Consider the following 144,179-nt stretch of genomic DNA (forward strand, 5'->3'; position numbering starts at 1 on the left):
GTCTGGTCTCCTGAAGACGTGGCAGTCCAGTTCCCAACTTGATATTGCCAGCGCATAGAAGCACGAAGAACAGAGCCGCTCCAATCAGAATATCAACTGGCTGGGGCTGGTGAAACTTCTGATCCGCCAGGGGTATGTATGTGGAGGGCATGTTCCGGCGATTAATGTCGTGGATACCGTTGGGTTGGTTACCCGTAATGGTTGGAGCAATAAGTGCCGTAATGGTCGCGGCATAGTTGGACGCGTGTGATTCCAGTTGGATATCGACGCAGCATCCTTCGGATATGGCACACGAATCGCCTAGACCAGAAACGGAAACTTCCGACTCTTTCTTCTGTAGCTGCAACTGTTGAGCCAGACGAGAAGTGACGAAAATGCACCTGCGATCCAGAATCGAGCAGGGCACGGCAAGGAATCAACATCCCGGAGCGACTCCTTACGCTGATTATGGCAGTGGGCAAAATCACAGCGTCCCGTCGATGACTCTGGGCCAAGAGCGACGTGGCTGACGATGTTACGGCATGTTCAGCGACAGAGGGTATCGCGGGAATTCGAAGAGTCGATGTTGATTTGAAGAGTTGAGGCAGAATGGCTTGAGAAGTGTAGGACGAAGACTCGAAATGAAGTAGGGTGTGATGCTTAGCACCACATACTCGGCAGGATCGTGAACGACATTCACCTTTCTGATGGCCTGATCGGAGGCAGTTGGTGCATAGGGATAGCTTATTAGCTTCCTGGAGCCGAAGTCGAGCAGAAAGGTTGCTGAACTGAGAACATCGATATATTGAATGTCCGGTATCGCCGCAGAGCGCGCAGGCAATCGGCTTGAAGGTATTTGCAACTAGGCAGTGTTTCCGATTGCTATTAGTGTACATGTCCTTAGCGTGCTCCTGAGTCTCCAACCTCTGGCATCTCTGCTCCAGAAAAGCGGTAAATTGCTGGCTTGTGGGTATGTCATCCATTGACGAGCATTCCTCCCACTTGGCTTGTGTGGCGCTGTCCACTTTCTGTAGCAGGATATGTATCAGAATGCAGTCAGCACTCTGGTCCTTTGTCCCCACACTCTGCAAGGCCCGCAGATTGGCATTTACAGTATCTGACAATGACCGGAGCTGGGACACAGGCGAGGTCTCAATACGCTGCACACCTAAAATGTCGGTGACATGTGCCTATTATTGTGCCTAATATTAAACGCTTGTTATTGAATCGTTTATTAAGAAGGTCTTGGGCGATGGGATAGCTGGCGTGGCTGAATTCTACCGAAGAGATTGTATCTAGAGCATGTAGATGACTTTATGGTCGAACCGATCCTAGATTTGGAAGTCCCTTTTTTCAAGTGGCCTCCTTCAAGTGGGCTGTATTATTTGAGGTGGCTTGTGTCGTTCTTGTTCATGTTTATGAACATCTTGCCCGCTCTTGTTATGGCTACATCTTCTTTTGGAACTGGTATTAGCAATGTAAATTTGCTAGTTTGAAAATTTCCTGGTGTTAAACCATCTTTGCCATTTATTTTTCTTGGTGTATAAAATGGACGATAGTTTTTTCCTTTTCCGGTATGATTTTGCACTGTTGTCGTTTCTTCTTGCTGATAGAGTATTCCTTCATTTGGGAGGTTTTCCACGATCTGAAGATTTTCGTTGCTGTCGAGCCAGTCGTGGCGCCCTTTTAACTTCACCCAGTTTGGAAGTGGTTTGGTTTCTGTGAACGTGCATTGGTAAGCATCGTTCGGCCCGATCGTTACTTTTTCCTCTATTGTATTTTCTTCTCCGTCGTTTTTATACCCGTACTCAAAAAAGAGTTAAGGGGTATATTAGATTTGTGGTAAAAGTGGATGTGTGTAACGCAGAGAAGGAAACGTTTCCGACCCCATAAAGTATATATATTCTTGATCAGTATCAATAGCCGAGTCGATAGAGCCATGTCTGTCTGTCCGTCTGTCCGTCTTGTTTGACGTCTGGATCTCAGAGACTATAAAAGCTAGAGGAACCAAATTTTGTTTCTTGACTCATGTGATATCACACTGCTACAAGTGTATTTCAAAATTTCGCCCCGCCCCCTTCCGCCCCCATAAAGGACGAAAATCTGTGGCAGCCACAATTTTAAAGATATGATAAAACTAAAAACGCAGTACCGTAGAGAATGACCATATCTACCAAATTGCCGAATCTGAATCAGATCGGATCATAATTATAGCCAGAATGAAGAAATTCATTTTCAGTTGCTTCCCCTTCCCCCTCCGACAAACGACAACGCAACTCATTCTCCTTCTCGCTCGCACACTCTGCCGCGTTCAGTGCGCGAGCAACCCCTAGCGGAGGAGATGTAGAATATGAATGGTACATCTCGAATCTACATGTTAGATGTAAAATATACATTGTAGATGTAGATGTAGATAAAAGATGTAGCAAAAAAATGTAAAATATAAAATTTTTTTTTTTCTAAAATTCTAAAAAATCATAAGCACAAAAATGTAAAACTGACTGAGTACGGGTATAAGTAGAGTGGCGTCCCCAGAAGCGACTCACACGTTCCTTCTCGTTTTCTTTAAAAAATATATTTTCTTCCCTGGAGTCTTCCTTTTGGTTTGTAACAGTATCTTTTTCTCCTTCGAGTTTTTTATTTGCGTCGGTTGTTATCTTTTCATCGGCTTTTTATACCCGTACTCAAAAAAGAGTTAAGGGATATATTAGATTTGTGGTAAAAGTGGATGTGTGTAACGCAGAGAAGGAAACGTTTCCGACCCCATAAAGTATATATATTCTTGATCAGCATCAATAGCCGAGTCGATAGAGCCATGTCTGTCTTTTTAAAGATACGATAAAACTAAAACTTGGATGCATATATCGACCAAATCGAAACATTGACTACTCAGACCTGACATCACTTATTACTGATATTTTATTGACTTATACAGACGTAATCCTAGCAGGTGACTTTAATTGTGATATTCTTAGAGAATCCTCATTAACAGATAGCATGTGGAGCCTTGACTTAAATATAGTGAACCTCCAGCTCCCCACACACTTTACAAAGACCAGAAACACACTACTAGACCTATTCTTTGTCGACAGTACTAACAAAATTCTACTATATGACCACTATCACTTTTGGAGTCGATGGATTAAAGAATACTTGCCGACTCTGACTAGACGAACCAAATGGCATTCAAGGACCAAGCCTATCACCATTGGAGATGTAGTAATAATTTGCGAAGATAATCAACCTATAGGAAGTTGGAAAAGAGGAATCATAGTCAGCACGATTCCAGCCAAAGATGGTCATATTAGATTAGTAGAAGTTAAAACATCCACAGGCATTCTTAAACGTCCAGTATCAAAATTAGCAGTTTTGGATGTCTTAGGTAAAACACCGGAGTAGTTTTACGGTGGGCGGGATGTTGCTGGTTCAATAAATATTCGGTTGCTGATTCGAATTCAAATTTTTAATTTCAAACGGTCACGAACGAGAAAATATCGGCACGAAGTCGCGTCGCCGATCTCTAAAAAAGAGGACGAAGAGGAGAGTAAAAAAGAAGACGGCGGCACGACAACACAATTTAATAAATCATAACTGTAGTGCTTACATAAATAAATGTATTTCGAAGCATAAAGATTCTATTTGGTGTTGTTGTTAATTATTTGCCACACGGAGTGGTAACAGTATATGTTTTATCCAAAACTAGCGAAAGGTGTGCGGATTTGATAACGAGAGTTAAGGATGGGTCGATTGAAGACTGTTGTTAGGTTTATGTAAGGTTTAGTTAAGAACTCTGTGGCAGGCAGGTCACTGTGCCAGACAGCAAAACGTTTAACTACGGTGATGATCGAATCTGAAGTGTCTTCTGCTTTCTCTGACGACCCTCCCCCACAGCGGCTGTCGAACGCCGACAGAGAGAAAAGCACCAGATAGAGCATAAGCAAAGCAAAAAAAACGGTAATAAAGAGAGACGTTACATTTAAGAGATGTTACATATGGTCTCATTGCTCATTGTGCTGCCATGGGCCGGCGCTTAGCCGAACATACTCCCCCCGTTGAAGAGCACGGGTCTTTAACATCCTTATTTTGCAGCACTGTTGTTGTCTTCAGTACCGCTACTCCGGACTTTATTTCTGCCCCTATGCTGGGTCGAGCGAGGGGCCACTTCAGATGAGCTACCTGAAAATAGAGAGCAGAGAGTGGAGCTGCCTTGAGAGACGGAGAAACCTCTCCTGCACCTATCCATCCCAGTCTGGTCTCCTGAAGACGTGGCAGTCCAGTTCCCAACTTGATATTGCCAGCGCATAGAAGCACGAAGAACAGAGCCGCTCCAATCAGAATATCAACTGGCTGGGGCTGGTGAAACTTCTGATCCGCCAGGGGTATGTATGTGGAGGGCATGTTCCGGCGATTAATGTCGTGGATACCGTTGGGTTGGTTACCCGTAATGGTTGGAGCAATAAGTGCCGTAATGGTCGCGGCATAGTTGGACGCGTGTGATTCCAGTTGGATATCGACGCAGCATCCTTCGGATATGGCACACGAATCGCCTAGACCAGAAACGGAAACTTCCGACTCTTTCTTCTGTAGCTGCAACTGTTGAGCCAGACGAGAAGTGACGAAATGCACCTGCGATCCAGAATCGAGCAGGGCACGGCAAGGAATCAACATCCCGGAGCGACTCCTTACGCTGATTATGGCAGTGGGCAAAATCACAGCGTCCCGTCGATGACTCTGGGCCAAGAGCGACGTGGCTGACGATGTTACGGCATGTTCAGCGACAGAGGGTATCGCGGGAATTCGTAGAGTCGATGTTGATTTGAAGAGTTGAGGCAGAATGGCTTGAGAAGTGTAGGACGAAGACTCGAAATGAAGTAGTGTGTGATGCTTAGCACCACATACTCGGCAGGATCGTGAACGACATTCACCTTTCTGATGGCCGATCGGAGGCAGTTGGTGCATAGGGATAGCTTATTAGCTTCCTGGAGCCGAAGTCGAGCAGAAAGGTTGCTGAACTGAGAACATCGATATATCGAATGTCCGGTATCGCCGCAGAGCGCGCAGGCAATCGGCTTGAAGGTATTTGCAACTAGGCAGTGTTTCCGATTGCTATTAGTGTACATGTCCTTAGCGTGCTCCTGAGTCTCCAACCTCTGGCATCTCTGCTCCAGAAAAGCGGTAAATTGCTGGCTTGTGGGTATGTCATCCATTGACGAGCATTCCTCCCACTTGGCTTGTGTGGCGCTGTCCACTTTCTGTAGCAGGATATGTATCAGAATGCAGTCAGCACTCTGGTCCTTTGTCCCCACACTCTGCAAGGCCCGCAGATTGGCATTTACAGTATCTGACAATGACCGGAGCTGGGACACAGGCGAGGTCTCAATACGCTGCACACCCAAAATGTCGGTGACGTGTGCCTATTATTGTGCCTAATATTAAACGCTTGTTATTGAATCGTTTATTAAGAAGGTCTTGGGCGATGGGATAGCTGGCGTGGCTGAATTCTACCGAAGAGATTGTATCTAGAGCATGTAGATGACTTTATGGTCGAACCGATCCTAGATTTGGAAGTCCCTTTTCTCAAGTGGCCTCCTTCAAGTGGGCTGTATTATTTATGGGGTGGTTTGTGTCGTTCCTGTTCATGTTTATGAACATCTTGCCCGCTCTTGTTATGGCTACATCTTCTTTTGGAACTGGTATTAGCAATGTAAATTTGCTAGTTTGAAAATTTCCTGGTGTTAAACCATCTTTGCCATTTATTTTTCTTGGTGTATAAAATGGACGATAGTTTTTTCCTTTTCCGGTATGATTTTGCACTGTTGTCGTTTCTTCTTGCTGATAGAGTATTCCTTCATTTGGGAGGTTTTCCACGATCTGAAGATTTTCGTTGCTGTCGAGCCAGTCGTGGCGCCCTTTTAACTTCACCCAGTTTGGAAGTGGTTTGGTTTCTGTAAACGTGCATTGGTAAGCATCGTTCGGCTCGATCGTTACTTTTTCCTCTATTGTATTTTCTTCTCCGTCGTCTTTTTCTTTAAAAAATATATTTTCTTCCCTGGAGTCTTCCTTTTGGTTTGTACCTTTTCCGGTATGATTTTGCACTGTTGTCGTTTCTTCTTGCTGATAGAGTATTCCTTCATTTGGGAGGTTTTCCACGATCTGAAGATTTTCGTTGCTGTCGAGCCAGTCGTGGCGCCCTTTTAACTTCACCCAGTTTGGAAGTGGTTTGGTTTCTGTGAACGTGCATTGGTAAGCATCGTTCGGCTCGATCGTTACTTTTTCCTCTATTATATTTTCTTCTCCGTCGTTTTTATACCCGTACTCAAAAAAGAGTTAAGGGGTATATTAGATTTGTGGTAAAAGTGGATGTGTGTAACGCAGAGAAGGAAAATTTTCCGACCCCATAAAGTATATATATTCTTGATCAGCATCAATAGCCGAGTCGATAGAGCCATGTCTGTCTGTCCGTCTGTCCGTCTTGTTTGACGCCTGGATCTCAGAGACTATAAAAGCTAGAGGAACCAAATTTTCACACTGCTACAAGTGTATTTCAAAATTTCGCCCCGCCCCCTTCCGCCCCCATAAAGGACGAAAATCTGTGGCAGCCGCAATTTTAAAGATATGATAAAACTAAAAACGCAGTACCGTAGAGAATGACCATATCTACCAAATTGCCGAATCTGAATCAGATCGGATCATAATTATAGCCAGAATGAAGAAATTCATTTTCAGTTGCATCCCACCCGACTCACACGTTCCTTCTCGTTTTCTTTAAAAAATATATTTTCTTCCCTGGAGTCTTCCTTTTGGTTTGTAACAGTATCTTTTTCTCCTTCGAGTTTTTTATTTGCGTCGGTTGCTATCTTTTCGTCGACTTTTTATACCCGTACTCAAAAAAGAGTTAAGGGGTATATTAGATTTGTGGTAAAAGTGGATGTGTGTAACGCAGAGAAGGAAACGTTTCCGACCCCATAAAGTATATATATTCTTGATCAGCATCAATAGTCGAGTCGATAGAGCCATGTCTGTCTTTTTAAAGATACGATAAAACTAAAACTTGGATGCATATATCGACCAAATCGAAACATTGACTACTCAGACCTGACATCACTTATTACTGATATTTTCTTGACTTATACAGACGTAATCCTAGCAGGTGACTTTAATTGTGATATTCTTAGAGAATCCTCATTAACAGATAGCATGTGGAGCCTTGACTTAAATATAGTGAACCTCCAGCTCCCCACACACTTTACAAAGACCAGAAACACACTACTAGACCTATTCTTTGTCGACAGTACTAACAAAATTCTACTATATGACCAACTAACAGCACCAGGATATTCAAAACATGACCTTATTTTGTTGTCCTATGATTTTAATTCTGACTAACATAACTATGACACCTTTTACAGAGAGTTCAAGAACATTGACCTTGAAAAACTACACACTGACATTAGCATTCTTGACTGGACATCAATACACTATATGTTGTCTGTAAATTCTCAGCTTGCCCAACTTCAATCAAACATTGACTATCTTTACAGTGAACATGTACCTTTTAAGAGAAAGACAGTCAAACGAACAGATAACTCATGGTTCAACCCGGAGATAAAGCTGGGTATCATCAAACGAAATGAGGCTTTCAAAAAATTTCAAAAAAGATCAGACGTAACTAAACTAATATACTCTACCAAGACCGCCGTCTACTCGTCAAAGTTTAACAACGCTCTGTGTAGGAAGCAGAAATGGCAAATGATTAAAATTATAGGAATTAGCAAAAAAAAACAAGAAAGTTGACATGGACGTAAATGAAGTTAGCAAAAAATTGTTGCAATTAGTTGTACCGGACCCACCACCAATCCTGAACTTGACATCAGCGCCCTATAATTATACTGTTCCTAGCTTTAGTTTCTATTTTGTTAGTCCTTGTGATGTTCTAAAATCCATTCTTAAAATTAAATCAAATGCTATTGGCCTAGACGATATGAACCCGAAATTTTTGAAAATAATACTCCCTAGAATCATCATGCAAGTTACTCACATTTTCAACACAGCCATGACCACATCAATTAATTACACTAGTCAACACGATTTATCCTCAAGGAACAAAACGAACTTTCTCTTAAAGATTTGGGGCTTAGAAATGGTTTGATGATATTTTTTTTTTCTATGGCAGAACTTTTTTTAAAAAATTTTTGAAAACTGGTATTTTTTTAAAGATTTTTTCAGAGGTAGCGCTTGTTTTTTTCATATAACTCTAGTATCTAGTAATGAGTTGCGTTGTCGTTGGCAGGAGGGGGCAGGGGAAGCAACTGAAAATTAATTTCTTCATTCTGGCTATAATTATTATCCGACCGACAGACAGACAAGGCTATATCGACTCGGCTATTGATGCTGATCAATAATATATATACTTTATGGGGTCGGAAACGTTTCCTTCTCTGCGTTACACACACCCACTTTTACCACAAATCTAATATACCCTTTAACTCTTTTTTGACTACGGGTATAATAAATGAAACCATATTAAGACATGTAGAAATATCAAACACTCCCATTAGCTACGAAATATATTATCACCATTCGATATATAACACCAAACTCTGAGAGACATTTCTTTGTGAATGTTATTCGCATATAGAATCCACTTCCACATCACATGAAAACAATACTAAACCTTTCACAATTGAAAACAGAGTTAGGTGCCCACCTTACACTAGACTAAGATTTCAAAATCAAATTTAATTTAAAATAAAAAAAAACACGAACAGTAGCATAAGAAAAACAAATCAACATATTAAACCAATAATTAGTATGTCATATTAAAAGATTCATTTAGCTCTAAGTTTAATACGAAACTAATGTGTTACCTAGTGACTAGTGCTCTAATTATAAGCCCCTTTGTTGATGCGACTTCTGCTCTCCAGATTATTCCGAATAATGAATCCGGATCGAAGGACCATAAATGTTTATGTTACTGAGACGAGTTGTAAATTCGAACTGTTTTATTCTCAAAACTTATGCACTATATATATAGGAAACTCTAACATAATTAAACTAAGACCAACTCTAAGAAAAGAACAAATGTGCGGCGTTTGTTCCCACTATCATCCTTGATAGTGACAAGTGTGTGTGACTGTGCGACAAGTGCGTCGACAGATTTGGGTTCGACGCGACCCATGTAGATGACTTTATGGTCGAACCGATCCTATTTGGAAGTCCCTTTTCTCAAGTGGCCTCCTTCAAGTGGGCTGTATTATTTATGGGGTGGCTTGTGTCGTTCCTGTTCATGTTTATGAACATCTTGCCCGCTCTTGTTATGGCTACATCTTCTTTTGGAACTGGTATTAGCAATGTAAATTTGCTAATTTGAAAATTTCCTGGTGTCAAACCATCTTTGCCATTTATTTTTCTTGGTGTATAAAATGGACCCATAACCTATTCGTTGTGGTATTTATTTGTGACTAAATATGAAGAGCAAAAAGATGTCCGTCAAAGGCAGACGGAATACAAATCAAAAAGGGAAACGAGAGAACGCCGCTTCATTGCGACTCACACATACATGTTTACTTATGCTGGATAATGCATAACAGAAAGAAAAATAGAGAAGACACAGTGCGTTGTTTAAGTTTACATATTCAACGGATATGATAAAACTAAAAACGCAGTACCGTAGAGAATGACCATATCTACCAGATTGCCGAATCTGAATCAGATCGGATCATAATTATAGCCAGAATGAAGAAATTCATTTTCAGTTGCTTCCCCTTCCCCCTCCGACAAACGACAACGCAACTCATTCTCCTTCTCGCTCGCACACTCTGCCGCGTTCAGTGCGCGAGCAACCCCTAGCGGAGGAGATGTAGAATATGAATGGTACATCTCGAATCTACATGTTAGATGTAAAATATACATTGTAGATGTAGATTTAGATAAAAGATGTGGCAAAAAAATGTAAAATATAAAATTTTTTTTTTTTCTAAAATTCTAAAAAATCATAAGCACAAAAATGTAAAACTGACTGAGTACGGGTATAAGTAGAGTGGCGTCCCCAGAAGCGACTCACACGTTCCTTCTCGTTTTCTTTAAAAAATATATTTTCTTCCCTGGAGTCTTCCTTTTGGTTTGTAACAGTATCTTTTTCTCCTTCGAGTTTTTTATTTGCGTCGGTTGCTATCTTTTCATCGGCTTTTTATACCCGTACTCAAAAAAGAGTTAAGGGGTATATTAGATTTGTGGTAAAAGTGGATGTGTGTAACGCAGAGAAGGAAACGTTTCCGACCCCATAAAGTATATATATTCTTGATCAGCATCAATAGCCGAGTCGATAGAGCCATGTCTGTCTTTTTAAAGATACGATAAAACTAAAACTTGGATGCATATATCGACCAAATCGAAACATTGACTACTCAGACCTGACATCACTTATTACTGATATTTTCTTGACTTATACAGACGTAATCCTAGCAGGTGACTTTAATTGTGATATTCTTAGAGAATCCTCATTAACAGATAGCATGTGGAGCCTTGACTTAAATATAGTGAACCTCCAGCTCCCCACACAGTTTACAAAGACCAGAAACACACTACTAGACCTATTCTTTGTCGACAGTACTAACAAAACGAGAAGGAACGTGTGAGTCGCTTCTGGGGACGCGACTCTACTTATACCCGTACTCAGTCTGTATATACATTTTTGAGCTAATGATTTTTTAGAATTAAAAAAAAAACATTTTACATTTTTTTGCTACATCTGTTATCTACATCTACAATGTATATTCCACATCTAACATGTAGATTGTACATGTACCATTTATATTCTGCATCTCCTCCGCTAGGGGTTGCTCGCGCACTGAACGCGGCAGAGTGTGCGAGCGAGAAAGAGAATCAGTAGCGTCAGCAGCGCTGGAGAAGGAGAGGGAACCAACAGAAAATTCATTTCTTCATTCTGGCTATAATTATGATCCGATCTGATTCAGATTCGGCAGTCTCGTAGATATGGTCATTTTCTACGATACTGCGTTTTTAGTTTTATCGTATCTTTAAAATTGTGCCTGCCACAGATTTTCGTCCTTTGTGTGGGCGGAAGGGGGCGGGGCGAAATTTTGAAATACACTTGTAGCAGTGTGATATCACATGAGTCTGGAAACAAAATTTGGTTGCTCTAGCTCTTATAGTCTCTGAGATCTAGGCGCTCATCAAGACGGACAGACGGACGGACGGACGGACAGACGGACATGGCTATATCGACTCGGCTATTGATGCTGATCAAGAATATATATACTTTATGGGGTCGGAAACGTTTCCTTCTCTGCGTTACACACATCCACTTTTACCACAAATCTAATATACCCCTTAACTCTTTTTTGAGTACGGGTATAATTATACTATATGACCAACTAACAGCACCAGGATATTCAAAACATGACCTTATTTTGTTGTCCTATGATTTTAATTCTGACTAACATAACTATGACACCTTTTACAGAGAGTTCAAGAACATTGACCTTGAAAAACTACACACTGACATTAGCATTCTTGACTGGACATCAATACACTATATGTTGTCTGTAAATTCTCAGCTTGCCCAACTTCAATCAAACATTGACTATCTTTACAGTGAACATGTACCTTTTAAGAGAAAGACAGTCAAACGAACAGATAACTCATGGTTCAACCCGGAGATAAAGCTGGGTATCATCAAACGAAATGAGGCTTTCAAAAAATTTCAAAAAAGATCAGACGTAACTAAACTAATATACTCTACCAAGACCGCCGTCTACTCGTCAAAGTTTAACAACGCTCTGTGTAGGAAGCAGAAATGGCAAATGATTAAAATTATAGGAATTAGCAAAAAAAAAAACAAGAAAGTTGACATGGACGTAAATGAAGTTAGCAAAAAATTGTTGCAATTAGTTGTACCGGACCCACCACCAACCCTGAACTTGACATCAGCGCCCTATAATTATACTGTTCCTAGCTTTAGTTTCTATTTTGTTAGTCCTTGTGATGTTCTAAAATCCATTCTTAAAATTAAATCAAATGCTATTGGCCTAGACGATATGAACCCGAAATTTTTGAAAATAATACTCCCTAGAATCATTATGCAAGTTACTCACATTTTCAACACAGCCATGACCACATCAATTAATTACACTAGTCAACACGATTTTTCCTCAAGGAACAAAACGAACTTTTTCTTAAAGATTTGGGGCTTAGAAATGGTTTGATGATATTTTTTTTTCTATGGCAGAACTTTTTTTAAAAAATTTTTGAAAACTGATATTTTTTTTAAAGATTTTTTCAGAGGTAGCGCTTGTTTTTTTCATATAACTCTAGTATCTAGTAATGAGTTGCGTTGTCGTTGGCAGGAGGGGGCAGGGGAAGCAACTGAAAATTAATTTCTTCATTCTGGCTATAATTATTATCCGACCGAAAGACAGACAAGGCTATATCGACTCGGCTATTGATGCTGATCAATAATATATATACTTTATGGGGTCGGAAACGTTTCCTTCTCTGCGTTACACACATCCACTTTTACCACAAATCTAATATACCCTTTAACTCTTTTTTGACTACGGGTATAATAAATGAAACCATATTAAGACATGTAGAAATATCAAACACTCCCATTAGCTACGAAATATATTATCACCATTCGATATATAACACTAAACTCTGAGAGACATTTCTTTGTGAATGTTATTCGCATATAGAATCCACTTCCACATCACATGAAAACAATACTAAACCTTTCACAATTGAAAACAGAGTTAGGTGCCCACCTTACACTAGACTAAGATTTCAAAATCAAATTTAATTTAAAATAAAAAAAAACACGAACAGTAGCATAAGAAAAACAAATCAACATATTAAACCAATAATTAGTATGTCATATTAAAAGATTCATTTAGCTCTAAGTTTAATACGAAACTAATGTGTTACCTAGTGACTAGTGCTCTAATTATAAGCCCCTTTGTTGATGCGACTTCTGCTCTCCAGATTATTCCGAATAATGAATCCGGATCGAAGGACCATAAATGTTGATGTTACTGAGACGAGTTGTAAATTCGAACTGTTTTATTCTCAAAACTTATGCACTATATATATAGGAAACTCTAACATAATTAAACTAAGACCAACTCTAAGAAAAGAACAAATGTGCGGCACTTGTTCCCACGATCATCCTTGATAGTGACAAGTGTGTGTGACTGTGCGACAAGTGCATCGACAGATTTGGGTTCGACGCGACCCATGTAGATGACTTTATGGTCGAACCGATCCTAGATTTGGAAGTCCCTTTTCTCAAGTGGCCTCCTTCAAGTGGGCTGTATTATTTATGGGGTGGCTTGTGTCGTTCCTGTTCATGTTTATGAACATCTTGCCCGCTCTTTTTATGGCTACATCTTCTTTTGGAACTGGTATTAGCAATGTAAATTTGCTAATTTGAAAATTTCCTGGTGTCAAACCATCTTTGCCATTTATTTTTCTTGGTGTATAAAATGGACGATAGTTTTTTCCTTTTCCGGTATGATTTTGCACTGTTGTCGTTTCTTCTTGCTGATAGAGTATTCCTTCATTTGGGAGGTTTTCCACGATCTGAAGATTTTCGTTGCTGTCGAGCCAGTCGTGGCGCCCTTTTAACTTCACCCAGTTTGGAAGTGGTTTGGTTTCTGTAAACGTGCATTGGTAAGCATCGTTCGGCTCGATCGTTACTTTTTCCTCTATTGTATTTTCTTCTCCGTCGTCTTTTTCTTTAAAAAATATATTTTCTTCCCTGGAGTCTTCCTTTTGGTTTGTACCTTTTCCGGTATGATTTTGCACTGTTGTCGTTTCTTCTTGCTGATAGAGTATTCCTTGATTTGGGAGGTTTTCCACGATCTGAAGATTTTCGTTGCTGTCGAGCCAGTCGTGGCGCCCTTTTAACTTCACCCAGTTTGGAAGTGGTTTGGTTTCTGTGAACATGCATTGGTAAGCATCGTTCGGCTCGATCGTTACTTTTTCCTCTATTTTATTTTCTTCTCCGTCGTTTTTATACCCGTACTCAAAAAAGAGTTAAGGGGTATATTAGATTTGTGGTAAAAGTGGTTGTGTGTAACGCAGAGAAGGAAAATTTTCCGACCCCATAAAGTATATATATTCTTGATCAGCATCAATAGCCGAGTCGATAGAGCCATGTCTGTCTGTCCGTCTGTCCGTCTTGTTTGACGCCTGGATCTCAGAGACTATAAAATCTAGAGGAACCAAATTTTGTTTCTTGACTCATGTGATATCACACTGCTACAAGTGTATTTCAAAATTTCGCCCCGCCCCCTTCCGCCACCATAAAGGACGAAAATCTGTGGCAGCCACAATTTTAAAGGTATTATTCGTTGTGGTATTTATTTGTGACTAAATATGAAGAGCAAAAAGATGTCCGTCAAAGGCAGACGGAATACAAATCAAAAAGGGAAACGAGAGAACGACGCTTCATTGCGACTCATACATACATGTTTACTTATGCTGGATAATGCATAACAGAAAGAAAAATAGAGAAGACACAGTGCGTTGTTTAAGTTTACATATTCAACACTCCTTCTCAACGCATTATGTTTGACTTTACAAATATCATTTCAAATTACAATCAGCATAATCCCATTAATTTTATACATTTCTCGTGCTTAACTTTAGACAAATTTTTTGTTAATACATCAGATATCATTTCTTCAGTGGGAACATATTCTATTTCAATTACATTTTTCTTAAACATTTCCCTAACATGATGATACTTAATATCTATATGTTTGCTTCGTGCGTAGAAGGTCGCATTCTTAACAAGATGTTGAGCGCTCTGATTATCGCTGAAGATCTTCACTGGACGGAGCTTTCCAACGCCAACACCCAATTCATCAACCAGCTTGATAATGTAGGCCGCTTCTTTAGACGCCATTGATAGTGCAACGTATTCAGCCTCCGTACTGCTAAGGGCAACCACACTCTGCTTCTTGGATTCGAATGAAAATGCAGCTCCTGCAGCAAAGAAGGCCCAACCGCTGTATGATTTGCGGTCCGTGTTATCGCTGGCCCAATCGGCGTCTACATAGCAATGTATTGCACGACCAGTACGATGGTAATGCAACTGCCGATCAGCTGTGCCTCTTAGATATCGAAGCACACGTTTGGCCGCAACTTCATGTTCAGTGTGGGGATCAGCATTCTGTTGCGCCAATTTCGCTACAGAATGGAGAATATCGGGACGCGTGGTGATAGCCAGATACATCAGAGACCCAATCAATGATTGATAGGCCACCTGATTCACACGTACGCAGCTCGGACTGTCGCATTTTACTTGATGTCCTGCCTCTAGTGGTGTAACATTTGGCTTGCAGCACTGCATAGAGTAATCTCTGAGTAGATCCTCTATATACTGCTTGTGGCCAACCCTCACGCTTCCGGTCTCGCCATCTCTCTCCACTTCCATGCCTAGGAAATGCTTTAGTTGGCCGCCATCGACCACTTTAAACTCGTCAGCAATGGCAGTCTTGACGCTTTCGAGATATCCTCTGTCGGAACTGGCTATTAGAAGATCATCTACGTATACAACAATAATACAAATATTAGTAGAAACTTTTCTAGAATACAAACACGGCTCGCTTGCACATGGTAGAAATCCAAGCTTGATGAGTGTAGAATTGAGTTTCTCGTTCCATTCCCTGCCGCTCTGCTTTAGACCATACAACGATTTGTGTAACTTTAGCACACGCTCAGGATATTGATGATCAATGAATGCCTCCGGCTGACGCATGCAGATGACATCATGTAACTCGCTATTAAGATACGCTGACGAAACGTCCATTTGGTGCATATACCACCCGTGTTCTGCAGCCAATGCCATGACCAGCCTGATCGTTGAGTATCTGGCAACTGGTGAAAAAGTCTCGGTGAAGTTTACTCCATATCTCTGAGCACAGCCCTTGGCAACAAGTCGGGCTTTGAAGCGCTCGATATTGCCATCTTTGTCACGCTTTAGTGCGTACACCCACATACATCCGATAGGTTTTTCACCATTTGGTAGATCGACTAGAGACCAAGTCTTATTTTTGAGAAGACTGTTCATTTCCGTTTTCATTGAAGCACGCCAGTCCGCTGCATGATTACTCGTTAATGCCTCATTTGCATTAGCAGGGACACTAATAGCTTCAGCCGATATGGTGTTCAGCATGTGATATTCCTTCGCTGGGCGTCCAGGCCGACCCGTATAAACCTTTTTCGGTCTCCCGCGACCCCTTCGTGCTCCTTCTGAAATCGGCTGTCCGACAACCAAATGTCTGTCATCGTCAACTCGATCTGAACCTTCTGGCTCCTCTGTGTTTCGCATATCGTCCATTTCAACTAAGGATTCATCCTCACTAGCCACGTCCAGGGCCTCTTCGTCCGGAATAGAATGCTTCTGGAACTCTACAAGCTGCGGCTGCACATATTCAGCAGCACTCGACGAAGGCATGCGATTCCTATACAGGGAGCTCTCGATGAAAATTACATCTCGTGCCTCAATCACTTTTTGTTTTTCGGGATTAAACAGCCTATATGCCTTTGCTGTTTCAGAATAGCCGACCAAATAATGCTCTTCGCCTTTTGGCGAAAATTTCTTATGTTGAGTTTTATTTAACACAATTGCCTTCGCACCAAAGATCCGCAAATGGCCGACACAGGGCTTCCTTCCTGTCCACACTTCAAACGGTGTCATGCCAGGTAAAGTTGAAGATTCTGCACGGTTACGCAAATATGCAGCAGTTTTGATTGCTTCTGCCCAGAATCGCTCGTCCAATCCTGCATGAAAGAGCATGCTGCGGGCCATTTCTACCAATGTACGATTGGCTCGTTCCGCGACACCATTCTGTTGGGGGGTATGAGGCACAGTTAATTGTCTTTTTACCCCGTTGTCAACAAGACATGACTCAAACGCGTCACTCAAGTATTCGCGACCGTTATCGCTTCTCAAGAGTACCAACTTCTTTCCCGACTGATTTTCCGCGAATGATTTAAATTGTTTGAACTTGACTAAGATTTCGTCTCTTGTCTTCAGAAAATCAACAAACACATAGCGCGATTTGTCATCGATGAATGTTACGAAGTACCGAGCTCCGCCTAAGGAGTTTTTATTCATTGGTCCGCAAATGTCAGTATGCACCAATCCAAGAACATTGTTTGCACGGCTTGCACTAGCTTTTGGGAATTGCTTTACACAAATTTTGCATTTTGCACAGGTTTCGCACACCTGGCCGTTCATGTCATTTAATGGACTTGTTTTAATACCGTTAACCATTTTTTCACACATCATCTTTTTTAGGCTTGCATAGTTTAAATGTCCGAAACGATCGTGCCACACGTTTACTGATTTTGTCTGTACATTTAAGCATTTGTTTTCTTGATTTTGGAACAAGAACAAATCGTGCTGCTTTTTTGCAACCATTATGGCGACGCCTTTATTGTTTTTCACACGCGCTTCTGTCTTTGCAAATTCAACAGAGGAACCATTTTCGATGGCCTTGGACACCGACATAAAATTGCATTGCAATTCCTTCACATACAAAACGTCGACAAGTTTTATGTGGTTATTTTCCCAAATCAAATCCACTGTGCCGCGCCCTTCAGCTTCTATGTAGCTATTGCCCGCTAAAGCAATTCGCTCTTTGTGCTCTTTTAGTTCGGTAAAACGAGATCGCTCACAACACAAGTGAGCCGTGGCACCACTGTCGACACACCACATACTCTTCGGAAAGAGAGTTTTAGACGCGCACGCAAAAACGGAATACGATTTCTCTCTTTCGGTTTCGTTATTTCCTTTCGGTGTGTTTTCTTGATTGTTCTTTGCTCTACACTTTGACGCCTTGTGTCCGCGACGACCACACGACCAGCAAATTATCCCACTCGGGCCATTCGTTTTCTTCTGTCCGTTTTCGTTATTCGTCTTTTGCTTTGACGAACCGAACACTCGTTGTTCACTTTTCTCTGCGCATTCTTGATTTGCCTTGCGCCTGTCTCCTTCTTCATGAAGCTTTACTTTCAGAGAGTTCAAATTTGGCAAACAATCACGTGTCTCCATTGCTACCACAAAATTTTCGTAGGCCTCGGGCAGGCTCGATAGCAACAGAATAGACAAAATTTCTTCAGGAACTGTTAAGTCAATTTCTTTCAGTTTTTCCACGATCGCACAAAAATTATTTACGTGGTTCACTACCGATTCATTTTCGCTCATTTTTACGAACAACAGTTTCTTTAACAGGCTTATGCGACGCGCGGGGCCTGATGGCATATGGATACCCGCTAGAACTTTCCATGCTTCTTTTGCAGATGTACAGTTTTTCACATAGTTTATTTGGGATGGCTTGATACACAGCATAATACTCGCAAGAGCCTTCTCGTCTTTTAGATCAAACTGTGCCTTCTGCGCATCATTATCTTCTTCATTTTTCACTTCTCGACCGCACACTACTGACCACAACTCAGAGTGTATTAGCACGCTTTTCATTTGGATTACCCACGCACTATAATTCTCATTGTCGAGCTTATCGATTGAATGGAAAGACGAACCCATTTTCGCAATCGATCGAGTCACAATTTCAGAAAGTCAGAAAAATCACTTTCAACCGCCGCAGACAGAAATTCTGGGCCCATAACCTATTCGTTGTGGTATTTATTTGTGACTAAAGATGAAGAGCAAAAAGATGTCCGTGAAAGGCAGACGGAATACAAATCAAAAAGGGAAACGAGAGAACGCCGCTTCATTGCGACTCACACATATGTCGGGGGCAGGAAATCTGGGTGCTCTTCCTCCTGCATTGTAGCACTTGAGCGCAGTGAGTCGCGGCTATGTGTTCTCTCCTTCAATTCTGTGACCAAACTGAAAACTCCTCTTCTCGTTTTCTTCTTTTCGCTTACGCAATACATAACACCGTATTGCATCATCCAATTGCTCTCTTTAGCAATTCCCTTTTGATCCTCCTCTCTCTCAGAGGCATCGTACACACAACCGCGCCACACTCGGCTGAGACGACTCTCTCTCTCGTTCTCAAACCTCGCTCTCAGCAACAATGTGAATAGAAGGAACAACGGATTAATTACTGCGTAGTTTCTGTTCTCCTTTATTGACATAGTTTCTTAACTCTATACATTTCTGTTTACATTTTCATCAGTTTTCATACATCTTCATTATACATCTCCGACACGGCCTTCCTGACTATCACACGTCCTCGTGTGCATACTGTAACACTAGGTTGGTATCATTCTTACTTTACTTCTCTTTTCATCTTTCAAGATCATTCAAAAATATAAATCAAACAGCACACAACTTCATATATTGTGTCTTCAAATGTCGGTTTCGCAGGCTTCTTACTTTATCTCTCACAGTGAGTCACATCAAACTCGCAACACCATGTCCGCCGCGCCACACGCCATGTCAGAACACTTCCGGTTCTACACTTGTGCCTTCGACTTGACCTGGATCATCTGTCTTAGTAGCTCGTACTCTTCTGCGCAAACCCGCCCATTTGGCTATTCTCGTAATCAAAACACAGTTACAGGCTCTTGCCGCATCCTTGCGACGCTTTGCACCTCTTGTGCCACGATCTACTCAGATCCAAAGTTCATCACACAACATCACCCATACCTGGCATGAATATTGTTGACTAAGTCTAGCCCCTGCGTTTGATGCTTTCTTCACCTCTCTTAGGTGCGAGAACGGGTCTTACGACCAGAGTCTTTTTCACCTCTGTCGTTTTTCTCAACATTCTCGTCAGAAATCTGCTCATCCGGTAAACTTCGCAAACTCTCGTGCGAATACTTATACGTTCGCTTACTGGTCAATGATTTCAACAGGTATCGATCACCTTCCAGCAACTCCGCAACCACAAAAGGTCCTTTGAATTTAGGATCCAATTTTGTCTGATGACGTTCTTCACTTCTAAGCAAGACATGATCCCCAACCTTGTGTTTTACTATCTTGGCCTTATTCCTATCAACTCGCCCTTTTTCATATTTCGCATTATTTTCCATATTTACTTTGGCTTGAGCTCTTGCCTGCTTACAATCCACTTTAGCTTCATCATTTATAGGCAACAAGCCCATTGGCCTAGCCTCTCTTCCAATCAATAGTTCTAACGGGCTAAATTTCGTTACCCTATTTGTCGTACAATTCATGGCTAACTGAACTTCACATAGTGCATCCTGCCAGGAACGTTCACCTGTCTCTACAGCTGTCAACATACTTTTCATTGTGCTCATGACTCGTTCAACCTGGCCATTGGCCCTACTTGCACCTGTCGCTATCAAATGTAATTCTATCTTATGCATTGAACAGAACTCTCGAAATCGTCCACAAGCGAAACTTCTGCCTTGATCTGCAATGATACGATTAGGTACCCCAAAAAGCGATATGGTCGATTTCACAGCCTTAATACAGTTTTCTGCATCCAAATTCAAAGTATGATATAGGTGAACAAATTTAGTGAACGCATCAATTTGCACTATGACATATTCCTTGGTATCATTTTTACCACTCAGCTTTCCACTTATATCAATATGCACAGTATGCCACGGTATTTCGACTTTCGGAATTGGATGCAATTCCATTTGAATCTTTCCTGATGGAGGCTTTGACAGTTTGCATGTTATGCAGTTCTCTACGAATTTTCGTACATACTTGGACATGTGTTCAAACCAATACTGCTCATAAACCTTATCTAACGTTTTCTGCCACCCCAAATGCATTATCGCCTCATGCACATGATTAACCACTGACCACCTGAAGGCTCTCGGGATTACAGGTAGACAGCGCGTTTTACTATTTCTCTGAATATTCCGATATAGAACTCCTGCTCTTAACTCATATGTTTTCGCCAAATTCTCCTGCGACTCCCCACTATTCAGCTGGGCTACGATTTCGCTTAAACACGAATCGCGCCGCTGCTCAGCTAGAAGCCAGTTGTCCGTCACCTCAGTCAGATCGATGCGGACTTCTGTTGCCCTAATTATGGTATCACGCTCAATGACAATCGGATTTCGAGATAAAAAGTCCACGTGCGCCATGCGACTTCCCTTGCGGTACTCTACAGTGAAATCAAACGACTGTAAATATGCCCACCAGCGGTGTACTCTAGGCATTAGTTCTACTTTAGTACGACTTGCTTTCAACGAATTACAATCCGTAAAGATCACAAACTTTCGACCGTGAAGGTAATGTCGGAAATGTTTTACAGCGTTGTACACTGCCAGGGTCTCTAGTTCGTATGAATGATACCTCGATTCTGGGGGCGATGTACACTTGCTATAGTATTCAACGACTCTACCCTTGCCGTCTATTTTGTGCATGAGTATGGCACCATAGCCATCTGCACTTGCATCCGTATGCAGCTCGATGGGATATTGGGGATCAAAGATAATCAAAACAGGATCATGAGTTAGTACTGAGATAATTTTCTGGCGTATCTCTTCATGCTCAACTTTCCAAACGAAACTATTAATTTTAGAGGTTAACTGATATAAAGGTTTCATCTGTTCAGAAAACTGTGGAACAAACTTACGGAAGTAAGATGCTAAACCTATAAATTGTCTCAATTGTGTAACAGTCTTTGGTTCAGATAGTCCAACCAGAGCTTGTATTTTTCGCGGATTTGGTTCAATACTACCGTCTTTGACCAAGTATCCTAGATATTCTATTTCAGTTTTGAGAAATGAGCATTTTTTTATATTAAAGGAAAATCCTGCTTCCGATAAAGCCTTTAGCACTATTGCCAATCTGTCAAATGCTTCCTCTTTTGACCTCGCGACTATCACTACATCATCAATGTAAACAATTGCATAGGAGTACGCCAAGTCACCCAGTGCTCGCGCTATAGCTCGCTGAAAAATCGAAGAGGCATTTTTTAGTCCAAATGGCATAGATAGAAACTCGTACTGGCCCTCGGGAGTTACAAAGGCGGTTCGCTCTATGGATCCTGCATCTATGGGAATCTGATAAAACCCACTGGCCATGTCTAAGCAAGAAAAGTATTTACCCCCACGCAATCTGTTAACTTGATCTGATATCAACGGCAAAGGGTATTTGTCAGCCACTGTATTTGAATTGAGCTCTCGATAATCAACGCATAAGCGATCACTGCCATCTTTCTTCTTAATTAATAAAATTGGACTAGCGAATGGAGAATTACTTGGACGTATTACATTAGCCGCCAACATTTCCTTGATTTTATCTCTTACTAATTCTTTCTCATCTACACCAAGACGATATGGACGCCTCTGCACAGTCTTGTTGGCGTCTAATAAACGAATTTCTAATTCTCCAGTCGTGACTCGTCTACTCGGCATTCCAACAATGAAATTTTCAGAATACAGATCAAAAATGTTCTTAAGTTTACACTTATCATTATCATTTAAATCAAAATTATCGTCAAATAGCTTATCGTAATTTGTAATGGTTTCATTGGAAATCGCATTAATCTGTTTAGTTTTAAAAATATTAAATTTATCAGCGTCCATCGTTATGCCGAAGCCAAGAGCTAATATTTCACGACCAATCATTATGTCATGTTTCAAATGCTCGTCCATAACTACATTAAACATAATTTCCAGATTAAATTGACAAATTTGTATAGTAGACAGTATTTGTAAATTGCATCGTACAACGTTTTCACCTATTCCTTTCAGAATGACTAAGTTATTAAATCTTTTTCCAGCTAACTTGTCTGCTAACTTTTCCTTGATCAGGGAGCACTCGGCACCCGAATCGAAAAAGAATGGAAAGGGCTCACCAAATTGATATAAGATTCCTTTGGGCTCCAACACTGCACAGACGTCCACTCGCTTCTCGTTCATGCTGCTATTCGATGCCGACGTACCCTTCGTGCATGCAGATGCAATGTGACCGACGTTTCCGCATTTAAAGCAAGTCACTCCAGTCCTGTCTCGTCCCGCCAATGGTTTTCCATACAATTGATTTGACTTTGATTGTTCGGCCTTCCTCTTACGGCATTCCAGCATTTTATGTCCGGGATTCCCACAGTAATGGCACTTCATTGGAGTGTGTGCCTTGAACCTCTTCTTATCAGGACCGATCGAATGGTCTGAAGCCGAATACTCGCTTCGCTTGCTGTATGCAAAGGCTTTCAACTGCTGCTGAAGTTCATTTCTATTCGTTATATTGGTGGTGAAAAGTAGACGTTGCAGTCTGGTGTCGATTTGCGACATGTGTGCCAACACGAAAGACACTGCTATTTCTTCCATGTCCATCGACTTCCATTTGGTCATTAATGACGTCACTAGCCGGCTACCGTATGCAGACAAGCACTCGCCTGTTTTCGGCCGTCCGTTGAGGATGTTCAATAAGACAGCGGCCGGTGTCTCAGCGTCATCGTAGCGGTGAATGAACAATTCTTTGAATTGTAGCCAGGTTATGCCAGCAAAGCTGATCTGAGCAAGCCATTGGGAAGCGCTCCCTTCTAATGCTCCGCTCAGTGACATAACCAGTGCGCTGCCCTCCAGAGGATGCTCCGTCAGGATCATATCAGCTGTTTTGACCCATGCGCTGGCATCAACTTCAGCCGCGTCTGGATTGAACTTTGGCAGTCTCATTGTTTTTTCACTTGATGTAGTTGAAGCAGGCTTTTGCATTGTTTTTATAATTTCTATAAATCTTTGGTTTTGTGCTTCAAGTAAAGATCGCCATTCACTGTCACGTTTCTCCTGGGCCTGAGCCGATCCCACTTCTGATGTCGGGGGCAGGAAATCTGGGTGCTCTTCCTCCTGCATTGTAGCACTTGAGCGCAGTGAGTCGCGGCTATGTGTTCTCTCCTTCAATTCTGTGACCAAACTGAAAACTCCTCTTCTCGTTTTCTTCTTTTCGCTTACGCAATACATAACACCGTATTGCATCATCCAATTGCTCTCTTTAGCAATTCCCTTTTGATCCTCCTCTCTCTCAGAGGCATCGTACACACAACCGCGCCACACTCGGCTGAGACGACTCTCTCTCTCGTTCTCAAACCTCGCTCTCAGCAACAATGTGAATAGAAGGAACAACGGATTAATTACTGCGTAGTTTCTGTTCTCCTTTATTGACATAGTTTCTTAACTCTATACATTTCTGTTTACATTTTCATCAGTTTTCATACATCTTCATTATACATCTCCGACACATACATGTTTACTTATGCTGGATAATGCATAACAGAAAGAAAAATAGAGAAGACACAGTGCGTTGTTTAAGTTTACATATTCAACGGATATGATAAAACTAAAAACGCAGTACCGTAGAGAATGACCATATCTACCAGATTGCCGAATCTGAATCAGATCGGATCATAATTATAGCCAGAATGAAGAAATTCATTTTCAGTTGCTTCCCCTTCCCCCTCCGACAAACGACAACGCAACTCATTCTCCTTCTCGCTCGCACACTCTGCCGCGTTCAGTGCGCGAGCAACCCCTAGCGGAGGAGATGTAGAATATGAATGGTACATCTCGAATCTACATGTTAGATGTAAAATATACATTGTAGATGTAGATAAAAGATGTAGCAAAAAAATGTAAAATATAAAATTTTTTTTTTTTTCTAAAATTCTAAAAAATCTTAAGCACAAAAATGTAAAACTGACTGAGTACGGGTATATGTAGAGTGGCGTCCCCAGAAGCGACTCACGCGTTCCTTCTCGTTTTCTTTAAAAAATATATTTTCTTCCCTGGAGTCTTCCTTTTGGTTTGTAACAGTATCTTTTTCTCCTTCGAGTTTTTTATTTGCGTCGGTTGCTATCTTTTCATCGGCTTTTTATACCCCTACTCAAAAAAGAGTTAAGGGGTATATTAGATTTGTGTTAGTACTGTCGACAAAGAATATGTCTAGTAGTGTGTTTCTGGTCTTTGTAAAGTGTGTGGGGAGCTGGAGGTTCACTATATTTAAGTCAAGGTTCCACATGCTATCTGTTAATGAGGATTCTCTAAGAATATCACAATTAAAGTCACCTGCTAGGATTACGTCTGTATAAGTCAAGAAAATATCAGTAATAAGTGATGTCAGGTCTGAGTAGTCAATGTTTCGATTTGGTCGATATATGCATCCAAGTTTTAGTTTTATCGTATCTTTAAAAAGACAGACAAGGCTATATCGACTCGGCTATTGATGCTGATCAATAATATATATACTTTATGGGGTCGGAAACGTTTCCTTCTCTGCGTTACACACATCCACTTTTACCACAAATCTAATATACCCTTTAACTCTTTTTTGACTACGGGTATAATAAATGAAACCATATTAAGACATGTAGAAATATCAAACACTCCCATTAGCTACGAAATATATTATCACCATTCGATATAGAACACTAAACTCTGAGAGACATTTCTTTGTGAATGTTATTCGCATATAGAATCCACTTCCACATCACATGAAAACAATACTAAACCTTTCACAATTGAAAACAGAGTTAGGTGCCCACCTTACACTAGACTAAGATTTCAAAATCAAATTTAATTTAAAATAAAAAAAAACACGAACAGTAGCATAAGAAAAACAAATCAACATATTAAACCAATAATTAGTATGTCATATTAAAAGATTCATTTAGCTCTAAGTTTAATACGAAACTAATGTGTTACCTAGTGACTAGTGCTCTAATTATAAGCCCCTTTGTTGATGCGACTTCTGCTCTCCAGATTATTCCGAATAATGAATCCGGATCGAAGGACCATAAATGTTGATGTTACTGAGACGAGTTGTAAATTCGAACTGTTTTATTCTCAAAACTTATGCACTATATATATAGGAAACTCTAACATAATTAAACTAAGACCAACTCTAAGAAAAGAACAAATGTGCGGCACTTGTTCCCACGATCATCCTTGATAGTGACAAGTGTGTGTGACTGTGCGACAAGTGCGTCGACAGATTTGGGTTCGACGCGACCCATGTAGATGACTTTATGGTCGAACCGATCCTAGATTTGGAAGTCCCTTTTCTCAAGTGGCCTCCTTCAAGTGGGCTGTATTATTTATGGGGTGGCTTGTGTCGTTCCTGTTCATGTTTATGAACATCTTGCCCGCTCTTGTTATGGCTACATCTTCTTTTGGAACTGGTATTAGCAATGTAAATTTGCTAATTTGAAAATTTCCTGGTGTCAAACCATCTTTGCCATTTATTTTTCTTGGTGTATAAAATGGACCCATAACCTATTCGTTGTGGTATTTATTTGTGACTAAATATGAAGAGCAAAAAGATGTCCGTCAAAGGCAGACGGAATACAAATCAAAAAGGGAAACGAGAGAACGCCGCTTCATTGCGACTCACACATACATGTTTACTTATGCTGGATAATGCATAACAGAAAGAAAAATAGAGAAGACACAGTGCGTTGTTTAAGTTTACATATTCAACGGATATGATAAAACTAAAAACGCAGTACCGTAGAGAATGACCATATCTACCAGATTGCCGAATCTGAATCAGATCGGATCATAATTATAGCCAGAATGAAGAAATTCATTTTCAGTTGCTTCCCCTTCCCCCTCCGACAAACGACAACGCAACTCATTCTCCTTCTCGCTCGCACACTCTGCCGCGTTCAGTGCGCGAGCAACCCTAGCGGAGGAGATGTAGAATATGAATGGTACATCTCGAATCTACATGTTAGATGTAAAATATACATTGTAGATGTAGATGTAGATAAAAGATGTAGCAAAAAAATGTAAAATATAAAATTTTTTTTTTTCTAAAATTCTAAAAAATCATAAGCACAAAAATGTAAAACTGACTGAGTACGGGTATAAGTAGAGTGGCGTCCCCAGAAGCGACTCACGCGTTCCTTCTCGTTTTCTTTAAAAAATATATTTTCTTCCCTGGAGTCTTCCTTTTGGTTTGTAACAGTATCTTTTTCTCCCTCGAGTTTTTTATTTGCGTCGGTTGCTATCTTTTCATCGGCTTTTTATACCCCTACTCAAAAAAGAGTTAAGGGGTATATTAGATTTGTGGTAAAAGTGGATGTGTGTAACGCAGAGAAGGAAACGTTTCCGACCCCATAAAGTATATATATTCTTGATCAGCATCAATAGCCGAGTCGATAGAGCCATGTCTGTCTTTTTAAAGATACGATAAAACTAAAACTTGGATGCATATATCGACCAAATCGAAACATTGACTACTCAGACCTGACATCACTTATTACTGATATTTTCTTGACTTATACAGACGTAATCCTAGCAGGTGACTTTAATTGTGATATTCTTAGAGAATCCTCATTAACAGATAGCATGTGGAGCCTTGACTTAAATATAGTGAACCTCCAGCTCCCCACACACTTTACAAAGACCAGAAACACACTACTAGACCTATTCTTTGTCGACAGTACTAACAAAATTCTACTATATGACCAACTAACAGCAACTAACAGCATATTCAAAACATGACCTTATTTTGTTGTCCTATGATTTTAATTCTGACTAACATAACTATGACACCTTTTACAGAGAGTTCAAGAACATTGACCTTGAAAAACTACACACTGACATTAGCATTCTTGACTGGACATCAATACACTATATGTTGTCTGTAAATTCTCAGCTTGCCCAACTTCAATCAAACATTGACTATATTTACAGTGAACATGTACCTTTTAAGAGAAAGACAGTCAAACGAACAGATAACTCATGGTTCAACCCGGAGATAAAGCTGGGTATCATCAAACGAAATGAGGCTTTCAAAAAATTTCAAAAAAGGTCAGACGTAACTAAACTAATATACTCTACCAAGACCGCCGTCTACTCGTCAAAGTTTAACAACGCTCTGTGTAGGAAGCAGAAATGGCAAATGATTAAAAGTATAGGAATTAGCAAAAAAAAACAAGAAAGTTGACATGGACGTAAATGAAGTTAGCAAAAAATTGTTACAATTAGTTGTACCGGACCCACCACCAACCCTGAACTTGACATCAGCGCCCTATAATTATATTGTTCCTAGCTTTAGTTTCTATTTTGTTAGTCCTTGTGATGTTCTAAAATCCATTCTTAAAATTAAATCAAATGCTATTGGCCTAGACGATATGAACCCGAAATTTTTGAAAATAATACTCCCTAGAATCATCATGCAAGTTACTCACATTTTCAACACAGCCATGACCACATCAATTAATTACACTAGTCAACAAGATTTTTCCTCAAGGAACAAAACGAACTTTTTCTTAAAGATTTGGGGCTTAGAAATGGTTTGATGATATTTTTTTTTCTATGGCAGAACTTTTTTTAAAAAATTTTTGAAAACTGGTATTTTTTTTAAAGATTTTTTCAGAGGTAGCGCTTGTTTTTTTCATATAACTCTAGTATCTAGTAATGAGTTGCGTTGTCGTTGGCTTTCTTCATTCTAGCTATAATTATTATCCGACCGACAGACAGACAAGGCTATATCGACTCTGCTATTGATGCTGATCAATAATATATATACTTTATGGGGTCGGAAACGTTTCCTTCTCTGCGTTACACACATCCACTTTTACCACAAATCTAATATACCCTTTAACTCTTTTTTGACTACGGGTATAATAAATGAAACCATATTAAGACATGTAGAAATATCAAACACTCCCATTAGCTACGAAATATATTATCACCATTCGATATAGAACACTAAACTCTGAGAGACATTTCTTTGTGAATGTTATTCGCATATAGAATCCACTTCCCCATCACATGAAAACAATACTAAACCTTTCACAATTGAAAACAGAGTTAGGTGCCCACCTTACACTAGACTAAGATTTCAAAATCAAATTTAATTTAAAATAAAAAAAAACACGAACAGTAGCATAAGAAAAACAAATCAACATATTAAACCAATAATTAGTATGTCATATTAAAAGATTCATTTAGCTCTAAGTTTAATACGAAACTAATGTGTTACCTAGTGACTAGTGCTCTAATTATAAGCCCCTTTGTTGATGCGACTTCTGCTCTCCAGATTATTCCGAATAATGAATCCGGATCGAAGGACCATAAATGTTGATGTTACTGAGACGAGTTGTAAATTCGAACTGTTTTATTCTCAAAACTTATGCACTATATATATAGGAAACTCTAACATAATTAAACTAAGACCAACTCTAAGAAAAGAACAAATGTGCGGCACTTGTTCCCACGATCATCCTTGATAGTGACAAGTGTGTGTGACTGTGCGACAAGTGCGTCGACAGATTTGGGTTCGACGCGACCCATGTAGATGACTTTATGGTCGAACCGATCCTAGATTTGGAAGTCCCTTTTCTCAAGTGGCCTCCTTCAAGTGGGCTGTATTATTTATGGGGTGGCTTGTGTCGTTCCTGTTCATGTTTATGAACATCTTGCCCGCTCTTTTTATGGCTACATCTTCTTTTGGAACTGGTATTAGCAATGTAAATTTGCTAATTTGAAAATTTCCTGGTGTCAAACCATCTTTGCCATTTATTTTTCTTGGTGTATAAAATGGACGATAGTTTTTTCCTTTTCCGGTATGATTTTGCACTGTTGTCGTTTCTTCTTGCTGATAGAGTATTCCTTCATTTGGGAGGTTTTCCACGATCTGAAGATTTTCGTTGCTGTCGAGCCAGTCGTGGCGCCCTTTTAACTTCACCCAGTTTGGAAGTGGTTTGGTTTCTGTAAACGTGCATTGGTAAGCATCGTTCGGCTCGATCGTTACTTTTTCCTCTATTGTATTTTCTTCTCCGTCGTCTTTTTCTTTAAAAAATATATTTTCTTCCCTGGAGTCTTCCTTTTGGTTTGTACCTTTTCCGGTATGATTTTGCACTGTTGTCGTTTCTTCTTGCTGATAGAGTATTCCTTGGGAGGTTTTCCACGATCTGAAGATTTTCGTTGCTGTCGAGCCAGTCGTGGCGCCCTTTTAACTTCACCCAGTTTGGAAGTGGTTTGGTTTCTGTGAACGTGCATTGGTAAGCATCGTTCGGCCCGATCGTTACTTTTTCCTCTATTGTATTTTCTTCTCCGTCGTTTTTATACCCGTACTCAAAAAAGAGTTAAGGGGTATATTAGATTTGTGGTAAAAGTGGATGTGTGTAACGCAGAGAAGGAAACGTTTCCGACCCCATAAAGTATATATATTCTTGATCAGTATCAATAGCCGAGTCGATAGAGCCATGTCTGTCTGTCCGTCTGTCCGTCTTGTTTGACGCCTGGATCTCAGAGACTATAAAAGCTAGAGGAACCAAATTTTGTTTCTTGACTCATGTGATATCACACTGCTACAAGTGTATTTCAAAATTTCGCCCCGCCCCCTTCCGCCCCCATAAAGGACGAAAATCTGTGGCAGCCACAATTTTAAAGATATGATAAAACTAAAATCACTAAAATCATAAAAACAGTACCGTAGAGAATGACCATATCTACCAGATTGCCGAATCGGAATCAGATCGGATCATAATTATAGCCAGAATGAAGAAATTCATTTTCAGTTGCTTCCCCTTCCCCCTCCGACAAACGACAACGCAACTCATTCTCCTTCTCGCTCGCACACTCTGCCGCGTTCAGTGCGCGAGCAACCCCTAGCGGAGGAGATGTAGAATATGAATGGTACATCTCGAATCTACATGTTAGATGTAAAATATACATTGTATATGTAGATGTAGATAAAAGATGTAGCAAAAAAAATGTAAAATATAACATTTTTTTTTTTTCTAAAATGCTAAAAAATCATAAGCACAAAAATGTAAAACTGACTGAGTACGGGTATAAGTCAGATGGCGTCCCCAGAAGCGACTCACACGTTCCTTCTCGTTTCTTTAAAAAATATATTTTCTTCCCTGGAGTCTTCCTTTTGGTTTGTAACAGTATCTTTTTCTCCTTCGAGTTTTTTATTTGCGTCGGTTGCTATCTTTTCATCGGCTTTTTATACCCGTACTCAAAAAAGAGTTAAGGGGTATATTAGATTTGTGGTAAAAGTGGATGTGTGTAACGCAGAGAAGGAAACGTTTCCGACCCCATAAAGTATATATATTCTTGATCAGCATCAATAGCCGAGTCGATAGAGCCATGTCTGTCTTTTTAAAGATACGATAAAACTAAAACTTGGATGCATATATCGACCAAATCGAAACATTGACTACTCAGACCTGACATCACTTATTACTGATATTTTCTTGACTTATACAGACGTAATCCTAGTAGGTGACTTTAATTGTGATATTCTTAGAGAATCCTCATTAACAGATAGCATGTGGAGCCTTGACTTAAATATAGTGAACCTCCAGCTCCCCACACACTTTACAAAGACCAGAAACACACTACTAGACCTATTCTTTGTCGACAGTACTAACAAAATTCTACTATATGACCAACTAACAGCACCAGGATATTCAAAACATGACCTTTTTTTGTTGTCCTATGATTTTAATTCTGACTAACATAACTATGACACCTTTTACAGAGAGTTCAAGCACATTGACCTTGAAAAACTACACACTGACATTAGCATTCTTGACTGGACATCAATACACTATATGTTGTCTGTAAATTCTCAGCTTGCCCAACTTCAATCAAACATTGACTATATTTACAGTGAACATGTACCTTTTAAGAGAAAGACAGTCAAACGAACAGATAACTCATGGTTCAACCCGGAGATAAAGCAGGGTATCATCAAACGAAATGAGGCTTTCAAAAAATTTCAAAAAAGATCAGACGTAACTAAACTAATATACTCTACCAAGACCGCCGTCTACTCGTCAAAGTTTAACAACGCTCTGTGTAGGAAGCAGAAATGGCAAATGATTAAAAGTATAGGAATTAGCAAAAAAAAAACAAGAAAGTTGACATGGACGTAAATGAAGTTAGCAAAAAATTGTTGCAATTAGTTGTACCGGACCCACCACCAACCCTGAACTTGACATCAGCGCCCTATAATTATACTGTTCCTAGCTTTAGTTTCTATTTTGTTAGTCCTTGTGATGTTCTAAAATCCATTCTTAAAATTAAATCAAATGCTATTGGCCTAGACGATATGAACCCGAAATTTTTGAAAATAATACTCCCTAGAATCATCATGCAAGTTACTCACATTTTCAACATAGCCATGACCACATCAATTAATTACACTAGTCAACACGATTTTTCCTCCAGGAACAAAACGAACTTTTTCTTAAAGATTTGGGGCTTAGAAATGGTTTGATGATATTTTTTTTTTCTATGGCAGAACTTTTTTTACAAAATTTTTGAAAACTGGTATTTTTTTAAAGATTTTTTCAGAGGTAGCGCTAGTTTTTTTCATATAACTCTAGTATCTAGTAATGAGTTGCGTTGTCGTTGGCGGGAGGGGGCAGGGGAAGCAACTGAAAATTAATTTCTTCATTCTAGCTATAATTATTATCCGACCGACAGACAGATAAGGCTATATCGACTCGGCTATTGATGCTGATCAATAATATATATACTTTATGGGGTCGGAAACGTTTCCTTCTCTGCGTTACACACATCCACTTTTACCACAAATCTAATATACCCCTTAACTCTTTTTTGACTACGGGTATAATAAATGAAACCATATTAAGACATGTAGAAATATCAAACACTCCCATTAGCTACGAAATATATTATCACCATTCGATATAGAACACTAAACTCTGAGAGACATTTCTTTGTGAATGTTATTCGCATATAGAATCCACTTCCACATCACATGAAAACAATACTAAACCTTTCACAATTGAAAACAGAGTTAGGTGCCCACCTTACACTAGACTAAGATTTCAAAATCAAATTTAATTTAAAATAAAAAAAAACACGAACAGTAGCATAAGAAAAACAAATCAACATATTAAACCAATAATTAGTATGTCATATTAAAAGATTCATTTAGCTCTAAGTTTAATACGAAACTAATGTGTTACCTAGTGACTAGTGCTCTAATTATAAGCCCCTTTGTTGATGCGACTTCTGCTCTCCAGATTATTCCGAATAATGAATCCGGATCGAAGGACCATAAATGTTGATGTTACTGAGACGAGTTGTAAATTCGAACTGTTTTATTCTCAAAACTTATGCACTATATATATAGGAAACTCTAACATAATTAAACTAAGACCAACTCTAAGAAAAGAACAAATGTGCGGCACTTGTTCCCACGATCATCCTTGATAGTGACAAGTGTGTGTGACTGTGCGAGCAAGTGCGTCGACAGATTTGGGTTCGACGCGACCCATGTAGATGACTTTATGGTCGAACCGATCCTAGATTTGGAAGTCCCTTTTCTCAAGTGGCCTCCTTCAAGTGGGCTGTATTATTTATGGGGTGGCTTGTGTCGTTCCTGTTCATGTTTATGAACATCTTGCCCGCTCTTGTTATGGCTACATCTTCTTTTGGAACTGGTATTAGCAATGTAAATTTGCTAATTTGAAAATTTCCTGGTGTCAAACCATCTTTGCCATTTATTTTTCTTGGTGTATAAAATGGACGATAGTTTTTTCCTTTTCCGGTATGATTTTGCACTGTTGTCGTTTCTTCTTGCTGATAGAGTATTCCTTCATTTGGGAGGTTTTCCACGATCTAAAGATTTTCGTTGCTGTCGAGCCAGTCGTGGCGCCCTTTTAACTTCACCCAGTTTGGAAGTGGTTTGGTTTCTGTAAACGTGCATTGGTAAGCATCGTTCGGCTCGATCGTTACTTTTTCCTCTATTGTATTTTCTTCTCCGTCGTCTTTTTCTTTAAAAAATATATTTTCTTCCCTGGAGTCTTCCTTTTGGTTTGTACCTTTTCCGGTATGATTTTGCACTGTTGTCGTTTCTTCTTGCTGATAGAGTATTCCTTCATTTGGGAGGTTTTCCACGATCTGAAGATTTTCGTTGCTGTCGAGCCAGTCGTGGCGCCCTTTTAACTTCACCCAGTATGGAAGTGGTTTGGTTTCTGTGAACGTGCATTGGTAAGCATCGTTCGGCCCGATCGTTACTTTTTCCTCTATTGTATTTTCTTCTCCGTCGTTTTTATACCCGTACTCAAAAAAGAGTTAAGGGGTATATTAGATTTGTGGTAAAAGTGGATGTGTGTAACGCAGAGAAGGAAACGTTTCCGACCCCATAAAGTATATATATTCTTGATCAGTATCAATAGCCGAGTCGATAGAGCCATGTCTGTCTGTCCGTCTGTCCGTCTTGTTTGACGCCTGGATCTCAGAGACTATAAAAGCTAGAGGAACCAAATTTTGTTTCTTGACTCATGTGATATCACACTGCTACAAGTGTATTTCAAAATTTCGCCCCGCCCCCTTCCGCCCCCATAAAGGACGAAAATCTGTGGCAGCCACAATTTTAAAGATATGATAAAACTAAAAACGCAGTACCGTAGAGAATGACCATATCTACCAAATTGCCGAATCTGAATCAGATCGGATCATAATTATAGCCAGAATGAAGAAATTCATTTTCAGTTGCTTCCCCTTCCCCCTCCGACAAACGACAACGCAACTCATTCTCCTTCTCGCTCGCACACTCTGCCGCGTTCAGTGCGCGAGCAACCCCTAGCGGAGGAGATGTAGAATATGAATGGTACATCTCGAATCTACATGTTAGATGTAAAATATACATTGTAGATGTAGATGTAGATAAAAGATGTAGCAAAAAAATGTAAAATATAAAATTTTTTTTTTTTCTAAAATTCTAAAAAATCATAAGCACAAAAATGTAAAACTGACTGAGTACGGGTATAAGTAGAGTGGCGTCCCCAGAAGCGACTCACACGTTCCTTCTCGTTTTCTTTAAAAAATATATTTTCTTCCCTGGAGTCTTCCTTTTGGTTTGTAACAGTATCTTTTTCTCCTTCGAGTTTTTTATTTGCGTCGGTTGTTATCTTTTCATCGGCTTTTTATACCCGTACTCAAAAAAGAGTTAAGGGATATATTAGATTTGTGGTAAAAGTGGATGTGTGTAACGCAGAGAAGGAAACGTTTCCGACCCCATAAAGTATATATATTCTTGATCAGCATCAATAGCCGAGTCGATAGAGCCATGTCTGTCTTTTTAAAGATACGATAAAACTAAAACTTGGATGCATATATCGACCAAATCGAAACATTGACTACTCAGACCTGACATCACTTATTACTGATATTTTATTGACTTATACAGACGTAATCCTAGCAGGTGACTTTAATTGTGATATTCTTAGAGAATCCTCATTAACAGATAGCATGTGGAGCCTTGACTTAAATATAGTGAACCTCCAGCTCCCCACACACTTTACAAAGACCAGAAACACACTACTAGACCTATTCTTTGTCGACAGTACTAACAAAATTCTACTATATGACCAACTAACAGCAACTAACAGCATATTCAAAACATGACCTTATTTTGTTGTCCTATGATTTTAATTCTGACTAACATAACTATGACACCTTTTACAGAGAGTTCAAGAACATTGACCTTGAAAAACTACACACTGACATTAGCATTCTTGACTGGACATCAATACACTATATGTTGTCTGTAAATTCTCAGCTTGCCCAACTTCAATCAAACATTGACTATATTTACAGTGCACATGTACCTTTTAAGAGAAAGACAGTCAAACGAACAGATAACTCATGGTTCAACCCGGAGATAAAGCTGGGTATCATCAAACGAAATGAGGCTTTCAAAAAATTTCAAAAAAGATCAGACGTAACTAAACTAATATACTCTACCAAGACCGCCGTCTACTCGTCAAAGTTTAACAACGCTCTGTGTAGGAAGCAGAAATGGCAAATGATTAAAAGTATAGGAATTAGCAAAAAAAAACAAGAAAGTTGACATGGACGTAAATGAAGTTAGCAAAAAATTGTTGCAATTAGTTGTACCGGACCCACCACCAACCCTGAACTTGACATCAGCGCCCTATAATTATACTGTTCCTAGCTTTAGTTTCTATTTTGTTAGTCCTTGTGATGTTCTAAAATCCATTCTTAAAATTAAATCAAATGCTATTGGCCTAGACGATATGAACCCGAAATTTTTGAAAATAATACTCCTAGAATCATCATGCAAGTTACTCACATTTTCAACACAGCCATGACCACATCAATTAATTACACTAGTCAACACGATTTTTCCTCAAGGAACAAAACGAACTTTTTCTTAAAGATTTGGGGCTTAGAAATGGTTTGATGATATTTTTTTTCTATGGCAGAACTTTTTTTAAAAAATTTTTGTAAACTGGTATTTTTTTTAAAGATTTTTTCAGAGGTAGCGCTTGTTTTTTTCATATAACTCTAGTATCTAGTAATGAGTTGCGTTGTCGTTGGCAGGAGGGGGCAGGGGAAGCAACTGAAAATTAATTTCTTCATTCTGGCTATAATTATTATCCGACCGACAGACAGACAAGGCTATATCGACTCGGCTATTGATGCTGATCAATAATATATTTTCTTTATGGGGTCGGAAACGTTTCCTTCTCTGCGTTACACACATCCACTTTTACCACAAATCTAATATACCCTTTAACTCTTTTTTGAGTACTTTCTCTTTCCACACTCATGTGATATCACACTGCTACAAGTGTATTTCAAAATTTCGCCCCGCCCCCTTCCGCCCCCACAAAGGACGAAAATCTGTGGCAGGCACATTTTTAAAGATACGATAAAACTAAAAACGCAGTATCGTAGAGAATGGCCATATCTACCAGATTGCCGAATCTGAATCAGATCGGATCATAATTATAGCCAGAATGAAGAAATTAATTTTCAGTTGCTTCCCCTGTCCACCCTCCAACAAACGACAACGCAACTCATTTTCCTTCTCGCTCGCACACTCTGCCGCGTTCAGTGCGCGAGCAACCCCTAGCGGAGGAGATGTAGAATCTAAATGGAACATGTACATTGTACAATCGACATGTTAGATGTAGAATATACATTGTAGATGTAGATGTAGATATCAGATGTAGCAAAAAAATGTAAAATGTAAAACTTTTTATACCCGTACTCAAAAAAGAGTTAAGGGGTATATTAGATTTGTGGTAAAAGTGGATGTGTGCAACGCAGAGAAGGAAACGTTTCCGACCCCATAAAGTATATATATTCTTGATCAGCATCAATAGCCGAGTCGATAGAGCCATGTCTGTCTGTCCGTCTGTCCGTCTTGTTTGACGCCTGGATCTCAGAGACTATAAAATCTAGAGGAACCAAATTTTGTTTCTTGACTCATGTGATATCACACTGCTACAAGTGTATTTCAAAATTTCGCCCCGCCCCCTTCCGCCCCCATAAAGGACGAAAATCTGTGGCAGCCACAATTTTAAAGATATGATAAAACTAAAAACGCAGTACCGTAGAGAATCACCATATCTACCAGATTGCCGAATCTGAATCAGATCGGATCATAATTATAGCCAGAATGAAGAAATTAATTTTCAGTTGCTTCCCCTGTCCACCCTCCGACAAACGACAACGCAACTCATTTTCCTTCTCGCTCGCACACTCTGCCGCGTTCAGTGCGCTAGCAACCCCTAGCGGAGGAGATGTAGAATCTAAATGGAACATGTACATTGTACAATCGACATGTTAGATGTAGAATATACATTGTAGATGTAGATGTAGATATCAGATGTAGCAAAAAAATGTAAAATGTAAAACTTTTTATACCCGTACTCAAAAAAGAGTTAAGGGGTATATTAGATTTGTGGTAAAAGTGGATGTGTGCAACGCAGAGAAGGAAACGTTTCCGACCCCATAAAGTATATATATTCTTGATCAGCATCAATAGCCGAGTCGATAGAGCCATGTCTGTCTGTCCGTCTGTCCGTCTTGTTTGACGCCTGGATCTCAGAGACTATAAAATCTAGAGGAACCAAATTTTGTTTCTTGACTCATGTGATATCACACTGCTACAAGTGTATTTCAAAATTTCGCCCCGCCCCCTTCCGCCCCCATAAAGGACGAAAATCTGTGGCAGCCACAATTTTAAAGATATGATAAAACTAAAAACGCAGTACCGTAGAGAATCACCATATCTACCAGATTGCCGAATCTGAATCAGATCGGATCATAATTATAGCCAGAATGAAGAAATTAATTTTCCGTTGCTTCCCCTTCCCCACCCGTTCCGGACAACGCAACTCATTTTCCTTCTCGCTCGCACACTCTGCCGCGTTCAGTGCGCGAGCAACCCCTAGCGGAGGAGATGTAGAATCTAAATGGAACATGTACATTGTACAATCGACATGTTAGATGTAGAATATACATTGTAGATGTAGATGTAGATATCAGATGTAGCAAAAAAATGTAAAATGTAAAACTTTTTATACCCGTACTCAAAAAAGAGTTAAGGGGTATATTAGATTTGTGGTAAAAGTGGATGTGTGCAACGCAGAGAAGGAAACGTTTCCGACCCCATAAAGTATATATATTCTTGATCAGCATCAATAGCCGAGTCGATAGAGCCATGTCTGTCTGTCCGTCTGTCCGTCTTGTTTGACGCCTGGATCTCAGAGACTATAAAATCTAGAGGAACCAAATTTTGTTTCTTGACTCATGTGATATCACACTGCTACAAGTGTATTTCAAAATTTCGCCCCGCCCCCTTCCGCCCCCATAAAGGACGAAAATCTGTGGCAGCCACAATTTTAAAGATATGATAAAACTAAAAACGCAGTACCGTAGAGAATCACCATATCTACCAGATTGCCGAATCTGAATCAGATCGGATCATAATTATAGCCAGAATGAAGAAATTAATTTTCCGTTGCTTCCCCTCCCCACCCGTTCCGGACAACGCAACTCATTTTCCTTCTCGCTCGCACACTCTGCCGCGTTCAGTGCGCGAGCAACCCTAGCGGAGGAGATGTAGAATCTAAATGGAACATGTACATTGTACAATCGACATGTTAGATGTAGAATATACATTGTAGATGTAGATGTAGATATCAGATGTAGCAAAAAAATGTAAAATGTAAAACTTTTTATACCCGTACTCAAAAAAGAGTTAAGGGGTATATTAGATTTGTGGTAAAAGTGGATGTGTGCAACGCAGAGAAGGAAACGTTTCCGACCCCATAAAGTATATATATTCTTGATCAGCATCAATAGCCGAGTCGATAGAGCCATGTCTGTCTGTCCGTCTGTCCGTCTTGTTTGACGCCTGGATCTCAGAGACTATAAAATCTAGAGGAACCAAATTTTGTTTCTTGACTCATGTGATATCACACTGCTACAAGTGTATTTCAAAATTTCGCCCCGCCCCCTTCCGCCCCCATAAAGGACGAAAATCTGTGGCAGCCACAATTTTAAAGATATGATAAAACTAAAAACGCAGTACCGTAGAGAATGACCATATCTACCAGATTGCCGAATCGGAATCAGATCGGATCATAATTATAGCCAGAATGAAGAAATTAATTTTCAGTTGCTTCCCCTTCCCCACCCGTTCCGGACAACGCAACTCATTTTCCTTCTCGCTCGCACACTCTGCGCGTTCAGTGCGCGAGCAACCCCTAGTGGAGGAGATGTAGAATCTAAATGGTACATGTACAATCTACATGTTAGATGTAGAATAGACATTGTAGATGAGATGTAGATAACAAATGTAGCAAAAAAATGTAAAATGTAAAATTTTTTTTTTAATTCTAAAATTCTCAAAAATCATGCTCAAAAATGTATATACTGACTGAGTACGGGTATAAGTAGAGTCGCGTCCCCGGAAGCGACTCACACGTTCCTTCTCGTTTTTTGTCTAAAATTCTAAATATACAAAATATAATAATAATAATTCTAATATACAAAAATGTATATACTGACTGAGTACGGGTATAAGAAGAGTCGCGTCCCCAGAAGCGACTCGCACGTTCCTTCTCGTTTTTCATATAACTCTAGTATCTTACGTCTGGTTGTAAAGTGAAAAAATTTAACAAAGAATACTGTTGAGCTACTGAGCTTCTTCAGTAGCGTTGTTTTGCAAGATTATTTAAGAGACGATGATTGTTCAGTTAATATATTCACAATTTATTTTACTTAAGTTAATATGTATGTTTTATCCAAAACTAGCGAAATGTGTGCGGATTTGATAACGAGAGTTAAGGATGGGTCGATTGAAGACGCGGGGGTCGGTTCAAGACTGTTGTTAGGTTTATGTAAGGTTTAGTTTAGAACTCTGTGGCAGGCAGGTCACTGTGCCAGACAGCAAAACGTTTAACTACGGTGATGATCGAATCTGAAGTGTTTTCTGCTTTCTCTGACGAGCCTCCCCCACAGCGGCTGTCGAACGCCGACAGAGAGCAAAGCACCAGATAGAGCATAAGCAAAGCAAACAAAACGGTAATAAAGAGAGACGTTACATTTAAGAGATGTTACATATGGTCTCATTGCTCATTGTGCTGCCATGGGCCGGCGCTTAGCCGAACATACTCCCCCCGTTGAAGAGCACGGGTCTTTAACATCCTTATTTTGCAGCACTGTTGTTGTCTTCAGTACCGCTACTCCGGACTTTATTTCTGCCCCTATGCTGGGTCGAGCGAGGGGCCACTTCAGATGAGCTACCTGAAAATAGAGAAGCAGAGGAGAACCAGTCTGGTCTCCTGAAGACGTGGCAGTCCAGTTCCCAACTTGATATTGCCAGCGCATAGAAGCTCGAAGAACAGAGCCGCTCCAATCAGAATATCAACTGGCTGGGGCTGGTGAAACTTCTAATCCGCCAGCGGTATGTATGTGGAGGGCATGTTCCGGCGATTAATGTCGTGGATACCGTTGGGTTGGTTACCCGTAATGGTTGGAGCAATAAGTGCCGTAATGGTCGCGGCATAGTTGGACGCGTGTGATTCCAGTTGGATATCGACGCAGCATCCTTCGGATATGGCACACGAATCGCCTAGACCAGAAACGGAAACTTCCGACTCTTTCTTCTGTAGCTGCAACTGTTGAGCCAGACGAGAAGGCCGTCGATGACTCTGGGCCAAGAGCGACGTGGCTGACGATGTTACGGCATGTTCAGCGACAGAGGGTATCGCGGGAATTCGTAGAGTCGATGTTGATTTGAAGAGTTGAGGTAGAATGGCTTGAGAAGTGTAGGACGAAGACTCGAAATGAAGTAGTGTGTGATGCTTAGCACCACATACTCGGCAGGATCGTGAACGACATTCACCTTGCTGATGGCCTGATCGGAGGCAGTTGGTGCATAGGGATAGCTTATTAGCTTCCTGGAGCCGAAGTCGAGCAGAAAGGTTGCTGAACTGAGAACATCGATATATCGAATGTCCGGTATCGCCGCAGAGCGCGCAGGCAATCGGCTTGAAGGTATTTGCAACTAGGCAGTGTTTCCGATTGCTATTAGTGTACATGTCCTTAGCGTGCTCCTGAGTCTCCAACCTCTGGCATCTCTGCTCCAGAAAAGCGGTAAATTGCTGGCTTGTGGGTATGTCATCCATTGACGAGCATTCCTCCCACTTGGCTTGTGTGGCGCTGTCCACTTTCTGTAGCAGGATATGTATCAGAATGCAGTCAGCAATCTGGTCCTTTGTCCCCACACTCTGCAAGGCCCGCAGATTGGCATTTACAGTATCTGACAATGACCGGAGCTGGGACACAGACGAGGTCTCAATACGCTGCACACCCAAAATGTTGGTGACATGTGCCTGAAATATTAAACGCTTGTTATTGAATCGTTTATTAAGAAGGTCTTGGGCGATGGGATAGCTGGCGTGGCTGAATTCTAGCGAAGAGATTGTGTCTAGAGCAGGTCCTTTCAGGCAGGATCGTAGGTGCTGCAGCTTCCACATTCGTTAGGTCAGAATCCTTGTCAATTATGGAGGCAAACATGCCCCAAAACGCAGCATATTACGCGTAGCCCCCGCTGAATTCGGGAAGCTTTAATTCCGGCAGGCGAGGCCGACTCTGCACTATGACTGTAGCTGGGGCCTCACCAAAATGATCCGTCCGCATTATTGAGCATGGGAGCATTGTGGGCTGCCGCTTGTTCAACTCACGCTTCATGCGAATTTCCAGCATCACCACGCATTCGTCAAACTCATCCCTCAAGGGACTGCCAATCTCATCGAGATCAATCCTCTCCAGGGCATTATGGTGCTCGTTGAACGAAGCGACCAGATCCGCTAGCAACTTTAGTCGCACATTTAACTCCTCCTCACTGAGTTCGCCAATCCTCTCCTTTCCGACGGCAGTTTCCATTCTCCGTGCTGCTCGTACCATGGATTGCACCTTGCGCTTGTTGAATGCAGCTTCCGAATCGACGAACAAAGGTGAGGGGGGCGAGATTGAAGGGGTGCTATTAGAAGCCATCGTGTATGCTCAGTAGAAAGCTGGGTTTAGAGTCACTGAGCGAGTGTAGAGGTTAACAGCCGGTGAATAACCTCGAGCAGTTTTACATGAACTGTACAATCGATCGCAGCGTTCAAAACACACGGTCTTGCAGTTTTACAGATCAGCAGCGTGAGCTAACAGTTTGAAACGCACTGCACTTGTGCATCCGACAACAACAAAGGCATGCACACTGAGAGCACGAAACCAAAACGAAACAGCAGCAAGCAAGCAGACCGTAAAGCAGATGACGCGAGAACCGTTTCTGTTGCTTGTGCACATACGACAAACCGAAAAACCGTGGTTCAAAGCAAATTTATCCAACGAAAATTCTTCAGTAGCGTTGTTTTGCCAGATTATTTAAGAGACGACGATTGTTCAGTTAATATATTCACAGTTTATTGTTCTTAAGTTAATATATATGTTTTATCCAAAACTAGCGAAAGGTGTGCGGATTTGATAACGAGAGTTAAGGATGGGTCGATTGAAGACGCGGGGGTCGGTTCAAGGCTGTTGTTAGGTTTATGTAAGGTTTAGTTTAGAACTCTGTGGCAGGCAGGTCACTGTGCCAGACAGCAAAACGTTTAACTACGGTGATGATCGAATCTGAAGTGTCTTCTGCTTTCTCTGACGAGCCTCCCCCACAGCGGCTGTCGAACGCCGACAGAAAGCAAAGCACCAGATAGAGCATAAGCAAAGCAAACAAAACGGTAATAAAGAGAGACGTTACATTTAAGAGATGTTACATATGGTCTCATTGCTCATTGTGCTGCCATGGGCCGGAGCTTAGCCGAACAGTGTGTTTTGAGAAAAGAAAATCTGTTTCTGTTAAAGCGGGTATGCATGGTGGTGGGCACATAATGTTGTGGGGATGCTTTATCCATTCGATTATTGGTCCAATACTTTGGATATAGAAAAAAATGTGTGCCTCCGACTATGTAAATATACTCGACAGTATAATTCTGAGTAGGAAATACCATTAAAGTGGTAGTTCGATCAGGATAATGACCCGAATCACTCCTAAATGCTGACCAAGAAATGGTTCCTGGACAAAGAAGTTTCCCTGATGGATTGGCCTGATGGAATATCAGACCTTAATCCTATAGATCACCTTTAGGAGATCTTAATGAAAAGGACTGGTGGCTAAAGGACCAAAAATAGGAATGATTTTTGTCAAAATGTTAAGTCCGAATGGTTCTCCATGGATCCATCCATTTGTGACGAACTGGTGGATTCCATGGGTCGCAGATGGGTCGAAGTCACTAAAAATCACCTTGTCACTTCCAAATATGTAAGCTATAAGTTAACCTACTAGCCTTTGAAGCTAAGAAACGGTTTTTCAAAGCTTTAAGTCGGCCGTTTCTATTATTTTTTCCAGGCCCTAAAAATGAAAAAATTTATTTTTGCTACACTAATTTTTTTTAAATTATTATTTTGTTATGTTTTGATACATAGCTGTATAGACTATCAATCAAAATTATTAAACTTACAAAATAAAAATTTTGACTGAAGAAAATTTTGAAAAATGCGAAAAAAAATTGTCGTTTCTATTATTTTTTCCATCACTGTATATAGTAACATATCCATAATGCCCTACACCTACATACGCATTAAGTATACGTTAAGCACTTGACATATTCATAACCACACCCACAACCATACACGTTATGTATATGCCCAGCACTCACCCTACACCCATGTATTCGCATCTATATGAAATAAGATAAACATATAAGAAGATACCCCAACAGCTGAACAAACAACGCATGATTCGTCCATACCGAAATCAACAGGAAGTCCCATGCAACCCAAAACTCGGGAATGCAATAGAACGTCGCTGACCAATACGTTATCAGCTCGTTCCCACACTCCACACTATGACTAATTCCGAATCAGTCCCACACTCCAATAGAAGGGAGAACTCTTGTAAACAAGTGAGTTCTCAAGATGAAAGCTGACACCAATCACCAGCTGCGGCTACCTGTTTCATCTAAGCCGACGCATCTCCCAAGCCTCCCACACACAGGCCAACGCATCGCTTATCAGCCGCTCTCACCAAAGCAACGCCTCTCCCAACCGAAGCTTCGCCTCTCTCAGCCGAAGCCATTATCACTCAATCACGAAGACGAAATATCAGCCGAAGCCGAAAGCTTAAGGAGATAAGCTTTAAGCTTCCTAACAGAGGTCTCGAGATCAATAACTCGAGAACAAGAAGACAGTTCCGTTTGAGACTTTCTAACATTGAGTTGGGGAATTCATTATCATATCCTATGTTCTATTTTATAAGTTCGGTTAAATAAAATATCTTTTTAAAAACCTACTTGTGAACTCGGGAATTCTTATTGGCGCAGCCGGTAGGATTTACAAACACTAACGTTATTGTTCCGGTACTAATCTATTAGAAGCAATCTATACGACTAGATTGCTGGTGATTAGCGAAGCAAGTTAGACAAAGTGAATCCGCCAAAGAACCTAGGTGCAACGCAGCACTAGGCCAAACACAAACGTTAAACAAAACAATAATTGTGTAACCCAAAATCGCAACGATTATATAAATCACCAACAGCAACGATTTAAATAAATCGACAAGTAAATAATCCATTGAGTGAAACACGTGAAGTGAACTACAAATCAAAATGGCATTACCACCTGCAATCCTTAGTGAAATTCACCTAAATCAAGCACTACTGTCAATTCGACAAGTGCCAGCCTATGACGGATCAGCTGGAAAGCTGAGCTCCTTCATTAAACGCGTTGAGTACATACACGAACTGTACCCGACGCAAGACGCCAGACAGTCACGAATACTGTTTGGAGCAGTTGAAGTGCAGCTGATCGAAGAAGCACAACGACTCTCACAATTGGTGCAACCTAACACCTGGACGGAACTGAAGAATGCTCTGATAGACGAATTCAAGGACCACACACCCTACGAAGAACTTCTGCGACAAATCTATTTCACCAAATTCAACGGGAGCCTTCGTAAGTTTGTAGAAGATCTAGAAACTAAAGTCCTTGTAGTCACCAATAAGCTAGCATTAGAAAACAGTGCAGCCAACACCCTGATCTATCACAACGCATTAAATAACACAATTAAAGATGTAATATCGCGTAAACTCCCCGATAGAACATTTATGACCTTAGTCCGAAAAGACATAACAACACTGTCTAAACTTAAGAAAGCCGCTCAAGAAGAAGGCTTATACGAAGCTAAGATAGAAAATAAGAATACCAATAAAGATCAGCATAAACCACAGCAGTCCGCTCAGAAGAATAATGGGAATTATTACCCAAACTTTAGTAATAATACACAACAGGCTCAGAATCCATTTGGTTCAGGTACATCTAGAAACAATAATAACAATCCTGGATTGCAACAGGAGTTTCGTAACTCCTTGAATAAAGGCCAAGCACAGAATCCAGCTAATTATCAAATGAATCAGAACCAAGCTAGTGGCAGCAGGCCCAATCAACCTACCAAAAGGATTCGGGAAAGTCAAAGCGACCAGATGAAAATGGACGTAAATTTTCATCAAACAGCCTCGGAAGAAACCGAGGGGGATCCTATATAAACATAAAATTAAATAACAAAACACTCAGAGGTATCGTGGATTCGGGATCATCAATAAACATCATAAAAGAAAACATTCCGAACGCCCCCATAAATATAGAAAACCTCAAGGTCTATACCATCAACGGACCAGTTAAGTTAACTAAAAGTATAGTTAGGCCCCCCAACAAAGTCTGTCCCAGTGAGCAGAAGTTCTACCTGTATAACTTCTCGGACAATTACGATATCCTTCTAGGAAGAGAATATCTGATGGCTAGCAAAGCCATAATTAATTACAGTGACAATACTGTAAGGTTAGGAGAAAGAATATTCCCAATCATTATTAGTGGAGAAGCAATTGAAGAGGTTAAGACCGCACATAAGTGCCAAGATACATCTTCGGAAGAAGATATTATCGCACAGAAGTGCGTCCGCTATCGATAATAAACTAAGGGAATGTCACGAGCTAAGGCTTGAGCATCTGAACGATGAAGAGAAAGAAAAGTTGAAGATGGTGTTGTATGAATTCAGCGATGTGCAGTACAGAGATGGTGACAATTTGACCTTCACAAGTACTGTCAAACATCCGATTCAAACACAACACGAAGATCCGGTATACCGAAAGCCATACAAGTATGCCCAAATACACGACGAAGAAGTCAATAAGCAAATCAAAGAAATGATTGAGCAAGGAATAATTCGTAAATCGAAATCGCCTTACTGCTCCCCCATTTCAATGATTCCGAAGAAGATAGACGCTTCCGGAAAACAGAAGTACAGGTTAGTTGTAGACTATAGAGGTCTCAACGAGATAACCATAAAGGATAAGTTTCCAACTCCCAGAATGGATGAAATCCTAGACAAATTAGGAAAATGCCAATACTTCACCACAATCGATTTGGCAAAAGGTTTCCATCAAATCCCAATGGAACCTAACTCGATCGCGAAAACCGCTTTCTCTACCAAACATGGTCATTACGAGTATACTCGAATGCCATTCGGGCTAACCAACGCCCCTGCCACATTCCAAAGATGCATGAATGATCTTTTGGAAGACTTAATTTTCACCGACTGTTTGGTGTACTTAGACGACATAATAATTTTCTCCACTTCATTGGACGAACACCTTCTGTCTCTAAGAAAAGTCTTTGGCAAGCTGAGAGACGCAAATCTCAAGCTACAAATGGATAAGTGTGAGTTTCTGAAGAAAGAAACTGAGTTCCTAGGTCATATAGTGACACCCGAAGGAATAGTGCCAAATCCTAACAAGATCGTAGCCATCACAGGGTTTCCCATCCCCGAAACCACGAAACAAATCAAGTCATTCTTAGGGTTATGCGGATTTTACAGGAAGTTCATTCCTAATTTCGCTAACATAGCCAAGCCTATGACGCTCAAATTAAAGAAACGAGCGACAATAGATCGTAAAGAAGAGAAATATGTCGAGGCATTTGAGAGACTAAAAGTACTCATCACCTCAGACCCAATTCTCGTGTATCCAGACTTTAACAAAATGTTTTCTGTTACTACCGACGCTAGTAACATGGCCATCGGTGCAGTCTTATCACAAGACCATAAACCGATCTGCTACGCCAGCCGAACGCTGAATGAACATGAGATCAATTATTCCGCTATCGAGAAAGAACTGTTAGCAATTGTTTGGGCCACTAAGTATTTCCGATCATACTTGTTCGGAAGAACATTCGAAATACTTAGCGACCACAGACCACAAGCCCTTAGTATGGTTAAACAACCTCAAGGAACCAAACATGAAACTACAGAGGTGGAAGATCAAATTAAACGAATTCGACTTCAAAATCAAATATCTACCTGGCAAAGAAAACCATGTAGCTGACGCCCTTTCCCGAGTTAAAGTTAATGAAAATCTACTCGGTGAAGTCTCTGACAGTGCAGGCGCCACAATACACAGTGCGCAAGAAGACAATCTCAATCATATCCCCATTACAGAACGACCAATCAACTATTTCAATCGTCAGATTGAGTTGATCAAGGGAGATGAAGATAAAGTAACTACACAACACTATTTCCATAAATTGATTATCAAAATCACATACAAGGAAATCACCAACACCTTGGCTAAAGAACTCATTAAGGATTATCTATGTACCAAAAAGAGTGCATTATATTTCCATAACGAGACTGATTTCCCAATTTTCCAACAAGCGTATTTAGAAATTATCAGTCCAAACAATTTCACAAAAGTTATGAACCCAATTACGCAGAATTCAAAGAATTGATAATGAAAAACCACAAAGAATTACTTCACCCTGGAATAGAGAAAACCATCAATTGGTTTAAGGGAAAACACTACTACCCTGACCACCAAAAATTGATACAAAACATAATAAACGAATGCACAACGTGTAATATTGCCAAGACCGAGCATAGAAACACCAAGTTGTCATTTGAAGTAACACCGGAAGTCTTAAACATCCGAGAACGTTACGTAATGGACTTCTATCTGATAGGTAACCAACAGTTCCTATCATGTATCGATATATACTCAAAATTCGCTACACTAATAGAAGTGAACAGTCGTGACTGGTTAGAAACCAAAAGGGCGATACTAAAAGTCTATAATGAAATGGGAAAACCCCAAGAAATTAAAGCCGACAAAGATTCAGCCTTTATGTGCGCAGCATTGCAAGCATGGCTTATCTCGGAAGATGTCAAGATCCTAATCACATCCATTTAAAATGGAATATCAGACGTTGAAAGATTCCATAAAACAGTGAACGAAAAATTGAGGATCATATCCAGTGAGAATGACCTCGAAAACAAATACACTAAATTTGAACTAATAATATACACATATAATTACAAGACCTGACATAATACTACCAACATTATTAGCAACAACAATATTAGCAAATACGATAATTCCAGGCCGCCCATCGAATCAGAAGTTAACGATCAACGGCAACATAATTAAAATCATCGTCATCATTACATTAATGGTCCTTACAACAGTAGGACAAAATATTGAAATAAATCCGATCGAGTCCAGAAACGGATACCTCATATTTAAAACGGGATCAATCGACCTCCCGATTAACTATGAATACCATTACTTAACAGTTAATGTAACAAAAACTGAAGAAACCTATCAAAACCTTCTAGTAATGGCTAATAAATTTGAAAACGTAATCCAAGTAAAATACCTAGTAGATAAATTAAATAGGGAAATAAATGGCTTAAAAATTGCGAAACGCAGCAAGAGAGGCCTAATAAATATTTTAGGTACCGCCTATAAATACTTATTTGGCACACTAGATCAAGAAGAAAAGAAAGAATTAGAACAAAGAATAGAAAATCTCGCCACACATAGCATCCAAACAAACGAACTAAATTTAGTTATAGAAGTAGTAAACCATGGAATTGAGATAATAAACCAATTAAACGAAGAAAACAACAAAAATCAACAATTAGAAATTTTAATCTTCAACCTACAACATTTCACAGAATACATAGAGGATATAGAAATGGGAATGCAACTAACTAGACTTGGTATTTTTAACCCAAAACTACTAAAACAAGATTACCTGAAACATATAAATTCTGAGAAATTGCTAAATATTAAAACTTTTACATGGCTAAAAGTTGATACAAACGAAATTTATATAATTTCCAATATTCCGAGCGAAATCGCTAATATCCCAATATATAAAATTGTGCCTTATCCAGATAACCAAAATAATATTTTAACAGAATGAATATTCGATAAATATTATATTTACGAAGACAAAATATATAACAAAGAAACTAAGCAAATAATAGAAGACAATTGTATAAAAGGGATTTTAAAGCAAAAACCCACTAAATGTCCATACACAAGAACTTTTAAGAATTTCCAAATTAATTACGTTGAACCAAATATATTGTTAACATGGAACCTTCCAAAATCCAAATTAAACCAAAACTGTTTAGACAAAGAAATAACAATCGAAGGTAATAATATTATTAAGATTTACAATTGTTCAACTCAATTAAACGAATTCACAATAACTAATTCAATGCTAGATTTTACACAAAACGTCTATGTGAGTAATAACATAACTAGATTAGAACCATTGTCTTATGTACAGACAAAAGAAATAATTATACAACAAACAAAATATAATAATATATTGCAGATAGTTATAATAATTATGTTCATTTTATCAATAATAAGCATAACTGGGTATCTAATTGCCAAATTTAAGAAAATACCTAAAAATATAACTATTCGATATGTAAAACCTAATGAAGCAGACGAAAAAGAAGAAGAAGAAAATAGTACCCCAATAGTTATAGAGGAAATCCCCTCCCTATACCCTAAAGTGAAAACCTGAGGACAGGCTTATAAGAAATGCCGGGGGAGTAACATATCCATAATGCCCTACACCTACATACGCATTAAGTATACGTTAAGCACTTGACATATTCATAACCACACCCACAACCATACACGTTATGTATATGCCCAGCACTCACCCTACACCCATGTATTCGCATCTATATGAAATAAGATAAACATATAAGAAGATACCCCAACAGCTGAACAAACAACGCATGATTCGTCCATACCGAAATCAACAGGAAGTCCCATGCAATCCAAAACTCGGGAATGCAATAGAACGTCGCTGACCAATACGTTATCAGCTCGTTCCCACACTCCACACTATGACTAATTCCGAATCAGTCCCACACTCCAATAGAAGGGAGAACTCTTGTAAACAAGTGAGTTCTCAAGATGAAAGCTGACACCAATCACCAGCTGCGGCTACCTGTTTCATCTAAGCCGACGCATCTCCCAAGCCTCCCACACACAGGCCAACGCATCGCTTATCAGCCGCTCTCACCAAAGCAACGCCTCTCCCAACCGAAGCTTCGCCTCTCTCAGCCGAAGCCATCATCACTCAATCACGAAGACGAAATATCAGCCGAAGCCGAAAGCTTAAGGAGATAAGCTTTAAGCTTCCTAACAGAGGTCTCGAGATCAATAACTCGAGAACAAGAAGACGAGAGACTTTCTAACATTGAGTTGGGGAATTCATTATCATATCCTATGTTCTATTTTATAAGTTCGGTTAAATAAAATATCTTTTTAAAAACCTACTTGTGAACTCGGGAATTCTTATTATATACTTTCCATATAAATACATTTAAAAAAACCCATTTTTGCAACAATTTATTTTTATCTTATAAATGGTCGAATTGGAGAAACAATTTTTTGTATTTCAGCTTTATAAATTAATTCCTTTTGAACAAATATAGATATTTTCATGATATCTAATTTTTGTAAATATGCAAGGATGAACTTTGAACTGTCCACAGCGCATAATGAAAAAGTGACTTGACACTGGTTTTCGGCTGGGGCTCATTGTGCGAAGCTTGACGTCATATCTTCACGGAGTTTGGCGTCATATCTCCACTTAATTCTGGGCGGACATATGACGTTCTGAAACGACAGATCTCCGCGCGGAAATATGACGCAAAACACCGCGCGGAGGTATGTCGTTTCAAAAACTCCGCGCGGAAATATGACGCCAAACTCCGCGCGGACGTATGTCGTCTCAAAAACGACATATCTCCGCGCGGAGATATGACGCCAACGTCCGCGCGGAGATATGTCGCTATGCCGTTTTAGAATATACATTGTAGATGTAGATGTAGATATCAGATGTAACAAAAAAATGTAAAATGTAAAACTTATTTTTTTTAAGTGGTAACACTACTCGACAAAATCGAACTTTTTTTTTCCTCAAGGATCCAAACCGACTTTTTCTGATAGATATGGGGCTTTAAAATTTTTTAAAGAATAATGTTTTTTTTTCTATGGCAGAACTTTTTTTTGAAGTCTGTTATTTTTTTTTAAGCTTATTTAAGCGTCGTCTCAAAAACGACATATCTCCCGCGGAGATATGACGCCAATGTCCGCGCGGAGATATGTCGCTATGCCGTTTTAGAATATACATTGTAGATGTAGATATCAGATGTAACAAAAAAATGTAAAATGTAAAACTTATTTTTTTAATTGGTAACACTACTTGACAAAATCGAACTTTTTTTTTCCTCAAGGATCCAAACCGACGTTTTCTGATAGATATGGGGCTTTAAAATTTTTTAAAGAATAATGTTTTTATACCCGTACTCAAATAAGAGTTAAGGGGTATATTAGATTTGTGGTAAAAGTGGATGTGTGTAACGCAGAGAAGGAAACGTTTCCGACCCCATAAAGTATATATATTCTTGATCAGCATCAATAGCCGAGTCGATAGAGCCATGTCTGTCTGTCCGTCTGTCCGTCTGTCTGTCTGTCCGTCTTGTTGAGCGCCTAGATCTCAGAGACTATAAGAGCTAGGGCAACCAAATTTTGTTTCCACACTCATGTGATATCACACTGCTACAAGTGTATTTCAAAATTTCGCCCCGCCCCCTTCCGCCCCCACAAAGGACGAAAATCTGTGGCAGGCACATTTTTAAAGATACGATAAAACTAACGCAGTATCGTAGAGAATGCCCATATCTACCAGACTGCCGAATCTAAATCAGATCGGATCATAATTATAGCCAGAATGAAGAAATTAATTTTCAGTTGCTTCCCCTTTCCCCCCACCCGACGACGACATCACAACTCATTTTCCTTCTCGCTCGCACACTCCGCCGCGTTCAGTGCGCGAGCAACCCCTAGCGGTGGAGATGTAGAATCTAAATGGAACATGTACATTGTACAATCTACATGTTAGATGTAGAATATACATTGTAGATGTAGATGTAGATATCAGATGTAGCAAAAAAATGTAAAATGTAAAATTTTTTTTTTTTAATTCTAAAAAATCATAATATCAAAAATGTATATACTGACTGAGTACGGGTATAAGTAGAGTCGCGTCCCCAGAAGCGACTCGCACGTTCCTTCTCGTTTTTTCTATGGCAGAACTTTTTTTTGAAGTCTGTTATTTTTTTTAAGCTTTTTTAAGCGTTGTAAGGATGCGATCTAGGGGTATAACTCTCAGTCAAGCCAGGGTCGAAGTTACAGCCATATTTATAATTTGCCGGGACTCCGAGTCATGAGTGGCCATGGGACGGAGATTTCGTCTCGGGGATGCCAAGGCCAAGGGAAACGTGCGAAAGGGGGTAGAACGGTCGAGATCTTCTGTAGAATGCCTGGGCAGTTGCCGGGCGGCACCTAAGGGAAGCTACAGGGCAAGGGGAAGAGAGTTGGCGCAGAGACTCCCCAAAGATACCTGGGCAGTCGCCGGGCGGCATTTCGGTGAAGCTACAGGTCTACGGGGGAAAGGGAGACAGCCATAGATAGCCAGAGGATGCCTGGGCAGTCGCCGGGCGGCACCCCCGGGAAACTATAGGGTAAGGGGAAGGAGGGTAGGCGCAGAGACCCTCCCAAAGATACCTGGGCAGTCGTCGGGCGGCATTTCGGTGAAGGTACAGGTCTGCGGGGGGAAGGGAGACAGCCATAGATACCCAGAGGATGCCTGGGCAGTCGCCGGGCGGCACCCCCGGGAAACTATAGGGTAAGGGGAAGGAGGGTAGGCGCAAAGACCCTCCCAAAGATACCTGGGCAGTCGCCGGGCGGCATTTCGGTGAAGGTACAGGTCTGCGGGGGAAAGGGAGACAGCCATAGATATCCAGAGGATGCTTGGGCAGAAGCCGGGCGGCACCCCCGGGAAACTATAGGGTAAGGGGGGGAAAACACGCACAGATCAACAGAGGATGCCTGGGCAATCGCCGGGCGGCACCTCTGGAAAAACTACAGGGCAAGGGGAAGGAAAACATGCACAGATCAACAGAGGATGCCTGGGCAATCGCCGGGCGGCACCTCTGGAAAAACTACAGGGCAAGGGGAAGGAAACATGCACAGATCGACAGAGGATGCCTGGGCAATCGCCGGGCGGCACCTCTGGAAAAACTACAGGGCAAGGGGAAGGAAAACATGCACAGATCGACAGAGGATGCCTGGGCAATCGCCGGGCGGCACCTCTGGAAAAACTACAGGGCAAGGGGGGGAAACACGCACCGATCGACAGATGAAGACGCGCTGGTAGTTATTTAAGTTCTATTTTTATTTTATCTCTTCTTCTTCTTCTTCCTCTTCTCCTGCCTAACCGCACCGCTCGCCAGCCCTCTTCCTCACGACGGTGAGACTTGCTCACCCTTTCCTAGCTCGCCGTCAAAATCTGTCTTCTTCTTCGTCTTCCTGGCTGCTTCCACTGGCACGTCCGTTCAGCTCACTGGTCTGGAATATTTCTCCCTCGTTTTCCATGTGCTTGCGATCTTATAAACCCACCCTTGTTGTGCTGGTGGTTGAGCTTTCGCTCTCTGCTCTCCCGCTCTCTGTGCTGATGCTGGTGGTAGAGCTTTCGCTCTCCACTCTGTGCTGATGTTGGTGGTTGAGGTTCGTGTCTCAACTCTGGAGCTTTTATCAGTGCTATCAGTGATGCCCGAGCGATCACTGTGCTTTTCCCTCCCATCTAAGTCACGACCGAACAAGTACTTAAACTAATTTTGATTAATGCCATAGCTTAACTACTAACAAATGCCGTCACTTAACCTAATAATGAAAATAAAACATAATAATAACAAAATAATAGTAAATAATAATAAGAGATCCTTCATGGTGAAAAAATAATGTGGGGGAGCGTCTGCTCCTTCACACGCCTCCCTCACTTCGGGGGGTCCGAAATATATAGCCCGGCCGCTGACTGCGTCTCTGCCGCTGACTGTGTCTCTGCTGCTGACTGTGTTTCTGCTGCTGACTGCACCTCTGCTGCTGACTGTGTTTCTGCTGCTGACTGCGCCTCTGCTGCTGACTGTGTTTCTGCTGCTGACTGCGCCTCTGCTGCTGACTGCGCCTCTGCTGTTGACTGCGTCTCGAGAGGTTAGGGAAGCCAGGCTCGGCCGTACGTGAAAATTTGGGGAACTTTACGTGCGGTTAGCAACGACAGCGACAATACCATCATTCTACTCCTATCAACGTCGACCGACCCCGCCGCTGCGCGTCCGGCACGCTGGCATGACTGCCACGCGGCCACTGGAAGAACCTGATTCAACTGGCTGGAACCCCCCGTTCTTTCCCTTCTAGCTCACTAACACACCCCTTGGCCACTCAAAACACCTCGAAAGTCTCGGAGTCCCTGCTCGGGCGCCATCTGTAAGGATGCGATCTAGGCTGGGGTATAACTCTCAGTCAAGCCAGGGTCGAAATTACAGCCATATTTATAATTTGCCGGGACTCCGAGTCATGAGTGGCCATGGGACGGAGATTTCGTCTCGGGGATGCCAAGGCCAAGGGAAACGTGCGAAAGGGGGGTAGAACGGTCGAGATCTTCTGTAGAATGCCTGGGCAGTTGCCGGGCGGCACCTAAGGGAAGCTACAGGGCAAGGGGAAGAGAGTTGGCGCAGAGACTCCCCAAAGATACCTGGGCAGTCGCCGGGCGGCACCTCGGGGAAACTACAGGGCAAGGGGAAGGAGAGTAGGCGCAGAGACCCTCCCAAAGATACCTGGGCAGTCGCCGGGCGGCATTTCGGTGAAGGTACAGGTCTACGGGGGAAAGGGAGACAGCCATAGATAGCCAGAGGATGCCTGGGCAGTCGCCGGTCGGCACCCCCGGGAAACTATAGGGTAAGGGGAAGGAGGGTAGGCGCAGAGACCCTCACAAAGAGACCTGGGCAGTCGCCGGGCGGCATTTCGGTGAAGGTACAGGTCTGCGGGGGGAAGGGAGACAGCCATAGATAGCCAGAGGATGCCTGGGCAGTCGCCGGGCGGCACCCCCGGGAAACTATATGGTAAGGGGAAGGAGAGTTGGCGCAGAGACTCCCCAAAGATACCTGGGCAGTCGCCGGGCGGCACCTCGGGGAAACTACAGGGCAAGGGGAAGGACAGTAGGCGCAGAGACCCTCCCAAAGATACCTGGGCAGTCGCCGGGCAGCACTTCGGGGAAGGTACAGGTCTGCGGGGGGAAGGGAAATGGGCATAGATCGCCAGAGGATGCCTGGGCAGTCGCCGGGCGGCACCTCGGAGAAACTACAGGGCAAGGGGAAGGAGAGTAGGCGCAGAGACCCTCCCAAAGATACCTGGGCAGTCGCCGGCGGCATTTCGGTGAAGGTACAGGTCTGCGGGGGGAAGGGAGACAGCCATAGATAGCCAGAGGATGCCTGGGCAGTCGCCGGTCGGCACCCCCGGGAAACTATAGGGTAAGGGGAAGGAGGGTAGGCGCAGAGACCCTCACAAAGAGACCTGGGCAGTCGCCGGGCGGCATTTCGGTGAAGGTACAGGTCTGCGGGGGGAAGGGAGACAGCCATAGATAGCCAGAGGATGCCTGGGCAGTCGCCGGGCGGCACCCCCGGGAAACTATATGGTAAGGGGAAGGAGGGTAGGCGCAGAGACCCTCCCAAAGATACCTGGGCAGTCGCCGGGCGGCATTTCGGTGAAGGTACAGGTCTGCGGGGGAAAGGGAGACAGCCATAGATAGCCAGAGGATGCCTGGGCAGTCGCCGGGCGGCACACCTGGGAAACTATAGGGTAAGGGGGGGAAACACGCACAGATCAACAGAGGATGCCTTGGCAATCGCCGGGCGGCACCTCGGGGAAACTACAGGGCAAGGGGAAGGAGAGTAGGCGCAGAGACCCTCCCAAAGATACCTGGGCAGTCGCCGGGCAGCACTTCGGGGAAGGTACAGGTCTGCGGGGGGAAGGGAAATGGGCATAGATCGCCAGAGGATGCCTGGGCAGTCGCCGGGCGGCACCTCGGTGAAAATACAGGGCAAGGGGAAGGAGAGTAGGCGCAGAGACCCTCCCAAAGACACCTGGGCAGTCGCCGGGCGGCATTTCGGTGAAGGTACAGGTCTGCGGGGGGAAGGGAGACAGCCATAGATAGCCAGAGGATGCCTGGGCAGTCGCCGGTCGGCACCCCCGGGAAACTATAGGGTAAGGGGAAGGAGGGTAGGCGCAGAGACCCTCCCAAAGATACCTGGGCAGTCGCCGGGCAGCACTTCGTGGAAGGTACAGGTCTGCGGGGGGAAGGGAAATGGGCATAGATCGCCAGAGGATGCCTGGGCAGTCGCCGGGCGGCACCTCGGTGAAACTACATGGCAAGGGGAAGGAGAGTAGGCGCAGAGACCCTCCCAAAGATACCTGGGCAGTCGCCGGCGGCATTTCGGTGAAGGTACTGGTTTGCGGGGGAAAGGGAGACAGCCATAGATAGCCAGAGGATGCCTGGGCAGTCGCCGGGCGGCACACCTGGGAAACTATAGGGTAAGGGGGGGGGGGGGAAACACGCACAGATCAACAGAGGATGCCTAGGCAATCGCCGGGCGGCACCTCTGGAAAAACTACAGGGCAAGGGGGGGGGGAAACACGCACAGATCAACAGAGGATGCCTGGGCAATCGCCGGGCGGCACCTCTGGAAAAACTACAGGGCAAGGGGAAGGAAAACATGCACAGATCGACAGAGGATGCCTGGGCAATCGCCGGGCGGCACCTCTGGAAAAACTACAGGGCAAGGGGAAGTAAAACATGCACAGATCGACAGAGGATGCCTGGGCAATCACCGGGCGGCACCTCTGGAAAACTACACGGCAAGGGGGGGAAACACGCACTGATCGACAGATGAAGACGCGCTGGTAGTTATTTAAGTTCCATTTTTATTTTATCTCTTCTTCTTCTTCTTCCTCTTCTCCTGCCTAACCGCACCGCTCGCCAGCCCTCTTCCTCACGACGGTGAGACTTGCTCACCCTTTCCTAGCTCGCCGTCAAAATCTGTCTTCTTCTTCGTCTTCCTGGCTGCTTCCACTGGCACGTCCGTTCAGCTCACTGGTCTGGAATATTTCTCCCTCGTTTTCCATGTGCTTGCGATCTTACAAACCCACCCTTGTTGTGCTGGTGGTTGAGCTTTCGCTCTCTGCTCTCCCGCTCTCTATGCTGATGCTGGTGGTAGAGCTTTCGCTCTCCACTCTGTGCTGATGTTGGTGGTTGAGGTTCGTGTCTCAACTCTGGAGCTTTTATCAGTGCTATCAGTGATGCCCGAGCGATCACTGTGCTTTTCCCTCCCATCTAAGTCACGACCGAACAAGTACTTAAACTAATTTTGATTAATGCCATAGCTTAACTACTAACAAATGCCGTCACTTAACCTAATAATGAAAATAAAACATAATAATAACAAAATAATAGTAAATAATAATAAGAGATCCTTCATGGTGAAAAAATAATGTGGGGGAGCGTCTGCTCCTTCACAGCGTCGTCTCAAAAACGACATATCTCCGCGCGGAGATGTGACGGCAACATCCGCGCGGAGATATGTCGCGCGGAGATATGTCGCTATGCCGTTTTAGAATATACATTGTAGATGTAGATGTAGATATCAGATGTAACAAAAAAATGTAAAATGTAAAACTTATTTTTTTAATTGGTAACACTACTCGACAAAATCGAACTTTTTTTCCTCAAGGATCCAAACCGACTTTTTCTGATAGATATGGGGCTTTAAAATTTTTTTTGAAGAATTTTTGAAGTCTGGTATTTTTTTAAGCTTTTTTCAGATGTTTTTTTTTTTTTTTTATTACGGGATTTTATTTATCGAATCTTCCCTATTAGAGACTTACGACAAGTATACAAATCTTAGCCTAATATATTTATTTAATTATTTACACTTAATTACTTAGAGTACGTCCCTAGCTAAGTATTATTGCTGGGTGGGAAGGTCTCTTCGCCGGAGTCGTGTATGGCTAGTGTGCCAAGTTAAAGACTGCGCAAGTCTATTAGGATGGGCTTGAAGCTTGGCCTGGTACTTTGCTTTCACTTTGGCAATTTCATCTTTAACTGATCCTACATTTAAGTCTTTATGGATATTTTCATTCCGTATGTACCATGGTGCCCCAGTAATAGTTCTTAGTATCTTCGATTGAGCTCTCTGGATTATTTCTAAATTACTAACGCAAGCATTTCCCCATAGCTCGGAGCCGTATGTCCAGATAGGTTTGAGAACTGCATTGTACAAAAGTACTTTGTACTCCAGTTTTAGTGGTGAACGGGTGTTTATTAGCCAATGTAGATTACTAGCTTTAAATTTAAGTAGATTTCTCTTCGCTTCGATGTGCTTACGCCAAGTAAGCCTTCTATCCAGATGAACACCAAGGTATGTTAATTCGGTGGTTTGTGGAATGTTGATATTGTTCAGACATAATGGAGGGCAAGTTTGTCTGTTTAACGTGAAGGTGACATGCTTGCACTTTTGCTCGTTTACATGTATCCGCCAGTCTGCTAGCCATTTTTCTAAGGCCACGAGATGAGATGATAAGTGATCCGTGGCCCTTCTTGGGCACTTGGAGCGACTTAATATGGCAGTATCATCAGCAAATGTCGAAGTTGTTGTTAGGCTGTTTGTCGGTAGATCTGCTGTGAATATGATATACAGTGTCGGTCCAAGCACGCTGCCTTGCGGTACACCAGCTTCAATTGGATGATATTCAGAGAGGAAATCTTTGCATCGTACTGCGAAACTTCTTTGCTGTAGGTATGACTCCATTATTCCATGGATGTTCTGTGGAAGTAATATTTTGATTTTGTGGATTAAGCCATCTAACCAAACGCGGTCGAAAGCCTGTGCGACATCCAGAAAAACAGCGGAGCAATACTCCCGTCTTTCAAATGCATTTCGTATCTCAGAGGTTATACGGTTTACTTGTTCAATGGTTCCGTGTTTTTCGCGAAATCCAAATTGGTGAGTCGGGATGGCACCGTTGATGTGTAGGTGTTGTTTGATACGATTCAGGAGCAGCTTTTCAAATATCTTTGATAGGCAAGGCAGTAGGCTGATAGGTCTATATGATGATGGCTTGGACTTGTCTTTTCCGGCTTTATGGATCATTGTGATGACTGATTTCCTCCATTCTTGAGGATAATAGCCCCATTTCATCATGCTGTTGAATATCATAGTAAGAAAATACACTGCACAGCTCGGCAATTCTATGATCATTTTAGGAGAGATGAAATCGTGGCCCGGAGCTTTCTTTTGCTTTGAGATTTGGTCTTTAATGACCCTTGTGACTTCTCCTGTTTGGAATATGATAGGCGGAGTAGCTTCGGGATTGTTGGTTGGTGGGAGCACAAAGCTATTCGTTGCTGGGTGCGGTTTGAAGACGTTTTCTAGATGGACGGCAAATGTATTTGCCTTCTCTTTGTTGCTGCGAGCCCACTCTCCTGTTTGTGTACGCAAAGGTGATTCACTCTCGATTGGTGGGCATACGCCTGATTTTGCTTTCCACAGTGGGAATCGTTTGCTAGTTGGGGAGAGTTGCTCCATATAGGATATTTGAGCTCGGTTTTTTTCATCTTCTAGGGCTCTTGCGTAGTAGGTGGTTGGCTATTTTTAGCCGCTCTTTCGATGCAGGTGATCTGTGTGCTTGCCACTCTCGGCGAAGCCTTCTTTTATCGCGTAGCAGCACTTCAATGTGCCTAGAAATACGACTGCTGTTGGAATGTTTATTAGATGCTAATATTGGTGTTGAGTGTTTTGCCGCCAGTGACATTGAGGAAACCAATGCTTCGACTGACCTATCAATGTCATCTTTACAATTAATGTTTGGGCAGCTATCAATATGAGAGCTTATGTACTTCCTGTATTTGAGCCAATCTGTTTTGCTAGAAGTTAGAAAGTGTGGGCGTTCCGAATGCTGTGGATGGTCGTAAAGGTGAAGTAGAATGGGCGAGTGATCCGATGATAGATCTGTTAAGTGATCTACATTAATCTGAGCTTGCAGCACCCTTCGTGTAACTGCAAAATCAATCAAGTCGGGTTGCTTGTTTGGATCTGTGGGCCAATATGTGGGCTTGCCCGGAGAGATAAAGTCTAGCTTGTTTCGTGGGGTTATTATAGCGTTATATAGTTGTCTTCCTTTCGGGTTGGTAAGTCTAGATCCCCAATGGGTGTGCTTGGCATTGTAGTCACCAGCTGCTATAAATCGGTAACCTAGTAGGTCGAAGAATGTTACAAATTCTGTTTCGGAAATGCAGAAACGTGGTGGGCAGTATACTGCGGCTAGGTTTAGGGTAGCCGCTCTGAATTTCAATATGAATTGCTGTTGCCTGTAGATAAGGTGTAGCAAATGAAGGCAATGGATAATGCCTAATGCGATTCTTGATCAGAACGCCAGTACCTCCATGTGCCTTACCATCGGGATGATTTGTCGCATAGAAGTTATAGCCATTGAGGTGAAAATAGTTTTTATTTGTTAGGTGAGTCTCTGATATGAGCATGGCGTCAATGTCGTGTTGAGCGAGGAACTGTAAGAGCTCGCATTTGTGCTGAGAAATGCCATTTGCATTCCAGAAACATATATTTAGACAGGACATTTAAACAGATTTCTGTTTGATTAGGAGCTCCAGGAGGAGATTTTGGTTGCGCATAAGCTCCTGCATCGTTTGTTGTATTGCTACCATTGTATTTGTTATAGTTACCAGCATTGACTCAATTCCACTAGGCAATTGGGATGGATTAGCAGGGGTATGTTGGGCAGAGATTTCTGGGATCTGATTTGATGCCTGATTCTGCATTATTCCAGCTGTGGTTGGTTGAAGTGTCGGCTTAGAGACTGAGGCGTACGACCCGTTGTTGTAACTTAACGCCTGAGCAAAAGAAACTCCTGGAGTCGTAGTTGATGGTATATATGTTAAGTTTTGTCGGACGACCGGGTTACGAGCTGCAGTTATTTGTTGGTTTAGGCGATTTTTCAATTCTTTATAGACAGGACAACCTCTATAGTTGGCAGTATGGTTTCCCCCACAGTTGCTACATTTTTTGGCAGATGGGTCCTCCTTATTTACGGGGCAGGCCTCAGTGAGATGAACATCACCACAGGCAACGCAGACTGCCCGTAGAGTGCAATAGGTTTTCGTGTGTCCATATTCCTGGCAATTTGTGCATTGGACCGGTCCATTTCGTTTGTGTGGTTCCTCAACGGTGATCCTACGGTGCAGTAGGTATTGAAGCTTGTATATTGGGTGAACTTCATTTTTCCTTATATGCATACTTTCAGGTGTCAGTTCTACTTTGAACATTGGCTGAGGAATTTTGTTTCTATTTATTATGTTCATTGCCATTTTGACTTCGAAGCCCTTATCGTTAAGTCCATCTATTATCTCATTGATTGGGACTGTTGGTTCGATTCCTTTGATAACCACTTGTAATCCTTTGCTACTTTTAAGTTGGTAGGTGTAGTAATTCATTTTTTCATTTTCGAGATATTTCGCAACTGATCGATAGTTTTGTTCGTCATTGACTTGTATTTTTGTTTCATTTATATTACCCCTTTTTATGTACGTGACATGGAATGTGTTTGCGCCAATTGTATCAGTTATTTTTTTGACCAGTTCAGCACAATTTGCCTGTCGAACATAAATAGGTGGCGGTCTTAATTTTTTTTTCAGAGGTAGCGCTTGTTTTTTTCACATAACTCTAGTATCTTACGTCTGGTTGTAAAAAACTTTGCTATTTTGAAAAGATAATTAAAAAAGCTAGAAGTTAAGTTAAGTTTAGGACAACCGTTGGGTGGTCGTGACATTCCGCTAGTACTCGTCGCCGGTGCTCCTTAGTGACGCAGAGCTTCCATTGGATGGGATCCTCGTCAGCGGATTGTTTTCCTGTTTGCTTATAAATCTGCCCGTTCATGATGAGGAACTCTGCATGCTTTTCGGGCTGTGCTTGTATTCGCCTGCGTAACCGTTTTAACCAAGGACAGGTGGGTCGGTCTTCCTCTGTTCTTTGGAGTGTTTCCACCGGTTGACGAGACAGGGCATCTGCTACCACGTTTTCGCTTCCACGTCGGTAGTGGATGTCAAAACGGAACTGTAGGAGTTTCAGCGCCCAGCGTGCGATGCGTCCCGTCGGGTTGTCGATCGTGTTGAACCATTTCAACGCGACGTGGTCGGTGATGACGTCAAAATGGTAGCCTTCGAGGTAGCAGCGCATCTTTCTGACGGCCTAAACGATGGCTAGACATTCCTTCTCCATGGCAGAGTAATTCTCCTCTACCTTGAGGAGGCAGTGGCTTGAAAAGGTACGTATTTGAAATAAATTGAAGGTATATATACAGATATAAAACATATTTAATGTATTATTTAATTTGACATTTAGGAAGGAGCTGAGAAGATTTCAGTATTCAATAGCTCGACCAGAACCACAAGCTCTGTTGAAGCTTATAATCTTGGGCAATAAAATTCGTTCTTTAAGTTTGTTCAATTCCTAATTGATGCAGAATATGAAAAAAGTCGCGAATTCGCTTTGCTTTTCCAGAACGGGGGATTAGGAAATCAACCACAGACAAAAAAATTACATGTAAGTTGTCAGAATATATATAATAAAATTAAATACTTATGAAACCATTGAAATATATTTTCAGGACCGTGCACAAAAAATCATGGATGCTATGGAACTGTTTGAAAAAAAAAAGAAATCGATGTGAAGGGCTTTTTAGCGCGCACTGTTTCTATAAATAATCAGTTTTCAAAGTTTTCCAATGACACATTTTCGAATCACAGTTCGGAAAAGGAAAAAAGTGAAAACTGATCTTAATTCGTCTCATTCGTCGTCTTCTTCAAGCGATACCGGTTTTTTCTACTGCTAACCAACACAATTTATGTAACGTATGTTTTGAGAACAGAAAATCTGTTTTATTGCGCCCAAGCAACCACGTTTCTATTTGTGGTAAATACTGGGAAAAGATTGTTGACAAACATGAAAACGAAAATTTCCTTGAAGAAAGAGATGAAGATTTAAATAAAAATATAAAATGTCCAACCTGTAATCAAAATGTAAAGGAGGCAATATGCAATGTATTCATTTATAGCTAAATAAATAAGCTTATACTTATATATAGTAACATATCCATAATGCCCTACACCTACATACGCATTAAGTATACGTTAAGCACTTGACATATTCATAACCACACCCACAACCATACACGTTATGTATATGCCCAGCACTCACCCTACACCCATGTATTCGCATCTATATGAAATAAGATAAACATATTATCTTCTTATCTTCTTACCCCAACAGCTGAATAAACAACGCATGATTCGTCCATACCGAAATCAACAGGAAGTCCCATGCAACCCAAAACTCGGGAATGCAATAGAACGTCGCTGACCAATACGTTATCAGCTCGTTCCCACACTCCACACTATGACTAATTCAGAATCAGTCCCACACTCCAATAGAAGGGAGAACTCTGTAAACAAGTGAGTTCTCAAGATGAAAGCTGACACCAATCACCAGCTGCGGCCGCCTGTTTCATCCAAGCCGACGCATCTCCCAAGCCTCCCACACATAGACCAACGCATCGCTTATCAGCCGCTCTCACCAAAGCAACACCTCTCACAACCGAAGCTTCGCCTCTCTCAGCCGAAGCCATCATCACTCAATCACGAAGACGAAATATCAGCCGAAGCCGAAAGCTTAAGGAGATAAGCTTTAAGCTTCCCAACAGAGGTCTCGAGATCAATAATTCGAGAACAAGAAGACAGTTCCGTTTGAGACTTTCTAACATTGAGTTGGGGAATTCATTATCATATCCTATGTCCTATATTTTAAAACCTACTTGTGAACTCGGGAATTCTTATTGGCGCAGCCGGTAGGATTTACAGACGCTAACGTTATTGTTCCAGTACTAATCTATTAGAAGCAATCTATACGACTAGATTGCTGGTGATTAGCGAAGCAAGTTAGACAAAGAGAATCCGCCAAAGAACCTAGGTGCAACGCAGCACTAGGCCAAACACAAACGTTAAACAAAACAATAATTGTGTAAACCAAAATCGCAACGATTATATAAATCACCAACAGCAACGATTTAAATAAATCGACAAGTAAATAATCCATTGAGTGAAATACGTGAAGTGAACTACAAATCAAAATGGCATTACCACCTGCAATCCTTAGTGAAATTCACCTAAATCAAGCACTACTGTCAATTCGACAAGTGCCAGCCTATGACGGATCAGCTGGAAAGCTGAGCTCCTTCATTAAACGCGTTGAGTACATACATGAATACTGTTTGGAGCAGTCGAGGTGCAGCTGACTGAAGAAGCACAACGACTCTCACAATTGGTGCAACCTAACACCTGGACGGAACTGAAGAATGCTCTGATAGACGAATTCAAGGACCACACACCCTACGAAGAACTTCTGCGACAAATCTATTTCACAAAATTCAACGGGAGTCTTCGTAAGTTTGTAGAAGATCTAGAAACTAAAGTCCTTGTAGTTACCAATAAGCTAGCATTAGAAAACAGTGCAGCCAACACCCTGATCTATCACAACGCATTAAATAATACAATTAAAGATGTAATATCGCGTAAACTCCCCGATAGGACATTTATGACCTTAGTCCGAAAAGACATAACAACACTGTCTAAACTTAAAAAAGCCGCTCAAGAAGAAGGCTTATACGAAGCTAAGATATAAAATAAGAATACCAATAAAGATCAGCATAAACCACAGCAGTCCGCTCAGAAGAATAATGGGAATTATTACCAAAACTTTAGTAATAATACACAACAGGCTCAGAATCCATTTGGTTCAGGTACATCTAGAAACAATAATAGCAATCCTGGATTGCAACAGGAGTTTCGTAACTCCTTGAATAAAGGTCAAGCACAGAATCCAGCTAATTATCAAATGAATCAGAACCAAGCTAGTGGCAGCAGGCCCAATCAACCTACTAAAAGGATTCGGGAAAGTCAAAGCGACCAGATGAAAATGGATGTAAATTTTCATCAAACAGCCTTGGGAAGAAACCGAGGGGGATCCTATATAAACATAAAATTAAATAACAAAACACTCAGAGGTATCGTGGATTCGGGATCATCAATAAACATCATAAAAGAAAACATTCCGAATGCCCCCATAAATATAGAAAACCTCAAGGTCCATACCATCAACGGACCAGTTAAGTTAACCAAAAGTATAGTTAGGCCCCCCAACAAAATCTGTCCCAGTGAGCAGAAGTTCTACCTGTATAACTTCTCGGACAACTACGATATCCTTCTAGGAAGAGAATATCTGATGGCTAGCAAAGCCATAATTAATTACAGTGACAATACTGTAAGGTTAGGAGAAAGAATATTCCCAATCATTATTAGTGGAGAAGCAATTTAAAAGGTTAAGACCGCACATAAGTGCCAAGATACATCTTCGGAAGAAGATATTATCGCACAGAAGTGCCTTAACTCATCCTCAGAAGGGGATCAATACTTCACGTCCGCTATCGATAATGAACTAAGGGAATGTCACGAGCTAAGGCTTGAGCATCTGAACGATGAAGAGAAAGAAAAGTTGAAGAAGGTGTTGTATGAATTCAGCGATGTGCAGTTCCGAGATGGTGACAATTTGACCTTCACAAGTACTGTCAAACATCCGATTCAAACACAACACGAAGATCCGGTATACCGAAAGCCATACAAGTATGCCCAAATACATGACGAAGAAGTCAATAAGCAAATCAAAGAAATGATTGAGCAAGGAATAATTCGTAAATCGAAATCGCCTTACTGCTCCCCCATTTCAATGATTCCGAAGAAGATAGACGCTTCCGGAAAACAGAAGTACAGGTTAGTCGTAGACTATCCGATGATCCTATTGGGCTTTGAGGTGGCTCAGAGGGGGCCTAGCTGAGGCCACCGGACGGGTCGCAGGTTGCGGATAGCGAACGGCCTACCCTAGTGGGTAGGTCAGCTGCGAATAAGCGGGCATCCTAAAGAGTATCAACTAAGTTGGCTCTGAGGGAGAGTACCCAAAATAAGCAGTCCCGGACAGCCAGCGGGTGTTCGCGACGCAGCAACACTGACGATGCGCTTGTGGTGCCGCCTCTCATTAAGTAGCTCACACAATCCCATCCCTACACAACACCTACCCACATCCCAGCCCCAACACTCACCTCACACCGGGCCGGACTAAGGTGTCACTCGACCCGTGCCAAGAGTCAGCCTGGCTGGGGGCCCGGTATAAAAACTAGCCCAGTCGTGAACGGAGAGCTCAGGGACTTGGCAGCCCCCTGTTCTAATTATGCCTTACCCGGGTAACGCAGAGCTCTGCCGGGGTGGACCGTTCCCCTTCTCTGCAGCTCGTGGGAACTACATGGATAAAAACGAAAATATAAACAAAACAAAAACAAAAACGAGAGAGGCACTCCCCAAATGCCTGCAGGGAGAAATCCCAAGCGGGAGAAGGCAGCGGCCCAAAGGCCTGGCCCGATCCGCTCAGACGCAGGAAAGACCTGCACGGTGAAGGACGCGGGTATGAATCCGGGTGGGTCCCATCCCAAACCTGGGATGGGTGGAAAGACAACACCCAAAACTGATACCATGGTAGGGCAGCTAAGCAATATTGCGGCTGCTCAACCTTCTGGTGAAGCGGCGGGTGATGGCTTGCCATCAACCAGCGTCCAAACCAAAAGATTTAGTTATGCCGAAAAGAGGAGTGCTGGGCACATACTCCGTCGGCAGAACACAAGCCAAGAAGTCAGTCCAACAGCAGACTGGCTGAAGAAAGTGGAATGGGCCTCGGTGGTGTTGCCCAACTTCAGTATGGAGCCACAGAAGGTGGCCGCCCAACCGAAGAGGCAGCGCTCTCAAGAGACGCCCGGACCTGTCGCGAAGCGATCCAGGGTCGCACCAAATGTATCCTTCGCGCAGATTGCCAAGGAGAGGACGCTGATAGGCGTTCTCGACAAAGGCAGCGCGGAGGGGAAAATACCCAGAAGCCAGTGGAAGTGGGTGGAAGCGGCACTGGCCGACCGCTGCTTCGAGCTTCTTGAAAAGGATCCCGGGCCACCCCCAGTCTGCAAAGACATGGGATGGTTCCAGGGGAGCATCAAGGTAGTAGCCTGCGAGGATGAGCGCTCCGTAAAGCTATACAAAGCTGCGGTGGCGCAAATCGGTGAGGTCTACGCCGGGGCAAAGCTCGTCGCTGTGGACTGGAGCGAGGTGCCCAGTAGGCCAAGGGCCCGTATATGGGTACCGGCCACTTTCAAGGAGCCCGAGCGGATCCTCACGATGCTGCAAAGATGCAACCCCACACTGCCAACCTCAGACTGGAGGGTGGTCAAAGTGGAGGCATCAAAGGGCCCCACAAATCAGGCAGTGGTAGTCCTAAATAAGGAATCGCTAGCCCCGATCGAGGCAGCCAGAGGAGAGCTTAACTTCGGGTTCAGCTCGGTGACCATGAAGGTCTACAAGTCGGACGCAGCGACCGAGGCGCGTTCTGTCAACAACCCAGTTGAGCAGGACGTTGCCTTGGAGATCGAGGCACCCGAAGTAGACCCGGAGCCGGAGCCGGCCCTGGAGAGCTACTCCTCAGAGACGGAGCTGATGCTCGATTTTGAGGCGTTGTGTCGGGACGAGATACTCGACGACTCTGACGCCGACATAACAGTGGTGGAGAACGTTTCTAATGAAGTCTCTGAGGCTTCTGCAGATAAATCTCCACCACTGTAAGCAGCATCTGCTGCCCTGATACTCCGCTTGGTCGCAAGCGGAGGGGGACATAGTCCTAATCCAAGAGCCCTGGGTGGTAGGAGGCAGGGTCTGTGGATTAGCGACGAAGGACTACAAGCTGATTGTAGCCCAAACTGAAGGTAAAATTAGAACCTGCATATTAGCAAGGAAGCACCTAAATATCTTTCTGCTCCACAATTTTAGCAATGGCGACAATACGGCAGCTAGCCTAGAGCTACAAGGGACACGCCTAAACCTGGTGTCGTCCTACATGGCTCACGAGGAAAGCGATCCTCCCAGTGACCTCGTTCGCAAGATTGCCAGAGACAGCGAGAGGTCGGATACAAGCCTACTAATAGGCTGCGATGCCAACGCTCATCACACCCAATGGGGGAGCTCGGATACAAATGCAAGGGGTGAGTCACTTTTCAGCTTCATCCTGAACTCCAACCTAATTATCGGTAATCGGGGTAATGACCCCACTTTTATCATAAAAAACCGTCAAGAGGTTATTGACCTCACTCTAGTGTCTCACAAACTGTCAGACATAATGAAAAGTTGGAGAGTCCTGAGAGGACCACTCCTTCTCCGACCACAGGTACATCGAGACAATCCTATCGCTCGAAAGCACCATACCCACTAGCTATACTAACCCAAGGAAAGCCAACTGGGATATGTATAGTGCAAAAATGGAGGAATTACTCCCCCCTAGCCCCAAAATGCCCTGACACTCAAGACGATCTCAATCGTCTTGTGGACAATTTCACGGAAGCTTGCAACAAGGCCTTCATGGCAGCTTGCACCCCAACCAAACCAAGAGGGAAAAAGAAACCCCCCTGGTGGTCTAAACATATAGATACCCTCCGGAAAGACTGCAGGACTCTCTTTAACAGAGCCAAAAGCAGCAGCGAGGAAGCGCACTGGGAAAATTACAAAAGTAAGCTAACCCTATACAAAAAAGAAACAAGGAGAGCAAAAAGGGCCTCTTGGCACAAATTTTGCTCCGAAATGAGGACACGTCAGAAGCCTCAAGGCTACGCAAGATCCTGTCAAAAACATCCCCCTCGGTGGGATACCTCAAGAGAACGGATGGTACGTGGACTAACTCTAGTGAGGACTCCCTACACATTCTACTCGATACTCATTTTCCTGGGTGTACGACCATCGAGCCGGCAGACACCCCAAGTGAAGGCCCGGAAACCTCGATGGGGCACATCCTCACAAAACGGAATATTAGCTGGGCAGTAAACAGCTTCAAATCCTACAAATCGCCTGGCCCGGACCAAGTCATTCCGGCTCAGTTGCAAAAAGCCGGGGATATGGCCATCAACTGGCTGCAAAGTATCTTCAGGAAGATACTGACAGTGGGAAAAATCCCCCGAGCTTGGTTAAAGGCTAAAATAGTCTTTATCCCCAAAGCAGGGAAACCCTCACACACAACCCCAAAAGACTTCAGACCAATAAGTCTATCGTCCTTTCTTCTCAAAACCTTTGAGAGACTAGTAGGGCTGCAGCTGAGGACAACTATAAATCCTCAGTGGCTGTCAGGCGCTCAACATGCCTACCGAAAAGGAAAATCCACGGAAACGGCACTCCATGAAGTAATCTCGGCGGTAGAGAAATCTCTACAAGTCAACGAATACTCCTTAATCGCTTTCCTAGACATTGAGGGAGCTTTTAACAACGTCATACCGGGAGCCATCACAGAGGCCCTGACTGACCTGGGAGTGGATCGTCACTTGATGATGCTCATAGATCAATTGCTCACTTGCAGGACAGTGACATCATCAATGGGATCGTCCACTCAGTCTAGGTATGTCAACAGAGGCACCCCGCAAGGTGGTGTCCTGTCTCCCCTTCTATGGAACATAGCAGTCAATAAGATACTGTGTGACCTGGAAGGGGGGGGCTGCAAGGTGGTAGCATACGCGGACGACGTTGCCATTATTTTCTCAGGAAAATTCCCTCAAACACTCTGCGATCTAATGACCGCAAAGCTCGCGCGACTCTCAGAATGGACAGAGTCGCGTGGACTAGGAATCAATCCCTCTAAAACGGAACTTGTATTGTTTACAACCAAATACAAAATCCCGTCCCTCAACCCCCCAATACTAAACGGATGTAGGCTCTCATTCAGTGACAGTGCCAGTTACTTAGGGTTGGTAATTGATAAAAAACTTAGCTGGAACCTGAGCATCAAAGACAGAGTGAAGAAGGCTACGATAGCCCTCTACACTTGCAAGAAAGCCATTGGGCTCAAATGGGGCATGAACCCAAGAATAGTCCAATGGATTTACCTGGCAATAGTCAGACCAATACTACTCTACGGAGTCGCAGTGTGGTGGCCAGCCCTATCGAAGGGGACCATCACTAAACAACTGGGCAAGGTGCAGCGCACTGCAGCCCTATGCATCAGTGGAGCTCTCAGCACAACACCAACGGATGCGCTAAATGCTATCCTATGCTTGCAGAGCCTTGACCTTGCAGGTAAGGAGCAGGCAGAAATGGCAGCAATCCGTCTTAGAGACTCTGACCAATGGGTGTCACATCACACCGGTCATGCGTCCATCCTAAATGGAAACAAAATCGTCCCCACAAAAACGGACTACTGCGTTCCGAGGGAGTATACAGATACCCCCTTCGAGACAATCATCCCTCACAGAAACATCTGGCTTGAGGGACCACCTGGTCCAAAGGGAGCCATTCGAATCTTTACTGATGGCTCAAAGCTGGACAACAAGGTCGGAGGAGGAATCTACTCCGAACAGCTGAACATAAGACAGTCCTTCAGGCTCCCGGATCACTGCAGTGTCTTCCAAGCAGAAGTCATAGCGATCAAGGAGGCTTTGAGCTGTCTTCAGGAAATAGCCCCTGCGGCAACTCATATAAATATCTATAGTGATAGCCAAGCGGCGATCAAATCGCTGAATGCGATAACATCAAGCTCGGCCACCGTGGCAAACTGTCGCAAATCTCTTCATGAGATGGCTTATCAGTTCGTCATCAGCCTAATATGGGTCCCGGGTCATCAGGACATTGAAGGCAACTGCATAGCGGACGAGCTGGCCAGAGCTGGCACAACAATCCCCCTTCTCCATGATAAGGAGGATATTCGTATGCCAATGGCCACCTGCAAGCTCAAAATAAAAGAACACTTTAAGCGATTAATAAATGACAGATGGCAAACCGTGTCACTATGTCGCGTAACTCGGCAAACATGGCCTAATATCAATAAGAAGCGCACCGATGAGCTTTGCAAACTCAGTAGGAGTAGGTGCAGCTCAGTCATACGCTCTCTCACGGGACACTGGCTAATAGGCACACATGCAAGCAGGCTGGGCGCCCCATATAACGACTTCTGTCGAAGCTGTAGAGATGAGGACGAGGAGGAGACTGTGGAACACCTGTTCTGCTCCTGTCCGGCTCTCAGTAGAAGGAGACTGAAATACTTGGGCGCTCCTTTTCTAACTGACATTTCGGACATGTCTACAATCAGTCCCAGACGGATCGCAGGCTTCATAAGGGCATCCGGATGGGATAATGGATAACATAGGGTCTCACGAGGGAGAAGGGAACGTAATATGCGGTATCACAACGGGCCGAAACCGGCCTAGGTGTGTCGGGTCTCTGACAATCCCGACAGGTTCCGCTTCAACTTAAACCTAGTCGTAGACTATAGAGGTCTCAACGAGATAACCATAAAGGATAAGTTTCCAACTCCAAGAATGGATGAAATCCTAGACAAATTAGGAAAGTGCCAATACTTCACCACAATCGATTTGGCAAAAGGTTTCCATCAAATCCCAATGGAACCTAACTCGATCGCGAAAACCGCTTTCTCTACCAAACATGGTCATTACGAGTATACTCGAATACCATTTGGGGTAACCAACGCCCCTGCCACATTCCAAAGATGCATGAACGATCTTTTGGAAGACTTAATTTTCACAGACTGTTTGGTGTACTTAGATGACATAATAATTTTCTCCACTTCATTGGACGAACACCTTCTGTCCCTAAGAAAAGACGCAAACCTCAAGCTACAAATGGATAAGTGTGAGTTTCTGAAGAAAGAAACTGAGTTCCTAGGTCCATATAGTTACACCCGAAAGAATAGTACCAAATCATAACAAGATCACAGCCATCTCAGGGTTTCCCATCCCCGAAACCACGAAACAAATCAAATCATTCTTAGGATTATGCGGATTTTACAGGAAGTTCATTCCTAATTTCGCCAACATAGCCAAGCCTATGACGCTCAAATTAAAGAAACGAGCAACAATAGATCCTAAAGAAGAGAAATATGTCGAGGCATTTGAGAGACTAAAAGTACTCATCACCTCAGACCCAATTCTCGTGTATCCAGACTTTAACAAAATGTTTTCTGTTACTACAGACGCTAGTAACATGGCCATCGGTGCAGTCTTATCACAAGACCATAAACCGATCTGCTACGCCAGCCGAACGCTGAATGAACATGAGATCAATTATTCCGCTATCGAGAAAGAACTGTTAGCAATTGTTTGGGCCACTAAGTATTTCCGATCATACTTGTTCGGAAGAACATTCGAAATACTTAGCGACCACAAGCCCTTAGTATGGTTAAACAACCTCAAGGAACCAAACATGAAACTACAAAGGTGGAAGATCAAATTAAACGAATTCGACTTCAAAATCAAATATCTACCTGGCAAAGAAAACCATGTAGCGGACGAGTTATGTAGTTGAGTGGTTTTTTCAAAGAAACAGCAACAATTTGTAACTTGGTTTTTCTTTTTTTAATTTTTAAATTTTTGACTTTTTTTTTGTGGAGACTCTTTTATTAGTCTCTGGTCCGTTCTGCTGTCGACAATCGAATGAATGTCAGAAGTTGAACACCTGGACTTCTTCCTTTCTCTTCTTCTCTCTCCTTTTCTCCATTCCTTCTTATGTCATCGGTGTCTCCGTTTTGGCTTTATGTATGTCTATTGTTTAGGCAACTCTAGTCAATTGTTTAGGCAACTCTAGCCAACAACTTTACAGTGGGGTCTTCTTATAGTGTCCTCGTTGGACATTAGCTTAGAAGGTATTGGCTGGAGACATCTCGGGAAGAGTGTAGCATGTAACTGACGCCCTTTCCCGAGTTAAAGTTAACGAAAATCTACTCGGAGAAGTCTCTGACAGTGCAGGCGCCACAATACACAGTGCGCAAGAAGACAATCTCAATCATATCCCCATTACAGAACGACCAATCAACTATTTCAATCGTCAGATTGAGTTGATCAAGGGAGATGAAGATAAAGTAACTACACAACACTATTTCCATAAATTGATTATCAAAATCACATACAAGGAAATCACCAACACCTTGGCTAAAGAACTCATTAAGGATTATCTATGTACCAAAAAGAGTGCATTATATTTCCATAACGAGACTGATTTCCCAATTTTCCAACAAGCGTATTTAGAAATTATCAGTCCAAACAATTTCACAAAAGTTATGAACCCAATTACGCAGAATTCAAAGAATTGATAATGAAAAACCACAAAGAATTACTTCACCCTGGAATAGAGAAAACCATCAATTGGTTTAAGGGAAAACACTACTACCCTGACCACCAAAAATTGATACAAAACATAATAAACGAATGCACAACGTGTAATATTGCCAAGACCGAGCATAGAAACACCAAGTTGTCATTTGAAGTAACACCGGAAGTCTTAAACATCCGAGAACGTTACGTAATGGACTTCTATCTGATAGGTAACCAACAGTTCCTATCATGTATCGATATATACTCAAAATTCGCTACACTAATAGAAGTGAACAGTCGTGACTGGTTAGAAACCAAAAGGGCGATACTAAAAGTCTATAATGAAATGGGAAAACCCCAAGAAATTAAAGCCGACAAAGATTCAGCCTTTATGTGCGCAGCATTGCAAGCATGGCTTATCTCGGAAGATGTCAAGATCCTAATCACATCCATTTAAAATGGAATATCAGACGTTGAAAGATTCCATAAAACAGTGAACGAAAAATTGAGGATCATATCCAGTGAGAATGACCTCGAAAACAAATACACTAAATTTGAACTAATAATATACACATATAATTACAAGACCCGACATAATACTACCAACATTATTAGCAACAACAATATTAGCAAATACGATAATTCCAGGCCGCCCATCGAATCAGAAGTTAACGATCAACGGCAACATAATTAAAATCATCGTCATCATTACATTAATGGTCCTTACAACAGTAGGACAAAATATTGAAATAAATCCGATCGAGTCCAGAAACGGATACCTCATATTTAAAACGGGATCAATCGACCTCCCGATTAACTATGAATACCGTTACTTAACAGTTAATGTAACAAAAACTGAAGAAACCTATCAAAACCTTCTAGTAATGGCTAATAAATTTGAAAACGTAATCCAAGTAAAATACCTAGTAGATAAATTAAATAGGGAAATAAATGGCTTAAAAATTGCGAAACGCAGCAAGAGAGGCCTAATAAATATTTTAGGTACCGCCTATAAATACTTATTTGGCACACTAGATCAAGAAGAAAAGAAAGAATTAGAACAGAGAATAGAAAATCTCGCCACACATAGCATCCAAACAAACGAACTAAATTTAGTTATAGAAGTAGTAAACCATGGAATTGAGATAATAAACCAATTAAACGAAGAAAACAACAAAAATCAACAATTAGAAATTTTAATCTTCAACCTACAACATTTCACAGAATACATAGAGGATATAGAAATGGGAATGCAACTAACTAGACTTGGTATTTTTAACCCAAAACTACTAAAACAAGATTACCTGAAACATATAAATTCTGAGAAATTGCTAAATATTAAAACTTTTACATGGCTAAAAGTTGATACAAACGAAATTTATATAATCTCCAATATTCCGAGCGAAATTGCTAATATCCCAGTATATAAAATTGTGCCATATCCAGATAACCAAAATAATATTTTAACAGAATTAATATTAGATAAATATTATATTTACGAAGACAAAATATATAGCAAGAAAACTAAGCAAATAATAGAAGACAATTGTATAAAAGGGATTTTAAAGCATAAACCCACTAAATGTCCATACACAAGAACTTTTAAGAAGTTCCAAATTAATTACGTTGAACCAAATATATTGTTAACATGGAACCTTCCAAAATCCAAATTAAACCAAAACTGCTTAGACAAAGAAATAACAATCGAAGGCAATAATATAATTAAGATTTACAACTGTTCAACCCAATTAAACGAATTCGCAATAACTAATTCAATGCTAGATTTTACACAAAATGTCTATGTGAGTAATAACATAACTAGATTAGAACCATTGTCTTATGTACAGACAAAAGAAATAATTATACAACAAACAAAATATAGTAATATATTGCAGATAGCTATAATAATTATGTTCATTTTATCAATAATAAGCATAACTTGGTATCTAATTGTCAAATTTAAGAAAATACCTAAAAATATAACTATTAGATATGTAAAACCTAAGAAAGAAGACGAAAAAGAAGAAGAATAAAATAGTACCCCAATAGTTATAGAGGAAATTCCCTCCCTATACCCTAAAGTAAAAACCTGAGGACAGGCTTATAAGAAATGCCGGGGGAGTAACATATCCATAATGCCCTACACCCACATATGCATTAAGTATACGTTAAGCACTTGACATATTCATAACCACACCCACACCATACACGTTATGCGTATGCCCAGCACTCACCCTTACACCCATGTGTTCGCATCTATATGAAATAAGATAAACATATAAGAAGATACCCCAACACCTGAATAAACAACGCATGATTCGTCCATACCGAAATCAACAGGAAGTCCCATGCAACCCAAAACTCTGGAATGCAATAGAACGTCGCTGACCAATACGTTATCAGCTCGTTCCCACACTCCACACTATGACTAATTCAGAATCAGTCCCACACTCCAATAGAAGGGAGAACTCTTGTAAACAAGTGAGTTCTCAAGATGAAAGCTGACACCAATCACAAGCTACGGCCGCCTGTTTCATCCAAGCCGACGCATCTCCCAAGCCTCCCACACATAGGCCAACGCATCGCTTATCAGCCGCTCTCACCAAAGCAACGCCGCTCACAACCGAAGCTTCGCCTCTCTCAGCCGAAGCCATCATCACTCAATCACGAAGACGAAATATCAGCCGAAGCCGAAAGCTTAAGGAGATAAGCTTTAAGCTTCCCAACAGAGGTCTCGAGATCAATAACTCGAGAACAAGAAGACAGTTCCGTTTGAGACTTTCTAACATTGAGTTGGGAATTCATTATCATATCCTATGTCCTATATTTTAAAACCTACTTGTGAACTCGGGAATTCTTATTGGCGCAGCCGGTAGGATTTACAGACGCTAACGTTATTGTTCCAGTACTAATCTATTAGAAGCAATCTATACGACTAGATTGCTGGTGATTAGCGAAGCAAGTTAGACAAAGTGAATCCGCCAAAGAACCTAGGTGCAACGCAGCACTAGGCCAAACACAAACGTTAAACAAAACAATAATTGTGTAAACCAAAATCGCAACGATTATATAAATCACCAACAGCAACGATTTAAATAAATCAACAAGTAAATAATCCATTGAGTGAAATACGTGAAGTGAACTACAAATCAAAATGGCATTACCACCTGCAATCCTTAGTGAAATTCACCTAAATCAAGCACTACTGTCAATTCGACAAGTGCCAGCCTATGACGGATCAGCTGGAAAGCTGAGCTCCTTCATTAAACGCGTTGAGTACATACATGAACTGTACCCGACGCAAGACGCCTGACAGTCACGAATACTGTTTGGAGCAGTCGAGGTGCAGCTGACTGAAGAAGCACAACGACTCTCACAATTGGTGCAACCTAACACCTGGACGGAACTGAAGAATGCTCTGATAGACGAATTCAAGGACCACACACCCTACGAAGAACTTCTGCGACAAATCTATTTCACAAAATTCAACGGGAGTCTTCGTAAGTTTGTAGAAGATCTAGAAACTAAAGTCCTTGTAGTTACCAATAAGCTAGCATTAGAAAACAGTGCAGCCAACACCCTGATCTATCACAAGGCATTAAATAATACAATTAAAGATGTAATATCGCGTAAACTCCCCGATAGGACATTTATGACCTTAGTCCGAAAAGACATAACAACACTGTCTAAACTTAAAAAAGCCGCTCAAGAAGAAGGCTTATACGAAGCTAAGATATAAAATAAGAATACCAATAAAGATCAGCATAAACCACAGCAGTCCGCTCAGAAGAATAATGGGAATTATTACCCAAACTTTAGTAATAATACACAACAGGCTCAGAATCCATTTGGTTCAGGTACATCTAGAAACAATAATAACAATCCTGGATTGCAACAGGAGTTTCGTAACTCCTTGAATAAAGGTCAAGCACAGAATCCAGCTAATTATCAAATGAATCAGAACCAAGCTAGTGGCAGCAGGCCCAATCAACCTACCAAAAGGATTCGGGAAAGTCAAAGCGACCAGATGAAAATGGATGTAAATTTTCATCAAACAGACTCGGGAAGAAACCGAGGGGGATCCTATATAAACATAAAATTAAATAACAAAACACTCAGAGGTATCGTGGATTCGGGATCATCAATAAACATCATAAAAGAAAACATTCCGAATGCCCCCATAAATATAGAAAACCTCAAGGTCCATACCATCAACGGACCAGTTAAGTTAACCAAAAGTATAGTTAGGCCCCCCAACAAAATCTGTCCCAGTGAGCAGAAGTTCTACCTGTATAACTTCTCGGACAACTACGATATCCTTCTAGGAAGAGAATATCTGATGGCTAGCAAAGCCATAATTAATTACAGTGACAATACTGTAAGGTTAGGAGAAAGAATATTCCCAATCATTATTAGTGGAGAAGCAATTGAAGAGGTTAAGACCGCACATAAGTGCCAAGATACATCTTCGGAAGAAGATATTATCGCACAGAAGTGCCTTAACTCATCCTCAGAAGGGGATCAATACTTCACGTCCGCTATCGATAATGAACTAAGGGAATGTCACGAGCTAAGGCTTGAGCATCTGAACGATGAAGAGAAAGAAAAGTTGAAGAAGGTGTTGTATGAATTCAGCGCTGTGCAGTACCGAGATGGTGACAATTTGACCTTCACAAGTACTGTCAAACATCCGATTCAAACACAACACGAAGATCCGGTATACCGAAAGCCATACAAGTATGCCCAAATACATGACGAAGAAGTCAATAAGCAAATCAAAGAAATGATTGAGCAAGGAATAATTCGTAAATCGAAATCGCCTTACTGCTCCCCCATTTCAATGATTCCGAAGAAGATAGACGCTTCCGGAAAACAGAAGTACAGGTTAGTCGTAGACTATAGAGGTCTCAACGAGATAACCATAAAGGATAAGTTTCCAACTCCAAGAATGGATGAAATCCTAGACAAATTAGGAAAGTGCCAATACTTCACCACAATCGATTTGGCAAAAGGTTTCCATCAAATCCCAATGGAACCTAACTCGATCGCGAAAACCGCTTTCTCTACCAAACATGGTCATTACGAGTATACTCGAATGCCATTTGGGCTAACTAACGCCCCTGCCACATTCCAAAGATGCATGAACGATCTTTTGGAAGACTTAATTTTCACAGACTGTTTGGTGTACTTAGACGACATAATAATTTTCTCCACTTCATTGGATGAACACCTTCTGTCCCTAAGAAAAGTCTTTGGCAAGCTGAGAGACGCAAATCTCAAGCTACAAATGGATAAGTGTGAGTTTCTGAAGAAAGAAACTGAGTTCCTAGGTCATATAGTTACACCCGAAGGAATAGTACCAAATCCTAACAAGATCACAGCCATCTCAGGGTTTCCCATCCCCGAAACCACGAAACAAATCAAATCATTCTTAGGATTATGCGGATTTTACAGGAAGTTCATTCCTAATTTCGCCAACATAGCCAAGCCTATGACGCTCAAATTAAAGAAACGAGCAACAATAGATCCTAAAGAAGAGAAATATGTCGAGGCATTTGAGAGATTAAAAGTACTCATCACCTCAGACCCAATTCTCGTGTATCCAGACTTTAACAAAATGTTTTCTGTTACTACAGACGCTAGTAACATGGCCATCGGTGCAGTCTTATCACAAGACCATAAACCGATCTGCTACGCCAGCCGAACGCTGAATGAACATGAGATCAATTATTCCGCTATCGAGAAAGAACTGTTAGCAATTGTTTGGGCCACTAAGTATTTCCGATCATACTTGTTCGGAAGAACATTCGAAATACTTAGCGACCACAAGCCCTTAGTATGGTTAAACAACCTCAAGGAACCAAACATGAAACTACAAAGGTGGAAGATCAAATTAAACGAATTCGACTTCAAAATCAAATATCTACCTGGCAAAGAAAACCATGTAGCGGACGAGTTATGTAGTTGAGTGGCTTTTTCAAAGAACCAGCAACAATTTGTAACTTGGTTTTTCTTTTTTTAATTTTTAAATTTTTGACTTTTTTTTTGTGGAGACTCTTTTATTAGTCTCTGGTCCGTTCTGCTGTCGACAATCGAATGAATGTCAGAAGTTGAACACCTGGACTTCTTCCTTTCTCTTCTTCTCTCTCCTTTTCTCCATTCCTTCTTATGTCATCGGTGTCTCCGTTTTGGCTTTATGTATGTCTATTGTTTAGGCAACTCTAGTCAATTGTTTAGGCAACTCTAGCCAACAACTTTACAGTGGGGTCTTCTTATAGTGTCCTCGTTGGACATTAGCTTAGAAGGTATTGGCTGGAGACATCTCGGGAAGAGTGTAGCATGTAACTCCTCCCCCCCTGGATTGAAGAGACGGCCAGAGGGAACGAATGGTCGGAACGAAAACTTGAACTTTCCTTTAGTTTCAATACGATGTTGTTTCTTTTGAAGATTATGATTAGCAAACTTTGAAAATTTATCTATTACTGTTAACATAATTTTTCCGTTAATAAAATAAAGGTCAATGTGAACTATTGCTAACGGGTATGGAGGCGATTCAGTTTCCTGATATTTGATTTTTTGAGGTCTTCTGTCGTATTTGAGTGTTTGACAAATCTCACAATTATTAATTATTTGTGAGATTTTTTGTTTCATTTGGGGGAAATAAATTGTTCTTTTAATATGATTATATGTTTCTTCAATGCCTCTGTGATTAGAATTTGTGTGATATTTATTTATTTCTAATTCTTGTTCCTCAGTTGAACTTATATCTTTCAGCATATATTTACATCGAACTAATTAATTTATACAAAGCTGTACTTGCGAAATATTTTGTATATGCTTCTTTAATTAACTCAAATTCCATATCAGAAACTAATATTGCGTAAATTCTGTTAGCTTTTAAAATGTCTTTTAATATCTTTACAAATTTTTCTATGGTATAATTTTGTTCTGTAAATATTCTTCGTATTTTGTTTTTAAAAGGTGTCACCAATTCTACTTTTGAATTTTGATCAGTCTTAAAAATGATTTGGATGTTAAACTCGTTCAATGGGCTATCAGATACTTTTATTTCGTTTAATTTTTTTGCTGTATCTGATCTATGCATATTAATGTCTATTGATACACGACTTAATGCGTCGGCGACTGTGTTTTGTGACCCTTTCGTATATTCTATTTCATAATCGTATTCTAGAAGTTTTAGTTTCCAACGAACTAATTTCGAGTTTGGTTCTTTAAAATTCATTAACCATGTTAATGGCCTTTGATCCGTCCTTATAGTAAACTTTTGCCCGAAAAGATATGGTCTGATGTATTTAGTAGCCCATATTATAGCTAGCATTTCCTTTTCTACCGTGGAATAATTTAATTCAGTATCTGACAAGGTCCTGCTAGCAAAAGACACCGGTCTATCTGATCCTATGCCACCCTGTGACAATACGGCACCAATGGCTACGTTACTAGCATCCGTAGTCAATATAAATGGTTTATTGAAATCTGGGTAACGCAGATTGGGTCATTGCATAGCAAGGTCTTACATTTTTTGAAAGCTCTTTCATATTCCTCATCGATTTTTACTGCTGCTTTTCCTTTTAATTTTTGGGTCAGTGGTTTTGTTATCTTCGCAAAGTCCTGAATAAATTTTCTGTAATAACCCAGTAGGCCAAGAAATGACTTTATTTCCTTTCTTGTTTTTGGCATTGGAAATGCTTTTATGGTTTCGATTTTTTTTGGGTTGGGTTTAACACCTTCATTCGAAACAATGTGTCCCAGATATTCTATATCTTTTTTAAAGAACTCGGACTTATTTGGTTGGAGTTTAAACCCGGCTTTGGATAATTTTTCGAATATCTGCCCTAAGTGTGTATTATGTTCCTGTAACGAAGGTGAAAAAACTATTATATCGTCTAGATAAACCAGACAGCATTTTCCATTTAGATCTGCTAGGACATTATCCATTACTCTTTGGAACGTGGCTGGGGCGTTAGTCAAGCCGAATGGCATACGAATGAATTCGAAATGTCCGCCTTCTGCTGAGAAAGCGGTTTTTATCGTATCTGTAGGTTCCATTTCCACTTGATGGTACCCGCTAGCTAGATCTAATGCCGTAAAATATTTTGCTCTACCGATCTTATCTAAAACTTCATTAATGTTAGGCATTGGGTATTTGTCTTTAACAGTTTTTTCGTTTAATTTTCTGTAATCTACCACTAATCTCCACTTCTTTTTGTTTGATGCATCCATCTTTTTTATACCCGTACTCAAAAAAGAGTTAAGGGGTATATTAGATTTGTGGTAAAAGTGGATGTGTGCAACGCAGAGAAGGAAACGTTTCCGACCCCATAAAGTATATATATTCTTGATCAGCATCAATAGCCGAGTCTATATAGCCATGTCCGTCTGTCCGTCCGTCTGTCCGTCTGTCCGTCTTGATGAGCGCCTGGATCTCAGAGACTATAAGAGCTAGCGAAACCAAATTTGGTTTCCAGACTCATGTGATATCACACTGCTACAAGTGTATTTCAAAATTTCGCCCCGCCCCCTTCCGCCCACACAAAGGACGAAAATCTGTGGCAGGCACAGTTTTAAAGATACGATAAAACTAAAAACGCAGTATCGTAGAAAATGCCCATATCTACCAGATTGCCGAATCTGAATCAGATCGGATCATAATTATAGCCAGAATGAAGAAATTAATTTTCAGTTTCTTCCCCTCCCCCTCCCGCCCACGACAACGCATCTCATTTTCCTTCTCGCTCGCACATTCTGCCGCGTTCAGTGCGCGAGCAACCCCTAGCGGAGGAGATGTAGAATCTAATTGGAACATGTAAAATCTACATGTTAGATGTAGAATATACATTGTATATGTAGATGTAGATATCATATGTAGCAAAAAAATGTAAAATGTAAAATTTTTTTTTTAATTCTAAAATTCTTAAAAATCATAAGCTCAAAAATGTATATACTGACTGAGTACGGGTATAAGTAGAGTCGCGTCCCCAGAAGCGACTCACACGTTCCTTCTCGTTGATACTAGAAACACGGGAGCGCTCCAGGGACTGTGACTATGTTTGATAATATTTTGGTCTAACAGTTTATTTATATGATTTTTTATTTCTTGGGATTCAATTCGACTATATATAAAAGGTTTTGTATATATTGGAATTTCGTCTGTGGTTTTAATCTTATGTTTGACTAGAAATCGAAGTGGTTCTTTGGATTGGCAAAGTTTTATTAAAATATATGGTAGATTAGGGCCATGATCATTTTTTTTTATGTATCCTGTCTGGGATGTGAGGCTTTTTCGCGAAAATTTGCGCCATCATCTATATTGTGAAGGTGTTCAGTTGCTTGCTGTGCCTGTTCTAAAGTTTGAATATTATTTATATTATACCTAAATCTATTGTTAGGGTTACTTCCCTGTGGTGCAACTCCTTTATTGGGCATAATTGTTGGTCTATTTCTATTTTCTTGTACGTTTGTACTATATCTATTGTAGTTGTGAGGTGAGTAACGGTTGTCGTAGTTCTTGTGGTTGTAGTCTACATATTTTCTTTGCGAATTTCCTCGATAATATCTATCCTGTTCGTATTCTCCATTGGAATATCTTGAATATCTTTCGTTTGGACGAAAATTGTTTACGCGTCGCGTCATGTTATTCTCCTGTCTAATGTTATTGCCCTGCAGAAATATATTTCTTTCTTGAATAGCCCATTCATAGGCTTCTTGTAGATTAGTAGGCTTCATAGCTCGAATTGTTCCACCCAGCTGTCCCCTCATGCCTGATAAAAAAGTCTTTAAGCAGCTTCCTGCGAATATGGATTTCTTTGTCTTAATAATGTCAGGGTCAGTCTCTTTAGCGTCCGTGTATTTAAATAAGGTTAACTTAATTTCTGTAATTTGGTCGAAGAGTTTTTGTACTGACAATTGCTTTTGGACTAGTCCGTGTAGTTTAATCAAAAGTGTTTGTTCATCTCTTTTGTCAGAGCAGTGTATGATCAAGGCTTCCTTGATCTCATTCCAATTGAGTCCAGCTTCTGATGCCGTAAGGGCGTCATTAGCTTTTCCCACTATCTTATTTCTAATTGATCTTAACAAAAATTTCCCGTACGGCTTATTTTCAGTACCCGTGATGAGCGACACGATTTCTTCGACATTTTCCAAAAATTCATTAAGTTTTTTGGCGTCACCGTCATATTCGGGTAGGAATCTAATTGCGTCCGGAATACGTAAGGCTGAACATACATCTGCTGGATTATTTGGCACAGAGTTTGAGAAATCCATGGTGGAATAGTTTGCTTGTGGTCGTAAAATTAGTTGATTTGGTTCCCTTATGGTTGGCGAACTGTTATTTAGCGTAGTTCTACTTCTAGTGTTAATGTTCATTTGGTGTTGTTTAATTGGTGTTTTGTATTGTTACATATAATTAATTCTATTAAGTGATACTTATGCATGTATGTATGTGTGATGTGTTGATATTCTCTTTTCTTTTGTGGATGTGAAATTTGAGCTTTGTAGTTATATCAGGATTGCAGTCTAGTTGTGCTGGAACCACCTCGCATGTAAATGAATTGAGCCAGCCACAGTCGGAACCGTATAGCTACCCAGTTTCAACACGCAACTTGCAGTTCGAGCCAACTTGGTTGGACGGCGTCTAGTTGTGCTGGAACCACCTCGCATGTAAATGAATTGAGCCAGCCACAGTCGGAACCGTATAGCTACCCAGTTTCAACACGCAACTTGCAGTTCGAGCCAACTTGGTTGGACGGCTTCTAGTTGTGCTGGAACCACCTCGAATGTAAATGAATTGAGCCAGCCACAGTCGGAACGGTATAGCTACTCAGCTTCAACACGCAACTTGCAGTTCGAGCCAACCTGGTTTGACCGCATCTACTGGTCGGAATGGATTTCGAGTAGTTTTACCTAATATTACAATATTATAAATTTAGCATTAGTTTCTCATTTCATGTAATAATTATATTCAAAAATTTTTTATTTTTTATTTATTTATTTATTTTTTTTTTTTTTTTTTTTGTTTTATATTAATATACGTTAATTATTAACCGATTTTATTGTGGCTGGACAGACACACCTCAGTGACCGGTTCGAGCAAACTTGTTTACTCGCGTCCAGTGTGTCTGTCTGAACCGTCGGTTGTTCACGCCAGAGTGTTGCCGTCGTCCAATGTTCGCCCTGAACATGTTGGATTGGACTACACTCACAGGATTTTTTTTTTTTTTTACGCATTCGTACTATATCCATATCTTTTGTTTTTTATAAATTGTTTTATTTTGTGTAATTTTATGTTGAAATTTGTACTTAATACGCCGTTCGCACTGAACTGAACGAATCAATTGTACTTTTTCTTTGAATTCTTCTTTTTCTCTTTTCCTTTCTTCTTTAATTTTACCATTTTTCCTTCTTTGTGAGTGAGACAAAAAAAATGACGTCACCTAGTTCACGGCGTACCAAATCTAAGGCGTGCATGTGTGAGTGAGACAGATAGTGACGACACGCAGTCTACGAAGTCCCAAATTCGAGACCGTACCGCACTGTTCGAACCAGCAATATGGTTAGCGTGTGAGACCGAAAGAGACGGAAATACTCACACATATAAGCTTGCACACAATTTTCTAAGCATTCTTCTCAATTTAGTTAGTTTTTTAGTTTTTAGTTTGAATTATGGTATATTTCACATCCACTAATAAAATTATATAGTTTTTGTTCCACTTACGCAACTTTTACCGAGTTAGGAGCAAGATTCGAGCCTTTTCGGCTGCGCCAGTTATGTAGTTGAGTGGTTTTTTCAAAGAAACAGCAACAATTTGTAACTTGGTTTTTCTTTTTTTAATTTTTAAATTTTTGACTTTTTTTTTTGTGGAGACTCTTTTATTAGTCTCTGGTCCGTTCTGCTGTCGACAATCGAATGAATGTCAGAAGTTGAACACCTGGACTTCTTCCTTTCTCTTCTTCTCTCTCTCCTTTTCTCCATTCCTTCTTATGTCATCGGTGTCTCCGTTTTGGCTTTATGTATGTCTATTGTTTAGGAAACTCTAGTCAATTGTTTAGGCAACTCTAGCCAACAACTTTACAGTGGGGTCTTCTTATAGTGTCCTCGTTGGACATTAGCTTAGAAGGTATTGGCTGGAGACATCTCGGGAAGAGTGTAGCATGTAACTGACGCCCTTTCCCGAGTTAAAGTTAACGAAAATCTACTCGGAGAAGTCTCTGACAGTGCAGGCGCCACAATACACTGTGCGCAAGAAGACAATCTCAATCATATCCCCATTACAGAACGACCAATCAACTATTTCAATCGTCAGATTGAGTTGATCAAGGGAGATGAAGATAAAGTATCTACACAACACTATTTCCATAAATTGATTATCAAAATCACATACAAGAAATGACCAACACCATGGCTAAAGAACTCATTAAGGAATATCTATGTACCAAAAAGAGTGCATTATATTTCCATAACGAGACTGATTTCCCAATTTTCCAACAAGCGTATTTAGAAATTATCAGTCCAAACAATTTCACAAAAGTTATGAAATCAAGTTCAAAACTCATAGACATACCCAACTACGCAGAATTCAAAGAATTGATAATGAAAAACCACAAAGAATTACTTCACCCTGGAATAGAGAAAACCCTCAAGAAGACCACCAAAAATTGATACAAAACATAATAAACGAATGCACAACGTGTAATATTGCCAAGACCGAGCATAGAAACACCAAGTTGTCATTTGAAGTAACACCGGAAGTCTTAAACATCCAAGAGCGTTACGTAATGGACTTCTATCTGATAGGTAACCAACAGTTCCTATCATATATCGATATATACTCAAAATTCGCTACACTAATAGAAGTGAACAGTCATGACTGGTTAGAAACCAAAAGCGCGATACTAAAAGTCTTTAATGAAATGGGAAAACCCCAAGAAATTAAAGCTGAAAAAGATTCAGCCTTTATGTGCGCAGCATTGCAAGCATGGCTTATCTCGGAAGATGTCAAGATCCTAATCACATCCAGTAAAAATGGAATATCAGACGTTGAAAGATTCCATAAAACAGTGAACGAAAAATTGAGGATCATATCCAGTGAGAATGACCTCGAAAACAAATACACCAAATTTGAACTAATAATATACACATATAATCACAAGACCCGACATAATACTACCAACAGAACACCAGCAGATATATTCATATATGCAGGAAGTCCAGAGTACGACACTCAACTGAACAAGGTGAATCAGATCACCCAGTTGAACCAAAGTCGTAACGACTTTGAAGTAGACACTAGGTTTAGAAAATCACCTCTAGTGAAGTCCAAAAAAACTAACCCTTTCAAAAAGACGGGTGAAATAACCAAAATAGATGAAAAACATTACGAAGAAAAAGAATAGGGGAAGAAAGATAACACATTACAAAAACAAATATAAAAAGAAAAAGAAAATTAATATTAGCAAATATGATGATTCCAGGCCGCCCATCGAATCAGAAGTTAACGATCAACGGCAACATAATTAAAATCATCGTCATCATGACATTAATGGTCCTTACAACAATAGGACAAAATATTGAAATAAATCCGATCGAGTCCAGAAACGGATACCTCATATTTAAAACGGGATCAATCGACCTCCCGATTAACTATGAATACCATTACTTAACAGTTAATGTAACAAAAACTGAAGAAACCTATCAAAACCTTCTAGTAATGGCTAATAAATTTGAAAACGTAATCCAAGTAAAATACCTAGTAGATAAATTAAATAGGGAAATAAATGGCTTAAAAATTGCGAAACGCAGCAAGAGAGGCCTAATAAATATTTTAGGTACCGCCTATAAATACTTATTTGGCACACTAGATCAAGAAGACAAGAAAGAATTAGAACAGAGAATAGAAAATCTCGCCACACATAGCATCCAAACAAACGAACCAAATTTAGTTATAGAAGTAGTAAACCATGGAATTGAGATAATAAACCAATTAAACGAAGAAAACAACAAAAATCAACAATTAGAAATTTTAATCTTCAACCTACAACATTCCACAGAATACATAGAGGATATAGAAATGGGAATGCAACTAAATAGACTTGGTATTTTTAACCCAAAACTACTAAAACAAGATTACCTGAAACATATAAATTCTGAGAAATTGCTAAATATTAAAACTTCTACATGGCTAAAAGTTGATACAAACGAAATTTATATAATTTCCAATATTCCGAGCGAAATCGCTAATATCCCAATATATAAAATTGTGCCTTATCCAGATAACCAAAATAATATTTTAACAGAATTAATATTCGATAAATATTATATTTACGAAGACAAAATATATAACAAAGAAACTAAGCAAATAATAGAAGACAATTGTATAAAAGGGATTTTAAAGCAAAAACCCACTAAATGTCCATACACAAGAACTTTTAAGAATTTCCAAATTAATTACGTTGAACCAAATATATTGTTAACATGGAACCTTCCAAAATCCAAATTAAACCAAAACTGCTTAGACAAAGAAATAACAATCGAAGGTAATAATATAATTAAGATTTACAATTGTTCAACTCAATTAAACGAATTCACAATAACTAATTCAATGCTAGATTTTACACAAAACGTCTATGTGAGTAATAACATAACTAGATTAGAACCATTGTCTTATGTACAGACAAAAGAAATAATTATACAACAAACAAAATATAATAATATATTGCAGATAGTTATAATAATTATGTTCATTTTATCAATAATAAGCATAACTGGGTATCTAATTGCCAAATTTAAGAAAATACCTAAAAATATAACTATTCGATATGTAAAACCTAATGAAGCAGACGAAAAAGAAGAAGAAGAAAATAGTACCCCAATAGTTATAGAGGAAATTCCCTCCCTATACCCTAAAGTGAAAACCTGAGGACAGGCTTATAAGAAATGCCGGGGGAGTAACATATCCATAATGCCCTACACCTACATACGCATTAAGTATACGTTAAGCACTTGACATATTCATAACCACACCCACAACCATACACGTTATGTATATGCCCAGCACTCACCCTACACCCATGTATTCGCATCTATATGAAATAAGATAAACATATAAGAAGATACCCCAACAGCTGAATAAACAACGCATGATTCGTCCATACCGAAATCAACAGGAAGTCCCATGCAACCCAAAACTCGGGAATGCAATAGAACGTCGCTGACCAATACGTTATCAGCTCGTTCCCACACTCCACACTATGACTAATTCAGAATCAGTCCCACACTCCAATAGAAGGGAGAACTCTTGTAAACAAGTGAGTTCTCAAGATGAAAGCTGAAGCTCAAGATGAAGCCCGCCTCTCTCAGCCGAAGCCATCATCACTCAATCACGAAGACGAAATATCAGCCGAAGCCGAAAGCTTAAGGAGATAAGCTTTAAGCTTCCCAACAGAGGTCTCGAGATCAATAACTCGAGAACAAGAAGACAGTTCCGTTTGAGACTTTCTAACATTGAGTTGGGGAATTCATTATCATATCCTATGTTCTATTTTATAAGTTCGGTTAAATAAAATATCTTTTTAAAAACCTACTTGTGAACTCGGGAATTCTTATTATATACACTTTCCATATAAATACATTTAAAACGAGAAGGAACGTGTGAGTCGCTTCTGGGGACGCGACTCTACTTATACCCGTACTCAGTCAGTATATACATTTTTGAGCTTATGATTTTTAAGAATTTTAGAAAAAAAAAAGTTTTACATTTTACATTTTTTTGCTACATATGCTATCTACATCTACATATACAATGTATATTCTACATCTAACATGTAGATTGTACATGTTCCAATTAGATTCTACATCTCCTCCGCTAGGGGTTGCTCGCGCACTGAACGCGGCAGAGTGTGCGAGCGAGAAGGAAAATCTAGAAGTTAAGCCTAAACACTTTATGATTTCAGCATACCGTCTGGGAAATATAAAGCTTTGAAATGATGATTTTTGTGCGGTATTTTTTACGAAATTTGTTCTTTAAAAATTCAGGAAAAGTCGAAAAAAAATTATATCGCTCATTAAAATCTATGGAGAGACTTTGTAACTAAAATTCGTTAACCAAACCAAAAAAATGAAAAAATTTAACAAAAAATACCTTTTGGAAGGTTGCAGGCCCAACTGCCAATTGCGAACAAAGCAAACGAAAAAGGGTTGTACATTTGGTACCTGATGGCGATCCCAATTCCCAATTGGCAGTTGGGCCTGCAACCTTCCAAAAGGTATTTGTTCGGCTAAGCGCCGGCCCATGGCAGCACAAAGAGTAGTTGATCATCTCTTAATCTAATGTCTCTCTTTATAACCGTTTGTTTGCTTGTACTTATGCTCTTGCTGGTGCGTTGCTCTTTCTCGGCGTTAATCAGCCGCTGTGGGGGAGGCTCATCAGAAAAAGCAGAAGACACTTCAAATTCGATCATCATCGATCAAACGTTTGGCTGTCTGGCACAGTGACCTGCCTGCCACAGAGTTCTAAACTAAACCTAACATAAACATATCAAAAAAAAAAGTTCTGCCATTGAAAAAAAAAAAATATCATCCAACCATTTCTAAGCCCCAAATCTTTAAGAAAAAGTTCGTTTTGTTCGTTTTGTTAATTGATGTGGTCATGGCTGTGTTGAAAATGTGAGTAACTTGCATGATGATTCTAGGGAGTATTATTTTCAAAAATTTCGGGTTCATATCGTCTAGGCCAATAGCATTTGATTTAATTTTAAGAATGGATTTTAGAACATCACAAGGACTAACACAATATAAACTAAAGCTAGGAACAGTATAATTATAGGGCGCTGATGTCAAGTTCAGGGTTGGTGGTGGGTCCGGTACAACTAATTGCAACAATTTTTTGCTAACTTCATTTACGTCCATGTCAACTTTCTTGTTTTGATACCCGTACTCAAAAAAGAGTTAAGGGGTATATTAGATTTGTGGTAAAAGTGGATGTGTGGAACGCAGAGAAGGAAACGTTTCCGACCCCATAAAGTATATATATTCTTGATCAGCATCAATAGCCGAGTCGATAGAGCCATGTCCGTCTGTCCGTCCGTCCGTCTGTCCGTCTTGATGAGCGCCTAGATCTCAGAGACTATAGGAGCTAGAGAAACCAAATTTGGTTTCCAGACTCATGTGATATCACACTGCTACAAGTGTATTTCAAAATTTCGCCCCGCCCCCTTCCGCCCCCACAAAGGACGAAAATCTGTGGCAGGCACATTTTTAAAGATACGATAAAACTAAAAACGCAGTAACGTAGAGAATGCCCATATCTACCAGATTGCCGAATCTGAATCAGATCGGATCATAATTATAGCCAGAATGAAGAAATTAATTTTCAGTTGCTTCCCCTCCCCCATCCGTTCCAAAAAACACAACTCATTTTCCTTCTCGCTCGCACACTCTGCCGCGTTCAGTGCGCGAGCAACCCCTAGCGGAGGAGATGTAGAATCTAAATGGTACTTGTACAAACTACATGTTAGATGTAGAATAGACATTGTAGATGAGATGTAGATAACAAATGTAGCAAAAAAATGTAAAATGTAAAATTTTTTTTTAATTCTAAAATTCTAAAAAATCATGCTCAAAAATGTATATACTGACTGAGTACGGGTATAAGTAGAGTCGCGTCCCCAGAAGCGACTCACACGTTCCTTCTCGTTTTTATCTTATAAATGGTCGAATTGGAGAAACAATTTTTTGTATTTCAGCTTTATAAATTAATTCCTTTTGAACAAATATAGATATTTTCATGATATCTAATTTTTGTAAATATGCAAGAATGAACTTTGAACTGTCCACAGCGCATAATGAAAAAGTGACTTGACACTGGTTTTCGGCTGGGGCTCATTGTGCGAAGCTTGACGTCATATCTTCACGGAGTTTGGCGTCATATCTCCACTTAATTCTGGGCGGACATATGACGTTCTGAAACGACAGATCTCCGCGCGGAAATATGACGCCAAACTCCGCGCGGAGGTATGTCGTTTCAAAAACTCCGCGCGGAAATATGACGCTATGTCGTCTCAAAAACGACATATCTCCGCGCGGAGATATGACGCCAACGTCCGCGCGGAGATATATCGCGCGGAGATATGTCGCTATACCGTTTTAGAATATACATTGTAGATGTAGATGTAGATATCAGATGTATAAAAAAAATGTAAAATGTAAAACTTATTTTTTTAATTGGTAACACTACTCGACAAAATCGAACTTTTTTTTTCCTCAAGGATCCAAACCGACTTTTTCTGATAGATATGGGGCTTTAACATTTTTTAAAGAATTATGGTTTTTTTTTCTATGGCAGAACTTTTTTTTAAGAATTTTTGAAGTCTGTTATTTTTTTTTTTAGCTTTTTTCAGAGGTAGCGCTTGTTTTATTCACATAACTCTAGTATCTTACGTCTGGTTGTAAAAAACTTTGCTATTTTGAAAAGATAATTAAAACATCTAGAAGTTAAGCCCAAACACTTTATGATTTCAGCATACCGTCTGGGAAATATAAAGCTTTGAAATGCAAAAATGATGATTTTTGTGCGGTATTTTTTACGAAATTTGTTCTTTAAAAATTCAGGAAAAGTCGAAAAAAAATTATATCGCTCATTAAAATCTATGGAGAGACTTTGTAGCTAAAATTCGTTAACCAAACCAAAAAAATGAAAAAATTTAACAAAAAATACCTTTTGGAAGGTTGCAGGCCCAACTGCCAATTGCGAACAAAGCAAACGAAAAAGGGTTGTACCTGATGGTACCTGATGGCGATCCCAATTCCCAATTGGCAGTTGGGCCTGCAACCTTCCAAAAGGTATTTGTTCGGCTAAGCGCCGGCCCATGGCAGCACAAAGAGTAGTTGATCATCTCTTAATCTAATGTCTCTCTTTATAACCGTTTGTTTGCTTGTACTTATGCTCTTGCTGGTGCGTTGCTCTTTCTCGGCGTTAATCAGCCGCTGTGGGGGAGGCTCATCAGAAAAAGCAGAAGACACTTCAAATTCGATCATCATCGATCAAACGTTTGGCTGTCTGGCACAGTGACCTGCCTGCCACAGAGTTCTAAACTAAACCTAACATAAACATATCAACTTCAACAGTCTTGAACCGGCCCCCGCATCTTCAATCAACCCATCGTTAACTCTCGTTATCAAATTCGCACACCTTTCGCTAGTTTTGGATAATACATATATATTAACTTAATAAATAAATATTAACTTAAATAATCTTGCAAAACAACGCTACTGAAGAAGCTGAGTAGCTCAACATTTGGTGACCCCGACGTGAAATAAAAATTAACTCTTTAAATTGTATCACAAAAAACATTTTCGTTGGATAAATTCGCTTTGAACCACGGTGTTTCGGTTCATCGTTTGTGCACAAGCAACAGAAACGGTTTTCGCGTCATCTGCTTTGCGGTCTGCTTGCTTGCTGTTGTTTCGTTTTGGTTTCGTGCTCTCAGTGTGCATGCCTTTGTTGTTGTCGGATGCACAAGTGCAGTGCGTTTCAAACTGTTAGCTCTCGCTGATGATCTGTAAAACTGCAAGACTGTGTATTTTGAACGCTGCGATCGATTGTACAGTTCGTGTAAAACTGTTCGAGGTTATTCACCGGCTGTTAACCTCTACACTCTCTCAGTGACTCTAAGCCCAGCTTTTCTATTGATGATACACGATGGCTTCAAATAGCACCCCTTCAATCTTGCCCCCCTCACCATTGTTCGTCGATTCGGAAGCTGCATTCTACAAGCGCAAGGTGCAATCCATGCTAGGGGAGGCACGGAGAATCGAAACGGCCGTCGGCAAGGAGAGGATTGGCGAGCTCAGTGAGGAGGAGCTGAACGTGAGGCTGAAGCTGCTAGCGGATCTTGTAGCTTCATTCAACGAGCACCATAATGCCCTGGAGAAGATTGATCTCGATGAGATCGGTAGTCCCTTGAGGGATGAGTTTGACGAGTGCGTGGTCATGCTGGAGATTCGCATGAAGCGAGAGTTAAACAAGCGGCAGCCCACAATGCTACCATGTTCAACAATGCGGGCGGACCATGTAGGAGAGGCCCCAACTACGGTCGTCGTGCAAAGTCGGCCACGCCTGCCGGAGTTGAAGCTACCTGAGTTCGGTGGGGGCTACGCTCAGTATTCCTCGTTTTGGGGCATGTTTGCCTCCATAATTGACAAGGACCCTGACCTTACGAATGTCGAGAAGCTGCAGCATTTACGATCATGCCTAAAGGGACCAGCGCTGGACACGATCTCGTCGGTGGAATTTAGCCACGCACAGCTATCCTATTGCTCTAGATTTACTCAGAAAACGATTTAATAACAAGCGTCTCATCTTTCAGGCACATGTCACAGACATTCTGAGCTTGCAGCGTGTCGAGGCCTCATCTGTTTCCCAACTACGGTCCCTTTCGGATACAGTTAATGCCAATCTGCGAGCTTTACAAAGTATGGGGACAAAGGAGCAGATTGCTGACTGCATCTTAATACACAGCCTGCTGCAGAAGGTGGACAGCGCCACTAAACCAAGTGGGAGGAATGCTCGTCGTTGGATAGCATACCCTCCAGCCAGCAATTCGCCACGTTCTGGAGCAGAGATGCCAGAGGTTGGAAACCCAAGAGCACGCAAATGATATGTACACCCAGAGCAGTCGGAAACACTGTCTAATCGCAACCAGCTCCAAGGTCTGTACGTTCTGCGGTGATCCAGGACACTCCATTTATGCGTGTTCACAATTTGGGAATCTTTCCGCTCAACTTCGGCTTCAGGAAACTAAGAAGCTGTCACTGTGCACCAACTGTCTCCGAGAAGGCCACACGCAGGGTGCATGTCATTCTCGATCCTGCCGAATATGTGGTGCTAGACATCACACTCTACTCCACTTCGAGTCCCCGTCTTACGGTTCTCAATCCATTCTGCCATCACTGTCACATTCTACATCAGCTCCGCAATTGCCCGCGGGACCCTCTGGCGTTGTACATACTGCAACAGCGTCAGCCACATCGCTTTTGGCCCAGAGTCACAGGCAGGACATCGTACTTCTTGCCACTGCCATAATCAGCGTAAGGAATCGCTCTGGTACACTCATTCCATGCCGTGCCTTGCTTGATTCTGGATCGCAGGTGAATCTTATTACTTCTCGCCTGGCTCAGCAGTTGCAGCTTCAAAGGAAAGAGTCGGATGTTTTGGTGTCTGGTCTCGGCGAGTCGCGTGCCACATCGGAAGGATGCTGCGTAGATATCAACCTGGAATCACGCACATCAAGTTATGCCATTACGTCCAGTCAACCTAACTGCAATATCGACCTAAACAGCTGGAACGTTCCCTGCAACACACAGTTAGCGGATCCCAAGTACTACAAGTCTCAACCTGTGGACATTCTTATTGGAGCGGGACTGTTCTTTGAGCTTCTCTGCATTGGCCAAATCCAATTGGGAGCTGGTCTGCCACGTCTTCAGGAAACCAGGCTAGGATGGATAGTTGCAGGAGAGGTGTCTCAGTCTCGCGCACCAGATCCACTTTCTCCTGTGTTATTTTCAGTTAACCAGTCTGAAGTGCCCTCTCGCACGAGTATTGGACCCCCTCGTCGAGTCAGGAATGGTTTCCGGAGTGGCTATACTAAAGACGTCACCTGGATCAACAAAGGAAATGTGGCTGCCAAAGAAGGATGTTAAAGACCCGTGCCCGGCCCATGGCAGCACAAAGAATAGTTGATCATCTCTTAATCTAATGTCTCTCTTTATAACCGTTTGTTTGCTTGTACTTATGCTCTTGCTGGTGCGTTGCTCTTTCTCGGCGTTAGTCAGCACTGTGGGGGAGGCTCATCAGAAAAAGCAGAAGACACCTCAAATTCGATCATCACCGTAGTAAAACGTTTGGCTGTCTGGCACAGTGACCTGCCTGCCACAGAGTTCTAAACTAAACCTAACATAAACAAACAGTTCTGCCATTGAAAAAAAAAAAATATCATCCAACCATTTCTAAGCCCCAAATCTTTAAGAAAAAGTTCGTTTTGTTCGTTTTGTTAATTGATGTGGTCATGGCTGTGTTGAAAATGTGAGTAACTTGCATGATGATTCTAGGGAGTATTATTTTCAAAAATTTCGGGTTCATATCGTCTAGGCCAATAGCATTTGATTTAATTTTAAGAATGGATTTTAGAACATCACAAGGACTAACACAATATAAACTAAAGCTAGGAACAGTATAATTATAGGGCGCTGATGTCAAGTTCAGGGTTGGTGGTGGGTCCGGTACAACTAATTGCAACAATTTTTTGCTAACTTCATTTACGTCCATGTCAACTTTCTTGTTTTGATACCCGTACTCAAAAAAGAGTTAAGGGGTATATTAGATTTGTGGTAAAAGTGGATGTGTGGAACGCAGAGAAGGAAACGTTTCCGACCCCATAAAGTATATATATTCTTGATCAGCATCAATAGCCGAGTCGATAGAGCCATGTCCGTCTGTCCGTCCGTCCGTCTGTCCGTCTTGATGAGCGCCTAGATCTCAGAGACTATAGGAGCTAGAGAAACCAAATTTGGTTTCCAGACTCATGTGATATCACACTGCTACAAGTGTATTTCAAAATTTCGCCCCGCCCCCTTCCGCCCCCACAAAGGACGAAAATCTGTGGCAGGCACATTTTTAAAGATACGATAAAACTAAAAACGCAGTAACGTAGAGAATGCCCATATCTACCAGATTGCCGAATCTGAATCAGATCGGATCATAATTATAGCCAGAATGAAGAAATTAATTTTCAGTTGCTTCCCCTCCCCCATCCGTTCCAAAAAACACAACTCATTTTCCTTCTCGCTCGCACACTCTGCCGCGTTCAGTGCGCGAGCAACCCCTAGCGGAGGAGATGTAGAATCTAAATGGTACTTGTACAAACTACATGTTAGATGTAGAATAGACATTGTAGATGAGATGTAGATAACAAATGTAGCAAAAAAATGTAAAATGTAAAATTTTTTTTTAATTCTAAAATTCTAAAAAATCATGCTCAAAAATGTATATACTGACTGAGTACGGGTATAAGGAGAGTCGCGTCCCCAGAAGCGACTCACACGTTCCTTCTCGTTTTTATCTTATAAATGGTCGAATTGGAGAAACAATTTTTTGTATTTCAGCTTTATAAATTAATTCCTTTTGAACAAATATAGATATTTTCATGATATCTAATTTTTGTAAATATGCAAGAATGAACTTTGAACTGTCCACAGCGCATAATGAAAAAGTGACTTGACACTGGTTTTCGGCTGGGGCTCATTGTGCGAAGCTTGACGTCATATCTTCACGGAGTTTGGCGTCATATCTCCACTTAATTCTGGGCGGACATATGACGTTCTGAAACGACAGATCTCCGCGCGGAAATATGACGCCAAACTCCGCGCGGAGGTATGTCGTTTCAAAAACTCCGCGCGGAAATATGACGCTATGTCGTCTCAAAAACGACATATCTCCGCGCGGAGATATGACGCCAACGTCCGCGCGGAGATATATCGCGCGGAGATATGTCGCTATACCGTTTTAGAATATACATTGTAGATGTAGATGTAGATATCAGATGTATAAAAAAAATGTAAAATGTAAAACTTATTTTTTTAATTGGTAACACTACTCGACAAAATCGAACTTTTTTTTCCTCAAGGATCCAAACCGACTTTTTCTGATAGATATGGGGCTTTAACATTTTTTAAAGAATTATGGTTTTTTTTTCTATGGCAGAACTTTTTTTTAAGAATTTTTGAAGTCTGTTATTTTTTTTTTAGCTTTTTTCAGAGGTAGCGCTTGTTTTATTCACATAACTCTAGTATCTTACGTCTGATTGTAAAAAACTTTGCTATTTTGAAAAGATAATTAAAACATCTAGAAGGTAAGCCCAAACACTTTATGATTTCAGCATACCGTCTGGGAAATATAAAGCTTTGAAATGCAAAAATGATGATTTTTGTGCGGTATTTTTTACGAAATTTGTTCTTTAAAAATTCAGGAAAAGTCGAAAAAAAATTATATCGCTCATTAAAATCTATGGAGAGACTTTGTAGCTAAAATTCGTTAACCAAACCAAAAAAATGAAAAAATTTAACAAAAAATACCTTTTGGAAGGTTGCAGGCCCAACTGCCAATTGCGAACAAAGCAAACGAAAAAGGGTTGTACCTGATGGTACCTGATGGCGATCCCAATTCCCAATTGGCAGTTGGGCCTGCAACCTTCCAAAAGGTATTTGTTCGGCTAAGCGCCGGCCCATGGCAGCACAAAGAGTAGTTGATCATCTCTTAATCTAATGTCTCTCTTTATAACCGTTTGTTTGCTTGTACTTATGCTCTTGCTGGTGCGTTGCTCTTTCTCGGCGTTAGTCAGCACTGTGGGGGAGGCTCATCAGAAAAAGCAGAAGACACCTCAAATTCGATCATCACCGTAGTAAAACGTTTGGCTGTCTGGCACAGTGACCTGCCTGCCACAGAGTTCTAAACTAAACCTAACATAAACATATCAAAAAAAAAAGTTCTGCCATTGAAAAAAATAAAATATCATCCAACCATTTCTAAGCCCCAAATCTTTAAGAAAAAGTTCGTTTTGTTCGTTTTGTTAATTGATGTGGTCATGGCTGTGTTGAAAATGTGAGTAACTTGCATGATGATTCTAGGGAGTATTATTTTCAAAAATTTCGGGTTCATATCGTCTAGGCCAATAGCATTTGATTTAATTTTAAGAATGGATTTTAGAACATCACAAGGACTAACACAATAGAAACTAAAGCTAGGAACAGTATAATTATAGGGCGCTGATGTCAAGTTCAGGGTTGGTGGTGGGTCCGGTACAACTAATTGCAACAATTTTTTGCTAACTTCATTTACGTCCATGTCAACTTTCTTGTTTTGATACCCGTACTCAAAAAAGAGTTAAGGGGTATATTAGATTTGTGGTAAAAGTGGATGTGTGCAACGCAGAGAAGGAAACGTTTCCGACCCCATAAAGTATATATATTCTTGATCAGCATCAATAGCCGAGTCGATAGAGCCATGTCCGTCTGTCCGTCCGTCCGTCTGTCCGTCTTGATGAGCGCCTAGATCTCAGAGACTATAGGAGCTAGAGAAACCAAATTTGGTTTCCAGACTCATGTGATATCACACTGCTACAAGTGTATTTCAAAATTTCGCCCCGCCCCCTTCCGCCCCCACAAAGGACGAAAATCTGTGGCAGGCACATTTTTAAAGATACGATAAAACTAAAAACGCAGTAACGTAGAGAATGACCATATCTACCAGATTGCCGAATCTGAACTAGATCGGATCATAATTATAGCCAGAATGAAGAAATTAACGAGATGGAACGTTTGAGTAGCTTCTGGGACACGACTCTACTTATACCCGTACTCAGTCAGTATAGAATTAGAATTTAAAATTTTAGAATAAAAAAAAAATTTAGCATTTTGCATTTTTTTGCTACATCTGTTATCTACATCTACTTTGTATATTCTACATCTTACATGTAGATTATACATGTACCATTTAGATTCTACATCTCCACCGCTACAGGGCGCTCGCGTACATAACAAGGCAGAGTGTGCGAGAAATAGAATGTCTAGTCTAGAGTTTTATAAGCAAATTACGGGGCAAGGCCTTGCCTTGCAAGGTTGCGAAATGGGTTCGTTCATAAAATCCCTGTAAAATGGCGCCTTGAAACTTTAATTGGAGTTAAGGCACAACACTGATACTTTTGTTTTCAACCCAAATGGAAAATAATTGGAGAAAGAAATTAACTCAAATGACATTTCTCTAAAGCAGGAAGAATGAATTTCACCATAGTATTGAAAGACTTAAGACTAATGCTAAGCTACATTTCATATCGTATAGGAATGTACATAGTCGTAGTGCTATAATCGACAGAAACGGCAGAAATAATAATACCGAATCATGTGCCCCTGGATATGGATGTGCATCTACCTTTGTGTGTGCCCCTATATGTGTAATTTCATGTAGTAAAAAGTTAAAAAGCAGCGCTGGAGGGTTTTTTTTATGCATAAGGAAAAAAACGGCATGCTTGTATGTTTGAACATGTAAATATACTGTCGTCGGATAAAACTTTCTTCTATGCATCACAAACTTCTATTCAAAATCGTGCCTCCCATAGCAAAAGCATAACCATAAAAATTCCACAATGCAAGTCTTTGCATTAAGAAAATTTGGTTTTTCTCTTTGCTCCATCATTTTCTGCTAGTCTTTTTATGTGTGTGTGAATTTTAAGGAAATCTTTTTGCGTCGAGGCTGGACCCGATGCGTACGTTATTTGTTCGTGTCAGTAGATATTTATGCAGCCTAATGCATTTTGGCGTAAAGAAGCTTAAAAGATTTCGTACCATGTTCGGGGTTGGTTCCGTTGGTTTCTAGTTAAATATTGAAAGAAAACCAAAGTAATATTCTCGTACTCTCCTAAATGGTATTTGTCAATTGAATTATGTTGATTTAATTGGCTCTACTCTTTTGTAAACTAACTTAGATTTGTACTGCCATTGAAGGCTCTTGAAGTAAACTTTCAATTGAGAATTCTGTATTAAATATAAAACAAATTTGATTTAGCCATTCAGTTTGGCCTCCACCTCTGCCACATTTTCTGTACCACGTTGTCATAACAACGAAAGTTTTCTGGCCTTCTCCCATCTTTTCTTTGAACAAAGGTTTACAAAATCGAAAAAATACACAGACACAAAAGTAACTACAGTTTCGCTGCAGTTGGCCGAATTTCATCGGGCTTATACATACAGGCATGCTCCGGCTTAAAAACGTAAGACTTTTCCGTTTTCAAAACGGCAACAAATTCCTCACCGAAATTAAAAGAAAACGGCTTTTTATACAACTTAACAAATCTTAATTGAAAAAGGAAAAATATAGATGACTTTATGATGCATTGACTTGAATTTGCCTTCATTACCAGTGCAATTGAGATTGTGCCCTTTTTATACCCGTACTCAAAAAAAAATTAAGGGGTATTTAGATTTGTGGTAAAAGTGGATGTGTGTAACGCAGAGAAGGAAACGTTTCCGACCCCATAAAGTATATATATTCTTGATCAGCATCAATAGCCGAGTCGATAGAGCCATGTCTGTCTGTCCGTCTGTCCGTCTTGTTTGACGCCTGGATCTCAGAGACTATAAGAGCTAGGGTAACCAAATTTGGTTTCCAGACTCATGTGATATCACACTGCTGCAAGTGTATTTCAAAATTTCGCCCCGCCCCCTTCCGCCCCCAAAAAGGACGAAAATCTGTGGCAGGCACATTTTTAAAGATACGATAAAACTAAAAACGCAGTAACGTAGAGAATGACCATATCTACCAGATTGCCGAATCTGAACTAGATCGGATCATAATTATAGCCAGAATGAAGAAATTAACGAGATGGAACGTTTGAGTAGCTTCTGGGACGCGACTCTACTTATACCCGTACTCAGTCAGTATAGAATTAGAATTTAAAATTTTAGAATAAAAAAAAAAATTAGCATTTTACATTTTTTTGCTACATCTGTTATCTACATCTACTTTGTATATTCTACATCTTACATGTAGATTATACATGTACCATTTAGATTCTACATCTCCTCCGCTACAGGGCGCTCGCGTACATAACAAGGCAGAGTGTGCGAGAAATAGAATGTCTAGTCTAGAGTTTTATAAGCAAATTACGGGGCAAGGCCTTGCCTTGCAAGGTTGCGAAATGGGTTCGTTCATAAAATCCCTGTAAAATGGCGCCTTGAAACTTTAATTGGAGTTAAGGCACAACACTGATACTTTTGTTTTCAACCCAAATGGAAAATAATTGGAGAAAGAAATTAACTCAAATGACATTTCTCTAAAGCGGGAAGAATGAATTTCACCATAGTATTGAAAGACTTAAGACTAATGCTAAGCTACATTTCATATCGTATAGGAATGTACATAGTCGTAGTGCTATAATCGACAGAAACGGCAGAAATAATAATACCGAATCATGTGCCCCTGGATATGGATGTGCATCTACCTTTGTGTGTGCCCCTATATGTGTAATTTCATGTAGTAAAAAGTTAAAAAGCAGCGCTGGAGGGTTTTTTTTTATGCATAAGGAAAAAAACGGCGTGCTTGTATGTTTGAACATGTAAATATACTGTCGTCGGATAAAACTTTCTTCTATGCATCACAAACTTCTATTCAAAATCGTGCCTCCCATAGCAAAAGCATAACCATAAAAATTCCACAATGCAAGTCTTTGCATTAAGAAAATTTGGTTTTTCTCTTTGCTCCATCATTTTCTGCTAGTCTTTTTATGTGTGTGTGAATTTTAAGGAAATCTTTTTGCGTCGAGGCTGGACTCGATGCGTACGTTATTTGTTCGTGTCAGTAGATATTTATGCAGCCTAATGCATTTTGGCGTAAAGAAGCTTAAAAGATTTTCGTACCATGTTCGGGGTTGGTTCCGTTGGTTTCTAGTTAAATATTGAAAGAAACACCAAAGTAATCTTCTTGGGAATTCTGATCGAAAATAATATTAATTTGATTTATTCTTTTTTTTTTCTTTCTCCTTTTTTTTTTTTTCTTTTTCTTTTTTTTATACCTCTTTTTCTCTTTTTTGCTTTTTTTTTTTTTTTTTTTTTTTTTTTTTTTTTTCCACTCTTTTTTTTTCCCCCTTTCTTTCCCCCTTTCCCCTCCCCTTTTTTCTTTCCCCCCTTCTCCCCTCTCCTTTTCTTTTCTTTTCTTCTCCTTTGAACAAAGGTTTACAAAATCGAAAAAATACACAGACACAAAAGGTAACTACAGTTTCGCTGCAGCTTGCTCCATTTTCGTCGGGCTTTTTCACCCCCCCCTCTTCCTTTTAATTTTCTTTTTTTTTTTTTTTTTAAACCCACCAAAAATTCCCAAAAAAAAAAAAAGAAAACGGCTTTTTATACAACTTAACAAATCTTAATTGAAAAAGGAAAAATATAAGTAGTGTAATAATGCGGGGGGTGGGGGTGATTGATGGGTCATTAATTACAATTAATGGGGGTGGGGGGATGATTAATGGGCCATTAATCACAATTAAGGGGGGTGGGAGGGTAATTAAGGGGTAATAAATTATAAAAAGGGGGGTGAGAGTTGACCTAATTAGGTAAAAAGGGGGGTGAGAGTTGACCTAGTTACGTTAATGAGGGTGAAATTGAGGGGTGTGCGCTCATGCGTGAGGGTTGGTTGGTTGCAGCTGCGTACATGTATGCTCATGCGTGACGGTGGTTGGTTGCACATGCGTATGGGGTTGAAGGGTGTGGTCTCATGCGTGACGGTGGTTGAATTTGATTGGTCGGGTAGGTTGCACATGCGTACAGTTGCTGGCGAAGGGAGTGTTATAGGGTGAGTTCTCGTTAGCCGTAATGAAGTTGTATACACCCTCCCTACTCTCTGACACCTGTTTAAGTCGGGGGGTGGGGAGTGCGTGCGTTTGCGTACAGCTCAATCCGAGGTTAATTTTTAATTGTCTGTATTGTTAACTTCTACTAATTTAAGGGTCGCTGTCACAACAACAACAACTAGTCAGATCATGGCAGTTGACCTAGTTTCCTTAATGAGGGTGCTATTTAGGGGTGTGCTCTCATGCGTGAGGGGTGGTGGTGGTGGTGATATACTAATTAAAGGGTCGCTGCCACAACAACAACAACAACTAATCAGATCATGTCTGTTATGTTCTGTTCTGTTCTGTTCTGTTCTGTTAATGACCTGTGACCTGTTGACCTAGTGACCGATATTTGCCCCCCTCATTTACCCTGCAGAGCAGGTGCTCAGGTGTACAGTTGACATATGTATGGTACCGGACCACCACCACCCGCATATGCGGGTACCCTAATATATTATATTTGAGGCTAAGGGTCTGTTTGTGTGCGTGTGTGCTAACAATGATCTACTAATTTTAGGGTCTACTAATTTTAGGGTCGCTGCTAGCAAATCGTAGCATGTACTATTGTCAAGGTTCTATGACCAGGTGGGAAAATGAATACGAGAGGTCACAGGCCACCCTACCAAATATAGGATACAACTTGTATTTGTTAGGGGGAGGGATTTTACCTGTTTCATTTCAAAAACGAACAACGTTAGAACTACAAATTAAAAAATATGAAAAATATTTTTCAGTTTCAAACAAGTTGTTCAAACATACAAACGTATTCGTATTCGTATTCTATTCCCACATAACCCCCGTTTATCGTATCTGTGAAAAATAAATTTAAAAAAACAAAACAAAAGAAAAAAACTCCGCGTGCGCGATCCACATATCGTACAAGTCGAGGACAAAGAATCAATTAGTGAGTGAGTGAGTGAAATTGAGTTGAGTGCCAGTGAACCCAACAACAACAACAACAACAACAACAACAACTACTACAAAAGCATCAAAAGCATCAAAAGCATCAAAAGCATCAACAACATCCATCCTCAACAAGATCATCTTCACGAAAAGCATCAAAAGCATCACTACAACATCAACAACATCATCTTCACGAAAAGCATCCAAAAAACAAAACCATCAATATGAATCGCACCCCGATATATTGCCCCGTCTGTGACGTGACCCTGCCAATCAATGTGAGATGGCATCAACATCTCAGATCAGAACAACACAAAATTAAGGTTATTGAGCCGGTTGATGATCGAATCAAGCGAGTATCGGCCGGATTCGGTGGACGAATCATACATTATGTGTATGAAAATCGGGATGAGGGAATAAAAATGCCAGTAGACTTCCTACGTGAAGCTGGTGAATCATTCCTACCTCATTTAAATTCCGTCCTGCAGAGTCACACCGCTGCAAAGGTGAACTTTGAGCTCTATGCTCTTTATAAACTGATGAAAATGGATCAAGAGAAGAGCGAAATTAAATCATTTCAGTCAAAAATGACTGTTATGAGTGTATGTGGCGACTCTGATGATATATACACAAAACATTCAGAGGCAATCGCAACCAAAATGGATGAGTTCCAGGAAAAGGATAGTGGATGGACATTAGTCCACATTATACGGTTGGAGATGAATGTCAACCAATATGATCCGATAAAAGGATCATCATTCATTGACTTGCCAGACAGTCTAAAGCGGAAAAAGGCAATAATAAATGTAGCCAACAGAGACGATGACCTCTGTTTTAAGTGGACATTGATTGCGGCCCTAACCAATCTGGATAATAACGCAACCCGTTGTGCCTCATACAACGTGAGGATATATGATGATGCAATAACTGTGAAAAATATAACTCTGCAGTTTGCTGGACTGGATTTCCCGCTGAACCCAAGACACATCCAAAGGTTTATGGATATAAACCCGGATATTAGTATAACGTTGTTTGGATTCGACAACGAAAAATCACAAGTGTTTGGACCCTTGTTTTATCCGAAGGAGGTACGCGAGCATCATATTAATATGCTGCTCATAGAAAGTGACCACAGTGCTCACTATACCTGGATTAAGCGGTTATCAGCGTAAGTGAACTTTAAATTTTATTACCACTGTTGTTGTTGTTTTTGTAGTTCTTGTAGTTCTTGTAGTTCATGTAGCGGTTGCTATTTTTCATTAGTATATATAGCTATTTTTCATCACCCTCCACCCCGTTTATATCTCTAGGTTAATTTCATCGCAGACTGGAAGGCGCAAGGTGAAGCAATGGTTCTGCAACATTTGCTTGAATTATTCGCAGAGTGAGGAGGCATCCCTACGACACAAGGAGATATGTAGTGGGAAGGTGTCCACACTTCCTCATCCGAAGCAAGCACTGCTTAAGTTCAAAAATCAGCATCGAGCTCTTAAGGTACCGTTTGTGGTATACGGAGACTTTGAATGTCTTCTGGAGCCGACAAATATAGCAGTAAGTGCAAACACAATAAATGTAAATACCCATATTCCGATTTCCTTTTCATATTATTTAAAATGTGCACACGATTCTAGTTTAGATGAGTTGGTTCTCAAAACCGAATATAATGCCGGTGCTAGTTTTATACAGTCTTTAATTAAAAAACTTACAAACATATACATTAATTATTTAAGCAAGGTAGTAGATATAATAATTAGTGATGAAGAAGAGATAGAGTTTGAGGAGGCAATTAGTTGCCATATATGTGGGGGTATTTTAAATACAGATAGAGTAAGAGACCATTGCCATATGACAGGCATATTTAGAGGTGCTGCACACAATGCATGCAATTTAAAATACAAAATAGGGAATTTCATTCCAGTTTTTTTCCACAATTTCTCCAGGTATGATTGTCATCTTTTTATCAAGGATCTGGCACTCATACCTGGAGAAATTAAAGTAATACCCGTCAATAAGGAACAGTACATTTCTGTATCCAAGATTATTAGAATAGATGAAGAGAGGACTCTAGAGATTCGTTTTCTAGATTCGATTCGCTTTTTACCGGCTTCCTTGGACACTCTTGCGGGTACACTAGAGGAAGCACAGCTAAAAACAGTGAGACATCATTTCAGTTCAGACAGTCAGTTCGAACTCATGCGTAGAAAGGGTGTATTTCCGTACGAGTATCTGGACTCAGTCAACAAGCTAGAGGAGACTTCTCTACCATCAAGAGATGCATTCTACAGTTCGTTGACTGAGACAGAATGCTCTGAAGAAAATTATGCCCATGCACATAGAGTTTGGAGTGAATTTTCTTGTAAAACTCTACAAGATTATTTAGAACTGTACCTGAAAACAGATGTTTTCTTATTAGCTGATGTCTTCGAAAGCTTCAGAGCGGTCGTCTCAAAAGTGCATCATCTTGACCCTGCTCATTATTATACACTTCCTGGGTTTGCGTGGGATGCCATGTTGAGAACCACAGATGTGGAACTAGAACTTCTAACCGATATAGATATGTATCGGTTTATGCAGTCAGGTATTCGTGGGGGTTTAACCCAATGTTCTCTCCGCCATTCACAGGCAAACAATAAATACCTGCAGACTTATGATCCAAGTAAAGAATCATCGTATTTAACGTATTTGGATGCCAACAATCTTTATGGTTGGGCAATGTCTCAAAATCTCCCTTATGGAGGTTTTGAATGGTTATCTGAAAGTGAGATATCAAATATTGACTTTTTAAACACTTCAGAAAATTCAGAGTATGGATATATTCTTGAGGTAGACTTGAGCTATCCATACAAAATTCATAATGATCATAACGATCTACCGTTTTGCCCAGCCAATAAATTACCCACCGAATCAGCAAAGGTTAAAAAACTAATAGCTGATTTAGAGGATAAAGAGAATTATATTATCCACTACAATAATCTAAAACAATGCGTTGCCAATGGTCTAAAATTGACCAAAATTCATAGAGGTATGCGTTTCCTCCAAAAACCGTGGCTTAAAAAGTACATAGACCTCAACACGCTGCATAGAACAAATGCAACAAATTCCTTTGCAAGAGACCTATGGAAACTTATGAATAATGCAGTGTATGGAAAAACAATGGAGAATGTAGATAAAAGGATAGTAGTTAAATTAACGAATGAGTGGGAATCTGCATCACCAACTGATTCAGCTGGTGCTAAGCGATTATGTGCGAGATCGTTGATTGCTAAGAGTAATTTTCAGAATTGTAAAAAATTCAGTGAAAACTTTTATGCAATTCAACTGAAACAGTTGAATGTGGTGTACAACAAACCCCTATATTTAGGGTTTGTTGTGCTAGAATTGTCCAAGTTGAAAATGTATGATTTCCACTATGGTTACATTAAACCTAAATTCGGGGAAAACGCTACATTAAATTATATGGATACAGATTCATTTATATATACTATAAAAACTGATGATTTTTATAGCGATATTCGTAATGATCTGCAATTCAAATTTGATACATCGGATTATTCCGATGAAGCTATTTCGAAATATAATTTTGAGAGGGTTAATAAGAAAAGGTTAGGGTTCTTTAAGGATGAGCTGAATGGAAGACCCATGCTCGAGTTTGTTGGACTCCGATCAAAAATGTATTCCTACAAAGTAGATGGAGAGGTGATACAGACTTGTAAAAAGTCTAAGGGGGTGAAAAGAAGTGCTGTGGACAAGTTAGATTTCGGCTCTTATAAAAGATGTCTGCTAACAGAACAGCCAGTTAGGGGTGATATGTCGTTGATTAGGTCAGTAGGACATCATCTTACTACATCAACATGCAACAAAGTTGTACTTGATAGTAAAGATGATAAAAGATACATCGAACCAAATAAAATTGATACCTTGGCCCACGGTCATCAGAAGTTGTTTGAAAAACGACTCTTGGCAGAGATTAGAGATATTAGTTTGAAAATTAATGCATATGATTTACAAATAGAGGAACTAGAAAAAAACCCGGGTCGGACTCGTGAACAAACCTCTGAACTAGAATCGTGTAAAAATGAAAAGGATACATCGGAGTGGATGATTGCATTCGCTAACCAGGAGTTAGAAATGCTATATGAAGACTTGAGTAAATAAATAAAAAATAAATAAAGTAAAAAAAAGTCAAAAGTCAAAATTTAAATTTTAAACAAAACATTTTATTGATGTAAATTGAATTAAACTGTAACTTTAAATTGTATAAAAATTTTTCATTATTATTAATTCTATTATTACAATTCTATTAGTATTAACATTTTTGTTATTATATATATAAGTTTTATTAATAAAGAATATAAGTTTTATTATTTCGAAACATTTTTATATATGACACAATAAACAAAGAACAATGAAACAATGAAACAATTAAAATTTTTCAATTACTCAAATTACAAAACGCTTAAAGGTATTTTTTGTTTATAACTATTAAGGCTACCCTTAATATAAATGGCTTTATCTATTTCACCACCCACATCAACTAATGCCTCATCCGATGAATTCTCAATTTCAAGTTTAATAACTTGAATATAGTTATCAATTCCGCCTGGAATACAAAAAAAAAAAGGAAGAAAGAAAAGAACATATTAATATCAGGTTTGAGAAAAACAAAACAAACGAAAAAATGTATTTAATTTTTTTTATTTTTGCTTACCTTCTACAGCAATTACTGTGTCATCATCCACGGCTGCTTCTTCTTTACTATAAGAAAGGAGCTGTAAAAAATATAATTTTTTAACCCTCTCTCCTCTCTCTCTCTCTCTCTTTCACCTTGTTACAAAACTTTAACATTGAGTTTTGATTTATAATTATTTAAACCTGACACTAGTATAAATTCTTCGGGATCTCCGTCCGACTCTTCTACTGCCTTCAAATGCTCATCAAGCAATTTTTCCGTCAATCGCTTGTTATTTAAGTATGATTCATTAAGAATCTGAGCCTGATCGCTTTGAATTTCGCTAATATATGACTCGATTTGATGATTTGAACTGTTCTCCGCTTTAATGCGACTCACACTTTCATATAACATCTCCCTTAATTTCTTGTCACTAGCTCTCTCTCTCTTCATCGATTCAGGAGTTAAAACTTCAGCAAATTCAAAACAGTTTATTTTTAAAACTGATTTGAATTCTACACTTTTTTCATTCTCAAAATCTCTTCTCAAGATGGATCTATAATGGCACTTTATGCCGACCATTACATCATTAAATTGTAGCTTGAAATATCTATTAAACCCCCTGTGTCCTATATCCATGTGTCCCCCAATTAACTGCTCTGTTCTCACTAAATTCTCCTTAAAATTCTTTATTATTCCTCTCTTGGTCGTTAATACTAATGGATTTTTATTGGAAAGTGATGTTTTTAAAGTTATATTACGCTTATAAGGACGACTTACGCTATTATCTTTTTCATCATCATCATCATCGTACTCATCGTCAGTACCATGAATACCGAAAAGTATTTGTTTGCTTGGTGAGGTTGAGGTTGAGGTTTCTGCTGTTGATTCCACTTCTGGGGTGCTGGTGGTGGTGGTGGTGGTTGTAGTTTCTGTTGTTGTTGTTGCTGCTGCCGTTGATTCCACTTCTGGGGTGCTGGTGGTGGTGGTGGTTGTAGTTTCTGTTGTTGTTGTTGCTGCTGCCGTCGATTCCACTTCTGGGGTGCTGGTGGTGGTGCTGGTGGTTGTAGTTTCTGTTGTTGTTGTTGTTGCTGCTGCCGTTGATTCCACTTCTGGGGTGCTGGTGGTGGTGTGGTGGTTGTAGTTTCTGTTGTTGTTGTTGCTGCTGCCGTTGATTCCACTTCTGGGGTGCTGGTGGTGGTGCTGGTGGTTGTAGTTTCTGTTTCTGTTTCTGTTGTTGCTGCTGCCGTTGATTCCACTTCAATTTGAGATTTTTTGGTTGACACTAGTGCAACACTATCACCATCCTTGTAAATGGAACTGTTTTCCAGGATATCAAATGACAGTTCCACTTTAAGACTTCTGTCCGAATGTGGAATGTTTATTATGAATTGGAGATCCTCCAACACTTTCGTAGAATTTGACACTTCACTCTCTATGATATATCTCACAGGAGCGGAGTTTACACCAAACACTAACACAAAAACGGAAAAAAAGAATACACGGACCGTTGGCACAATCATCTTAAACGCCTTTGACTTGCTTGAATTTCCAGCGAGAACTGAACATCAGAAACTTTTCGTTTTATTATTACGCCTCGGTTAGACATATAACATACAACATATACACTCACACATGCACAGATAAGGGCCATGTGTTGTATATTTCGGATTTTATTTTCGTAGAATAAATTAGGTAATTTCTAATCAAAACCGAAATATGTACGCACCCATATGATTGTGAAACCAAATGACCTCCATCCCTTTCATTGCCAGCCGAAATTAAACAACAGCCCCCCACCACCACAACCACCACCACCAGCACCATAATACATGCATGCATGCGTACGCATATTTATAGAATTTCGTTTTTATGTATCCAGCTATTTTCTGTTTTTGGGAAACCTAACCAACTCACAAGAACTCTGTCCCCTTTTCGTTTTATGACCTTGTCCACTAGATATGTGTCGGGAAAACGGGTTTTTTTTATTTCTTGTTTATAAAAACCTCCCTCGATGGGACTTCCAGTTAGATCTTCAAGTAAATATGTTGCGGGAAATGTATTTTTAACTTGACGAATTCTAAAAATTTCTGTTGTCCAATTCGGTGTGTAGCCCTTTTCAAATACATGCTTATATTTACTAATGCGTACAAGGTCACCCTTACGAAATTTTCCATCTATAAATATTTTTATATGGTTGTATGCCGTCATCAAGAGATGTTTTTCATTGCTCGAATTTACATCATTTGGTTTCATTTTAATTGTTCTATGCGGGCGATTGTTGTATATTTCAATTAGGTTTTTATAAATGTCAATCCACTTGTATTTACCATTGTAACTGAATTCACGCCACATCATTTCCTTTAAGGTTCTATTGAATCGTTCCACAATTGAGGCCTTTAAACTACTGAATGTTGAGTAATGATTAATATCATGTCGTTTCATTAGCGCCTTGAATTGTTTATTAAAGAATTCAGTTCCATCATCAGTTTGTATGTTCTTGGGTACTCCGCGACCTGATTTAAATATTTTCTCCATCGCTTGAGAGACATCTAATGCACTCTTCGACTTTACCGCCTCTCCCCATGCATATTTAGAAAAAGTATCTATTACTGTAAGCAAATATCTATATCCGTTATTAGTTGATGCGTACACCCCCATTTCTACTAAATCAGCCTGCCACAAATCATTTATACCCTTCATAACAACTCTTCGCCGTCGAAAATTCTTGTATGAGGGTGCATGCAGTTCATTGACAATATCTCGCTTACTCATGTTCTCACTTGATTTATTATAATGGGTATCTCTTCTATTTTTAAACTGGTTATACCAATTAAAGAGGTATCACCCGTTAATTCTGTTGGTATTGATGAGGCTGTTGAAACATATTTAAAAAGGTAATCTTCTATAGTATCTAATTTGGGCATATTTTCATCTAGAATGGTTTTTTTGATATTCTCTACACGCTCTTGAAGCTGTTTTATGATATTTTGTATTTGGGATACTTTTGGATTTCGTTTTCGAACTATTTTCCAAAGTGTATTGGCTATTTCTAGTTCCACCTCATATATTCTATTATCTAAATATTCTTTTGTAATCAAATCATCAGCATGTGTCGGAATTAGACAATTTTTAATTCGTTTTCCTTCTACATTTAGATGTCCGTCCGCATCAATATGAAAACCTATTATACTTTTGACATCTGTTTTAAATTGTCCCAAGTGTAGTTGATGCTGCTGCTGCTGTTTATCACTGAAGTAATGTCCAAACTTGTCAAGTGACATGATGAATATAAGTTTAATATTGGGGTGTGCAGTATATTTATTCTCGATGTGCAAACGGACTTTTCCTAAACTTCGTTACATCTATTTCTATATTTTGTGTCTTTGGAATTTTACAGTTTTCCAGAACAAAACTATTAAGATTATTTACTCGTCTAATAACCTCATTGATTATTCCATTAACAGTGTCAATGAGTTTAATTAGATCTTTTACTCGTTTCTCCAATTCTGTTACTTTAGCATTTCGCTGGTCATGTGCTTCTGAAATAGTTGCAGTTTGTCTAGTTTTCATTTCTGTTAATTTATCATCAACATATTGCTTCACAACCAAATCATTACTATTTACTGGTTTCGAGGAGTTCTTAATTCGTTTTTTCAGAGCATTTAGATGACCATCTGAATCAAGGTATAACCCCGATACGTATTTAATCTCTCTTTTCATGGGCTCTGAACACCTCTTATCATTTGAATAGTGTCCAAACTTGTCGAGAGACATTTTGAATATGTATGCAAATTTCGAGTGCTTATCATATTTATTAGTATATAACCTGTGATTCCCGCAACTCCTCTACTATTGACATAATCTCATTGTTATGATTATTATTACCAGCAGTTTGTGATGCAATTAATATTTGTAGGCGTTGTACTAATTCATTGACATCATTCCAATACACATAATTCGGTTTTGTTTGCATTAGTTTCATGTACCCTCCCCCTCTCTTTGATCGCAATGGAGTAGACATAGCCGAGGGCTTTGTTCTTGTTGTAGCTGTTGCTGTTGCTGTTGACGACGACGACGACGACGACGACGCCAACAACAATGGCTTTATTATTTTTACATATTTCTCTGCTCGACTTCCTTTTATTTGATCATTTGGACTGTAATTTCGTCTATATACATTTGTCTCAAGTAAAATCTGTTTGTATGACTCTAATTCATTTTCAGAGTATCCATTTGGTTTACTATGAAAAATCAATGAATATAGACCCGGTGATAAGGTCCAAGTGTTTCCACTTGATAATTCAATTTTTTTATTTTTTATATTTAGAGTGCTGCTGCCCAACATTAATTGTGAGTTAGCACCCTTAATAGGACCATAAGCCTTGTCTAAAACATGGTCTCTTAATAGTTGACTAATATTAAGATTAAATTTGTCAGCGGTTGTATCAAGTTCAGTGGTGTCTTCTAAAGCTGACTGGGAAAAGAATTCATCATCTTCATCATCATCATCATCATCATCATCCTGAACAACATCATCATGATAATCATCAACAACATCATCATGATAATCATCCTCATCCTCATCAACAGCTTCAAACTTGGAACTTGGATTTCTCTTGATATACAACTTTTTACTCCTATTCTTAACGTCAGTGTATTCTTCGTCGTCGTGTCGTCGTCGTCGTCGTGCTCATTTTTGATACTTTTAAATTTCTCATTTTTATTCTTACTAACGAGTTGATGTAAGGGATCTGTAATCGGTTTTAAACTTTCTTCCCATTGAATTGCATTTTCATTCTTAATTTGTTTAAGGTCATCGAATTTTCTCTTCAAGACGTTTCGTGTCTTAGTCAACTGCTCTAAAATAATTCGACTCATTGTTAGGTCTACCAACAGCCGACTCAAAAGTTATACTGCTATGTTGATAAAATGAATTAATATTTATATGTATATCCCTTCAAAAATATTAATAATAAAGACAAGGTTGGGTTTGGTTTAAAAAAGTATATATTTTTATTTATTTATTTATTTGTTTATTTCCAAATGAAGTTTGTCATCTTCGCTCTTCTTAACTATACGATACTGCTTATTTTTCAATGCACCTATTGCATCATCACTCAAATTAGTATACCTCTCTGGTAGGTATAAAATGAAATCCTCCAGTTCCAGGGCAAGTGAGTCACCAATCCTTGTCTTCTTCCGATCGGCTTTAAGAATTGGGAAGCCAACATCCCAACACATTTTCATTTTGGTTAGCAAGGGCTTATGAATTCCATTGAATTCCTTGAGTACCTGATCGCTACCCTGCTCCTTTTGTTGATTCATGATGGGTTGATGGGTAGAGGTGTTGGAACTGGTGTTGGTACTGGAAACGGTAGAGGTGTTGGTGCTGTTACTGGAACAGCTACTGGAACAGGTACTGGAACAGGTACTGGAACAGGTACTGGAACAGGTACTGGAACAGGTAGAGGTGCTGGAACTGGTGCTGTTTCCTGGGGCTGTTGTTGTTGCTGTTGCTGTTGTTGTTGTTGTGTCTAGCTGATAACTTTATATGTCACTTACTTTCAAGAACAATGAGGTTTTATAGAATACCTGTTCCGTTCCATAGGTACCGTTCTCATTTCATTTGAGGGAGAGTTTTCCACATCCATCCCTATATCACCCTTAACCGTATGTGGTGGGTGCTGGTGGTGGTGGTGGTGGGTGCACCGATGCGTGCGTATGGAGAACAAGTGGTGGGTGCACCACCCCTGTTGTGATCACTGATCGGTACATTTCACCCAGAGAACGAGAGGTGGGCTTAGAGGGATGTGGAAAACTAACGTTTCGCCCCTCTCTTACTTGTTTGAGGGGGTGGCGGGAGACAGAGAGAGTAAAAAATTGAGAGCCAGATGTCCGCAGTTGAATGTATTAAAGCGTTGCACTCTCTTGTAGTTGTATTGGATGTTCTTACCCAAGTATCTGACTACTTCTTTTGGTGGTTGTAAATTTCCAAAACTATCAAAGTATTGTATTGTCTTTTTGTCTTTATTATATGCTACCCAATGAGTACCCCCTGACGATGAGTCATCTAAATTAATAATTCCACACTCACGCATACGGGGTGGTGTTTTCGGAAGTGTATCTCTCATAAACACCCCTCGAAAATTATTAATATATTTTTGAGCAAATGTCTGAATATCGAAATTTGTTAATGCTCTTTTGGGTAGCAAACTAATTAGTTTTTTCGGTTCCTATTTCCATATGACGTGAGATACAAACCATATCCCTTTCCATACGGTTTTAAATGCAGACCCTCTCCCACACTAACACCTTGTTGTTGTTGTTGTGTACCCTTATCATTTGATGTATCCAGTTTTTGCTTGGCCGACCTTGCATTGGAAATTAACCTTGCAATGGTCGCACCACTTGAAGCAATAGTACCCAGAGTGCTGAGTGCAGTGAGGATAGGTACAAGAGGGAGAAAACCACCAATCTTGGGCACATTTATTACACGAGGAATTTTTACATTTTTTCTGTTACCTCCAATTGAGTTTTTTATTGCTTTCTGTGCAACCTTAATAGCACTCATTATGTCCAACGGTTTTTGTTTTTTTAGGGCTTGAGTACCTGCTCTAATGACATGTGACAATCCCTTTAACACCTTCCTACTCTTCTTCTTCTTCTTCTTGTTTGATTTCTTCGTACCCTTTCGCTTTCTTACACCCATACCGAATTTTTTCTTCGCCTTCATCATATTGGTTACAAAATAGGCAGATGCTTTCTCACGAAAATTGCTATCTGGTGCCCGCACACGTTCCCACGCTCTATTAAGTAAAACAGTATCTGCCCTATGACGTTCACTTAAATCGTTGTTCTTTGCATACGCAATATCATGCACTCGACAAGCCTCGTCCAATGGATTTATACCACGATCGCCACGCTCTAATCGTTTTTCTAATTTTGTTCCCGGTCCACAGAAATTATAGCCAGGAATGTGTGCTTCAAATGGTAGTATATTAATTAATCTGTTTACAAGACCACCACCACCAGTATGTTTACTGTTTGATTTACGACTGGAATAATTATAAAAACGTACACCCATTTTATGCAATGTTTAATCAATGAGTATTTCTCAGTGAATGAACTACATTGTGTGGTCAATATGCGTTTAATAAGACAAAAGCAAAATATTCGTATTAGAGATATTGAGGGTGCTGAAACTGATTCATGTCAGCTACCACCAAGACACAGCACCCTCTTGCCCAATACAATAAGAGCTCTCGTTGTTGGCCCCTCCAACTGTGGGAAGACAAACATTATGCTGAGTCTAATTGAGAGTCCAAATGGATTAAAGTTTGAGAATATTTACGTTTTTTCAAAGAGCCTATTCCAACCTAAATACGAGTACCTGGAAAAGTTAATCAAACCAATTAAAGGGATGGGCTATCATACATTCTCACAGAATGAATCAGTATTAGCACCCGGTGAAGCTAAGCAGAACTCCATAATGATTTTTGACGATGTTGCTTGTGAAAAACAAGACAATATTCGTTCGTATTTCTGTATGGGTCGTCACAAGAATATTGATTCCTTCTATTTGTGTCAAACATATACACATATCCCAAAACATCTTATACGTGACAATGCAAACATGATTATAATGTTTAAACAAGATGACCTAAATATGCGACATATATATCGTGATCATATTAATACCGACATGAACTACGATACATTTATGAAAATTTGTCGAAAATGTTGGGAAGATAAATACGGTTTCTTATTAGTTAGCAAAGATGATGACATTGAAAAGGGTCGATACAGAAAAGGTTTCGATCAGTTTATAGTTATTTAAATCAAATGGTGTGTTACCATCTATACCAGTTTAAGAAGAGAGCTCAAAATGTCAAGATCATTAATGTTATCATTAAATGGAAACACTTCCACAATAGAAACAAATTATTTTCCACCAATCGAATTGCTGAAAGGCGATTATGAATGTGCACTCATTGACTATTACATGTACAATTCGATTCCCAATGTTGACGAAACAAATAATCTGTTTCATATTGGAAATTATGTGATAACGATTCCCATAGGTTCGTATGAGCTCATAGACATTGAACAGTTTATTCATCATAAATTGAAAGAATATAAAATTGAGAATACATTTAAACTGGAGAGTAATAACAATACGCTACAAGTTGAACTTTTTACTAGTGACCATGCAGTATACTTTAATAAAGAGCGAACAATTGGATCACTATTTGGTTTCGATAGAAAGATACTCAATCCGAGTAAAACAACAACTTATGTATCTGATCAACCAGTGAACATTTTAAGAATAAATACACTACGTGTAGAGTGTAATATTGTTAGCGGCTCCTATGTAAATAATAGACCAGATCATACATTATATGAATTTGGTATTAATGTTCCACCAGGGTATAAAATGAATGTAACACCTAGCAATCTCATTTATTTGCCAGTGAACACTAAGCAAATAAGTACTATATCTATGCGAATAACAGATCAGAACGGTGACTTGGTAAACGTGCGTGGTGAGAATATAACAATTCGTATACATTTACGAATGACAGAATGATTATATACAATAAAAGAACAAATTTTCACACGGATCCTCACACTAATATTTGTAAAGCTGTGGGAAGAGGTTCAAAAACAAAGGGCACCAGCAACAGACTTACATTGAAAAATAGAGCATTCTTAATATCGTTGGGATTCAAACTTCGAGTATAAAACAAGAAACAAATAAATAAATAAATAAAATGAATGAAATTTTAAATGTGCGAGAAAAACCTTTCTCAGATGAAAGTATCTCAAAGAAGGAATTTCACACATACTTACCATATCAGCATTCATTCAATGCAAATGATGAAATTCGAATTACAATTCAAAATCAGGATCTATATGTACTGCCGCATGAGAGTATGCTTAATATACAAGGTGTATTTAGCATTGTAAATGCTGATAGGACACATAGTACACCGCCTGAACTACAAGCAACATTTAAAAATAACTGTATGGCATACCTATTTGATGAAATAAGATACGAAATCAATGGTTGTGAAATCGATAAAACAAGATTTCTTGGTGTTACTTCAACATTAAAAAACTTTGTCTCTCTAATTCTACCTGAGAACAAGAAAATGTACAATTCGGGTTGGAATAGTTCTGGTAATTTTGTGGTAGCTAGCAAATTTAATTTTTCACTACCCTTGAAATGTTTAATGGGATTTGCAGAGGACTATAAGAAGGTTTTGTTAAACTGTAAACATGAACTCATTCTGTTAGTTTCTAAAAATTTGGAAGATGTATATCTCAAAAAAGACACCTCTGGAAAAGAATACCATTTAGAAATTACAAATATAGCCTGGAAAATTCCTCACATAACACCCAGTGATACTGCTAAGATAAAAATGTATGATATCATAAAAAGTGGCGTTAATATACCAATAGCATTCCGTAGTTGGGATACGTATATCAATCCGAAACTTTCTGAGGGTACACATCATGTTTGGAATGTTAAGTTAGCAGCAAATAGGGAACGACCTCGATTTGCGCTTATAACATTTAGACAAAAGGGAGTGTTTATTTCAAACGATTTATCAAACCTGAAAGTGCATTTGAATTCTGAATCATTTCCGTATGATGATTTAAATATTGATTTCACCACATATCGGTATGCTCATCTCTATGACATGTACTCTAATTTTCAGTCTAGCTACTACAATCGTGAGTCATTCCCACTATTGAGTCCAAATGATTTCTATTCTAAGGCTCCGATTATTGTAATAGATCTATCTTATCAGAATGAAACGGTTAAATCGGGGCCGATTGATGTGAGAATTTCGATAGAGTTGAAAAATAATAGTAAACCAGATACACAGGCATACTGCCTCCTCATACATGAACGATTAGTTGAATATAATCCATTGAAAGGTTTAGTTCATCGTATTGTCTAACGGTCTACGCACTCACACACACACACACACACACACACACACACAAGCATATACATAAAATGTGTGAAGATATTGTTGCAATCGACATTCAAGGATTTATTGGACATGAAAAATTTATTCTAAAGGAAATTGGGGTAGTATTTGAAAAAGACCCTAAATTAAATGATCATTTCATTATACATCCTCCTTATAATATTTCGACATTAAATAAGAAGGATCGAAAAACTGTTGATTGGCTGCGTAAACATCATCATAAGATAAGTTGGTATGATGGTATACATTACTTTACACAAACACAAAAATATTTGAGGAAAATAACTGCTGGAAAGGATATTGTATTGTGTAAAGGTATTGAGAAGAAATATTTTTTGAAAAACTTCTTAAGAACAACAAATATACTCAATGTTGAGGAATGTGGATGCCCCAAACTAAAAACAATGGATGCTAGTGAGCACCCATTTTGCTCAATGCATCAAATTGAAGGTGTTTGTGCTCTCAACAATGCACACAAAATTTTAAATTATTACAAGGGTGTTCTTAATTAATTAATTAATTAATCAAGCTGATTTCATTCATTCATATTTTGAGTGTGAAGGGAGACAGTACGTATAATGAGTGAAAATCAGAACGAAAATAAAAACTTTGACGAGCTCAAGTGCAACCTAAAGGATTATTCAGCAGTAATACATAAAATTAATTTATTTATTGAAAAATTTGGAGATGAGATATTTAGCGGACATCTACTGTTTCTTATGGAATCAAGAGATATGTTTATACGTCGAGGAGCAAACGATTTCACAAAAACATTCCACGGAGAACACATCAAATTCTGTAAACATTCATATGATGACGTTGAAACATGTGCCTGCTTTCACTACGTACTTCGGTTGCATGCAGTTAGAAAATTAATTTCATCATATATCCTATTTCACAACAATATGAAAAACAAAACAAACAACAAAAACCTGAATAAAGAAAATTATCATTAGCAACCCCAAAAAAGAAAAAAACGTTTGTTTTTATTTATTCCAAAAATAAAAGGGGATGAAACTATTTTCATTGGTTTACACAAGTTGGGGAGGGTCTTCTAGGAGTCTAACTAAAAATTGAATATAAGGTGGTGGTTCAGTCGAGAGTCGAGAGGCATACTGAAAACCTCATTCACTTGCGTATTAATTACGATGATGATGATGATGATGTCAGCGGAGATAGAACAATTTTTAAACTTGTTCGAGGGAGTAATTTTCAATGAACATGTCAGAAAATTACTCGATATACACTACTTTTTGAGTAAATGTGAAAGTCAACTGTACATAACTTCTCGTTATGGTGGACACTTAACGTCCTGCCCATGGAGTCATGACAATGCGAGGGAAGGACCGGACACCTGCAGCTGCCATCACATTTCCAGAAGTCAAGCAGAGGCTAAAGAAATTATGTACAAATACTACAACTTAGAAAAGCGAATGATTTCAAAAACAATATAATATGAGAATAGTATTTTTTATTTTAATGAATGAAAATGTAAAAGTAATACAGAATACAAAATGTAAAAGTAATACAGAATACAAAATAAAATAAAATCAAATACAATTAATTCAAATTATATGCATTATTATTATTGGTAGTATTGTTGTGTTGTATTCTCACAGGTACAGGTACAGGTACAGGTACCCTAAAAACAGGTTGACAAAAACCATGCTCAAACCGAAGGGCTGCATGGGTAGATCTCTCTGACTGCATTGTTCGCACAGACCCTTAGCCTCAAATATAATATATTAGGGTACCCGCATATGCGGGTGGTGGTGGTGGTGGTGCGGTACCATACATACATATGTCAACTGTACACCTGAGCACCTGCTCTGCAGGGTAAATGAGGGGGGCAAATATCGGTCACTAGGTCAACAGGTCACAGGTCATTAACAGAACAGAACAGAACATAACAGACATGATCTGATTAGTTGTTGTTGTTGTTGTGGCAGCGACCCTTTAATTAGTATATCACCACCACCACCACCCCTCACGCATGAGAGCACACCCCTAAATAGCACCCTCATTAAGGAAACTAGGTCAACTGCCATGATCTGACTAGTTGTTGTTGTTGTGACAGCGACCCTTAAATTAGTAGAAGTTAACAATACAGACAATTAAAAATTAACCTCGGATTGAGCTGTACGCAAACGCACGCACTCCCCACCCCCCGACTTAAACAGGTGTCAGAGAGTAGGGAGGGTGTATACAACTTCATTACGGCTAACGAGAACTCACCCTATAACACTCCCTTCGCCAGCAACTGTACGCATGTGCAACCTACCCGACCAATCAAATTCAACCACCGTCACGCATGAGACCACACCCTTCAACCCCATACGCATGTGCAACCAACCACCGTCACGCATGAGCATACATGTACGCAGCTGCAACCAACCAACCCTCACGCATGAGCGCACACCCCTCAATTTCACCCTCATTAACGTAACTAGGTCAACTCTCACCCCCCTTTTTACCTAATTAGGTCAACTTTCACCCTCATTAACGTAACTAGGTCAACTCTCACCCCCCTTTTTACCTAATTAGGTCAACTCTCACCCCCCTTTTTATAATTTATTACCCCTTAATTACCCTCCCACCCCCCTTAATTGTGATTAATGGCCCATTAATCATCCCCCCCACCCCCATTAATTGTAATTAATGACCCACCCCCACCCGCCCTGTCACCCTTGCCTTCTTCCCCTTATTTTTTTTTTATTGTGAGTTGAGTTGTCGTCTGACTGGAGGGGGGCAGGGAAAGCAACAGAAAATTAATTTCTTCATTCTGGCTATAATTATGATCCGATCTGATTCAGATTTGGCAATCTGGTAGATATGGGCATTCTCTACGATACTGCGTTTATAGTTTTATCGTATCTTTAAAATTGTGCCTGCCACAGATTTTCGTCCTTTGTGGGGGCGGAAGGAGGCGGGGCGAAATTTTGAAATACACTTGTAGCAGTGTGATATCACATGAGTCTGGAAACCAAATTTGGTTACCCTAACTCTTATAGTCTCTGAGATCCAGGCGCTCAACAAGGGACGGACGGACGGGCAGACGGACGGACAGACAGACAGGCATGGCTATATCGACTCGGCTATTGATGCTGATCAAGAATATATATACTTATGGGGTCGGAAAATTTCCTCTCTGCGTTACACACATCCACTTTTACCACAAATCTAATATACCCCTTAACTCTTTTTTGAGTACGGGTATAATTAAGGGGTATTTAGATTTGTGGTAAAAGTGGATGTGTGTAACGCAGAGAAGGAAACGTTTCCGACCCCATAAAGTATATATATTCTTGATCAGCATCAATAGCCGAGTCGATAGAGCCATGTCTGTCTGTCCGTCTGTCCGTCTTGTTTGACGCCTGGATAGCAGTAACGTAGAGAATGACCATATCTACCAGATTGCCGAATCTGAACTAGATCGGATCATAATTATAGCCAGAATGAAGAAATTAACGAGATGGAACGTTTGAGTAGCTTCTGGGACGCGACTCTACTTATACCCGTACTCAGTCAGTATAGAATTAGAATTTAAAATTTTAGAATAAAAAAAAAAATTAGCATTTTACATTTTTTTGCTACATCTGTTATTTACATCTACTTTGTATATTCTACATCTTACATGTAGATTATACATGTACCATTTAGATTCTACATCTCCTCGCTACAGGGGCGCTCGCGTACATAACAAGGCAGAGTGTGCGAGAAATAGAATGTCTAGTCTAGAGTTTTATAAGCAAATTACGGGGCAAGGCCTTGCCTTGCAAGGTTGCGAAATGGGTTCGTTCATAAAATCCCTGTAAAATGGCGCCTTGAAACTTTAATTGGAGTTAAGGCACAACACTGATACTTTTGTTTTCAACCCAAATGGAAAATAATTGGAGAAAGAAATTAACTCAAATGACATTTCTCTAAAGCGGGAAGAATGAATTTCACCATAGTATTGAAAGACTTAAGACTAATGCTAAGCTACATTTCATATCGTATAGGAATGTACATAGTCGTAGTGCTATAATCGACAGAAACGGCAGAAATAATAATACCGAATCATGTGCCCCTGGATATGGATGTGCATCTACCTTTGTGTGTGCCCCTATATGTGTAATTTCATGTAGTAAAAAGTTAAAAAGCAGCGCTGGAGGGTTTTTTTTTATGCATAAGGAAAAAAACGGCATGCTTGTATGTTTGAACATGTAAATATACTGTCGTCGGATAAAACTTTCTTCTATGCATCACAAACTTCTATTCAAAATCGTGCCTCCCATAGCAAAAGCATAACCATAAAAATTCCACAATGCAAGTCTTTGCATTAAGAAAATTTGGTTTTTCTCTTTGCTCCATCATTTTCTGCTAGTCTTTTTATGTGTGTGTGAATTTTAAGGAAATCTTTTTGCGTCGAGGCTGGACCCGATGTGTACGTTATTTGTTCGTGTCAGTAGATATTTATGCAGCCTAATGCATTTTGGCGTAAAGAAGCTTAAAAGATTTCGTACCATGTTCGGGGTTGGTTCCGTTGGTTTCTAGTTAAATATTGAAAGAAAACCAAAGTAATATTCTCGTACTCTCCTAAATGGTATTTGTCAATTGAATTATGTTGATTTAATTGGCTCTACTCTTTTGTAAACTAACTTAGATTTGTACTGCCATTGAAGGCTCTTGAAGTAAACTTTCACTTGGGAATTCTGTATTAAATATAAAACGAATTTGATTTAGCCATTCAGTTTGGCCTCCACCTCTGCCACATTTTCTGTACCACGTTGTCATAACAACGAAAGTTTTCTGGCCTTCTCCCATCTTTTCTTTGAACAAAGGTTTACAAAATCGAAAAAATACACAGACACAAAAGTAACTACAGTTTCGCTGCAGTTGGCCGAATTTCATCGGGCTTATACATACAGGCATGCTCCGGCTTAAAAACGTAAGACTTTTCCGTTTTCAAAACGGCAACAAATTCCTCACCGAAATTAAAAGAAAACGGCTTTTTATACAACTTAACAAATCTTAATTGAAAAAGGAAAAATATAGATGACTTTATGATGCATTGACTTGAATTTGCCTTCATTACCAGTGCAATTGAGATTGTGCCCTTTTTATACCCGTACTCAAAAAAAAATTAAGGGGTATTTAGATTTGTGGTAAAAGTGGATGTGTGTAACGCAGAGAAGGAAACGTTTCCGACCCCATAAAGTATATATATTCTTGATCAGCATCAATAGCCGAGTCGATAGAGCCATGTCTGTCTGTCCGTCTGTCCGTCTTGTTTGACGCCTGGATCTCAGAGACTATAAGAGCTAGGGTAACCAAATTTGGTTCCCAGACTCATGTGATATCACACTGCTGCAAGTGTATTTCAAAATTTCGCCCCGCCCCCTTCCGCCCCCACAAAGGACGAAAATCTGTGGCAGCCACAATTTTAAAGATACGATAAAACTAAAAACGCAGTATAGTAGAGAATGCCCATATCTACCCGTCTGCCGAATCTGAATCAGATCGCCAGAATGACGAAATTAATTTTCAGTTTCTAAATGGAACACGTACAATCTACATGTTAGATGTAGAATAGACATTGTATATGTAGATGTAGATAGCAGATGTAGCAAAAAAATGTAAAATGTAAAATTTTTTTTTTTCTAAAATTCTAAAAAATCATAAGCTGTATATACTGACTGAGTACGGGTATAAGTAGAGTCGTGTCCCCAGAAACGACTCACACGTTCCTTCTCGTTATAAATATTTTTTATTTAAACCAACCTAAAAATTAGATCAAAAAAATTGGTCAGGTAAAAAAAAAGTGAATTCAGCTGTGGCAGCCCGATTTGGCTATCGATAAATCTCTGTTAACATAATAGAGGCCTTTTTTATGAGCTGGCTCTTACGCGTGGCTATAACAGGAGTAAATTTGGCGCTTAACAGTACAAAGAGTAAACAAATTCACAAAAGTGGATTCCAGAGCGCCTTAAAATGAATAGTATGACCTTTTGCTGAAAAGTAAAACGCAAAGTGAATGTTAAGAGCCTGCCTGATACAGTATTTTTACTCACTTTTTTTTTGGCACATTGCCCACACCTTTCGCCTGTTTGCCATCTTTTCAGCTTTCCTTCAATAGGCCGAAGCGTGTTGCCGTGCATTTAGCGCTCTCTTTGTTTAAGGCACATTTTAACATTTGATAAATATGGACGAAGAACAAATCAAGTTGAAAGTAATTTATTTCATTTTGGTGCCCTTGGCTTATATGGCTTTGGCTTTTCACTATGATCTGTTTATTACGGGATTCGGTTTGACATGCGATCTTATTTTTAGTACTTTCTGTGGAAATTATATTGGTGTTACCTGGAAGATGAAAGTCTGGCGAAGTCTAAAGGAAGAAACTTCCTCAATAAGCTTCAAACCTTTTCATCATAGATGTACTTCTGGCTAACGCCTAAATTTCCCTAATTTAATTTTGTATCCTCATTTTTATTTTATTTCGTTAGAAAAGAAGAGAAATCACTTTCAAAATAAAAAATGCAGGGGAATTTCATAAACTCACAGAACTATGCAAAAGGACAGCTATGGATAGTTCTAGGGCGTAGGCGTGTTTAGATTCATTGAAATATATTTATATAGTGGATGCAGAAATTTTTATGAGTGTCCATTGGGCGATGGCAAAAGTGTTTCTGAATTTAGCCTCAAAAAAAAGAGAGACGTTTTCAAAATAAAAATTTTAAATTACACTAACCGACACGATTTTTCCTTAAGGAACCAACCCAACTTTTTCTGAAAGATTTGAGGCTTGAGAAATGTTTGATGATTTTTTTTTTTTCTATGGCAGAACTTTTTTTTAAATAATTTTTAAAAACTGGTATTTTTGGAGGGTTGGTCAACCAATTTTAGATCCGCCGTATCTCAGTTCAGTTCTATTTTTAGCTGCATCAATTTCAGAATGGCAAAAGAGGTAACCACCAGATGTAAGATACTTAAATTAAGTGAAAAACAGAACCGCTACCTCTGAAAAAATCATAAACAAAAAATACCAGTTTTCAAAAGGTTTTCAAAAAAAAGTTCTGCCATAGAAAAGAAACCCATTTAAAACGAGAAGGAATGTTTGAGTCGCTTCTAAAGACATCTGTTATCTACATCTACATATATTATGTATATTCTACATATAACATATAGATTATACATGTTCAATTTAGATTCTACATCTCCTCCGCTAGGGGTTGCTCGCGCACTGAACGCGGCAGAGTGTGCGAGCGAGAAGGAAAATGAGTTGCGTTGTGGTTTGCTGGAGGGGGCGGGGGGAAACGACTCATAATTATACCCGTACTCAAAAAAGAGTTAAGGGATATATTAGATTTGTGGTAAAAGTGGATGTGTGTAACGCAGAGAAGGAAACGTTTCCGACCCCATAAAGTATATATATTCTTGATCAGAATTTTTTTCTAAAATTCTAAAAAATCATAAGCTCAAAAATGTATATACTGACTGAGTACGGGTATAAGTAGAGTCGTGTCCCCAGAAACGACTCACACGTTCCTTCTCGTTTTTTGCTAATTCCTATACTTTTAATCATTTGCCATTTCTGCTTCCTACACAGAGCGTTGTTAAACTTTGACTAGTAGAAGGCGGTCTTGGTAGAGTATATTAGTTTAGATACGTCTGATCTTTTTTGAAATTTTTTGAAAGCCTCATTTCGTTTGATGTTACCCAGCTTTATCTCCGGGTTGAACCATGACTTATCTGTTCGTTTGACTGTCTTTCTCTTAATAGGTACATGTTCACTGTAAATATAGTCAATGTTTGATTGAAGTTGGGCAAGCTGAGAATTTACAGACAACATATAGTGTATTGATGTCCAGTCCAGAATGCTAATGTCAGTGTGTAGTTTTTCAAGGTCAATGTTCTTGAACTCTCTGTAAAAGGTGTCATAGTTATGTTAGTCAGAATTAAAATCATAGGACAACAAAATAAGGTCATGTTTTGAATATCCTGGTGCTGTTAGTTGGTCATATAGTAGAATTTTGTTAGTACTGTCGACAAAGAATAGGTCTAGTAGTGTGTTTCTGGTCTTTGTAAAGTGTGTGGGGAGCTGGAGGTTCACTATATTTAAGTCAAGGCTCCCCATGCTATCTGTTAATGAGGATTCTCTAAGAATATCACAATTAAAGTCACCTGCTAGGATTACGTCTGTATAAGTCAAGAAAATATCAGTAATAAGTGATGTCAGGTCTGAGTAGTCAATGTTTCGATTTGGTCGATATATGCATCCAAGTTTTAGTTTTATCGTATCTTTAAAAAGACAGACATGGCTCTATCGACTCGGCTATTGATGCTGATCAAGAATATATGTATATACTTTATGGGGTCGGAAACGTTTCCTTCTCTGCGTTACACACATCCACTTTTACCACAAATCTAATATATCCCTTAACTCTTTTTTGAGTACGGGTATAAAAAGCCGATGAAAAGATAACAACCGACGCAAATAAAAAACTCGAAGGAGAAAAAGATACTGTTACAAACCAAAAGGAAGACTCCAGGGAAGAAAATATATTTTTTAAAGAAAACGAGAAGGAACGTGTGAGTCGCTTCTGGGGACGCCACTCTACTTATACCCGTACTCAGTCAGTTATACATTTTTGTGCTTATGATTTTTTAGAATTTTAGAAAAAAAAAAATTTTATATTTTACATTTTTTTGCTACATCTTTTATTTACATCTACATCTACAATGTATATTTTACATCTAACATGTAGATTCGAGATGTACCATTCATATTCTACATCTCCTCCGCTAGGGGTTGCTCGCGCACTGAACGCGGCAGAGTGTGCGAGCGAGAAGGAGAATGAGTTGCGTTGTCGTTTGTCGGAGGGGGAAGGGGAAGCAACTGAAAATGAATTTCTTCATTCTGGCTATAATTATGATCCGATCTGATTCAGATTCGGCAATTTGGTAGATATGGTCATTCTCTACGGTACTGCGTTTTTAGTTTTATCATATCTTTAAAATTGCGGCTGCCACAGATTTTCGTCCTTTATGGGGGCGGAAGGGGGCGGGGCGAAATTTTGAAATACACTTGTAGCAGTGTGATATCACATGAGTCAAGAAACAAAATTTGGTTCCTCTAGCTTTTATAGTCTCTGAGATCCAGGCGTCAAACAAGACGGACAGACGGACAGACAGACATGGCTCTATCGACTCGGCTATTGATACTGATCAAGAATATATATACTTTATGGGGTCGGAAAATTTTCCTTCTCTGCGTTACACACATCCACTTTTACCACAAATCTTATATACCCCTTAACTCTTTTTTGAGTACGGGTATAAAAACGACGGAGAAGAAAATATAATAGAGGAAAAAGTAACGATCGAGCCGAACGATGCTTACCAATGCACGTTCACAGAAACCAAACCACTTCCAAACTGGGTGAAGTTAAAAGGGCGCCACGACTGGCTCGACAGCAACGAAAATCTTCAGATCGTGGAAAACCTCCCAAATCAAGGAATACTCTATCAGCAAGAAGAAACGACAACAGTGCAAAATCATACCGGAAAAGGTACAAACCAAAAGGAAGACTCCAGGGAAGAAAATATATTTTTTAAAGAAAAAGACGACGGAGAAGAAAATACAATAGAGGAAAAAGTAACGATCGAGCCGAACGATGCTTACCAATGCACGTTTACAGAAACCAAACCACTTCCAAACTGGGTGAAGTTAAAAGGGCGCCACGACTGGCTCGACAGCAACGAAAATCTTCAGATCGTGGAAAACCTCCCAATGAAGGAATACTCTATCAGCAAGAAGAAACGACAACAGTGCAAAATCATACCGGAAAAGGTACAAACCAAAAGGAAGACTCCAGGGAAGAAAATATATTTTTTAAAGAAAAAGACGACGGAGAAGAAAATACAATAGAGGAAAAAGTAACGATCGAGCCGAACGATGCTTACCAATGCACGTTTACAGAAACCAAACCACTTCCAAACTGGGTGAAGTTAAAAGGGCGCCACGACTGGCTCGACAGCAACGAAAATCTTCAGATCGTGGAAAACCTCCCAAATGAAGGAATACTCTATCAGCAAGAAGAAACGACAACAGTGCAAAATCATACCGGAAAAGGAAAAAACTATCGTCCATTTTATACACCAAGAAAAATAAATGGCAAAGATGGTTTGACACCAGGAAATTTTCAAATTAGCAAATTTACATTGCTAATACCAGTTACAAAAGAAGATGTAGCCATAACAAGAGCGGGCAAGATGTTCATAAACATGAACAGGAACGACACAAGCCACCCCATAATTAATACAGCCCACTTGAAGGAGGCCACTTGAGAAAGGGGACTTCCAAATCTAGGATCGGTTCGACCATAAAGTCATCTACATGGGTCGCGTCGAACCCAAATCTGTCGACGCACTTGTCGCACAGTCACACACACACTTGTCACTATCAAGGATGATCGTGGGAACAAGTGCCGCACATTTGTTCTTTTCTTAGAGTTGGTCTTAGTTTAATTATGTTAGAGTTTCCTATATATATAGTGCATAAGTTTTGAGAATAAAACAGTTCGAATTTACAACTCGTCTCAGTAACATCAACATTTATGGTCCTTCGATCCGGATTCATTATTCGGAATAATCTGGAGAGCAGAAGTCGCATCAACAAAGGGGCTTATAATTAGAGCACTAGTCACTAGGTAACACATTAGTTTCGTATTAAACTTAGAGCTAAATGAATCTTTTAATATGACATACTAATTATTGGTTTAATATGTTGATTTGTTTTTCTTATGCTACTGTTCGTGTTTTTTTTTATTTTAAATTAAATTTGATTTTGAAATCTTAGTCTAGTGTAAGGTGGGCACCTAACTCTGTTTTCAATTGTGAAAGGTTTAGTATTGTTTTCATGTGATGTGGAAGTGGATTCTATATGCGAATAACATTCACAAAGAAATGTCTCTCAGAGTTTAGTGTTCTATATCGAATGGTGATAATATATTTCGTTCTTGCGGAATTGGTAAATCTAAGTTTTTCATACAGATATTGGGATTGTCTGGTGAGGATTATTTTATGTAGGAACGTAAGCATCTTATAGTCAATCCATTTGAATAGAGTCATGTCGAAAATTTTATATTTTATATATTTTAAATGCAGAGATTCTGTCGTTGCGCCTAATTCAAATATGTATCTAGCTATATTATAAAAGCACACGCTGAACTTTTGCCTGTTTGCGTAGCCACAGTTTCCAAATGCCTCAATCCCATAAGTGAGTACAGGTACTAGGTATGCTTTTGCTATCTGCATCCGGATGCTTACTGGTATAAATTGCTTGGTAATATTAAGTGCTCTTAAAATCCCATATGTTTTTCCAACTGCTTTGCTAACATGATCATCCCACGACAGAGTACTGATTATTATAAAGCCTAAATTAGTTGTCTTCTCTATGTAGCTAATGGGAGTGTTTGATATTTCTACATGTCTTAATATGGTTTCATTTATTATACCCGTACTCAAAAAAGAGTTAAAGGGTGTATTAGATTTGTGGTAAAAGTGGATGTGTGTAACGCAGAGAAGGAAACGTTTCCGACGCCATAAAGTATATATATTATTGATCAGCATCAATAGCCGAGTCGATATAGCCTTGTCTGTCTGTCGGTCGGATAATAATTATAGCCAGAATGAAGAAATTAATTTTCAGTTGCTTCCCCTGCCCCCTCCTGCCAACGACAACGCAACTCATTACTAGATACTAGAGTAATATGAAAAAAACAAGCGCTACCTCTGAAAAAAGCTTAAAAAAAAAATACCAGTTTTCAAAAATTTTTTTAAAAAAGTTCTGCCATAGAAAAAAATAAATATCATCCAACCATTTCTAAGCCCCAAATCTTTAAGAAAAAGTTAGTTTTGTTCCTTGAGGAAAAATCGTGTTGACTAGTGTAATTAATTGATGTGGTCATGGCTGTGTTGAAAATGTGAGTAACTTGCATGATGATTCTATGGAGTATTATTCTCAAAAATTTCGGGTTCATTTCGTCTAGGCCAATTGCATTTGATTTAATTTTAAGAATGGATTTTAGAACATCATTAGGACTAACATAACAGAAACTAAAGCTAGGAACAGTATAATTATAGGGCGCTGATGTCAAGTTCAGGGTGTAAGGACCTATCTCAGGCTGAGGTAGGCTCAGTCTTTTATGGGGAAGGAACCAGGAACTTGGCCAGGAAGCTGAAAGAAAGCGGTTTTAAATCACAACACCCTTTTTTTGAATGTCTTTAAGTGGGTTTTTTATTATTGGTTTATTTAGTGTTTTATTTGGGCGCGACGTATTTCGGCTCGATTTACTCTATTGACACCCACGATTGAATCTCGATTGACTGCCTGTGTCTTGTGTTTGGGCTGATGGACTGCCTGCTCTCTCGGCCGATCTTGGCCCTTTTATGCAGCTGGCGATCGCACCTGAGACCCAGAAATAATTGCTTATTGCTAACTTATTGGTGACAATAATTGTGGGGTGAGGTACCTAGGTCGAAGCTTAGTGCTTCATTGACAATTTCTAGTAGGTCGGGGTGGTTTTGCTGATGCTGCGTGCAGTTGGAAATTGGGTATTTGGTTTCAAAATGAGTTTTCGCTAACTCTGCATCGCGGAAGTTGAGTGGTACGTTGATGACCTGAGGCCGAATGGTTGCGAAAGATCGCCAGGAGGTGAGTGACCGAGCATTTTGTGCTATCTTTGCTGATTGCGAAATAATGCAGAATGGGTATTTGGTTTCAAAAAATGAGTTTTTGCTAACTCTGCATCGCGGAAGTTGAGATAATTTTATGCTGGCTTGACTTATTGTGAAATAACGCAAATGATATTTCTTATGTAGGCCGTTGATTGCGAAATGTCCCAACACACCGCTATTTGTGGAGAACCGTGGCTAGAGCCATGGTTCGCTAGCTCTGTGTATATCAGTTAAATTATTGTCTCCCGCCAGCGTGGATACGCTGACCCTTCGCCGTTTGTGACGAGCCATGGCTAGAACCATGGTTCGTTACAAGGGTTGGTGGTGGGTCCGGTACAACTAATTGCAAAATTTTTTTGATAACATTATTTACGTCCATGTCAACTAGCGAATTTATTGTTTTTTTTGCCAATTCCTATACTTTTAATCATTTGCCATTTCTTCTTCCTACACAGAGCGTTGTTAAACTTTGACGAGTAGAAGGCGGTCTTGGCAGAGTATATTAGTTTAGTTACGTCTGATCTTTTTTGAAATTTTTTGGAAGCCTCATTGCGTTTGATGATACTCAGCTTTATCTCCGGGTTGAACCATGAGTTATCTGTTCGTTTGACTGTCTTTCTCTTAATAGGTACATGTTCACTGTAAAGATAGTCAATGTTTGATTGAAGTTGGGCAAGCTGAGAATTTACAGACAACATATAGAGTATTGATGTCCAGTCAAGAATGCTAATGTCAGTGTGTAGTTTTTCAAGGCAATGTTCTTGAACTCTCTGTAAAAGTTATGTTAGTTATGTTAGTCAGAATTAAAATTATAGCTCAAGAAAATAAGGTTATGTTTTGAATATCCTGGTGCTGTGAGTTGGTCATATAGTAGAATTTTGTCAGTACTGTCGACAAAGAATAGGTCTAGTAGGTCAGTACTGTCGACAAAGAATAGGTCTAGTAGTGTGTTTCTGATTTTTGTAAAGTGTGTGGGGAGCTGGTGGTTCACTATATTTAAGTCAAGGCTCCACATGCTATCTGTTAATGAGGATTCTCTAAGAATATCACAATTAAAGTCACCTGCTAGGTTTACGTCTGTATAAGTCAAGGAAATGTCAGTAATAAGTGATGTCAGGTCTGAGTAGTCAATGTTTCGATTTGGTCGATATATGCAACCAAGAAGCATATTTCTTCTATTGATGTTGATCGTTAGAAATATGTATTCTATGGCACTATCTGGTCTTTGCTTACAGAGGAGTTTTGCAGATATCTTGTTATTTATGTATGTTGCAACGCCCGCGGCATGCCCTACACGATCAGAACGAAATACATTGTATCCTCTACATTCAATTAACGAATCACTTAAGTCGGGGACAAACCAAGCCTCGGACACACATATAACATCCACACCAGAGTCGATAAACATATGTCTGAATTCGTCAATTCTTTTTGTCAAGCTTTTATCAAGTGTGTTTTAACACAACAAAGAATTTCATTACAGTAAGTACAGTTAAGGGCCCACTTAAAAATAAAATACAGGAAGGTGGTTAGATTGGTAATACTTATAGCTAACATGAAAAATTTATTGACGAAACGAGCTATTCTCGTCTCCACCTGCATGACTCTCAGAAGCAGCTTGCATCTGTCTCAGGTCCTCAATTTTGAGAACTTCCCAGATTCCCAGATCCGTAAACACGGATTGCAGCTTCCGATGCTTCTTCATGTTCAGAGCTTCTCTAAAAATCTGATAGTTTTCCCTGGTAAGCTGCTCGTTGACATATACTGGGGCTGGTGAGTTTAGGCCGAGTAACTGCAGAGTTAGGAGTGCTTGGTTTCCCGCCTGTACATACCGATGTTACGTAGTATGCCGCTTTGTCGCGCACTCGTTCCAGCTTGACAATGATGATGGGGTCAACGATGGAGTGGGGAAGATTTTTGTTCGGCCTCATACGATAAATATCCCTAAAAGCAGGCGCAGGCGTGTGATTTAGGCTGAGGCACAAGTTGTTGAAGATATGCTTCAGCTTTTCACCTTCGACGTACGGAAATCCATGGATCCTCAGGTCGCATGCGATATTGGCCTTAGCCTGTACATCGAGTCTTAACGTGAGCTGGGCTTCCAGATCCTCTACCTTTTTTGTAAGGTTTTGAGTCTCACCCAGCCTAGTTTGTAGAAACTGAACTCTCTGTGTGAGATTCTGGATTTCACCAGCCATACTATTAAGCTTGCGTGTTAAAAAACTTAACAGCCGCTCTTCTGCCTCATTCATCTTTGTTGAAATGAGACTGACTTGATCCTTAAATCATTGATTCAGAAGCTGAACCAATTCCGGGGCAGGCGTTTCTGATGTACGCGGTCCCTTCAAATTTGGTTTTTGGTTATGAGCTTTAACAGAGGCGAGGCTATACAGAATGTTGGAGCACTATTGGTGGGAGCCGTCTAGCGCAAGCTTTTGCAATATGCGTGGCAAATAATGTCACCTCTAGCGCTGTTGTTTTCGTTGTTTACGTTCGTACTCCCGTTTCCCACTCAGTATTAAGTGAAAATTTCGTTTCCCGTTTTTTCCGTGCCTTCCTTTGCCAAGTTTGAGTTACTTTCGAGTTACTTGATAATCAGTTTTTAAAACAATAATAAGCCCACAGCCGGCCAGCCGGTGGTGATCTGCTGACGTGCTCTGATGTTGTTTTTTTTTTTTTTTTTTCGACGTTGATATGCATTGACTGCACCAGTGGCCCATGCGACACCAAGCCGAAGCCTGTTACGCGCGGAACCCAGGCAGAAACGCAGCCCTCCTCCCGCCCAACCGAGGGGCGCTGCCGCATGACGCGCAACGCGTGTTACCGAACCGATCGCGAGCATGCAGGAAAGATAGGTGTTAGACTAAAATTCGAGGAAAATTAGAGCTAAACACAACTCAAAGAGCTAAACATGCAAAGATAGCTAAAAAATATAATTAATTACGGGAAAGGTATGTTAGTATTAGTGATTTAAGAAGAGGAAGGGAATTAGTAGTTGATATTCTGTGGTAGAGGGAATTGAAGTCCGAGCAAAGTACCCTAAATGGTTCGTGCAAGGAATAATTCGATCTACAAAGCGGAAGGAACAAAGGAATGAAGTTTCTAGTAGATCTAATAGGAATCGTAAAGTTTATGCGGCTCAACAAGTCAGGGCTATCTACGTCACCCTTGATCAGGTTGTGCATAAAAATCACACCAAGCATTTTTCTACGACTAACTAAGGTTGGAAGGTTTATTAAAAGCAATCTACGAGGATAAGATGGCAGTCTCACACCTGCATCCCAGTTAAGGCCACGCAGAGCAAAAAGTAAAAAGTTTTTCTGGACTGATTCTATACGGTCCTGGTGTACTTTGTACTGGGGGCACCATACACAAGAGCCGTACTCTAAAATCGGACGAACAAGCGAGATGTAGAGAGTCTTCGTTATATAGAGGTCGTCAAATTCCTTCGTCAAATTCCTTTGACCACCTCTTTATAAACCCAAGCACACTCATGGCCTAATTTACCATGGTAGAAATGTGTTCAGAAAACTTTTACTTTGGGTCTAATTTAACACCAAGATCATCAACCAAGGTAATTCTCTCAAGAGAACCACCGCAGAGGCTATAAGGAGCCAAAAGGGGGCTGGAGCGATGAAATGTCATTACTTTGCATTTCGAGGCATTTAGGTGTAACATATTTGCACAACACCATGATTGAAAGTTATTGAGATCGGATTGCAGGCGAGTGTGAAATGAAATGTCCTTATACTGGACACAAAGTTTAACATCATCCGCATACATGAGTACTCGAGAGTTTGTTAATACTGAAGGCAGATCATTAATAAAGAGTGTGAATAGTAGGGGGCCTATATGGCTGCCCTGTGGTACTCCAGAAGTATCCTTAACAGGTGAAGAGAAGGAGTTTTTGAAGAGGACTCTTTGAGACCTAGAACAAAGGTAGCTAGAAATCCATCTCAAGAGATTAGGCGGAAACCCTAAAAGGTCAAGTTTTTGTGCTAAAAGGGAATGGTTTACAGAATCGAATGTTTTACTAAAATCAGTGTAAATGACATCCGTCTGCAAGTTACCTTGAAAGCCTTTAATGATAAAAGAGGTAAACTCTAATAAATTTGTGGTTGTTGATCGTCGCCTTATACATCCGTGCTGGGACGGAGATATAAGTGATTTGCAGAGATGTTGCAAATGCGGAGTTAAAGTTTTTTCAAACATTTTAGGAATAGCGGATAACTTAGATATACCTCTATAATTATTTGCATCAGACTTGCTACCTTTCTTATGGAGCGGAATAATAAAAGATTCCTTCCATATGGGGGGGAAGCATGAAGAGTTAATGGATAGGGTGAATAGTTTAAGCAAGGGTCCACACAGAGCGTCGGCACAGTACCTAAGTACACAGCCGGGAACTCCGTCGGGACCTGGTGAAAACACCGGCTTAACTAGTCGAAGAACATGAAGCAGTGAGCTTTCATTTAACAAAGGGCTGAAGATGCCATTCGACCTTGGTAAACTGTATGGCTACGGCTAACCAGAGTAGCTTTCATGAGAATAGGTTGTTTCGAAAAATTTGGCAAAAAGATCTGACATATTGAGAAAAGATATCGAGGATGGATGGACGTTCTACGCTTACTATTTACGAAGCTGTGAAACTGTTTAGGGTCCTGTGAAAATCGTATCCTGCATCGAGATAGGTAGTTTTTATAGCATTGAGCGTTAAGAATGGAGAAATTTGACCGAGCTATTACATAGTGAGAAAGAGAAGAGGGAGAACCAACTTCTCGAAAATTTTTATAAAGTCTTGATTTTAAATTTTTTAGACTGGATAACTCTTTGGTAAACCAAGGAGGCTTTCCAGATCTAACCGGAAAAGAAAGTGGGACACAAGAATCAAAAAATGTGTCAAGTACATTGTAAAAAATGTTTGTGCCTTTCATAACGTCAGTGCACAAGTACAGAGCGGACCAATCAAAATCCCTAATAAGGTTATTAAGCTTCGTAAACTCGGCTTTACGAAAGCAGCGGACACGTTCGGATAGCCTATCCATTCGACCCAATAGAGTAGGGCCAATATACTGTATACTGTATACTACTCAGGTATACTGAGCGGAAGGGCTCAGGTTAACAACGCTCTGGTCGGATCCGAGACAAAGTAAATCTCAAGCAATCGACCCAAGGAAATTTTCACATGGTTGACTTGAGACAGGGATAGGTCTAGCAAGCCGTCGATAAAGTCATGTCGTGACATGGGTACAAGGTTATTAGACTCGTTTACCGAAGACCAAACAGTACCTGGCAAATTGAAATCACCAAGAACTATCATATGGTCTTTATCTGATAGCAAGGAAGAAACAGTTTTTAAAGCGGACAGGTGATGCTCGTATATTAAGATATCCGAGGAAGGTGGAATATACAAGCAAGTAATGAAAATGGAAAAGCCTGGGAGAATCAGTTTTACGCACAGGAATTCCAGGTCTTGTTGAAATGTTCCGACGTGAAGTTTGAGTCCACTGCAATAAGGACGTCACTTCCACGTCGAAACGAACGGTCATTTCTAAAATTATGTACCGACCTGCCAAAACTTCGGAACTAAGGATGTCCGGCTTTAACCAGGTCTCGGTGAACAAAATAACGTGGGACGAGAATGCGAGACTCTCAAGGAAAAGAGTGCTGAGGTTCCTACGCAAGCCTCTAGCATTCTGGTAGGTAACTACAAGAGAGGAAGTTAGTTTTTTGGATGGGTGGAAGTAGAGGTGGAAGATGAGGATGGAGATGGAGCACTGGTCTGAATGCTAGGAAGAGTAATGGGGCCTTAGCCTTAAACTCTTTAACCACCAAATGCTCCGGCCAAAACTTGGCGGAACAAATGGTTTCAAATTGAGTTGGGGAGACGCTTATCGTGAAGGAAGATATCTCCCTGGCGTAAGAAAAGTTAAATTTTTCCACCTTTAAGCCGACGGCTTTTATTTTGCTTTGTATAAAAGCGGTCACATCATTGGATGTGAGGTCAGGGGCTAGCCGCGAGACAAAAACTTGTCGCTTTGGTGGGACTCCCACCAGTGGTTTTGGCACCACAGGCCTAGTACCTGTGATGGCAGTCTCCGGTGGTCCTGGACATCTATTAGCTGGTGAAGGGGGAGCCAAACTGAGGGAATAGTTAAGGGGTTGGGTGCGGACTCGATGGACACGGACTCTACAGACATTTCTAACTGCATACTCTCCGAAGTGACGCATTCGGCTCCCGAATCTGCATCACCAGCAGCGATCTTTGTCCTTGGAGTAGCAAACGTAATCAACTGCTGCACTAAGGGAGTGGTCGGAGTAAGTTTTTCAGATGCCGGCGGACATGAGGCAGTCGGCACTTGCAAGTCCCGCGGAGTAGACTTCTTGCGCCTCGGAGACTCAGCCAGCAGCTGTAAAATGCTGAACTGAGTGTTCATGGCCAAGAGCCATGCTGTTTAAAGCCTACGATCAGCTCTTTGAAGCCACTCCGCGTCTGCCTCACGAACGAACGCATGTCGTTTTCCACAGCACGGCATTCCTCACAACTATAATGTAGGCCGTAGTTTTGGGAAATGGCGTCTCCTACACGGCCCGAGATCCCTACACATTTTGCGTGCACTACGCTTTCGCAAAGCCAGCAGGGGATATTGGGCTGGACATGGGTGATCTGCTTCTTGCAGGTTTTTTTGGCACAGACGACAGAAAATTCCATATTTATGTCTTTTATTTTTGTTTACTTCGGGAAAAAAACTTCAAAACAAATAGCAATCAGACCATTGTGTAGAGCAAATGCTTAGAGCAATGCTTCAAGCGAAATCGGTAAAAGATGACAGAGGAGAGTGGTTGCAGCAACAGCTTATAGGTGAGAGCGTTACTGCACAAAAAGTTACAAGAGCGAAAGCGAAAGAACAGTTATTGAGAGTTAGGTGATAGAGAGAGTGATAGATGGAAATAACTACGACAAAGAGCGGCTAAATGTAATGAGAGGGCGTACTTACGAAAAGCAACAACACAAACACACCGACGCACAAAATGTATACCTTTATACCTTATGTTGATAAGTACCTTATACTTGTATTGACCAGCAGCTGATATATTGTTGTTTGCAGGTTTGACCGAAAAATGCACTTGTTGACGGAGCGTGTAACTTGCACGTCTATGCTTATTGAGTGATGAGTGACCCAATTTATAAAAATAAAAGGCACTCACACATTTACGTAACCTGGAAACGAACCTCGAAACAAACTCAAAACGGTTTCGGAAAAAAAGAATTGATAAAACTCAGCTGCGACACGTTCGATGTATGAACTGGCACATCTATATACTGTATGGTTAGTGCTATAGCCCAGTGGATTCTCTTAGACGATATGAGATCCATTGGGGGATGCTGTTTCTCAGTTACTATGTCCTGATGCGCTGTAGGGTCAGCAACCTCGGTGCATCCTGGGAAATGAGCTTCCATTAGTGCAGTTAGGGCTCAGGGGCCTCAGTCCGTTCAGTTCGCTTCAGCTGACTCTGTATGGTAGGTTGCTTTGATAGCAACGTCCGGAGTCTAGCCATTTCTGGGACTTTTTGATATTGGAGCAGAAGTTCCTCTACGAGTTTCTTTGTGCACTGCGTATTTCTTTCTTGTACTCCCTCAGTAGGATTTTGTATGCCTGTTTGACGATTTTGAAGAATTCTTTGAGGTTGTTTCTTTGGAGCGATAGGTCCCAGTTCGACCAGAATGGTTTGGTCCTCTTTTTCGTTCTCGAGGGTAGGCATGATGCATGGTATGCATCCAGTAGGTCCTTGGATAGGGTTTCTAGGGACATCTTCCTTCTTCTATGTCTTCCGGGGACTCCACTATGCCCGCACGAGTCGCGAGCTTCGAGGTAACTGTCTTTTTAAACTTTTCCCAGTTTGTGTTCCGGGGTTTCTATAGACAGTTATCTTCGGAGAGTGTTTAAATTCGCACTTGTAAGGAAGTTTCGCAGCCAAGGTACAGTCTCTCAGTCTGTCCAGGGCCCGGCCTACAGCAAAAATTTGTATTAAAGACCATTGAGACGGGGTCGGGGAGGCATGTAGACGGGACGAAGTGCCGCCTGGGCAGTGTGTGACGTGGGGCGGTGCTGGCCCAGGGTTATGGGTAGTGGTGGAAAACCGCGTGGTCGATATGGACATCGTGCACGTCCCATGGGAAGCAGACCCCGTGGGAGTGGAACGCCTAGCAGCCCTTGGGTGCGGGGACAGAGCAGGGGAGTACTGTCTCATTCAGCTGGCGTCCCCGGGAGGAAATATGGTAGGCGTGGGGGAAGGGGGAGGGGACGGGAAGGTAGCGGACTACGGCTCCACGCTTGGGTAGCGGGGCGTACTGTGTTTTTTTAACGACCGGTGCGTTCAAGAGTTCAAACTTCTGTCTCGATCCTCTGTTTTGCGCGTTCCCTCGATAGCCCCGAAATCTCGGTTCTCTGCCCATAGCTGCTGGTGCTTCGGCTTTTTACGGAGTGAGCAGCGGTCCGAGCTCGGCTCTGTGGGTGGGTGGGAGTTCCTTCGGTCGCGCTAGCGGCCGGGAGTCTGCGCGTTTCTCCCCTGCTCATCGTTGCGTGCGCCTGCGCTACGGCGTGAGCAGCGGTCCAAGCTCGTTGATGTGGGTGGGCAGGTGGGTTGGCTCTCTTTTCGTTGACGTTGCTGTTGCTCTCTTTTCGTTGTCTTTGCTCTTGCTCTCTGCTCTTTCGCTCTTTCGCTCTTTCGCTCGCGGTGGTGGTTCTGGCGCTGGTTCCGGTGGTGGTTCTGGGGCTGGATCTGGTGCTGGTGCTGGTTGTGGTTCTGTTTCCACTAATGTCTGGTTCTCACCAGAAAAAAGCTAGGCGCTATATTTATGGCTATTTAATGAGGATGACTTAGGACTAAAAGATGTCGTGGTGGCCCATGCCTCTGGAGGTGGCGTAGCTGCCCGTGGTTCGGGAGGTTGCGTGGTGGCCCGTGCCTCTGGTGGTGGCGTAGCTGCCCGTCGTCGATGCCCGACTCCGTCCACGGGTACTCCTCCGTGCTATCCTCGTCACCCCGGCTGGGAAATGGACTAGGGACCTCACTGTCGGTCTCGTCCGTGGTTTCCGACCCTTTCCCGCTGTCGGCCGGAGTTTCGGTTTCGCATAGTCCCTCCTCCTCGCTCTGCTCTTCCTCCTCGCTCTGCTTCTCCTTAGCTGCTCGGGCGGCCTCGATCCAGACCTTCGAGGCCCTGGTGACGCTGGGGGCCGTCGCTGGCTCTGTCCGGGGCGTCGACAGCACCCACTGCCAGCTGAGGGGGCAAGCTTCCCTGAGTCGGGGCTGGTGGCTCCTCCCGGTGGATTGGGGTCGCTGTGCCATGGAGGGTCGGGCCTTCCCAAAGCGTCCGTCCCACAGGACCTCGACCTCGCTATCGGTGCTGATACTGGTTTCGGTACCCTCTTTGGGCGGCAGGTCCTCCGGGCTGTGCCTGGCGGAGGGTGCCAGGAGCCTACGCGTTGTGGTGCCGCTACTGGTGGTGGGGGGGGATTTCAGCCGCTGGTGGGTTTGGGGCTCTGTATTTAGCGTCCCCGTAGTGGGTCGTCGCTGCTGTTCCCGCTGTCGCAGGCGCTTCAGCTCACTACGGAGAACCGCGTTCTCCCGTCTTAGGAGCAGCAGCTCCCCGATAGGTTCTTCGGGTCGTCCTTCCTGGCTGGTTGCCACAGTGGTGTCGCCGGCTATTGCGAGCCGTCGTAGTGCCACGCGGGAGGTGGACGGGCCTTCGTCGAGCTCTGGTAGCTGGTGCAGGGCCACGTGGGATGTGATGCCTCCGGGATCGGCATGCTGGGTGGAGTGTTCCCCCGGTGAAGGCGTGGGGTGGTGCAGCGTCTGGGTGACTCGTCGCTGTTTTGCTACGGAAGAAACCTTGATGGGTTAAAACCTGCCTAGCCATTTTGTGTCTATACCCTGACCTGCCTATAGATGCGATTTACAATTGGTTCTCTGCTTTATGATTAGTCCCTTAACGGGAGTTATACGTATCTTACTGTGGCATGGCCGCGGTCGCTCCTTTCGGAGCGAGGACGTTAGGGCAGCGCACTGTCCTAAGTGGCCCTCATGAACTCGCGTGGGTGGTGGCTCCTTTGCCCGGGTCGTCTTCGTCTGCGATGTTTTCGCGTTGGCGGCTGCTGTCATCGTGGTGGTCGTGGAAAACATTGAGATCCGCCAGCCCGGCGGTTCGTCGTTGCCGTTCAGGGTGTTGTTGCAGCCGCACTATGGCCGGGAAGATAAACTTGATGACCCGATACGGTACCTCAAACTTTGGAGCCAGTTTAGCGGCGAAGTTGTCGGCGAAGATTATAATTTCGACTTTGCTCTTGAGAAGCACGCTGGGTGTTTTCCTGTACCACCCGGAAGATTTCGCTGAGCCTCGACGCCTTGTGTTGTGGGTCCTCGCTGGTCTCGCTTGGCCCTAGCGTGACATCGTCGTACAGTGCTCCGGGTAGGCAGGGCTCCCGTCTATGCATCAGAAAGGCGGGGCTGAAACCCGTCGTGTCTGAGGTGCTGCTATTAACGGCCAGATTTAGTTCGGGCAGAAGCTCATCCCAGGTTCGCTGGTCCTGTTCCACGTATTGTGCTATCATTGTCTTGATTGATCTGTTGGCCCGCTCTGTTGGGTTCTGCTGGGGTGTTTTTTTGTATTCATTTAATGGCTTCCTCAATAGTGCTTATACCTAAGAACAATACAATATGATACGAACAGTTGGGGGACAGATGGGGTAGGGGTCGTGCGACTAGCGGTACTGCCGCAAGGCATTGCTTCGCCCGCGCAGAGACACCTACTTCGTTTGCTCCTTCCGCCTTCTCTCCATGGCCCTGAGCGTTTTCATAACGCTCGCGGCGAACACCGCGGCAGCTTCCCAGATTCTCTGGTCTGCCAGCATCAGCGGCACCAGGTTGTTGACGCATATTGCAGACCCTGCTTCAAGCTCCTGTCGCTCGTATGCGAACCGGTGGCACTCGAAGAGGACGTGCTGAGCGTCCTCCACTATGCCAGAGCCGCACTCCGGGCACCAGTCCTCCGTATCGTGCCCAAAGCGCTTGAGGTAGCTGCGGAAGCAGCCATGCCCGCTCAGCGCCTGGATTAGGTAGTGGTCTACCTGCCCGTGCTTCCTTCCGACCCAGGACGAGATGTGTGGGATGAGGGAGTGCGTCCAGCGCCCTTTTTGGGAGCTGTCCCACCTCCTCTGCCATTTCTCCATGCTGCTCCTTCTAGCGGCAGCCTTCAGCTCTGCCTTGCTGATTCCTGCTTCGTCGTCCTGCAGGGCGTCGTAAATTTCCCTGCGCTCCCGGATCAGCTCCCCTAGAGGAATATGCCCGGCGATGACCAGCGCTGTCTCGTCCGAGATGGTCCGAAACGCGCATGCGATCCTGATGGCGCATAGCCGATACGTGGCCTCCAGCCCCCGCATATAGCTTTTCACCGTTGCGGCCTTCGCCCACACCGGCGCGGCGTAGAGCATTTGCGCCATTACAACGCTCGTCAGCAGCTTCCTCGTTGCCTGTTTTGGGCCTCTGGTGTTGAGCAGCAACCTCGAGAGCGATCCTACGGTTCCGCTGGCCTTCTTGTTGATGTACTCCAGGTGCTCCTTGAAGGATAGCCTCGTGTCTATGTGGACACCCAGGTATTTAATCGACCTTTGGGAGGTGATCGTGGTCCCTCCGACTTGCACGATGGCAGTCTCCACCGCTTTCCGGCTCGATATGAGCACAGCCTCCGTCTTGTGGGCCGCCAGCTCGAGGCCTGCTACCGCTAGCCACGATTCCACGGCTTGGATAGCCTCGTTGGCGAGGTTTTCCACGGCGGCAAGGTCCTTTGCGACCACCACTATCGCGACATCGTCCGCGAAGCCTACCAAGCTTGTGCTGGCTGGCATCGGCAACCTCAAAACTCCATCGTACATGGCGTTCCAGAGCAGGGGTCCCAAATCGGAGCCCTGCGGGACTCCGGCTGAGACTTCGTATGCTCTGGAACCCAGACTCGTGTCCATCGTGAGTACCCTGGCGCTGAAATAGCTGTAAGCTATATTCAGCAGGTACCCCGGGATGTTGAAGCTTCTGAGGGCCTCCAGCGTTCGGCCCCAATCGGCAGAGTTGAAGGCGTTCCTTACATCCAGCGTCACCACCAGACAGTAGGACTTGCTTCCACCTCTCCACCTGGTTCCCGCGCATGCCTCCTTTGCCGTTTCTACCACTCTTGAGATGGCGTCCAGCGTTGACTTCCCCTTCCTGAAGCCGTATTGGCCCGGGGAGAGACCGCCAGCCGCTTCGATGGCTGCACTCAGCCTCGTTGTAACCACCTTCTCGAAGACCTTCCCGATGGTGTCCAGCAGACAGATGGGCCTGTAGGAGGAGGCCTCTCCTGGTGGCTTTCCCGGCTTAGCCAGAAGTAGCAGCCGCTGCCTCTTCCACCTCTCGGGGAACGTGCCCTCCTGTAGGCACTGGTTAAACAGGCCAGCAACCTCCGTCGGGAGCAGCGCTAGCGCCAGCTTTAGCGTCCTGTTGGGGATCGCATCTGGGCCCGGTGCCTTCTTGGGCTTTAGGCGTCTGCCCGCACGCCGTACCTCGTCTTCCGTGACCTCGGAT

The 144,179-nt window shown here is 40.8% G+C and overlaps 2 protein-coding genes and 1 long non-coding RNA gene across 3 annotated transcripts; 1 reads left to right on the forward strand and 2 right to left on the reverse strand.

The window, feature by feature from the left end:
• The first annotated feature begins 44,882 nt into the window (after positions 1 to 44,882).
• LOC121404558 lies at positions 44,883 to 107,001 on the forward strand. Its single transcript, XM_041594212.1, has 5 exons — positions 44,883 to 45,228; positions 48,704 to 48,786; positions 105,125 to 105,342; positions 105,485 to 105,725; positions 106,969 to 107,001. The coding sequence occupies exons 1-5, from the start codon at positions 44,883 to 44,885 to the stop codon at positions 106,999 to 107,001; spliced, it is 921 nt and encodes a 306-aa protein (XP_041450146.1).
• Positions 107,002 to 108,585: 1,584 nt separating this feature from the next.
• On the reverse strand, positions 108,586 to 109,816 carry LOC121404563. The gene is made up of 3 exons (XR_005968076.1): positions 109,624 to 109,816; positions 108,883 to 108,943; positions 108,586 to 108,774 (listed from the first exon to the last, which is right to left on the reverse strand). It is a non-coding gene; the product is annotated as an uncharacterized LOC121404563 (long non-coding RNA).
• A 30,619-nt stretch (positions 109,817 to 140,435) lies between these two features.
• Positions 140,436 to 142,177, reverse strand: LOC121404559 (increased rDNA silencing protein 4-like). The gene is made up of 3 exons (XM_041594213.1): positions 141,941 to 142,177; positions 141,581 to 141,806; positions 140,436 to 141,445 (listed from the first exon to the last, which is right to left on the reverse strand). The coding sequence occupies exons 1-3, from the start codon at positions 142,175 to 142,177 to the stop codon at positions 140,436 to 140,438; spliced, it is 1,473 nt and encodes a 490-aa protein (XP_041450147.1).
• Between the last annotated feature and the right edge of the window lie 2,002 nt (positions 142,178 to 144,179).

This window comes from Drosophila obscura, unplaced genomic scaffold (genome assembly GCF_018151105.1).
Source record: "Drosophila obscura isolate BZ-5 IFL unplaced genomic scaffold, ASM1815110v1 contig_214, whole genome shotgun sequence".
In the NCBI taxonomy this organism is placed as follows: Eukaryota; Metazoa; Arthropoda; class Insecta; order Diptera; family Drosophilidae; genus Drosophila; species Drosophila obscura.

Coding starts and splice junctions, on each gene's coding strand:
- LOC121404558 (XM_041594212.1), top strand. CDS start 44,883: ATGGCATTACCACCTGCAATCCTTAGTGAAATTCACCTAAATCAAGCA. Junction 45,229..48,703: donor CAAATTCAACGGGAGCCTTC/GTAAGTTTGTAG, acceptor CGATAATTCCAG/GCCGCCCATCGAATCAGAAG. Junction 105,726..106,968: donor TGGAGCCGACAAATATAGCA/GTAAGTGCAAAC, acceptor TAAACACTTCAG/AAAATTCAGAGTATGGATAT.
- LOC121404559 (XM_041594213.1), bottom strand. CDS start 142,177: ATGATAGCACAATACGTGGAACAGGACCAGCGAACCTGGGATGAGCTT. Junction 141,807..141,940: donor TCAGCGAAATCTTCCGGGTG/GTACAGGAAAAC, acceptor TCCCGGCCATAG/TGCGGCTGCAACAACACCCT. Junction 141,446..141,580: donor GCGACCGCGGCCATGCCACA/GTAAGATACGTA, acceptor TTTCTTCCGTAG/CAAAACAGCGACGAGTCACC.